Here is a 144179-nt window from a genome sequence, read left to right on the forward strand (position 1 = left end):
TAATCAGTGGTAGTTCACTAATATATCACCGATCTTTAGTAAGGCCAATAAAAAACGTCCCAAATATTACTGCCAAGTGAGCCTACCGACAGTACTATGCAAAACTTGGGGGGGGGGGAATTCGCAGAAAAAATTACTTTGTTCCTTAATAAACATAAGCCTATAACAGACACTCAGCATGGGTTTCGTAGCAAGAGATCATGCCTCACAAATTTGCCTGAACATATGCGACAGCTGGAACGGGACGCAAATATACCTTTGGATGTCATTTACCTAGGTTTCCATAAAGCGATTGATAAAGTCCCCCATCTAAGACTGCCAGAAAAAGTAAAAGCCTACGGCCTGTCAAACAAATTATGTTCATGGATTGGTGATTGGTTAACGAATTGCAAACACCATGTAGTGAAAAATAATGAAATCATCAGACTGGCGAGAAGTAACAAGCAGATCCTTAAGGGTCAGTTCTTCTCACTATTAATATTAATGATCTAGAAAATGGACTCGTTTCTAAGGTAGCGAAATTTGCAGATGACACGATAATTGGAGGTAAAGCTATTCCGAAAGCACGTTGTGAATCTATACACAACTACCTGGATTAGCTTATAATAGGAGTGAAAAGCGGCAGATGACATTGCGTTTGAAAGACCGGAGATCATAGGCTGTCAGGAAACAAACAGGACAAATCAGGGGTCGGGGAAGAGTGATAAGTTACCCCAAATTGGGTAAATCTAAAAATTTTGGAGGATAATGAGTGCGGTGTATTACTTAATTTTCACATAAATAATGTAAGTTTTTAGTGAACAAAATGTCAAACCATGTATCATGTATCATGATATTTGTTGCTTAGCCGCCATACTATTGACACGTGTACACAGACGTGGCTATTTCCTTTTTTTTATAAGTCTCGGAGTAACTTCATGTCACTCAATTATATTTTTGGTTGATACCCTAAAAAAGTTCACCGACCCTAGACTTAGGAAGGCAATTATAGAACTGATCAGCTACATACAAACCTGTCAAACCAAGGTTACCAGGTCGATTTTGCATTAGAAATTCAGACAGAAAAGGTAAGAATGTATAGCTACATAGCTGCTGTATGCAGGCTGTAGTGGTGAAGGAATGCATGCAGAGAGTTTATAAGGTTTAGAGAGAGACACACACACACAGAGACAGAGACAGAGACAGAGACAGACAGACAGACAGACAGACAGACAGATGCAATATTGTGGCACCAGGAAGGAGGTTGAAGGGAGTCATTGAAAAGAGTTTTCTCTATGTATCTACGTATTCACCTATATATTGCCAGATGCCTTAAACCCGTAAGGGGTGGCCACAAACCAATTGCTTCCACGTAGCTCTATCCCCTGTCGTTTGGCTGCCGTCCCTCCAGTTCAAACTCCCTCCCTTATATATTTCTCCACTCCACCCCTCCATCTCATTATTGGTCTCCCCCTTCTCCTCTCGCCCTTCACCTTAATCACATACACTGTACTAGTCAGTCTGTCATTTTCCATCCTCTCTACATGGCCAAACTATCGCAAATTATTTCTCATAACACTTCCAAACACATTCACGTCAGCACCACAATGCTCCTTTACATACTTATGTCTGTTTGTCACCACATGCAGCTCCACATGTTCCTCTCAAATAACTCACTTTCATTGCCCTTACTCTTGACTTGTGTCCCTCCAACAAGGTCCAAGCTTTATTTCCATATGTTAGAGTGGGGATCACAGTACTATTATGTAGCTATTTTTTTTAACTTCCATGTTCACCTCCTATTTCTTATTAATACCTTCAATGAACCAGCAACCTTTCTACCATGTTGTACCCTTTCAAACTTTTCCTCTTTAATTTTTCATCCTAACTCGACACACTACCTAAGTACTTACATATAATCAAATTCTCTATTTCCTCACCATCCAGTCTCACTGTCCATATTCATTTCTCTCAAAGACCAAAACTTTACTCTCAACTACTCTCATTTTTAGATTCCGTTTCCTACATACTCATACACTCACGGACTCATTCACTGATCCTTGCAGCTCACATTCTGCCCCACCAAATAACAGAGAGAGAGAGAGAGAGAGAGAGAGAGAGAGAGAGAGAGAGAGAGAGAGAGTTGCTTAAGGAATAGAAGATTCTCTCTCTCTCTCTCTCTCTCTCTCTCTCTCTCTCTCTCTATATATATATATATATATATATATATATATATATATAATCATCAGCCGTTAAGGTCCACTGCAGGACCGGCCTATCCCTAGCGAAGCAGGGACGATACAGCCAATGTATCTCTACCCAGTGGCTTAGGCTGTCTGGTAGACTGTATGTAGGGTGAGAAGTGCTTGTGAGTGTGATTGTAGTGTTGTAGTGGCTTTGGATGTGTGTGTAGTCTGTGAACCAAGTGTAATCGGTCCGCCTTAAGCCGATTGGGTGCAAGCATACTAGTATGCGACACTGATTCAACCATAGCACCCCTTGTGTCCGTCAAAGTAACAAGTGGCTTGGTGAACGCTTCCCAAAGTTTTTACAACTCTGGCGAGAGGGAACCCGCGCTCACCAGCGTGCGAAACGCACACACTACCACTGTCCCACAGAGGCTCCATATATATATATATATATATATATATATATAGAGAGAGAGAGAGAGAGAGAGAGAGAGAGAGAGAGAGAGAGAGAGAGAGAGAGAGAATGAAAACTTTGATTCTAACTTGTTTAGAAGTAGTGTATGCGGATCAGTATTTGCAGTCTGACGCTCCCCCAGTCCTGTAACTGGAATCAAGAGGCTAATTGTGCCGCTAGTGGTAGAAGTCGCCAACTGATCATAAAGGTTATTTAATTTCTTTCTTTATATCTATACTTTTTTTTCTTTTATGTTGACACCCAACTCATCATCTTACCTAAAGTTCCATGATTTTACAAGTAAGGGGCCGACTTGTAGGTAAGAAGCCCTATTCGCTGTTTTCTAGATACTGAGAAGAGATTTTTAGCTCCTGATTTCCTTGCCTGCACTAGATAAAGCCCATATATATTATATATGATGTATACAACTTGTCTGAGTGGTTACATTCTTTTAATATTTTAAGTAGCTGAATACACAGCTACATAGATTCTTCTCTGTTCCTTTAAAATCTCCTGAAGTCTAACCACTTGGGCTGTAGTTCTTGTACCAGTTCTGACTGAATATATATTCTCCTTTTACCTTCCCGTCTTACAGCATTACTTGTCTTCTATCCATTAATTCAAATCATACCATTCTATCCCTGGAAAAAAAAGTGTGACTACGCAATTGATCTAAACTCTGTTACAGTCCTTCCTTTCCTCCGCCCCATTTTCTTTTCATACAAACACTACTTTGATCTATCTTTCTGGTCGAATTGAGATTTTCATTGTTCACTAATTGTTACTGACTTGCTTTGTCATTTTAGTGCTGTTCATGCGTCCTGGGGTAAAAGAAAATATATATATATATATATATATATATATATATATATATATATATATATATATATATATATATATATATATATATATATATATATATATACAGTTAGGAATATATACTGACAAATTATTTTAGTTCTTCTTTTTCTCTATTTCCCCTGCTGGGTAATAATCCTAAGGTGTGAGATATTTAACATTTTTTTCTGTCCATATGTGATCCCCTTGATATGATGTGTCGTAGCATAAAGTGACGCAAATGCCTTGAGTGTGAAGTAGACGCAGTGAGCTAATAGGGAAACTTTTGTCTGTACATATAAGAGTTCACTTTCACCCCACATTCCTAATACTAGTTCACTTATCCCTACAAACAACTGCAAATCCCCGTCAAAGGTAAATGCAATTCAGCCAACCTGTGTAGTGACCTATAACCTTCATCACTTGCCCGTGTTTCACCACCGATTTATCACTGTCGACGGCAAGACAGTGACATGCAGTGTGTTCTCCACCTCCGTGCTCACTTTTCTACCATCTGTCTCTGTCTTCCCTTGTCACTTTCCAACACTTGCTCTCCCATTACCTCATCAATACTGCCATTTCTGTTAAGGCATTTCTAAAGTAAATATACTATTTTTCCATATCATTGGTCTTCATTTTGCGTCATGTGCCGAATTTCTTTTAGAGACCAACATTCAGTCTTGGTAATTGATACTTTTTTCTCTCTCTCCCAAATCTTCACCAGATTGGGCATTTTTATGACACTTGCTGTTGTTGTTGTGGTCCTATATCCATCTGAATGTGAACTCTGTGCATTGCCAGCGGAATTTTCCTTCTCCTGCAGTGCACTAATCTTCTTTCGGGTAACAGTGTTGAGGGACGTGTGTATAACATGGCAGCAGACCCGCTCTGTTTCATATGTTGCAGCTGTGTGAAAGTGTCCCTGCCCAGCACCATTTACATGACACTTAGAAGATAAATACACATCACATTTCCTAATGTACTCTGTGTTGCCACGCAGCTGGTGACTTCAGCGCACACATTTTTATGCTGCACCATAATTCATTGTGTTAAAATTTGACCTCACTGAAATTTGCATCCACGTAAACTTTTAACAGGCAAGGCGGAAACATCTCCCTGCCGTGACTGTACCCATGAAACAGAGTCTGCGATTAGTTCACCACGTACTATTATTATCCAGTGCAATGAATACCTAGTAAAATTATATTTTCATTAATATTTCCAATCCTTTGTATAAGCATATAATGTAACTACAGGGTACCTGATGCAGAGTTTTCCTGCCCACCCAACGTAAACTTTTTCTAACAGAATACGAAGGCTGTGTCACTTAGTAAAATAATGTATCAGTGTACTTGTGCATGTTTTCCACGAAACGATCCCACATCTACGACGAAAAATATTTCTGTTTATTGTATGAGCTTACCTCTTCATTAGTAACTATGAATTTATGAAGATGCAGCATATCATTTACTTGTGATTCTTTTTCGTCTTATTCATTGCGTCCACATGCACATTCACGCGAAAATAGATTAATCTTCCATGGACGTCAGGAGCTGCTTTTTAGGATATCATCAGCAACCATCTTCACGATTCCTTTTAATAATGTGTAGTATATACATGCTAAGCAATTTGGACAGCCTATACTTTTCTAAAGTACATTAGCTGATTATATGGCAAAAAGGGAGTGGAGATGATGATGGTCATTAACCAAAACACCACAATCCCTTCCGCATCTCTCACTGTTCCCTATTTGGTTACCCACAGTCATCTTGCAACACTGTCAGGCAACGAACACACACTGAATTCAGTTTGGCTGCTCGATGATATTTTCATTCAGAGGAAGTAAACCCCCGGCGGGTGAGGGGGCAAATACTGTACTTACTCACCCACTCGTTTAAAACCGGCCATTCCCACTACATGAACCATGCATTAGAGATCCGGGGAAAGTGTGGATAATACATGAATAATACAAATAAAGTCTGTATGGTTCTACAGTTACCAAATACTGCACATTCCTTCGTAAAATTAGCTCAACAGATGATTCTGTACATTACCTTTGATGCGGCGACATAACAGCCTGCCGACCTGAATGTCAGATGGCATAACTGTCAGAATAACAGCAGTTAATGAGGTATACCACAAGCCTGCATGAACTATAAAAAATAAGAAATATAAAAATTAAAGTCCATTGTTAATTTCGGCCTATGCAGACAACACAGAACCCTGTTAACTCTTAGCCCGTGTTGGGTCTAACAGGCTAATACAAGTCTGTTCAGTCCATTAGGTCCAAACAAGGAATGTATATTCAGGAGGAGGCTTGAACTTTACAGAGCAAAGTGGGGAGGTAATTAATACCCTGTTGCTTATTGGTTGGTGGGGGCGCCCATCATCCACTCACTCAGTGTAGAGTGATGCCATATGAGCTCTACACTAAGTGAAAAACCAAATGGTTTCCTGTACCCAGGAAACCATTTACTACGCTGGGTGGTAACCATATAACCGAGGTTTCTGGCAGGGTTAAGTGTCCCCCAGATTCTCCTATCCAAAATCACTTAATCATGGCAGTCGTTTCAGAGAGCCTCAGAGGGCCCAATACCTGCCCAGGGCCCCAACCAAATGGGCAGACTCGCGTGGCCATGTGGAATGTGAGATGTGTGAATGAGGGGAGCAAGAGGATGGAAGTGGTGAATGTGTTCAAGAGTGCGAGATATGCTGTGATGGCATCGTGTGAGACTAAGATGAATGGGTGCAAAGTGAAGGAGTGGGAGGGTGTGAAATGTATAAGACTGGGAATGAATGGGAGAAGAAGATGTAAGGAAGGAGTTGCTTTGTTGATGAATGAGGTGTGGCAGAGTGGAATGAGAGACTACAAATGTGTCAACTCGAGGTGTATGTATGTCATGTTCAAGTTTGAGAAGGTGAAAGTGGCAGTGATTGTAGCGTATGCACCGTGTGAGGACAGGAGTGAGAGAGAGAAAGACAGGTTTTGGGATGAGCTGGGTGAAGTAGTGGGAGAAATGCCCAGGAGCTATAAAGTGATTGTGATGGGGGATATGAATGGAAGAGTAGGTACTGGTCCTGAGGATGACATAATGGGTTGTCATGGAGTACCAGGAGAAAATGTTAATGGGAATCGACTAAAGGATATGTGTCAGGAAAGGAGGTTGTGCATCTGTAATTCGTATTTCAAACACAAAGATGCACATAAATATACATGGTATAGAGGAAACAGGTATCGTGTTGAAAGAAGCCTGATTGATTACACGCTCGTAGGAGGTCGATGATGGAAATGGTTGCTGATACGAGGGCTGTGAGAGGACGATGTGGAGGTCTGTCGGATCATATGATTGTGGTATGCAAGATCAAGCTCAGAGGAGTGAGGTGGATCAAGAGAGAGAGGAGCAGTCAGGGAGAAAGACTGAAAGTTGAGAAGCTGAGGATCAAAGAAATGGCATATGACTACAGGACCAAAGTAAAAGATGAGTTAGAATCAGTGAACTGGAATAAAAGGGATCTGGACAGCCTGTGGAATGCATATAAGGATTGCTTAGTTAGAAATGCTAAAGTGGTGTGTGGTTTGGCAAGAGTATCAACAAAAAAAGAAGGGTACAGCATGGTAGGATGAGGAGGTTAGAGAGTGGTGGAAGAAAAGAGGAAGAAGTGGCTAAAGTGGTTGCAGGATAGGGGTTCAGTTGCAGTAAGAACTGAGTATATCGAGAGCAAGAAGCTAGTAAAGGGACTAGTGAAGAGGAAAAAGAAGGAGGTAAATGATGATCTGGGAAGAAAAATGAACGCGAACTGCTCTGAAAATAGGAAGTTCTTCTGGAAAGAGGTGCGGAAATGTAGAAGTGAAAGCAGAAAGAAAGAAATGTGATAATGTGAAGGATGCAGGTGGTAGATTACTAACCCATGGAGATGAAGTAAGGAGCAGATGGAAAGAATATTTTGAAAGCCTGATGATTGGGAATAGAGAGAGCAGAGGGGCTGTAAACATGACCGGTTTTGGGGGTGTGCAGAGAAGGAATGCAGTGCCAGGAGACACGACACTCGCACAGGTGAAGACCGCTGTGAAACGGCTGAAAAATGGGAAAGCAGCTGCGGTTGATGAGGTGTATGCAGAGATGCTTAAGTGTAGTGGAGAGTGTGGAATGAAGTGCTTGTTGGAGATATGTAAGAAGGCATGGATGAGTGAAACTGTGCCTGCAGCGTGGAAGAAGGCTGTGATTGTACTCTTGTACAAAAATAAAGGTGAGCGAAGTGAGTGCAAGATTTATCGTGGCATAAGTTGGTTGAGTGTGGTAGGGAAGGTATATGGAAGAATTATTATAGAGAAAGTAAGAGAGATATCAGAAGCCCTAGTGAGTGATGAACAGGGTGGCTTTAGGAGTGGCAGAGGATGTGTGGATCAAGTATTTGCAGTGAGAAAGATAGCAGAGAAGGCTTGTGAGAAGGACCATAAGGTGTTTATGGCATTCATGGATCTGGAAAAAGCATATGACAAGGTAGACAGAAAGGGATTGTGGAAAGTTTTGGGCATGTATGGAACTGTCTCCCTCTGTCTGTATTTCCTGCTGCCTATGATCTCCAGTCTTTCAAACGCAGTGTGTCCAGGCATCTCAAAATGATCGGATCTTGAATTTGGCTCTCTATTGTATTTTGTTTTTCTCTTGGAAGGAACTGTTACTGCGGGCCATGGCCTTTGGTTCCTTCTTCCTCGCATAAAAAAAAAAAAAAAAAAAAAATGGTACGCTGCTAGGTGCTGTCAAAAGTTTTTATGATGGTAGTGAAGCATGTGTAAGGGTTAATGGGCATCTAAGTGAATGGTTCATGATTGGTGTGGGCGTGCGACAAGGTTGTGTGATGTTACCATGGTTGTTCAATATATATATGGATGGGGTAATGAGAGTAGTGAAAACACGAATAATGGAGAGAGGGATGGCGTTGGTAATGAATGGTGATAAATGGAATATCTCAAATTTGTTGTATGCTGATGATGCAATATTGCTTGCAAGTACCGGACAAGAACTTGGTAGGCTAGTTCAGAGTTTTGCTGATGTCTGTGAGCGTCGTGACTTAAGAATAAATGTAGAGAAAAGTAAAGTGAAGATTACTGGGAAAGAAGGTGACTCCCAGTGTGATGTCACAGTGAATGGAGAGAGACTGGAAATGGTGAGACAGTTCAATTACTTGGGTACAGTGATAGAAAAGAGAGGAAAATGTGCAAAAGAAGTTGAAAGTAGAGTGACACAAGGAAGAAAAGTAGCTGGTGCAATGAAGGCCTTGATAAGAAACAGAGGCTTGAGTGTTGCAGCTGCACGAGGCTTACATGAGGGAGTGTTGGTGCCAACTTTAACATATGGGTGTGAGGCTATGGTGTGGCATGAAAATGAAAAGTCAAGAGTAAGAGTAATGGAGATTGAACTGCTGAGGAATGTATGTGGAGTACAAGGGTGGACAGGATACGAAATAATGTGATTCTTGAAAGGTGTGGAGTGAAGAAGTCGGTGGACACCAGAATCGAAGAGTGTCCTGAGATGGTATGGTCATGTGGAAAGAATGGATAACAATAGAGTGGTGAAAAAGGTATACCTGAGCGAATGTGAAGGAGGAAGGAGGCGAGGTAGGCCAAGGAGAAGGTGGAGAGATATGGTGGATGAGTGTTTGAGGAAGAGAGGTTTGGAAGTCGGTGAGGCTATGGAACTGACAAGAGATTGAGCTGGATGGATGAATGTTGTGAGGAGAAGTGCATGATCAGGGATTTTGGAACCCCTTGTGAGCATGGCAGCGTCCGGACTGACTCAGTCGGATACGTTTGTGTGACGCTGCAGAATGTGGTGAATGTTTTTGCCATATCCCGTAGAGCCAGGATTCCTGGGGCTTTAATGATGAGTGAATGGAAGTGTGGCCTATTTGGATTGGGCAAGTTTGTACTGTCTGGACATTGCTACTCCTCATCCTGCCCTGGGGTGGGAAGGGAGGTCCTGATGATGATGATGATGATGATGATGATGCTTCTAAATGACAGCACCGTCAGTTGGCTGTTCTCTGCTGCAGGGTATGTAAACGAACATATGCTCACCACAGTGGCAGTGGTCATCATGCCACATTTCTTATGAAACCATTGCTGTGTATGTGATAAGCAAAGGAAACTGCACAACAAATTTAAGATTTCACCAGTTCCCCAGTGATACTGGAAGGCGAAAAACCAGGTTAGAGGGTAAGGTCTAAATATACTATATAATGGTGAAGCTCTTATCTTACTAGTAATGCTAACCGCCATGGAGTGTCAAGTGTTTCCAATAATTATAATTTTTTGTATTATATTTTAATAACTTATGGCTACATTTTCTTCAAGCGCCAAATAAATAATTCATTAAGCATTTCCAATTAAGAAAACGCTTAACATGGCACTACGTACAGTACCTGTATTCACTGAGAGTGCAATGTATGTTTACCAATACATTGGTTCTTGCCAGTTGCTTCTGTATACCTTACTTTACCAGTGGATGGTGCAGCTGTTACTGGCCGCTGCCTGGCCACTGATTCAAGGATTGCCCTGTGAAACCCAGACCTTGAGATGTTTATCTCAGCAGCCGTGCGATCTCATCCTTAGCAGCAACGTATCTTGACTGACCCCGGCTCAAGTTATCAACAATGTTGGCTCAGCTGCGACGCAGTTTGGAGCTAAACTGCAAGGAGAGAAAGGAGGTGAAGCCGAGCCCAAATGAGGAGGACCGTCCCCAAAGAATGCAGTAGCTAATGCTATTAGAATGACATGTCATGACTGCCCCCTTATGAAGCTGATTGAAAAAAGATATACCGTACTCGTAGCACTGCTGTCAGATTGGTCGGTGGAGGAAAATGAGGCACGGATACTGGCATATATCAAGAGTGGCTACAGGTGGCAGAGAGACTACTCTCAACTCCAGCATCCTCCAAATCCATCCCTTAGGTTTATGATAAAGTGTAAGACGTGCTCCAAGTCGAGTCGTAGATTAAGAATTTGTATTTATGTTAAACTATACATAGCAGCCGAGTAACATAACTGTTTCCACTAAGTACCCTATTAGCTGAAGTGTCTGACTTATCTTGTTTGAGTATGTTTGTAGGATATTCTAGTTAGAAGTGTCCCATTGTGCACGTATTAATTATACACGTATAAAAGAACCCTATTCGTAGAGGATCCTCATCGTGAAAGGACTAATGAAGGCAATAATATGTAGCATCTCAGTGCTCAAAAAATATTCCTTAAGTCAAAGAAAATCGTCAGGTGTAGGCGGTGATAAAATACAAGTGACGTCCACAGGTTGCAGGGGTTATGGTCAGCACAGGAGTCTTTTATACAGTATTATTGTATCTTTCACTCTGATAACATCATTTGGTCTATTCCTATTTGCTCACCAAAGAGACTTCGAGCGGGAGGAATCATATATAGTTCTTTATACCAACTGATTAAGAAAAATCTTCCAAAACTGAATAAAATACTTTGAAGGCAGTAATGTAATAATCTTAATTAAGACTTCTGGAGCTGAAAATGTAAGATATAACCTTAGTTTACTCCTTTAATAGTTGAAGTCCTTCCAAAGATAATATACACTTTTTGGCCGTGGTCCAAATAAAATAAAATTATATTATCTTTGTTAATGGGTTTATTAGTTCATCCAAAAGAAAGTTTTTGCTTTATTCTGGCTACCATTATTAACTATTTAGGCCTCAAGACACCTTACATAATGGTGGAACTTCATACAGGCTATTAGTAGATAATATGCAGGCCTGAAACTCGAGGACGATATCCCAATATTATACTTAATATTCAGAAGGAAACAACAACAGACTAAAATAAAAAATCCTTGGGCTGAAAGGTTTAACAAACTGGAGTGGAGGCACTGAAGCTGACAATATTATGCTTGGTAATGGACTCGGCTCACTCAGTGTAGAGTCACAAAATGGAAGCAGTAGTCATTGCAGGAGAATTCCAAAGAAGTAGTTGTGAAAACGCCTACGAGTGAACTGCAACGACGAAGTGTCATAAATAAGGCTTCCTTGGAGGATTCAAAGACTTTACAACAGTGAAAATGATGATACAGTACTGCTGTTGGTGGAGAGTTAATAAATATGTATAACGATATCTACACACACACACACACACACACACACACACACACACATACACACACATACACACACACACACACACACACACACACACACACACACACACACACACACACACACATATTATATAGCAATATCTACATCTGTCTCTATCTCTATCTCTGTCTATCTGTCTATCTGTTTATCTATCAATCTATCTATCAATCAATCAATCTATCTATCTATCTATCTATCTATCTATATCTATTTATTCATTTATTTATTGATTTATATACACTGTATACAGGCCCCCAAACGCCAGCCAGACACAGACAAGACGGGAGTCAGAGAGACTGAAAGAGTTTGGTGGTGAGTCAGTCCATGAATCAGTCAGGCTTGGGCAGCTCACATACATACATGCATGAGGCGAGATAAAGAGGCGGGCAAATGGGGAAGCCAGCGGGCTGGAGGAATAACAACACACAGGTAGGCAGGCAGGGTGTTTATCCTGCTGGGCTAAGACGCAGGAGGAGAGGTATTCCGGTGGGATGATTTCTGGCATCTACGTCGTCTTTCTGTATGTGGCATTAATATTCTCATGTATGTTGTTAATGCAATCGAAGTCAATCCTAACAATAAATGTCATCCGAAAAAATACCAGTATTATGGTAACTATTTCATGATCAAACAACTGTAGCATTGTACAGTATTCCAGTTAAGAGTGAAAGACTGTATTCTAATGAGAGGGAGAGTCAGACGTGTCTCAGCGCGTTAAGGACAATAAAATAACAAGAAACAAGAAGTATTCTCGTGGCCTTAGGCGCTTTTGGGGGGGTATATCAGGCTCTTTTGAGACATGAGGACGGAGGGTGTACTGTCGTGAGCTTTGGAGGATATTTAATGACATGTATTATTTTACTTCTGCCTATCACGCGTCATTAATCTTCCGTATGATCTGCATTACCTAAGTCGATATTAAAAACAGATAAGGTAAGTAAAGTCAAGTTCATTAAGCGTTCAAAATCCTCCGTATAAGTTCATTGTCCTGGTATACATAACGTGTGGTTGAAGAAAACAGGAGTCCAATTAAGCTGTACGTAATCTTTAACAGTTGTTTTATACAGTCTATAAACAATTAGTAATCTGGAAATCATGTATTTCTGAATACTAAGTGGAACGTACATTTCACTTGAGTGTCGAATGAAATTTATCCACAACATTAAAAATTACTCATTGTATCCTTTCCTTTCACTGTCCTCGTTTACTTTCGGACAGATGACTGGCCCTACACCTGCATAACTCAACACGTGCCTCACCCAACACCTATTCCGCCCTACCCTGCCTTATAACATCTCTTGTTCCCCGTACACCTGCTGTCACATAAACCTGCCTCAACCTAGCCCTACATCATTCCACATCCACAAATTCTCAAACACATGCATTCACATACCTGACTGAACTTACTTCTGCCGCTCCCCTTACATATCATCCACCGTATAAACTTACCTCTTCCTATATTTACTACATTGCATTCCTACTGTACACACACACACACACACACACACACACACACACACACACACACACACACACACACACACACACACACACACACACACACACACACACACACACACACATATATATATATATATATATATATAAATATATATATATATATATATATATATATATATAAATATATATATCTATATATATATATATATATATATATATATATATATATATATATATGCACACAAAACGGCTCAACTTCATCGTTCTTCACGAAATTTCCCCAACCACCCTGCCGGCGAGGTTGACAATAATCCACAGAGAGCGAGATAGAAAAGTGGAGGCGGGACAGCGTTTGTAAAGGTCGGGTGGGGTGGGGGGGGAGGGGAGTGGCTCTGATGGAGGAGGGACTTTTACACAGCGTGTAAAACGGGTATGTTTGTGTGCCGGTGTGCCCGTAATGATGGCTGTCATGTTTTCATGGGCCCGATAATTTGCTTGAATAGGTGTATGTATAGTACACCTGGGTCTCTAGTCATGAACCTAGCTTCGAAGCTGTGTGAAACTATTGTCACGTCTCGTTAAACAGACAAATAGTCAAATAAGGGTGTCCCTGTGACCTGGTGCACTTGTTTTTTAGAGCAAGAGGCATTGAAAAATGCGGATATACAGTTCCTGCAAGCATAAGTCAAGACATGATAAAATATTCCTACGCTAACTGTCAATGAGAGCATGTTTGCTAGGCTAGTGGATTTGTAATGATGTGCCACAGTCACAGAGTAGTGGCCTTTGGAAACATAATATACTATCGGTACAGTTGTGGTCAACAGTTATTGCAAATGACATCAGTGTTGTGTTAAAAATACATAATCGTGTTAAACTAGTTCTGGTTCTCATGTTTTCAAAGTGTGAAATGGTTGTAGCTGTAATATGGGCTAATTAGGAGGAACCCCTCGTTGTAAAGGAATTGTGAGAAGTATCAGATCAGAGACTTTCCCTATTTTTTATATCTCTTTCTTATATATATATATATATATATATATATATATATATATATATATATATATATATATATATATATATATATAGGCTATATCATAAGCCGTTTCAGTGTCCACTGCAGGACCGGCCTATCCCGACCGAATTGAGGACAATACAGCCAATGTATCTACCATGTGGCTTAGGCTGTCTGGTAGATATTGTATGTTGGGTGACAAGTACTTGTAAGTGTGACTGTAGTGTTGGAGCAGCTTTGGATGTGTGTAGTCTGTGAAGCAAGTGTACCTAGTGGGGAAAGTATAATGCTTTGCATAATGTGTGTGTGTGTGTGTGTGTGTGTGTGTGTGTGTGTGTGTGTGTGTGTGTGTGTGTGTGTGTGTGTGTGTGTGTGTGTGTGTGAAGAAAAAAAAGTTTAAAAAGTTTAAAGAACTAACAAGGGTGTATAAAATGTCCTGTGATGCATGTTTAAAAAATATTAGGTGAATGCCATCATGACCAGCTCCCCAATTTAACCTACAGATAACTTTTCTATGCGACTGTGCAGAAGTTCTGGAGTGTAATTTTTCTCTCCTTGGTCACTGAGTTCTTAAGTCATGAATGAGAGCATTTTCAATTTTTGTATCAAGTGAAGTCTACAGTGATAAAAATATGCTGTAAGATGTGTTGGTAATTTCTTCCCTATTACTGCAGCCATCAGTAACATTTGTTGACTTTGTACACTCACTCTTTTTATTAACATCCTTCCTAAACTTTTTTTTTTTTTTGCCACTATAGCCAAAACTTTGCGTAACTGATCGGCATATATCCCTGAGCTCATTAATTTTATAATCATCTAAGGCGTTATTAAATGATATTCTGCTTCTTTATCATGATATCACGTTCTTGTGTGCCAAGTTCTCTCCCACTTGTCAAACAGTTTAAGCAGTTCTCCCTGACGATGCCTTGGAGGAATTTAACATTTCTGTTCCAGCAAGGAACAATCCTACTACTAAAGTAACAGTAATAGTACGGTGGTAGTAGTAGTAGTAGTAGTAGTAATAGTAGTACTATAGTAGTAGTAGTTGTTGTTGTTGTAATAGATGAGGTAGCAGTATAACAGTAGTAGTAGTAGTAGTAGTAATAATAGTAATAGTAGTAGTTAATTGTATTAGGAAGATTGGTTCTGATCTTCACAATATAATTCCCCAGTGGATGGAGGTGAGTTAAAGTAGCAGTAATAGTAGTAGTAGTAGTCAATGCTGGGAACTCTACTAATAAAAAGTAGCGGTGCTCCCATTCCCGTTACTAGCTCGAAAAAGTAGTGGCGTTACTGGTTTCACTACTTGACACGAAATGTAGCGACGCTCCCGCTACTTTGGATAGGAAAAAGGTACACGAAGGAAAGGTTAACAAAAATCTGTGATACAGCAATACACTATATACTGTTTTGATAATATTAGTCAGTCTGAGTAATTATGTTGTGTCATTATATACTTACACTCAGTGGGGTACCTGAAGGGGGGCGGGGGGGCTGTTTGAAACTGCCCCCCGGGCCCCCAATTGAGGGGGGCCCCAAAAGCCTTAAAAATTTAAAGGCTTGTTTATTAATGTTTTAAAATATATATATATTTATCATCCCGACAATCCCGGCTGAGGTATTAGATAAGTTTTGAGAATGAGGGGGCTAGGTTCTTTGCGGGGCCCCCCTCCTGAGGGGGGCCCCACAAAGAACCTAGCCCCCTGGGCCCCCAGATCTCTAGGTATGCCCCTGCTTATACTGAAAAAAAAAAAAAATCATATACATGTCGGTGTCACTTTAACCCGAGGCGTCCCGTCGACGTATGGATATCTTGCAACATTTTGCATTTGCCACCCCCAATGACGTACTGTTACATTGCGCAATTGCAAGGTTCATAATTTGCACAATTTTCAATTTTCGCGCGTGATTTTTTGTACGTATACACGGGACATCTTCCTCTATTCCTCTACAAGATGCCAAGCAGGGACAATGCCTTACACTGCATAACCTCCCCCCCACTGCACGCCATTGTCTCGGCAATTCACCTGTTACCAGTGACTTGCCCAGTAAAGACATTCAGGGCCAGAGTGATTCCCCAGTTGATGACAACGTGGAGGACAAAGTTTACATAGCATTAGAGGAAGAAACAGTCAGAAATGATGATCAGGTAATGTGGCAAAAAAAGGTCAGTTATGGTGATGAGTTAGTGAGTGAAACAATGCTTATAATGCCTATATTACTGTTTGAAAACCAATATACTCTCATACTACATATAAATTCGAACCAAGTAAATAAATAAATACCGTTTATGAATGGTGTGAAATAGTTACCCTCCCATAGAACTCGTTTTCTTTGGTGCCAGCCTGTTAGAAAACCCAGTAAGGTAAGGAGGTACTGCTACCTGGATCGAGTATTTTAAACCTCAGGTGAGCGATTTCTCTATGAATTTTCAATGTTTCTCACCAAAAGCGGAGGTTTTAGCCAAAAATAATATTTTCGAAAATACCTCGGGATTGGGGGGTGTCGGAGGTGCGAAATAGCTCGGGACATGACGGGTTAATGAAGCTTAGAGCTGAAGGTACAGGAAAAAGCTATTTACTGTATAATGTTACAAATGTTCTTTTACATTGTTACATAGTATACCAACTGAAAGTTAAGTATGTAAATAAAAGGCAAACAAATGTGGTCTACCACTGATACATATTAAATAGATTTATTATATTTTCAATGATACCTATTTAAGGTATGTACAAAAACGAAAGTAAAAATGAACTGGGGCTTTCTTTAAAGGCTATTTATACAATAGCAACGTTTTTTTCCATAACTTTAAACTGAAAGTAACATACTGTTACGAAATAATAACGTAGCGAGTAAGAATTAGTCTGAAAGAGAGAGTGAGGGATAGAGCGGGAGTTAAAGACGGGGATAGTTAGAGGTGTGTGTGTGTGTGTGTGTGTGTGTGTGTGTGTGTGGGTCGCGTGAGTAGCGAGGAGGGCGGTAACGCGTGAGTGCGGCCAAAAAAGTAGCGGCGCTCTCAGTTCCGCTACTGGCTAAAAAAGTAATGGAGTTACCACCATCGCTAATAATAGCGGCACTATTCCCAGCTTTGGTAGTAGTAGTAGTAGTAGTAGTAGTAGTGATAGTAGTAGTAGTAGCAGCAGTAGTAGTAGTAGTAGTAGTAGTTGTTGTTGTAGCAGCAGCAGTAATAGTAGTAGTAGTAGTAGTATTTGTTGTTGTTGTTGTAGCTGCAGCAGCAGCAGCAGTAATAGTAGTAGTAGTAGTAGTAGTAGTAGTAGTAGTAGTAATAGTAGTAGTAGTAATAGTAGTAGTAGTAGTAGTAGTAGTAGTAGTAGTAGTAGCAGCAGCAGCTGCAGCAGCAGCAGCAGCAGCAGCAGCAGCAGTAGTAGTAGTACCGGTAGTAGTAGTAGTAGTAGTGGTAGTAGCTGCAGCGGCAGCAGCAGCAGTAGTAGTTGTAGTAGTAGTAGTAGTAAATGGAGTAATACAATAGAAGTAGAACGAGAAATAGGGGAAGGAAGCGTCAAGGCAGAAGCAGACTCTGGTGATAAAACTCAGGGTCAAGTGGGGTTTAAATTAATGGGCACCGGGACCAGTTTTTATTTCGTTTATTGCTGCGTTTGATGTCACTGGGACGGCAGACAGGGGGAGGGGGACCAGATGGGGAGAGAGGCGAATGAATAAAGGAAGGGTTAGGGTTATGAAGGCAGGAAGGACTAGGAGACAATGGGGGAGGGAGAGAAGGAGGGAAGCAGGGAGAGGGAAGGCAGAAGACGGGGGAGGGAAAGGAAAGGAGGATAAGACAGGGAGAGAAGGATTGAGGAGGGTGAGGGTCATGAGGTAGGGAGGATCAACATTAGGAGAAAAGAGTGGAGGGTGTAAAGGAATAGAAAGTGGGAGAGGGAGGCAGGTGCTGGAAGAGAGGAGGAAGAGAGGAAAAGATGGAGAGATGAGATGATGGAGGAAATGAGGGATGGAGAGAGTTAGGACTGCGTAAAAGAAGGAAGGAAAGATTTATGGGAAAGGCAGGGAAAGGGGGAACTTGAGGCTGGGAGATTGAAATAAGCGGTGATGGAAGAGGAGTCAGGGTTAGGAGAGAGGAAGGGGGGGGGGGAAGAGAAGGAATATTTACAAGGATTTGGAGACAGGGATGAAAGAAGAAAAACTGTGAGAGTAAAGGTTGTAAGAGAGGCAGGCAGGGAGAGGGAAAGGATGAGACAAGGAAAGGGTAAAGAAATGAAGAGAAGGAATAAGGGTAGAGTCAAGAGAGGAAAAGAATCAAAGAAATAATGTAAACGAAAAAGAAACAAGGGAAGGAAAAAGGAAAGAAGGAATGGAGGGGTAGGATAAGGAGAAAGACAGGTTCTGAATAAGTGATGGAGAGAGAGAGAGAGAGAGAGAGAGAGAGAGATAAAGGAGAGAGAGAGAGAGAGAGAGAGAGAGAGAGAGAGAGAGAGAGAGAGAGAGAGATAAAGGAGAGAGAGAGAGAGAGAGAGAGAGAGAGAGGCAGGGAAAAAGGAAAGAATAAGAAGACGAGGAAGTGAGGGTATGGGTTATGAGAGAAGTAGGCAAGGAGCGAGCGAAGGTGAGGCGGGGAGAGCATAAGTGAAGAGGAAGAATTGGGGAAGAGTTAGGACAGGGAAGGAAGGAACTAAGCGAACGAAAATGCAGGAGATTAGGAAACAAGGATGGACGGAGGGAAAAAGAAGAAGGAAGGAAAGACAGGGTTAAGAGAGAGACAGGGATTAAGTGGAAGGCTCAGGGCGTGTTTGACAGGACAGAGAGAGAGAGAGAGAGAGAGAGAGAGAGAGAGAGAGAGAGAGAAAAGGAAGAAGGCTTAGAAGATACAGAAGAAAAAGATGTGATAGAAGATGTAGAAGAAGAATCTTTTGAAGAGGAAGAAGAATCCGACTTAAGATAATAGAAAGACAAATAAAAGATTTGAAGCAAAGAATATGATAACTATTGATGAAATTGGAGGATGAGAGAGTTAGGAAATGAAGGAGAAATTGTGCTGGTCAAAGACGTTATTTTAGAATACAATTTAAACATCGAAAACAAGAAGCGGTGCCAAAGCACAGTAAACCCGTCCCCGGCATTCATTTTAATGCTGACGTATAAATACAACAGGATATGTAGTCAATGATGTACCTATCAAAGTTGGAATAAATCGGGTGAAAATTAACGATTTTATGCCCATTAGAAATTTTAGGCCCGACCCACCTGACACTGATCCCCCTACTGCTAACTGGAGGGTGACCTCCATTATGCAATGAGGCATATTATAGGATGCAGATTTGAAAGATGCACCTTTAGGTTTTGGTTTCATGTCGATATGACGAACTTGAAAGGAGTTATGGCGAAAAAACGATTTTTGCCCGTCTCCCCCCCCCCCATTTTTTCTTACATGTTTGGGGCCTACAGCATAGGCCTTGGCTCAATTTAGCCCAAAACTTAATCAGACGATCAGAAATGCATATCCCATCATCCATGTAATTTTATTCAAAATCTCGCCAGTAGTTTTTGCATAAAGTTGTTAACAGAGAAACAGACAAACAGACAGACAAACCGAGTGAAAACAATACCCTTCCCGAAGCCCAGACACGAAATCTAAAAGATTAGAAGGAAGGAAAGAACACAGAGAAAATCGGATTAAAAAAAAAATGGTTTTATAATGACAGACAGGCAAAAGAGGAAGCATGCACAACCAATGGATGATACATGAAGGAAAACAAAGAAACCTATTAAACGTACAGAGAGATAGTTAGATGAGAAACAGAAATGTAATTGATAAAGAAAAGTGGTTATATGGAAGGTAGTGAAGGGTATGAAGAGAAAGAAAGTTAACATCGAGAAAAAAACGAGTTTGAAATTGATCTTAGTGTCACGAATTAATTCTCCATGTGGAGAGGATGGGGGTGAGAGACTGACGAAGAGAGTGTATGTGAGTGAGGTGGAGGGGGGAATGGGGAGGGGGAGGCCGAGGATGAGATTGAGGGATGGGGTGGAGAGGTGTATGAGAGAGGGGGGTGTGAGTTGGGAGCAGGGCAGTGAAATGGCGGGGGACAGGGCGACTTGGAGGCGATTTGTTTGTGGCCACCCCAAACGGGATTGAGGCGTCTGGCAATAGATAGATAGATAGATAGTATTGGTATTGAATAAGGGAACGTCTGAATTTCATTCAAATGCATTATTTATCGCTCAGACCGTTAACTGCCTTGCTTTTGCACTCAGATCGTAATGAGTTTTCATAAACCTTGTCATTGTTTTCATAAGTGACTGTCTTTCTATACTGTATACACTGCGTTTCACTGAGCAAAATTTTTGTGTAGTTGTTGTTATCACATTGCGTCTCGACTGTTAAGTTGAGCCACGCTCATCTCTCGTCCTTTGTGCCCCAGCTAACAGCTTGCTTACTTCAGTCAGTCAGCTTCAAACCACCACGAGAGTAGGGTCGTTTGTGCCCAGTGTAGAGAGCAGCGTCTCCGTTGTACAGCGATTTCCGGATCTCTCCACCTACGGTGATTGGCGTAGTGGATAAGCAGCGAATAGAACCGTCTGGTGTTCAATGGAAAGATGCCCAGTCTTTCGTAGCTTCAGCTTCGTTCCCTCCACTGACCAGTATTTCCGTTTGTTTCCCTAGGCTTAAGTCTGATTAGCTTTTGAATGAGTGTGTGTATTTCCTTTGATATTTGAATTCAGTAGTCCCCCTGCGACAGTGAATTCCCTTCTTGAATCCATTTTTGAGGTTTATATAATGTAAATTTATTTATTGTAATCAATAAATTTACAGTTCTTCTCTTTGAACTTATTGTAATTTATTAATGGTGTTTCATTTCTCCACATTCAGCTTACTTTAGTTTGCCGCTCCTAGTTTGCACAAGCTCCTTACATTATTCACGACTGGTATTTAAGCCAGTTCTTCCATATTAAAACTTAAATCCGTTGTGCCAGCTAAGAGTTAAGCACAAGCAAGGACCTGTCCATTGTTAGTATTAGTTATTGATTGTCAGGGGGTAAGAATACTTTCTCAGAGGCTAACAGTACTAACAATCAGCACTAGTGAGTAGATTAGTCTCAGCTGTGTTCTGTTGAAAAAGTTTATAAATTCTCGTCTTTAGAGAACTGGCAAAGTAAGCTAGAATAAAGTAAAACTCAATACTTGGTCTCACAAGTCAATTCCTTGTCTTTACTTTCAAGATATCAGCATTTTATTTTTAAATTTACATCCCCCCTTGACACTTAGAAGAAAGGGTGCAGAGAAAAAATGAACCAGGAGGAAAGAAAGATAAATGAAAGGGAAGAAAGTTTCCGATTAATGATAGGGATGGAGAAGTGAGGGACAGATTAGGAGAAAGAATATAAGGGTAGATGAAGAATCAGTGGTGGAACTAAAAGGAGTAAAGAGACAATGAAAATCAGATAGAAGACATTGATTGAATCTGAGAATGTAAACTGGAAAATGACGATAAAGGAAGTAGACAAAGAGACGAACTGATGAAATGGAGAGTAAGAAAGAGAGATACGAAAGGAAAGGAAGTCACCGACGTAAACGCCGAGTAAAAACAAGGAAACTGGCAAACAGGGAAAGAAAATGAACAGAGAAGGGGAAAGGGCAAAAAATAATGACAGACACTCTACAGAAACCGAAAAAGACATCATTCAAAGAAGACTCTAAAAGAGAGTGAACCAATGGATTAAAAAAAAAAAAAAAGGAGAAAGGGACAAAACTGACATTTTCAGGAAGCGAGAAGGTAAAAAAGAAATTACGGTTGTAAGAGAGGGATGGAAAGAAAACTGAACGATTAGGTGAAAGAGTAAAGTAAGACATTGAAATCCAAAAACTAACCGAGAGACGTGCCCAAAAAGGAAGGGTGATTAATGAGAGGGCAGGAAAGACGACTGGACGATAAGGCTAATGGACACAGATGAGGGGAAAATAATGGACTGGAAACAAAGCTGAACTCAGATAAGGAAAGGAAGACGACGGAGAATAATAAAAAATGAACTGGGTAAGAGTTGAAGAAATAATATAACACACAGATATATATATATATATATATATATATATATATATATATATATATATATATATATATATATATATATATATATATATATATATATTCCATTCTTCTTTCAAACTCTCTCTGTATATGTATATACTGTATGGCGTCTTCTTTCCTTCGTTATATGCTTCTGTTATTTCCCTTCCTTTCTTCTTTTATTCCTGTCCTTTCTTTTCATCCAGTTTGCTTTACAGACTATCCCGAGTCAGTACTGTCTTCCCTGTCTTTAGTATCTTTGAAATTAATGACGACTTATATATATATATATATATATATATATATATATATATATATATATATATATATATATATATATATATATATATATATATATATATATATATATACATATATTTCATGCCATCGACTCTGGGCATAGGCTTCACAGCCTGCTTTCAGGGCCCAGTAGTCTTTCTACACACCATACAGCTCTACATGTCACCACTTCGGCGCTAACACCCACCGTCCATATTGAATACATGCTAGGGTTGTCTCGTACAGGACTGGCGCATTGGTATTAGCGGGGGCACTTTTACGACACGTCGGCGGTTCTTCTGGTAGATCAGTAAAGTCTGATATTTATGAAATTCAAATCCTTAAACAGTTCCCTGCCCCAGCGGGATTTGAACCTGGGTCCGGTAGGACTGCAGGCCAACTCTCTACCGATTGAGCCACCACATGTGTGTGTGTGTGTGTGTGTGTGTGTGTGTGTGTGTGTGTGTGTGTGTAAGTAACATAAATCGCCAAAAAAAAGGTGTTAAAAAAGCTTGTAAGCCACCGAGGGCACTACCCAGAGTGACTAAAGTGGGTTCTAGGACAATTGCCCCCTGGACAATTGCCCCCCGGACAACTGACCCCGGACAACTGACCCCTGGACGATCGCCCCCGTAGGACAACTGCATCCCGGACAACTGGCCCCTGGACGATCGCCCCCGTAGGACAACTGCACCCCGGACAACTGACCCCTGGACGATCGCCCCCGTAGGACAACTGCATCCCGGACAACTGGCCCCTGGACGATCGCCCCCTTAGGACAACTGCACCCCGGACAACTGACCCCTGGACGATCGCCCCCGTAGGACAACTGCATCCCGGACAATTGTCTCCGCAAAATATCACCCGATTCACTGCACAAATGGTCGCAATTGTCTAACCTAAACTAACCGAACCTAACATAATCTAACATAACTTAACCCGACCAAACCTAATCTAACCTAATCTAACCTAACCTAATCTAACTTAACTTAACCTGCCCTAACCAAACATAACCTGCCCTAACCTAACCTAACCTAACCAAACCTAACCTAACCTAACCTAACCAAACCAAACCTAACCTGACCTAATCTACTGTACCCTAACCTAATCTAACCTAACTTTACCTGCCCTAATCTAACCTAACCTAACCTAACCAAACCTAACCTAACCTAGCCTAATCTTTAGCGGGAGGTAATTGCCCGGGGGGACAGTTGTCAGGGGGGCGGTTGTCCTAGGGGGGCGATTGTCCAAGGGGCAGTTGTCCGGAGGGCAGTTGTCCAGAGGGCACTTGTCAGGGGGTCACTGATCCGGATACCGAGAAAAGTGTACGGTAAGTGAAATCCATATTTTCAGCCAAATGTACGATCAATGCGGCTGTTTCAGCAGTCTTGCGAGGGTATAGGGTACTGCGCGAAACTGAACTAATTTCTGATTTCGTGTGAAGATCCTTTAAAACAGGCAAGAAGTATTTTGAATGCTAACAGGACTAATGCAGGTCTCTGATGGTCTGACTTTTCTGTGACGCATTCCCCAACTTTACCAAGGTACTCAATTCCTTAACTGCAATTTGAGTTCATGAGCACGATATTCGAAAGGGTATATAATACCTTTTATAGAAAAAACAATTACACATGTTTCGCTTCGCAAAAAAATTACTTATAATGGCGCATGCTGGTAACCAGCATGGTCCGTTTGAAGGGCAGCTCGCCCAGATTACACCACATATTTACTGTGCCCCAGAACTGGCTAGGAAACTGGCACAACTGTAAACTGCGTACATTACATTATTAAATGGACATTACACTAATACTGGGACAATATAAATTAATGTTTATTTGCTGCAAACTCCCACAACCTCGATTATCCAGTTCAACTTACAGCGAGTTATCTGAACTGTTTTGTGTCCACTAAACTGTTTATCAAGAGAGGTATCATCATCATCATCATCATCATCATCATCATTTTCATAATCACCATCATCATCATTATGAACAGTATTAGCATCACCGTTATGATGAAGAACATCATCAACATAGCTTTATCATTAGCATCATCACCGTCATCAGCATCAACATCAGCATCAGCAATTCCATCATTAATATCATCATTGTCATCAACATCAACATCATCAGCAGCATCAGCAATTCCATCAGTTTCATCTTCAACATCAACATTATCATCAAAATCGACATCATCATCAATATCCTCGTCAGCATCATCGTTGCCTTTCCTGCCATCTATAACAGAACAAGTGAGGTGGCCTACACAGTCACACACCATCCAAACATTCGGAAGCCTGGCTCCACCTTATTAATTGTTCAGTGGTAGTAATAATGACACACTAAGATGTTTTACTAAAGATCTTCCTCTCTCAGGACGTTGCGTCAGCCAATGCATAGATGGTGTAAAGATAGATACATAGATAGACAGACAGTTAAAAAGATACCTGCAGTCATTCATGCACACATCCACACAAGCCGCCATATGCAGCATATTTTTAACTCTATATATGAAACATGATTTAATCTTTCTTGATAATTTTTCTATGTATTTCCTTAGTTTTCTTTCCTAATATATATATATATATATATATATATATATATATATATATATATATATATATATATATATATATATAATATATATATATATATATATATATATATATATATATATATATATATATATATATATATATATATATATATATATATATATATGGTTGTAGTGATCTTAGCAGTATATTTGAAGAGCAGTTTCCTTTCTTCATCAATTCCGAGTTCTCCCAGACTGAGAAAGGCTTTAAAGATCACAGAATATGAGAGTTTACTGTGTGTGTGTGTGTGTGTGTGTGTCGTTGATTATATATATATATATATATATATATATATATATATATATATATATATATATATATATATATATATATATATATATATATATCACAGACAGTACCGCAAATAGTTCAAGTAGGAGGAGCATACTTACATTCGAAAATGCTTTTTGGAAAGATACAATAATATCGACGATTTTTAGACCCTCGTTATGCCATTAGTTAAAATGGTGTATTGATAAATAAGTCAGATATTAATACTGTTTACAGGATGATAATGTTTTCAACGAGTTTCTTGCCGGCATGTAAGTGTGATGGTATGTGTACACTGTGCGGACGTGACTGCAGCCTCTTAACACATTTACTGCGATGATGTCATTTGTGATACTACCTGGTGAGTTTACTCAGTTTAGGAAAACTCCTTAGTAATGAAGAGGTTACTGAAGCCTGTATTTATCCTTTGCCGCTCTGAAACTGTCCCTAAGAAGAGTGCATTATTATGGAACTAAACAAAATATAATAAATATGCGCCATATTGTTGAAGAGGGTTGATATATTCCTTGCTCTCCTCCACTAGTATTATACTACAAGGTCAGCACCATCTCATTACCTTCACTGTTTCAAGACAACACCTAATTAAACACAAATAGTTGGCTGAGACGTTTATCGTATATTCAGATTCTTAAGTTATATTCCCAAGGTGGAGTCGTAGATTATGCGCTTTGTGGCTGCGCAGATATAATGATGATGATGATGATGATAAGTAGTAGTGACAAGGACAAAAGATGATGAACATGGTGAAGAAGAACCAGGCTTGTTCATACTTGATTTAGCTTGGTCACGCTTTTTTCTTTGTTTTCCTTTTTTCCTTACATCTAACACCTTTTCACTGTCACTATAAACATCGTATCCTATCTTGGTAGGTTACGTTTTGTTAGGCTGGATCACAATTTCTGTGGCAGTTCAGTTTCAGTTGTGTGGCCATGCCATTAAGTTTACCTATGTTATGTTGACGTAGGAAACGATGGAAATAATCCTTCATAAAACACAACATTCAGTTCCTTGTACGAGTATAGCACAGACGAATATTTAATGAAACGATGAGGGAGGGATCGGGAAAAAAAAAAAAAAAAAAGGAGGTGACGTTCTACTCTTAAACTAACGGGCTTCAGTTCAGTCGCTACATTTTTTTTTTTTCCTTACTGGAAATGCACACTTCTCAGCATACATTATAATTCGGGATTCACTCATGTCGTCGTCATCATGAATCTAATATTCAGAGTTAATGACTTAGCTTCCTTATTCCACCTTCCATACTATTCAAATACTTTCTTGTTTTCGAACACGGTCGACTCTCTTACATTTCGGGTCACGTTTTAAAATCCAGTTAGTGTTGTCTGCTTTCCTTTTCCAGTCCTTGATGAACAGAATTCTATATCACAGCTCCAACTGGCCTGCCCTAATTGCATATACACCTTTATTAGAACTAACTTTAAGGCTTGTCAGCCGATGCAGCAATTACTTCAGATTCAGATTTATTGATGTAGTTCATTGTCATCCTTGCCACAGCGGTTTTTTTTTTTTTCCAAAGTCATTAGCGCTTTCTCTTTTCCTTCTTCGTTGCTGTTAAACTGGCCAGTCAGAATATTCAAAGCACCATAATAAAATGTGATTAAGTATATGCACGAATAATAGCAGTAATCAGAAACTGTTGGGATACTGTTGGGATACTACGTGAAGATATTTCCTTAGTGTTTTCCTTCATATAGTGCCTGGACATGCTCAGAGGGATAAAGAATAAGGGATATAGGAAAAATGCTAAATAATAGAGAAAGGAATTCGGAAAAAAAAAAAAAAGAATGCCGGAGACTCCTAGGAAGGAGATGGGCATAAAAGAAGGCATGAACAAAGCGAAGGTAGTAAAGCAGAGACAGAATAGGGTGATACGAGAGATATTATGTTGGGAAAATACGGAACCTAAGACTATGAGATGGGAATTACCACAGAATATGAAAATGGTAAGGGAATGGCAGAAAAGCTGACGAGTAAATATGTACGAGACACACAACAATGACAAACGATAGAAGTAACGAAAATATGGGAAAGTGAGGCATTAAAAGAAAACTTGAAAAAACATACTCATACCCCCGACGATTGTGAGAAAAATAAAAGACAGAATATAGCAGTGATGAAGAAAGCTGAAGAAAGAAAGAAAATACGGAGGACATAAAGCTGATGAACGAGAGAAAAAAGGCACTGGTCGAATATGCAACTAAGAGTAGTATAAGAAAGATCATGCTGAGGACAAGAAACTTAAGATCGTAAATTAACACACACACACACACACACACACACACACACACACACACACACACACACACACACACACACACACACACACACACAGAAGAGAGAGAAAGAAATACCCTTATGTTAAAAGGACGGAAAAGATTTTTATACAGGTATATGAAAAAAAGACAAATAAACGAAAGAAATATTAAACAAAGGATGTGAAAGTGAGGGAACAGGAAAACGTATTATACTTGGAAGACTTAACTCTGATAGAGTAGGGGAATAATAAGAAAGCGACAGAAGAAGTATTGAAAGATGAAGGAAATACGAAGACGAAACACCAGTGAACGAGAGAAAAACAGAATTCCCGATTAATATGAACAAAAAGGATTATGAAAGTAAAAAAAAAAAAAAAAAAAAGCCTGGAGAAGCGCGTAACACCATTACCAGCCACTACGTGACGGATGGTTTAAGGCTGCACTAAGATTTTCTTATTTTTAGCCACGACAGGAGAAGCTGCCAGAAAGTAACGTCAACCATGAAGAAGTAAAGGCCTGGTATTGGTCAGAAATTATTACCAGGTTCATTTTTCTTCTTTGTGATATAAAGTTTCGTGACAGTTACTTACCGACAGAACAGATGATGGCGAGGTGTAGAATTTCCAGATACTGTAAACAGAATATTTCATAACATTTGTTCTGCTGTGAAAACAACTTTGAGCAAAGATACGAGAGAAGATGCAGTTTTTTATCTTTACTCCGTCGGCACTTTTACTCAGTTCTACATTTGCAGGTAAACTGAAGAATTAGTTAACTGTTCCTCTAAAGTACTACCCGAGTTATGCACTGGAGAAGGAAAGGAGTTAATCGTTAGAGGACAGAATCCTACCATAAAAGCTGAATAAAGTGGTCTGGGAGTATTATAAATAATAATAAAAAATAAATAAATACGAATCCTCATGTCGCACAAGGCTTCCTAGACGTTCTTTATAATACATGTGAACAGGAAGCCTCTCCTAATTTCATTGAAATCATATACCTGTAGCGAGAATGAAGTAGTTCAGTTTTCCGTGTCCTGGATTGGATAACTGACTTTCGCCACGACACTGGTACTGAGAGAGAGTGAGAGCGAGTGGAGAGAGAGAGAAGCAGTTTGGGTAGGCAGCTAGATGTTCCTTCCACCGTGGCAAGAGTGTTACTGCCTGCCTCACCGACGCCATCCTCACCCTCCCTTACCTCAGTCCTCACTGCCTCACCCGCCTCTCTCCTGCCTTAGTCTTTCCTTCCTTGTCTTATCCGTCCCTCTCTCACCAGTACCTAACCCTTCCCGTCTTATCGTCACCTGCCTCACACATCCCTATCATACCAGTGGTTTCTCAAATACTGATCCTTAGCCAATCCCAGCCTCACCCACCACTTGTTCGTCCTCTTTTGCCTTACTTATCTCTGCCTCATCCATCCAGCTTCTCTTACTCCTGTCTTACCCACCCATGCCTCACTCTCTGCTGTCTCAGTCCTCCCGACCTCACATGTCTTTCCAATGTCCCACTCTTCCTTGCCTCCTAAGTCCCTACCTATATTATATCTCCTCTGCCTCAGTCGCCTCTGCCCCACCTCTCTCCGTCTCACCCGTTTTCCTTTGCTCACCCCTGCCACATCCATCTCTTCATTACACACCCCTTTCTTACTTGCCACTTCCTTACCTATCACTGCGTTACCCACCTCTACCTCACCCACCCCGATCTAACCCACCCCAATCTCACCCACTTTTGTCTCCTCACCCTTATCCATCCCTCATCCTCTTGCCTCTTCTTCCCCCTGTCCAGTCTCCAGCCTCCCGCTCTCCTCTGTCTCATCACTTCTTACTTCCCTCCGTCCCCTGTCTCACCCACTCTTGGCTCACCCACCCTTGGCTCACACGTCAATTTCTCTTGCCTTCCTTCCTCTGCCTCCAACTTTTTCTTCCTCTCTCCATTTCCTCCCTCCCCCGTTCCTACTCCCCTCCTTCCCCTGCCTAACCTTATCCCCTGTCACCCCCTCTTTCCTAGCTTTATCCATCCTCTCCCTGACTGTGTTCCCCTGTCTCCCTTTTTCCCCTGTCTCATCTCATTCCTGCCCCATTAAATACCCTTTCTTCTTCTTGCCCCTTTTGTTATCTTCCTTCCATGTTTCCTTTTGTTCTTTTCCTTGCTTTGCTTTATTTTTGTAAATGTACCTTGCCTCAGTTTGGCCCTTGGCTGTATTTCTTTCTTTCTTGAATTTCATGTCTGTTTGTCATTTTCTCCCTTGCCTAATCCTAGCCCCCGTTTCACTTTAGTTCATGTCATTCTTCCATCCCTTTGGCTTGTGGATCACTTCAAGCTATGCCTGGCCCCATTGTATTTCATTCTCGAGACCTGGGTGTCTCCCTCTCCTGTCTCACTTCCTTGGCCTTCGCCTTAACGTAGTCCCTCCCCGTCTCTCCCCTGCCTTTCAGTGATGCCTGACTATCTTCCTCTTCCCCTTCCCTTCGGTCCCTCTCTGTCTCCCTTTCCTGCCTCAGTTTGGTCACAGCTTTTCACCTCCACTTCATATATTCGTCCTCATCCTCACTTTTTATCCTTGTTCGTCTTTGCCCCTTACCGTGCTTTTATCTTCTCTTCTTTCTCTTTCTTACTTTGCGATTTGTAGGTCTCCCTTCCCTTCTTGATTCTCTCATATCCCTCTCCCCTGCCTTATAATGGTCATTACATTATTGCGGTATATATTTGTCTCCCTGCCCTACCTCATTGTCCTTTGTGTCTCCCAGTCTCCCTTCGACTTACTACTAGCTCAACACGCATGACTGCCACACTTAACCGATTTACTCCATCTATCCCCTTGTCTTACTCCAGACATCGCTGCCTTTTCCAACTGCCTCTGATTCCTTGTAATATAAATCGCTAAAAAAGAGGTGTTACAAAAGCTTGTAAGCCACCGAGGGCACTACCCAGAGTGACTAAAGTGGGTTCTAGGACAACTGCCCCCTGGACAATTGCCCCCCGGACAACTGACCCCGGACAACTGACCCCTGGACGATCGCCCCCGTAGGACAACTGCACCCCGGACAACTGGCCCCTGGACGATCGCCCCCGTAGGACAACTGCACCCCGGACAACTGACCCCTGGACGATCGCCCCCGTAGGACAACTGCACCCCGGACAATTGTCTCCGCAAAATATCACCCGATTCACTGCACAAATGGTCGCAAGTGTCTAACCTAACCTAACCTAACCTAACATAATCTAACATAACTTAACCCGACCTAACCTAATCTAACCTAACCTAATCAAACCTAACCTAACCTAATCTAACTTAACTTAACCTGCCATAAACTAAATTAACCTGCCCTAACCTAACCTAACCTAACCAAACCTAACCTAACCTAATCTAACTTAACTTAACCTGCCCTAACCTAACCTAACCTAACCTAACCAAATCTAACCTAACCTAATCTATCCTAACCTCATCTAACCTAACTTTACCTAACCTAACCTAACCTAACCTAACCAAACCTAACCTAACCTAATCTAACGTAACTTTACCTGCCCTAATCTAACGTAACCTAACTTAACCAAACCTAACCTAACCTAGCCTAATCTTTAGCGGGAGGTAATTGCCCGGGAGGACAGTTGTCAGGGAGGCGGTTGTCCTACGGGGGCGATTGTCCAAGGGGAAGTTGTCCGGAGGGCAGTTGTCCAGAGGGCACTTGTCCAGGGGTCACTTATCCGGATACCGAGTAAAGTGTAAGTGAAATCCATATTTTCAGCCAAATGTACGAACAATGCGGCTGTTTCAGCAGTCTTGCGAGGGTATAGGGTACTGTGCGAAACTGAACTAATTTCTGGTTTCGTGTGAAGATCCTTTAAAACAAGCAAGAAGTATTTAGAATGCTAACAGGACTAATGCAGGTCTCTGATGGTCCGACTTTTGTGTGACGCATTCCCCAACTTTACCAAGGTACTTAATTCCTTAACTGCAATTTGAGTCCATGAGCATGATATTCGAAAGGGTATATAATACCTTTTATAGAGAAAACAATGACACATGTTTCGCTTCTCAAAATAATTACTTATAATGGCGCTTGCTGGTAACCAGCATCGTGCGTTTGAAGGGCAGCTCGCCCAGATTACACCACATATTTACTGTGCCCCAGAACTGGCTAGGAAACTGGCACAACTGTAAACTGCGTACATTACATTATTAAATGGGCATTACACTGATACTGGGAATATATAAATTAATGTTTATTTGCTGCAAACTCCCACAACCTCGATTATCCAGTTCAACTTACAGCGAGTTATCCGAACTGTTTTGTGTCCACTAAACTGTTTATCAAGAGAGGTATCATCATCATCATCATTTTCATAATCACCATCATCATCATTATGAACAGTATTAGCATCACCGTTATGATCAAGAACATCATCAACATTGCTTTATCATTAGCATCATCACCGTCATCAGCATCAACATCAGCATCAGCAGTTCCATCATTAATATCATCATTGTCATCAACATCAACATCATCAGCAGCATCAGCAATTCCATCAGTTTCATCTTCAACATCAACATTATCATCAAAATTGACATCATCATCAATATCCTCGTCAGCATCATCGTTGCCTTTCCTGCCATCTATAACAGAAGAAGTGAGGTGGCCTACACAGTCACACACCACCCAAACATTCGGAAGCCTGGCTCCACCTTATTAATTGTTCAGTGGTAGTAATAATGACACACTAAGATGTTTTACCAAATCTCTACCTCTCTCAGGACGTTGCGTCAGGCAATGCATAGATGGTGTAAAGATAGACACATAGATAGACAGACAGTTAAAAAGATACCTGCAGTCATTCATGCACACATCCACACAGGCCACCATATGCAGTATATTTTTAACTTTCTATATATGAAACACGATTTAGTCATTCTTGATATTTTTTCTTTGTATTTCTATAGTTTTCTTTCCTATATATATATATATATATATACATATATATATATATATATATATATATATATATATATATATATATTGTTTTAGTGATCTTAGCTGTATATTTGAAGAGCAGTTTCCTTTCTTCATCAATTCCGAGTTCCCCCAGACTGAGAAAGGCTTTAAAGATCACAGAATGTGAGAGTTTACTGTGTGTGTGTGTGTGTGTGTCGTTGATTATATCTATCTATCTATCTATCTAATATATATATATATATATATATATATACTGACAGTACCGTAAATAGTTCAAGTAGGAGGAGCATACTTACATTCGAAAATCTTTTTTGGAAAGATACAATAATATAGAGAATTTTTAGACCCTCGTTATGCCATTAGTTAAAATGGTGTATTGATAAATAAGTCAGATATTAATACTGTATACAGGTTGATAAAGTTTTCAATGAGTTTCTTGCTGGCATGTAAGTGTGATGGTATGTGTACATTGTGCTGACGTGACTGCAGCCTCTTAACACATTTACTGCGATGATTTCATTTGTGATACTACCTGGTGAGTTTACTCAGTTTAGGAAAACTTTTTAGTAATGAAGGGGTTACTGAAGCCTGTATTTATCCTCTGCCGCTCTGAAACTGTCCCTAAGAAGAGTGCATTATTATGGAACTAAACAAAATATAATAAATATGCGCCATATTGTTGAAGAGGGTTGATATATTCCTTGCTTACATCCACTAGTATTATCCTACAAGGTCAGCACCATCTCATTACCTTCACTGTTTCAAGACAACACCTAATTAAACGCAAACAGTTGGCTGGAACGTTTTTCGTATATTCAGATTCTTAAGTTATATTCCCAAGATGGAGTCGTAGATTATGCGCTTTGTGGCGGCGCAGATGTAACGATGATGATGATGATATGTATTAGTGACAAGGACAAAAGATGGTGAATATGGTGAAGAAGAACCAGGCTTATTCATACTTGATTTAGCTTGGTCACGCTTTTTTCTTTGTTTTCCTTTTTTCCTTACATCTAACACCTTTTCACTGTCACTGTAAACATCGTATCCTATCTTGGTAGGTTACGTTTTGTTAGGCTGGATCACAATTTCTGTGGCAGTTCAGTTTCAGTTGTGTGGCCATGCCATTAAGTTTACCTATGTTAGGTTGACGTAGGCAACGATGGAAATAATCCTTCATAAAACACAACATTCAGTTCCTTGTACGAGTATAGCACAGACGAATATTTAATGAAACGATGAGGGAGGGATCGGGAAAAAAAAAAAAAAAAAGGAGGTGACGTTCTACTCTTAAACTAACGGGCTTCAGTTCAGTCGCTACATTTTTTTTTCCTTACTGGAAATGCACACTTTTCAGCATACATTATAATTCGGGATTCACTCATGTCATCGTCATCATGAATCTAATATTCAGAGTTAATGACTTAGCTTCCTTATTTAACCTTCCATACTATTCAAATACTTTCTTGTTTTCGAACACGGTCGACTCTCTTACATTTCGGGGTCACGTTTTAAAATCCAGTTAGTGTTGTCTGCTTTCCTTGTCCAGTCCTTGATGAACAGAATTCTATATCACAGCACCAACTGGCCTGCCCTAATTGCATATACACCTTTATTAGAACTAACTTTTAGGCTTGTCAGCCGATGCAGCAATTACTTCAGATTCAGATTTATTGATGTAGTTCATTGTCATCCCTGCCACAGCGGGTTATTTTTTTTCCAAAGTCATTAGCGTTTCTCTTTTCCTGCTTCGTTGCTGTTAAACTGGCCAGTCAGAATATTCAAAGCATTATGATAAAATGTGATTAAGTATATGCACGAATATTAGCAGAAATCAGAAACTGTTGGGATACTACGTGAAGATATTTCCTTAGTGTTTTCCTTCATATAGTGCCTGGACATGCTCAGAGGGATAAAGAATAAGGGATAGAGGAATTATGCCAAATGAGAGAGAATGGACTTCGGAAAAAAAAGAATCCCGGAGATTCCTAAGAAGTAGATGGGCATAAAAGAAGGCATGAACAAAGCGAAGGTAGTAAAGCAGAGACAGAATAGGGTGATACGAGAGATATTATGTTGGGAAAATACGGAACCTAAGACTATGAGATGGGAATTAGCACAGAATATGAAAATGGTAAGGGAATGGCAGAAAAGCTGATGAGTAAATATGTACGAGACACACAACAATGACAAACGATAGAAGTAACGAAAATATGGGAAAATGAGGCACTAAAAGAAAACGTAAAAATACATACTCATACCCCCGACGATTGTGAGAAAACTAAAAGACAGAATATAGCAGTGATGAAGAAAGCTGGAGAGAGAAAGAAAATACGGAGGACATAAAGCTGATGAACGAGAGAAAATAGGCACTGGCCGAATATGCAACTAAAAGAAATATAAGAAAGATCATGCTGAGGACAAGAAACTTAAGATCGTAAATTAACACACACACACACACACACACACACACACACACACACACACACACACAAGAGAGAAAGAAATACCCGTATGTTAAAAGGACGAGAAAGATTTTTATATCTATAAAAAGACCGATGAAGGAAAGAAATATTAAACAAAGGATGTGAAAGTGAGGGAACAGGAAAACGTATTATACTTGGAAGACTTAACGCTGGTAGAGTAGGGGAAGAATAAGATAACGATAGTAGAAGTGCTGAAAGATGAAGAAAAATACGAAGACGGAACACCAGTGAACGAGAGAAAAATAGAATTCCCGATTAATTTGAACAAAAAGAAATATGGAATTAAAAAAAAGAAAAAAACTGGGAGAAGCGTGAAACACCATTACCAGCCACTACGTGACGGATGGTTTAAGGCTGCACTAAGATTTTCTTATTTTTAGCCACGACAGGAAAAGCTGCCAGAAAGTAACGTCAACCATGAAGAAGTAATGGCCTGGTATTGGTCAGAAATTATTAGCAGGTTCATTTTTCTTCTTTGTGATATAAAGTTTCGTGACAGTTACTTACCGACAGAACAGATGATGGCGAGGTGCAGAATTTCCAGATCCTGTAAACAGAATATTTCATAACACTTGTTCTGCTGTGAAAACAACTTTGTGCAAAGATACGAGAGAAGATGCAGTTTTTGATCTTTACTCCGTCGGCACTTTTTCTCAGTTCTACATTTGCAGGCAAACTGAAGAATTAGTTAACTGTTCCTCTACAGTACTGCCCGAGTTATGCCCTGGAGAAGGAAAGGAGTTAATCGTTAGAGGACAGAATCCTACCACAAAAGCTGAATAAAGTGTTCTGGGAGTATTAAAAAAATAACATTAAAAAATAAATAAATACGAATCCTCATGTCGCACAAGGCTTCTTAGACTTTCTTTATAATACATGTGAACAGCAAGCCTCTCCTAATTTCATTGAAATCATATACCTGTAGCGAGAATGAAGTAATTCAGTTTTCCGTGTCCTGGATTGGATAACTGACTTTCGCCACGACACTGGTACTGAGAGAGAGTGAGAGCGAGTGGAGAGAGAGAGGCAGCTTGGGTAGGCAGCGAGTGTTCCTTCCACCGTGGCAAGAGTGTTACTGCCTGCCTTACCGACGCCATCCTCACCCTCCCTTACCTCAGTCCTCACTGCCTCACCCACCTCTCTCCTGCCTTAGTCTTTCCTTCCTTGTCTTATCCGTCCCTCTCTCACCAGTACCTAACCCTTCCCGTCTTATCGTCACCTGCCTCACACACCCCTGTCCAACCAGCGGTTTCTCAAATATTGATACTTAGCCAACCCCAGCCTCACCCACCACTTCTGCGTCCTCTTTTGCCTTACTTACTTCTGCCTCATCCATCCAGATTCTCTTACCCTGTCTCACCCATGCCTCGCCCTCTGCTGTCTCAGTTCTCCCGACCTAACCTGTCTTTCCAATGTCCCACTCTCCCGTGCCTCCGAAGTCCCTACCTATATTATATCTCCCCTGCCTCAGTCGCCTCTGCCCCACCTCTCCCTGCCTTACCCGTTTTCCCTTGCTCACCCCTGCCACATCCATCTCTTCATTACACACCCCTTTCTTACTTGATACTTCCTTACCTATCGCTGCGTTACCCACCTCTACCTCACCCACCCCGATCTAACCCACCCCAATCTCACCCACTTTTGTCTCCTCACCCTTACCCATCCCTCATCCTCTTGCCTCTTCTTCCCCTGTCAGGTCTCCAACCTCTCGCTCTCTGTCTCATCTCTTCCTTCCTTCCTCTTTCCCCTGTCTCACACACGCTTGGTTCACGCATCCTTGGCTCACGGTTCTATTTCTCTTGCCTTCCTTCCTCTGCCTCAAACCTTCTTCTTCCTCTCTCCATTTCCTCCCTCCCCCGTTCCTTCTCCCCTCCTTCCCCTGCCTAACCTTGTCCCCTGTCACACCCTCTTTCCTAGCTTTATCTATCCCCTCCCTGACTGTGGTCCCCTGTCTCCCTTTTTCCCCTGTCTCATCTCATTCCTGCCCCATTAAATACCCTTTCTTCTTCTTGCCCCTTTGGTTATCTTCCTTCCATGTTTCCTTTTGTTCTTTTCCTTGCTCTGATTTATTTTTGTAAATGTACCTTGCCTCAGTTTGGCCCTTGCCTATATTTCTTTCTTTCTTGAGTTTCATGTCTGTTTGTCATTTTCTCCCTTGCCTAACCATAGCCCCCGTTTCACTTTAGTTCATGTCATTCTTCCATCCCTTTGCCTTCCGGATCACTTCAAACTATGCCTGGCCCCATTGTATTTCATTCTTCGAGACCTGGGTGTCTCCCTTTCCTGCCTAACTTCTTTGCCCTTTGCCTTAACTTAGTCCCTCCCCGTCTCTCCCCTGCCCTACAATGATGCCTGACTATTTTCCTCTTCCCCTTCCCTTCGATCCCTTTCTGTCTCTCTTTCCTGCCTCAGTTTGGTCACAGCTTTTCACCTCCACTTCATATATTCGTCCTCATCCTCACTCTTTATCCTTGTTCGTCTTTGCCCCTTACCGTGCTTTTAACTTCTCTTCTTTCTCTTTCTTACTTTGCGATTTGTAGGTCTCCCTTCCCTTCCTGATTCTCTCATATCCCTCTCCCCTGCCTTATAAAGTTCATTACATTATTGCGGTATATATTTGTCTCCCTGCCCTACCTCATTGTCCTCTGTGTCTCCCAGTCCCCCTTCGACTTACCACTAGCTCAACACGCATGACTGCCACACTTAACCGATTTACTCCATCTATCCCCTTGTCTTACTCCAGACATCGCTGCCTTTTCCAATACCCTCTGATTCCTTGTAATATAAATCGTTAAAAAAGAGGTGTTACAAAAGCTTGTAAGCCATCGAAGGCACTACCCAGAGTGACTAAAATGGGTTCTAGGACAACTGCCCCCTGGACAATAGTCCCCCGGACAACTGACTCCGGACAAATGACCCCTGTACGATAGCCCCCGTAGGACAACTGCACCCAGGACAATTGTCTGCAAAATATCACCCGATTCACTGAACAAATGGTCGCAAGTGTCTAACCTAACCTATCCTAACCTAACCTAACATAATCTAACATAACTTAACCCGACCTAACCAGTCGAACAGGGCAGAACTCCCGAGGTGGATGGAAAGCTGATGACAGGGAGTGCTGGAGCTTCCGTTTCATCAGCCCTCAGGACTAGTTCCTGACCATCCCCCTTTGCTGAACTTTTTCAGTGTCTCAGTTACACAGAGAGTAGGCCAGCATGCTTTTCAGTACAAATTTCTCTAACTATCTACACCAAACTACATGCACAATACACACTACACTTCCTATTCAAAATTCAACTAAAATGGCCTCTCATCACCAAGCTCGGAGTCCCCAGGGGGGAGGGGGAACATAAATGCCCCCACCATCCGCCCCTCTCCCGGTGGCGACTCGAGGTGCCTGGAACCACTGTCTGACTCTCTTCTTCTTCATTTCTGCAACATTCGCGGCCTTTCCTCTAACTTTCGCTCTGCTGAGCACCACCTCACCTCCTCTAAACCTCACCTTCTTTTTCTAACTGACACTCAGTTGTCTGAGGCAACTGACAGCAAACCCTTTTCTATATCCTCCTACTTTCTATATACTCATTTCAAAGCCAAAGGTGGCTGTTGTGTATATATACGCAACGACTTATCTTGCTCTCGTGTTCCTGAACTCGATTCTTCTGAATTCTCTACACTCTGGCTTCGGCTTTCCTGTCATTCTCTGACTAAATATATCTGTGCTGTTTACTTAACCCCTAATTCTACTGACTATCAAAAATTCTTCGACTATCTTACTTCTACGATGGAACACATTCTATCCATTTCTCTTTTCTCTGAAATCTCCATTCTAGGAGATTTCAATGTTCACCACCACCTTTGGCTCTCCTCTCCTTTCACGGATCCACCTGGTGAACAAGCCTACATCTTTTCTATCCTTAATGACCTAGAGCAGCTTGTACAGCACCCTACCCGATCCCTGACTACCTTGGAGAGAGCTCCAACATACTTGACCTCTTCCTCACAACTAATCCTTCTGCTTACTCTGTTAATAATTTCTCTCCGTTGGGCTCCTCCGATCACAACCTTATTACCTTAACCTGTCCTATCACTCCGGTACGGCCTGTGGACCCTCCAAAAAAACGTCGTCTGTGGCATTTTGAAGTCGCGGACTGGGAGGCCCTCAGGCAGTACTTCTCTGATTTTCCCTGGAATGATTATTGCTTCCATGGCCGTGAGCCACCTGAGCGTGCCTTGCGCATTATGGAGGTTATTATCTCAGGCATGGAAGCATACATTCCTTTCTCATATCTTTTGACTAACGCAAGAAAGCCTTGGTTTAATCACGCTTGTTCTAATGCTGTCCGCAACAAGGAGAGGGCCTACAAAAGGTACCGGAGCCAACCCACCCCTGAATCACATCATCTTTACGTTTCTGCCCGGAATCGTGCTAAGTCTGTTCTTCGCTCTACTAAAAATAATTTCATCCATACTAAATGCTCTCAACTCTCCAACTCGAATTCTTCCCACTCCTTCTGGCACCTTGCCAAAAATCTTTCTAACAACTTTACCTCATCATCCTTCCCTCCTCTTTTCTACTCTGATCGTTCTATAGCTATTTCTTCTACTGATAAAGCAGATCTCTTCACACAGACTTTCTCCTCCAATTCCACCTTAGACGATTCTGGTGCTGTTCCTCCATCACTTCGCCCCTGTGACTTCCTCATGGCTGACATTAAAATTTCTTCAGTGATATGGAGTCACGAGGAGAGACAGGCTGACGAATGAGGATATAAACGAGCGTTGTGGTGTGGATGTGGATGTGATAGGAAGCGTTATGAGAAACACACTGAGGTGGTTTGGCCATGTGGAGAGGATGGAGGGTGAAAGACTGACGAAGAGAGTGTATGTGAGTGAGGTGGAGGGGGGAAGAGGGAGGGGGAGGCCGAGGATGAGATGGAGGGATGAGGTGGAGAGGTATATGAGAGAGGGGGGGGTGAGTTGGGAGCAGGGCAGTTAAATGGCGGGGAACAGGGCGACTTGGAGGCGATTTGTTTGTGGCCACCCCAAACGGGATTGAGGCGTCTGGCAATAGATAGATAGATAGATGTATTTTCTGCCATCACTGGCCTCAGTACTAACAAGGCATATGGGCCTGATGGGGTCCCTCCTGTTGTTCTCAAGAACTGTGCTTCTGTGCTTACACCCTGCCTAGGCAAACTCTTTCGCCTTTGTCTGTCAACTTGTACCTTTCCTTCTTGCTGGACGTTTGCTCTCATTCAGCGAGTCCCAAAGAAGGGTGACCACTCCCAACCCTCCAACTATCGTCCAATTGCTTTAACGTCCTATATTTCAAAAGTTTTCGAGTCAATTGTCAATAGAAAAATTTTAAGGCATCTTTCCTATCACAACCTTCTTTCCGATCGTCAGTATGGGTCCCGTTAGGGACGCTCCACTGGCGATCTTCTCACCTACCTTTCAGACTCCTGGTCATCCTCCTTTCGGGATTTCGGCGAAAGCTTTGCCATTGCACTTGACATCTCAAAGGCTTTCGATCGAATCTGGCATAAATCTTTAATTTCCAAACTGCCCTCCTACGGTTTCTATCCTTCTATCTGTGCCTTCATCGCTAGCTTCCTTTCTGGTCATTCTATAGCCGCTGTTGTAGACGGCCATCGTTCCTTTCCTAGATCTATCAACAGTGGTGTTCCTCAGGGCTCTGTCCTATCACCAACTCTCTTCCTTTTATTCATCAATGATCTTCTGAGCTGTATATCTAACCCTATCCACTCATACGCTGATGACTCCACCCTTCACCTTTCCATTCGGTTCTCGCAACGCCCATCTCAACAGTCACTTCAAGAAACAAGAGATGAGGCTATGACACACCTAATGTCTGGCTTGTCTCGTATCTCTAATTGGAGTAAAAATAATATGGTTGTTTTTAATGCATCTAAGACTCAGTTCTTACACCTATCAACCCGACAAAATCTTCCACAGGTATACCCACTAATATTTAATAATATTCAGCTTAATCCTGCATCATCCTTGAACATGCTTGGGGTTTCATTAACTCGGGACTTATCTTGGAAAGACCATATTACATCTCTTGTAAAATCTGCTTCCAAGAGATTGGGTGTGCTATGCCGACGCCACTCTTTCTTTATCCCTGCACAATTGTTGACTCTATATAGGGGTTTTATCTGCCCCTCTGTGGAGTACAACTCTCATGTGTGGGGAGGCTCCCCACATACAGCTCTTCTCAATAGGGTGGAGTCAAAGGCTTTTCGTCTCATTAACTCTCCTCCTCTTACTGACTCCCTTCAACCTCTGTCTCTTCGCCGCACAATTGCATCTTTATCTCTTTTCTATCGCTACTTTAATGGTCACTGCTCCTCTGAACTGTCTGCTTGCATTCCTACACCTCTACGACGGGCGCTTAGCACCCGTCTGGCAGCAAACTCTCATCCCTTTTCTGTCCAACTCTCTAATGCAAGAGTTATCCGTTACTCCCAGTCTTTCATTTAAGCAACAGGTCAGCTCTGGAACTGTCTCCGTCTGCCTGTATTTCCTGCTGCCTATGATCTCCAGTCTTTCAAACGCAGTGTGTCCAGGCATCTAAAAATGATCGGATCTTGAATTTGGCTCTCTATTGTATTTTGTTTTTCTCTTGGAGGGAACTATTACTGCGGGCTCATGGCCTTTGGTTCCTTCTTCCTCGCATTAAAAAAAAAAAACTAACCTAACCTAATCGAACTTAACTTAACCTGCCCTAACCTAACCAAACCTGCCCTAACCTAACCAAACCTAACCTAACCTAATCTACCCTAACCTAATCTAACCTAACTTTACCTGACCTAACGTAACCTAACCTAACCTAACCTAACCTAACAAAACCTAACCTAACCTAGACTAATCTTTAGCTGGAGGTAATTTCCTGGGGGGACAGTTGTCCGGGGGGCGGTTGTACGGGGGGCGGTTGTCGTACGGGGGCGATTGTCGAAGAGGCAGTTGTCCGGAGTGTAGTTGTCCAGAGGGCACTTGTCCAGGGGGCACTTATCCGGATACCGAGTAAGGTGTAAGTGAAATCCATATTTTCAGCCAAATGTACGAACAATGCGGCTGTTTCAGCAGTCTTGCGAGGGTATAGGGTACTGTGCGAAACTGAACTAATTTCTTGTTGCTTGTGAAGATCCTTTAAAACAAGCAAGAAGTATTTAGACTGCTAACAGGACTAATGCAGATCTCTGATGGTCCGACTTTTCTGTGACGCATTCCCCAACTTTACCAAGGTACTTAATTCCTTAACTGCAATTTGAGTCCAAGAACACGATATTCGAAGGGATATATAATACCTTTTATAGAGAAAACAATGACACATGTTTCGCTTCGCAAAAAAATTACTTATAATGGCGCTTGCTGGTAACCAGCATGCTGCGTTTGAAGGGCAGCTCGCCCAGATTACACCACATATTTACTGTGCCCCAGAACTGGCTAGGAAACTGGCACAACTGTAAACTGCGTACATTACATTATTAAATGGACATTACACTAATACTGGGACAATATAAATTAATGTTTATTTGCTGCAAACTCCCACAACCTCGATTATTCAGTTCAACTTACAGCGAGTCATCTGAACTGTTTTGTGTCCACTAAACTGTTTATCAAGAGAGGTATCATCATCATCATCATCATCATCATCATCATTTTCATAATCACCATCATCATCATTATGAACATTATTAGCATCACCGTTATGATCAAGAACATCATCAACATAGCTTTATCATTAGCATCATCACCGTCATCAGCATCAACATCAGCATCAGCAATTCCATCATTATTATCATCATTGTCATCAACATCAGCATCATCAGCAGCATTAGCAATTCCATCAGTTTCATCTTCAACATCAACATTATCATCAAAATTGACATTATCATCAATATCCTCGTCAGCATCATCGTTGCCTTTCCTACTATCTATAACAGAACAAGTGAGGTGGCCTACACAGTCACACACCATCCAAACATTCGGAAGCCTGGCTCCACCTTATATTAATCTCAGTGTAATTGTTCAGTGGTAGTAAGAATGACACACTGAGATGTTCTACTAAAGATCTACCTCTCTCAGGACGTTGCGTCAGGCAATGCATAGATGGTGTAAAGATAGATATATAGATAGACAGACAGTTAAAAAGATACCTGCAGTCATTCATGCACACACCCACACAAGCGGCCAAATGCAGTATATTTTTAACTCTCTATATATGAAACACGATTTAGTCATTCTTGATCATTTTTCTATGTATTTCCTTAGTTTTCTTTCCTAGTATATATATATATATATATATATATATATATATATATATATATATATATATATATATATATATATATATATATATATATTGTTTTAGTGATCTTAGCAGTATATTTGAAGAGCAATTTCCTTTCTTCATCATTTCCGAGTTCCCGCAGACTGAGAAAGGCTTTAAAGATCACAGAATATGAGAGTTTACTCTGTGTGTGTGTGTGTGTGTGTTTGTGTGTGTGTGTCGTTGATTATATATATATATATATATATATATATATATATATATATATATATATATATATATATATATATATATATATATATACAGACAGTACCGTAAATAGTTCAAGTAGGAGGAGCATACTTACATTCGAAAATGCTTTTTGGAAAGATACAATAATATCGACAATTTTTTTACCCTCGTTATGCCATTAGTTAAAATGGTGTATTGATAAATAAGTCAGATATTAATACTGTTTACAGATTGATAAGGTTTTCAATGAGTTTCTTGCTGCCATGTAAGTGTGATGATATGTGTACATTGTGCGGACGTGACTGCAGCCTCTTAACACATTTACTGCGATGATGTCATTTGTGATACTACCTGGTGAGTTTACTCAGTTTAGGAAAACTCCTTAGTAATGAAGGGGTTACTGAAGCCTGTATTTATCCTTTGCCGCTCTGAAACTGTCCCTAAGAAGAGTGCATTATTATGGAACTAAACAAAATATAATAAATATGCGCCATATTGTTGAAGAAGGTTGATATATTCCTTGCTCACCTCCACTAGTATTGTGCTACAAGGTCAGCACCATCTCATTACCTTCACTGTTTCAAGACAACACCTAATTAAACACAAATAGTTTGCTGAGACGTTTATCGTATATTCAGATTCTTAAGTTATATTCCCAAGGTGGAGTCGTAGATTATGCGCTTTCTGTCGGCGCAGATATAATGATGATGATGATGATGATATGTATTAGTGACAAGGACAAAAGATGATGAACATTGTGAAGAAGAACCAGGCTTATTAATACTTGATTTAGCTTGGTCACGCTTTTTTCTTTGTTTTCCTTTTTTCCTTACATCTAACACCTTTTCACTGTCACTGTAAACATCGTATCCTATCTTGGTAGGTTACGTTTTGTTAGGCTGGATCACAATTTCTGTGGCATTTCAGTTTCAGTTTTGTGGCCATGCCATTATGTTTACCTATGTTAGGTTGACGTAGGCAACGATGAAAATAATCCTTCACAAAACACAACATTCAATTCCTTGTACGAGTATAGCACAGACGAATATTTAATGAAACGATGAGGGAGGGATCGGAAAAAAAAAAAAAAAAAAAAAAAATGTTCTACTCTTAAACTAACGGGCTTCAGTTCAGTCGCTACATTTTTTTTTTTTTCCTTACTGGAAATGCACACTTTTCAGCATGCATTATAATTCGGGATTCACTCATGTCGTCATCATGAATCTAATATTCAGAGTTAATGACTTAGCTTCCTTATTCCACCTTCCATACTATTCAAATACTTTCTTGTTTTCGAACACGGTCGACTCTCTTACATTTCGGGGTCACGTTTTAAAATCCAGTTAGTGTTGTCTGCTTTCCTTTTCCAGACCTTGATGAACAGTATTCTGTATCACAGCACCAACAGGCCTGCCCTAATTGCATATACACCTTTATTAGAACTAACTTTTAGGCTTGTCAGCCGATGCAGCAATTACTTCAGATTCAGATTTATTGATGTAGTTCATTGTCATCCCTGCCACAGCGGGTTATTTTTTTTTTCCAAAGTCATTAGCGCTTTCTCTTTTCCTTCTTCGTTGCTGTAAAACTGACCAGTCAGAATATTCAAAGCACCATAATAAAACGTGATTAAGTATATGCACGAATAATAGCAGAAATCAGAAACTGTTGGGATACTGTTGGGATACTACGTGAAGATATTTCCTTAGTGTTTTCCTTCATATAGGACCTGGACATGCTCAGAGGGATAAAGAATAAGGGATAGAGGAAAATATGCTAAATGAGAGAGAAGGGACTTCGGAAAAAAAAGAATCCCGGAGATTCCTAAGAAGTAGATGGGCATAAAAGAATGCAAGAACAAAGCGAAGGTAGTAAAGCAGAGACAGAATAGGGTGATACAAGAGATATTATGTTGGGAACCTAAGACTATGAGATGGGAATTAACACAGAATATGAAAATGGTAAGGGAATGGCAGAAAAGCTGACGAGTAAATATGTACGAGACACACAACAATGACAAACGATAGAAGTAACGAAAATATGGGAAAGTGAGGCATTAAAAGAAAACGTGAACATACATACGCATACCCCCGACGATTGTGAGAAAAATAAAAGACAGAATATAGCAGTGATGAAGAAAGCTGGAGAAAGAAAGAAAATACGGAGGACATAAAGCTGATAAACGAGAGAAAAAAGGCACTGGCCGAATATGCAACTAAGAGTAGTATAAGAAAGATCATGCTGAGGACAAGAAACTTAAGATCGTAAATTACCACACACAGACACACACACACAAACACACACACACACACACACACACACACACACACACACACACACAAAAGAGAGAAAGAAATACCCGTATGTTAAAAGGACGGGAAAGATTTTTATATCTAAAAAAAGACTGATAAACGAAAGAAATATTAAACAAAGTATGTGAAAGTGAGGGAACAGGAAAACGTATTATACTTGGAAGACTTAACGCTGGTAGAGTAGGGGAAGAATAAGAAAGCGACAGAAGAAGTATTGAAAGATGAAGAAAATACGAAGACGAAACACCAGGGAACGAGAGAAAAACAGAATTCCCGATTAATATGAACACAAAGGAATATGGATTAAAAAAAAAAAAAAAAGCCTGGGAGAAGCGTGTAACACCATTACCAGGCACTACGTGACAGATGGTTTAAGGCTGCACTAAGATTTTCTTATTTTTAGCCACGGCAGGAAAAGCTGCCAGAAAGTAACGTCAACCATGAAGAAGTAATGGCCTGGTATTGGTCAGAAATTATTACCAGGTTCATTTTTCTTCGTTGTGATATAAAGTTTCGTGACAGTTACTTACCGACAGAACAGATGATGGCGAGGTGCACAATTTCCAGATACTGCAAATAGAATATTTCATAACACTTGTTCTACTGTGAAAACAACTGTGTGCAAAGTTACGAGAGAAGATGCAGTTTTTGATCTTTACTCCGTCGGCACTTTTTCTCAGTTCTACATTTGCAGGCAAACTGAAGAATTAGTTAACTGTTCCTCTATAGTACTGCCCGAGTTATGCACTGGAGAAGGAAAGGAGTTAATCGTTAGAGGACAGAATCCTACCATAAAAGCTGAATAAAGTGGTCTGGGAGTATTAAAAAAATAATAATAAATACATAAATACGAATCCTCATGTCGCACAAGGCTTCTTAGACGTTCTATATAATACATGTGAACAGGAAGCCTCCTAATTTCATTGAAATCATATACCTGTAGCGAGAATGAAGTAGTTCAGTTTTCCGTGTCCTGGATTGGATAACTGACTTTCGCCACGACACTGGTACTGAGAGGAAGTGAGAGCGAGTGGAGAGAGAGAGGCAGCTTGGGTAGGCAGCGAGGTGTTCCTTCCACCGTGGCAAGAGTGTTACTGCCTGCCTCACCGACGCCATCCTCACCCTCCCTTACCTCAGTCCTCACTGCCTCACCCTCCTCTCTCCTGCCTTACTCTTTCCTTCCTTGTCTTATCCGTCCCTCTCTCACCAGTACCTAACCCTTCCCGTCTTATCGTCACCTGCCTCGCACACACCTATCCTACCAGCGGTTTCTCAAATACTGATACTTAGCCAATCCCAGCCTCATCCACCACTTCTGCGTCCTCTTTTGCCTTACTTATTTTTGTCTCATCCATCCAGCTTCTCTTACCCTGTCTCACCCATGCCTCACCCTCTGCTGTCTCAGTCCTCCCGACCTGACCTGTCTTTCCAATGTCCCACTCTTCCGTGCCTCCTAAGTCCCTACCTATGTTATATCTCCCCTGACTCAGTCGCCACAGCCTCACCTCTCCCTGCCTTACCCGTTTTCCCTTGCTCACCCTTGCCACACCCATCTCTTCTTTACACACCCCTTTCTTACTCGCCAATTCCTTATCCACCTCTACCTTACCCACCTTTACCTCACCCACCCCGATCTAACCCACCCCAATCTCACCCACCTTTGTCTCCTCCCCTTTATCCATCCCTCATCCTCTTGCCTCTTCTTCCCCTGTCAGGTCTCCAACCTCTCGCTCTCTGTCTCATCTCTTCCTTCCTCCCTCTTTCCCCTGTCTCACACACGCTTGACTCACGCATCCTTGGCTCACGCGTCAATTTCTCTTGCCTTCCTTCCTCTGCCTCCAACTTTTTCTTCCTCTCTCCATTTCCTGCCTCCCCCGTTCCTTCTTTCCTCCCTCCCCTGCTAACCTGGTCCCCTGTCACACCCTTTTCCCAGCTTCAACTATCCTCTGCCTCACTGTGTTCCCCTGTCTCCCTTTTTCCCCTGTCTCATCCCATTCCTGCCCCATTAAATACCCTTTCTTCTTCTTGCCCCTTTGGTTATCTTCCTTCCATGTTTCCTTTTGTTCTTTTCCTTGTTCTGCTTTATTTTTGTAAATGTACCTTGCCTCAGTTTGGCCCTTGCCTATATTTCTTTCTTTCTTGAGTTTCATGTCTGTTTGTCATTTTCTCCCTTGCCTAACCATAGCCCACCTTTCACTTTAGTTCATGTCATTCTTCCATCCCTTTGCCTTCCGGATCACTTCAAACTATGCCTGGCCCCATTGTATTTCATTCTTCGAGACCTGGGTGTCTCCCTCTCCTGCCTAACTTCTTTGGCCTCTGCCTTAACGTAGTCCCTCCCCGTCTCTCCCCTGCCCTACAATGATGCCTGACTATCTTCCTCCCCTGATTCACTTCGATCCCTCTCTGTCTCCCTTTCCTGACTCAGTTTGATCACAACCTTGCTCCTCCTCTTAATATCTTCGTCCTCATCCTCACTTATTATTTCCTTGTTTCTTTTTGCCCCTTACCGTGCTTTTATCTTGTTTGTCTTTTTCCCCTTTCTTACTTTGCAATATGTATGTTTCCCTTCCCTTCCTGATTCCTATCCCGCTTCCCTGCCTTATTATGGCCTTTACATCATTGCGGTATATATTTGTCTCCCTGCCCTGCTTCATTGTCCTTTGTCTCTCTCAGTCCCCCTTTGTCTTACCACGAGCTCAACACGCATAATTGCCACACTTAACCCGATTTACTCCACCTATCCCCTTGTCTTACTCCAGTTATGGCTGCCTCTTCCAACCGCCTCTGCTTCCTTGTAATATAAATCGCTAAAAAAGAGGTGTTACAAAAGCTTGTAAGCCACCGATGGCACTACCCAGAGTGATTAAAGGGGGTTCTAGGACAGCTGCCCCCTGGACAATAGTCCCCCGGACAACTGACTCCGGACAAATGACCCCTGGACGATAGCCCCCGTAGGACAACTGCACCCAGGACAATTGTCTCTGCAAAATATCACCCGATTCACTGAACAAATGGTCGCAAGTGTCTAACCTAACCTAACCTAACCTAACATAATCTAACATAACCTGACCTAACCAGTCGAACAGGGCAGTACTCCCGAGGTGGATGGAAAGCTGATGACAGGGAGTGCTGGAGCTCCCGTTTCATCAGCCCTCAGGACTAGTTCCTTACCATCCCCCTTTGCTGAACTTTTTCAGTGTCTCAGTTACACAGAGAGTATGCCAGCATGCTTTCCAGTACAAATTTCTCTATCTACACCAAACTACATGCTCAGTACACACTACACTTCCTATTCAAAATTCAACTAAAATGGCGTCTCATCACCAAGCTCGGAGTCCCCAGGGGGGGGGGAACATAAATGCCTCCACCATCCGCCCCTCTCCCGGTGACGACTCGAGGTGCCTGGAACCACTGTCTGACTCTCTTCTTCTTCATTTCTGCAACATTCGCGGCCTTTCCTCTAACTTTCGCTCTGCTGAGCTCCACCTCACCTCCTCTAAACCTCACCTTCTTTTTCTAACTGACACTCAGTTGTCTGAGGCAACTGACAGCAAACCCTTTTCTATATTCTCCTACTTTCTCTATACTCATTTCAAAGCCAAAGGTGGCTGTTGTGTATATATACGCAACGACTTATCTTGCTCTCGTGTTCCTGAACTCGATTCTTCTGAATTCTCTACACTCTGGCTTCGGCTTTCCTGTCATTCTATGACTAAATATATCTGTGCTGTTTACTTATCCCCTAATTCTACTGACTATCAAAAATTCTTCGACTATCTTACTTCTACGATGGAACACATTCTATCCATTTCTCCTTTCTCTGAAATCTCCATTCTAGGAGATTTCAATGTTCACCACCACCTTTGGCTCTCCTCTCCTTTCACGGATCCACCTGGTGAACAAGCCTACATCTTTTCTATCCTTAATGACCTAGAACAGCTTGTACACCACCCTACCCGTATCCCTGACCGCCTTGGAGAGAGCTCCAACATACTTGACCTCTTCCTCACAACTAATCCTTCTGCTTACTCTGTTAATCATTTCTCTCCGTTGGGCTCCTCCGATCACAACCTTATTACCTTAACCTGTCCTATCATTCCGGTACGGCCTGTGGACCCTCCAAAAAAACGTCGTCTGTGGCATTTTGAAGCCGCGGACTGGGAGGCCCTCAGGCAGTACTTCTTTGATTTTCCCTGGAATGATTATTGCTTCCATGGCCGTGAGCCATCTGAGTGTGCCTTGCGCATTACGGAGGTTATTTTCTCGGGCATGGAAACATACATTCCTTTCTCATATCTTTTGACTAACGCAAGAAAGCCTTGGTTTAATCACGCTTGTTCTAATGCTGTCCACAACAAGGAGAGGGCCTACAAAAGGTACCGGAGCCAACCCACCCCTGAATCACATCATCTTTACGTTTCTGCCCGGAATCGTGCTAAGTCTGTTCTTCGCTTTACTAAAAATAATTTCATCCATACTAAATGCTCTCAACTCTCCAACTCGAATTATTCCCGCTCCTTCTGGCACCTTGCCAAAAATCTTTCTAACAACTTTACCTCATCATCCTTCCCTCCTCTTTTCTACTCTGATCGTTCTGTAGCTATTTCTTCTACTGATAAAGCAGATCTCTTCACACAGACTTTCTCCTCCAATTCCACCTTAGACGATTCCGGTGGTGTTCCTCCATCACTTCGCCCCTCTGACTTCCTCATGGCTGACATTAAATTTCTTCAGTGATGTGGAGTCACGTGGAGAGACAGGCTGACGAATGAGGATATAAAGGAGCGTTGTGGTGTGGATGTGGATGTGATAGGAAGCGTTATGAGAAACACACTGAGGTGGTTTGGCCATGTGGAGAGGATGGAGGGTGAAAGACTGACGAAGAGTGTATGTGAGTGAGGTGGAGGGGGGAAGAGGGAAGGGGAGGCCGAGGATGAGATGGAGGGATGAGGTGGAGAGGTATATGAGAGAGGGGGGGGTGAGCTGGGAGCAGGGCAGTGAAATGGTGGGGGACAGGGCGACTTGGAGGCGATTTGTCTGTGGCCACCCCAAACGGGATTGAGGCGTCTGGCAATAGATAGATAGATAGATGTATTTTCTGCCATCACTGGCCTCAGTACTAACAAGGCATATGGGCCTGATGGGGTCCCTCCTGTTGTTCTCAAGAACTGTGCTTCTGTGCTTACACCCTGCCTAGGTAAACTCTTTCGCCTTTGTCTGTCAACTTGTACCTTTCCTTCTTGCTGGACGTTTGTTCTCATTCAGCGAGTCCCAAAGAAGGGTGACCACTCCCAACCCTCCAACTATCGTCAAATTGCTTTAACGTCCTGTTTTTCAAAAGTTTTCAAGTCAATTGTCAATAGAAAAATTTTAAGGTATCTTTCCTATCACAACCTTCTTTCCAATCGTCAGTATGGGTCCCGTTAGGGACGCTCCACTGGCGATCTTCTCACCTACCTTTCAGACTCCTGGTCATCCTCCTTTCGGGACTTCGGCGAAAGCTTTGCCATTGCACTTGACATCTCAAAGGCTTTCGATCGAGTCTGGCGTAAATCTTTAATTTCCAAACTGCCCTCCTACGGTTTCTATCCTTCTATCTGTGCCTTCATCGCTAGCTTCCTTTCTGGTCATTCTATAGCCGCTGTTGTAGACGGCCATCGTTCCTCTCCTAGATCTATCAACAGTGGTGTTCCTCAGGGCTCTGTCCTATCACCAACTCTCTTCCTTTTATTCATCAATGATCTTCTAAGCTGTACATCTAACCCTATCCACTCATACGCTGATGACTCCACCCTTCACCTTTCCATTCGGTTCCCGCAACGCCCATCTCAACAGTCACTTCAACAGACAAGGGATGAGACTATGGCACACCTAATGTCTGGCTTGGGTCATATCTCTGATTGGGGTAAAAATAATATGGTTGTTTTTAATGCATCTAAGACTCAGTTTTTACACCTATCAACCCGACAAAATCTTCCACAGGTATACCCACTAATGTTTAATAATATTCAGCTTAATCCTGCATCATCCTTGAACATGCTTGGGGTTTCATTTACTCGGGACTTATCTTGGAAAGATCATATTACATCTCTTGTAAAATCTGCTTCCAAGAGATTGGGTGTGCTAAGCCGACTCCACTCTTTCTTTACCCCTGCACAATTGTTGACTCTATACAGGGGTTTTATCCGCCCCTGTGTGGAGTACAACTCTCATGTGTGGGGAGGCTCCCCACATACAGCTCTTCTCAATAGGGTGGAGTCAAAGGCCTTTCGTCTCATTAACTCTCCTCCTCTTACTAACTCACTTCAACCTCTGTCTCTTCGCCGCACAATTGCATCTTTATCTCTTTTCTATCGCTACTTTAATGGTCACTGCTCCTCTGAACTGTCTGCTTGCATTCCTACACCTCTACGACGGGTGCTTAGCACCCGTCTGGCAGTAAACTCTCATCCCTTTTCTGTCCAACTCTCTAATGCAAGAGTTAACCGTTACTCCCAGTCTTTCATTTATGCAACAGGTCAGCTCTGGAACTGTCTCCGTCTGCCTGTATTTCTCGCAGCCTATGATCTCCAGTCTTTCAAACACAGTGTGTCCAGGCATCTCAAAATGATCGGATCTTGAATTTGGCTCTCTATTGTATTTTGTTTTTCTCTTGGAGGGAACTCTTAATGCGGGCTCATGGCCTTTGGTTCCTTCTTCCTCGCATAAAAAAAACAACAACCTAACCTAACCTAATCTAACTTAACTTATCCTGCCCTAACCTAACCTAACCTGCCCTAACCTAACCAAACCTAACCTAACCTAATCTACCCTAACCTAATCTAACCAAACTTTACCTGACCTAACATAACCTAACCTAACCTAGCCTAACAAAACCTAACCTAACCTAGACTAATCTTTAGCGGGAGGTAATTGCCTGGGAGGACAGTTGTCCGGGGGGCGGTTGTACGGGGGGCGGTTGTCCTACGGGGGCGATTGTCCAAGATGCAGTTGTCCGGAGGGCAGTTGTCCAGAGGGCACTTGTCCAGGGGGCACTTATACGGATACCGAGTAAAGTGTAAGTGAAATCCATATTTTCAGCCAAATGGACGAACAATGCGGCTGTTTCAGCAGTCTTGCGAGGGTATAGGGTACTGTGCGAAACTGAACTAATTTCTTGTTTCTTGTGAAGATCCTTTAAAACAAGCAAGAAGTATTTACAATGCTAACAGGACTAATGCAGGTCTCTGATGGTCCGACTTTTCTGTGACGCATTCCCCAACTTTACCAAGGTACTTAATTCCTTAACTGCAATTTGAGTCCATGAGCACGATATTCGAAGGGGTATATAATACCTTTTATAGAGAAAACAATTACACATGTTTCGCTTCGCAAAAAAATTACTTATAATGGCGCTTGCTGGTAACCAGCATGGTGCGTTTGAAGGGTAGCTCGTCCAGATTACACCACATATTTACTGTGCCCCAGAACTGGCTAGGAAACTGGCACAACTGTAAACTGCGTACATTACATTATTAAATGGACATTACGCTAATACTGGGACAATATAAATTAATGTTTATTTGCTGCAAACTCCCACAACCTCGATTATTCAGTTCAACTTACAGCGAGTCATCTGAACTGTTTTGTGTCCACTAAACTGTTTATCAAGAGAGGTATCATCATCATCATCATTTTCATAATCATCATCATCATCATTATGAACAGTATTAGCATCACCGTTATGATCAAGAACATCATCAACATAGCTTTATCATTAGCATCATCACCGTCATCAGCATCAACATCAGCATCAGCAATTCCATCATTAATATCATCATTGCCATCAACATCAACAGCAGCATCAGCAATTCCATCAGTTTCATCATCAACATCAACATTATCATCAAAATTGACATCATCATCAATATCCTCGTCAGCATCATCGTTGCCTTTCCTACTATCTATAACAGAACAAGTGAGGTGGTCTACACAGTCACACACCATCCAAACATTCGGAAGCCTGGCTCCACCTTATATTAATCTCAGTGTAATTGTTCAGTGGTAGTAAGAATGACACACTGAGATGTTTTACTAAAGATCTACCTCTCTCAGGACGTTGCGTCAGGCAATGCATAGATGGTGTAAAGATAGATACATAGATAGACAGACAGTTAAAAAGATACCTGCAGTCATTCATGCACACATCCACACAAGCCGCCATATGCAGTATATTTTTAACTCTCTATATATGAAACACGATTTATTCATTGTTGATCATTTTTCTATGTATTTCCTTAGTTTTCTTTCCTAATATATATATATATATATATATATATATATATATATATATATATATATATATATATATATATATATTATATATATATATATATATATGGTTTTAGTGATCTTAGCAGTGTATTTGAAGAGCAGTTTCCTTTCTTCATCATTTCCGAGTTCCCCCAGACTGAGAAAGGCTTTAAAGATCACAGAATATGAGAGTTTACTGTGAGTGTGTGTGTGTGTGTGTGTGTGTGTGTGTGTGTGTGTGTGTGTCGTTGATTATATATATATATATATCAATCAATCAATCATTTCCTGTGGCACCCTCGGGGATGCATAGGGCCTCGATGAACTCACACCACCACATCCTATCTTGTGCTAACTCCTCAAGATCTCCCCAACACTCATCTCCAGCTTCCCGTCTCATTGTCCTCACCCACGTCTCTTTTGGCCTTCCTCTACCTCTCCTACCAGGTGCCACCCACCCTGGTGTACCTCGTACTATTCCCTGTCTCCTATACACATGTCCTAGCCACTTCCATCGTGAGAATCTAACATATTCATCGATCGGCTGCACTCCCGTTATTTCTCTAATTCTACTATTTGGTATCCTTTCCCACCACTTAACTCCTAATATTCTTCTAAGTGCTTTATTTTCAAACACCAAGAATTTATTTTCCATAGTCACTGTGCTGTACCAAGACTCGTGTCCATAAATTAAGATACTCCTAACCATTACCTTATAAAGTTTGATTTTTGTATGCACAGAGAAATTGTTATTATTCCAAATATTTTTAAGCATTCCCATTGCCTGATTAGCCTTCTTTAACCTTTCCCCGAATTCAAAGTTCAAAGAACCATCCTTGGCTAAATAAGTACCTAAATATTTAAACCTATCAACTTGCTTTACAACCATACCTCCAATTACACATTCCTGCGCATTTTCCATATTCATATTGATTATTTCAGTTTTTCCACAATTAATAACCAAACCCACCTTGCGACCTTCACTCACCAAACAGTCCAACACTCTCTGCATCTCTTCTGGCCCATCACAAATCAAAACTATATCATCTGCATAATCTAAATCCAAAAGTTTCCTGTTCTCTCCCCAAAGTATACCTGCACCGGTTTCTGTTCCAACACGTTTCATAATGTAATCAATGACCAATATAAATAGTAAAGGCGATAGAACACCACCTTGAATTACTCCGGACTTGACTTCAAACGAATCACTCAGACAACCATCAACCATCACTTTACAAAATGTGTCCTCATGCATGTTCATAATGACCCTCACAAACTCCTCTGGTATTCCATAATGTCTCATGATCTTCCCCATAGACTCTCTCGAAACACTATCAAAAGCCTTTTCAAAATCAACAAAACAAAGACTTAACGGTACTCTCATTTCATTAACTTGCTGCATCAAATGCCTAACTATAAAGATCTGATCATTGCAACCATATATATATATATATGTATATATATATATATATATATATATATATATATATATATATATATATATATATATATATATATATACATATATAGATATATATATATATATATATATATATATATATATATATATATATATATATATATATATATATATATATATATATATATATATATATATATATATATACAGACAGTACCGCAAATAGTTCAAGTAGGAGGAGCATACTTACATTCGAAAATGCTTTTTGGAAAGATACAATAATATCGACAATATTTAGACCCTCGTTATGCCATTAGTTAAAATGGTGTATTGATAAATAAGTCAAATATTAATACTGTATACAGGTTGATAAAGTGTTCAATGAGTTTCTTGCTGGCATGTAAGTGTGATGATATGTTTACACTGTGCGGACGTGACTGCAGCCTCTTAACACATTTACTGCGATGATGTCATTTGTGATACTACCTGGTGAGTTTACTCAGTTTAGGAAAACTACTTAGTAATGAAGGGGTTACTGAAGCCTGTATTTATCCTCAGCCGCTCTAAAACTGTCCCTAAGCAGAGTTCATTATTATTGAACAAAATATAATAAATATACGCCATATTGTTGAAAAGGCTTGTTATATTCCTTGCTTACCTCCACTAGTATTATGCTACAAGGTCAGCACCATCTAATTACATTCACTGTTTCAAGAGAACACCTAATTAAACACAAATAGTTGGCTGAGACGTTTATCGTATATTCAGATTCTTAAGTTATATTCCCAAGGTGGAGTCGTAGATTATGCACATTCTGGCGGCGCAGGTATAATGATGATGATGATGATGATGATGATGATGATATGTATTAGTGACAAGGACAAAAGATGATGAATATGGTGAAGAAGAACCAGGCTTATTCATACTTGATTTAGCTTGGTCACGCTTTTTTCTTTGTTTTCCTTTTTTCCTTACATCTAACACCTTTTCACTGTCACTATAAACATCGTATCCTATCTTGGTAGGTTACGTTTTGTTAGGCTGGATCACAATTTCTGTGGCAGTTCAGTTTCAATTTTGTGGCCATGCCATTAAGTTTATCTATGTTATGTTGACATAGGCAACGATGGAAATAATCCTTCATAAAACACAAGATTCAGTTCCTTGTGCGAGTATAGCACAGACGAATATTTAATGAAACGATGAGGGAGGGATCGAGAAAACAAAGAAAAAGAAAAAAAAGAAAGAGGTGACGTTCTACTCTTAAACTAACGGGCTTCAGTTCAGTCGCTACATTTTTTTTTCCCTTACTGCAAATGCACACTTCTCAGCATACATTATAATTCGGGATTGACTCATGTCGTCATCATGAATCTAATATTCTGAGTTAATGACTTAGCTTCCTTATTCCACCTTCCATACTATTCTAATACTTTCTTGTTTTCGAACACGGTCGACTCTCTTACATTTCGGGGTCACGTTTTAAAATCCAGTTAGTGTTGTCTGCTTTCCTTTTCCAGTCCTTGATGAACAGTATTCTGTATCACAGCACCAATAGGCCTGCCCTAATTGCATATACACCTTTATTAGAACTAACTTTTAGGCTTGTCAGCCGATGCAGCAATTACTTCAGATTCAAATTTATTGATGTAGTTCATTGTCATCCCTGCCACAGCGTTTTTTTTTTTTTTTTCCAAAGTCATTAGCGCTTTATCTTTTCCTGCTTCGTTGCTGTAAAACTGACTAGTCAGAATATTCAAAGCACCATAATAAAATGTGATTAAGTATATGCACGAATAATAGCAGAAATCAGAAACTGTTGGGATACTGTTGGGATAATGCGTGAAGATATTTCCTTAGTGTTTTCCTTGATATAGTGCCTGGACATGCTCAGAGGGATAAAGAATAAGGGATACAGGAAAATATGCAAAATGAGAGAGAAGGGACTTCGGAAAAAAAAAAAAAAAAAAGAATCCCGGAGATTCCTAAGAAGTAGATGGGCATAAAAGAATGCAAGAACAAAGCGAAGGTAGTAAAGCAGAGACAGAATAGGGTGATACAAGAGATATTATGTTGGGAACCTAAGACTATGAGATGGGAATTAACACAGAATATGAAAATGGTAAGGGAATGGCAGAAAAGCTGACGAGTAAATATGTACGAGACACACAACAATGACAAACGATAGAAGTAACGAAAATATGGGAAAGTGAGGCATTAAAAGAAAACGTGAACATACATACGCATACCCCCGACGATTGTGAGGAAAATAAAAGACAGAATATAGCAGTGATTAAGAAAGCTAGAGAAAGAAAATACGGAGGACATAAAGCTGATAAACGAGAGAAAAAAGGCACTGGCCGAATATGCAACTAAGAGAAACATAAAAAAAAATCATGCTGAGGACAATAAACTCAAGATCGTAAACTAAAACACACACACACACACACACACACACACACACACACACACACACACACACACACACACACACACACAAAAGAGAGAAAGAAATACCCGTATGTTAAAAGGACGGGAAAGATTTTTATATCTTAAAAAAAAAAAAAAAAAAAAATATTAAACAAAGTATGTGAAAGTGAGGGAACAGGAAAACGTATTATACTTGGAAGACTTAACGCTGGTAGAGTAGGGGAAGAATAAGAAAGCGACAGAAGAACTATTGAAAGATGAAGAAAATACGAAGACGAAACACCAGGGAACGAGAGAGAAACAGAATTCCCGATTAATATGAACACAAAGGAATATGGATTAAAAAAAAAAAAAAAAAAAAAGCCTGGGAGAAGCGTGTAACACCATTACCAGCCACTACGTGACGGATGGTTTAAGGCTGCACTAAGATTTTCTTATTTTTAGCCACGGCAGGAAAAGCTGCCAGAAAGTAACTTCAACCATGAAGAAGTAATGGCCTGGTATTGGTCAGAAATTATTACCAGGTTAATTTTTCTTCGTTGTGATATAAAGTTTCGTGACAGTTACCGACAGAACAGATGATGGCGAGGTGCAGAATTTCCAGATACTGTAAACAGAATATTTCATAACTTGTTCTGCTGTGAAAACAACTGTGTGCAAAGATACGAGAGAAGATGCAGTTTTTTATCTTTACTCCGTCGGCACTTTTCTCAATTCTACATTTGCAGGTAAACTGAAGAATTAGTTAACTGTTCCTCTACAGTACTGCCCGAGTTATGCACTGGAGAAGGAAAGGAGTTAATCGTTAGAGGACAGAATCCTACCATAAAAGCTGAATAAAGTGGTCTGGGAGTATTAAAAAAAAATAATAATAGATAAATAAATACGAATCCTCATGTCGCACAAGGCTTCTTAGGCGTTCTAAATTATAATATATGTGAACAGGACGCCTCTCCTAATTTCATTGAAATCATATACCTGTAGCGAGAATGAAGTAGTTCAGTTTTCCGTGTCCTGGATTGGATAACTGACTTTCGCCACGACACTGGTACTGAGAGGGAGTGAGAGCGAGTGGAGAGAGAGAAGCAGCTTGGGTAGGCAGGGAGGTGTTTCTTCCACCGTGGCAAGAGTGTTACTGCCTGCCTCACCGACGCCATCCTCACCCTCCCTTACCTCAGTCCTCACTGCCTCACCCACCTCTCTCCTGCCTTACTCTTTCCTTCCTTGTCTTATCCGTCTCTCTCTCACCAGTACCTAACCCTTCCCGTCTTATCGTCACCTGCCTTACACACCCCTGTCCTACCAGCGGTTTCTCAAATATTGATACTTAGCCAACCCCAGCCTAACCCACCACTTCTTCGTCCTCTTTTGCCTTACTTATTTCTGCCTCATCCATCCAGCTTCTCTTACTCCTGTCTTACCCACCCATGCCTCACCCTCTGCTGTCTCAGTCCTCCCGACCTCACCTGTCTTTCCAATGTCCCACTCTTCCTTGCCTCCTAAGTCCCTACCTATATTATATCTCCTCTGCCTCAGTCGCCTCTGCCCCACCTCTCCCTGTCTTACCCGTTTTCCCTTGCTCACCCCTGCCACATCCATCTCTTCATTACACACCCCTTTCTTACATGTCACTTCCTTACCTATCACTGCGTTACCCACCTCTACCTCACCGACCCCGATGTAACCCACCCCAATCTCACCCACTTTTGTCTCCTCACCCTTACCCATCCCTCATCCTCTTGCCTCTTCTTCCTCTGTCAAGTCTCCAACCTCTCGCTCTCTGTCTCATCTCTTCCTTCTTCCCTCTGTCCCCTGTCTCACCCACTCTTAGCTCACCCATGCTTGGCTCACGGTTCAATTTCTCTTGCTTTCCTTCCTCTGCCTCAAACCTTTCTCTTCCTCTCTCCATTTCCTCCCTCCCCCGTTCCTTCTCCCCTCCTTCCCCTGCCTAACGTTGTCCCCTGTCACCCCCTCTTTCCTAGCTTTATCCATCCCCTCCCTGACTGTGTTCCCCTGTCTCCCTTTTTCAGCTGTCTCATCCCATTCTTGCCCCATTAAATACCCTTTCTTCTTCTTGACCCTTTGGTTATCATCGTTCCATGTTTCCTTTTGTTCTTTTCCTTGTTCTGCTTTATTTTTGTAAATGTACCTTGCCTCAGTTTGGCCCTTGGCTGTATTTCTTTCTTTCTTGAGTTTCATGTCTGTTTGTCATTTTCTCCCTTGCCTAACCATAGCCCCCGTTTCACTTTAGTTCATGTCATTCTTCCGTCCCTTTGGCTTGCGGATCACTTCAAACTATGCCTGGCCCCATTGTATTTCATTCTCGAGACCTGGGTGTTTTCCTCGCCTGCCTATCTTCCTTGGCCTTCGCCTTAACGTAGTCCCTCCCCGTCTCTCCCCTGCCCTACAATGATGCCTGACTATCTTCCTCTTCCCCTTCCCTTCGGTCCCTCTCTGTCTCCCTTTCCTGCCTCAGTTTGGTCACAGCTTTTCACCTCCACTTCATATATTCGTCCTCATCCTCACTTTATATCCTTGTTCGTCTTTGCCCCTTACCGTGCTTTTATCTTCTCTTCTTTCTCTTTCTTACTTTGCGATTTGTAGGTCTCCCTTCCCTTCTTGATTCTCTCATATCCCTCTCCCCTGCCTTATAATGGTCATTACATTATTGCGGTATATATTTGTCTCCCTGCCCTACCTCATTGTCCTTTGTGTCTCCCAGTCCCCCTTCGACTTACTACTAGCTGAACACGCATGACTGCCACACTTAACCGATTTACTCCATCTATCCCCTTGTCTTACTCCAGACATCGCTGCCTTTTCCAACTGCCTATGATTCCTTGTAATATAAATCGCTAAAAAAGAGATGTTACAAAAGCTTGTAAGCCACCGAGGGCACTACCCAGAGTGACTAAAATGGGTTCTAGGACAAATGCCCCCTGGACAATTGCCCCCCGGACAACTGACCCCGGACAACTGACTCCTGGACGATCGCCCCCGTAGGACAACTGCACCCCGGACAACTGGCCCCTGGACGATCGCCCCCGCAGGACAACTGCACCCCGGACAACTGACACCTGGACGATCGCCCCCGTAGGACAACTGCACCCCGGACAAGTGTCTCCGCAAAATATCCCCCGATTCACTGCACAAATGGTCGCAAGTGTCTAACCTAACCTAACCTAACCTAACATAATCTAACATAACTTAACCCGACCTAACCTAACCTAACCTAATCTAACCAAAGCTAACCTAACCTAATCTAACTGAACTTAACCTGCCCTAACCTAACCTAACCTGCCCTAACCAAACCTAACCTAACCTAACCAAACCTAAACTAACCTAATCTACCCTAACTTAATCTAACCTAACTTTACCTGATCTAACGTAACCTAACCTAACCTAACAAAACCTAACCTAAGGTAGCCTAATCTTTAGCGGGAGGTAATTGCCCGGGGGGACAGTTGTCCGGAGGGCGGTTGTCCTACGGGGGCGATTGTCCAAGGGGCAGTTGTCCGGAGGGCAGTTGTCCAGAGGGCACTTGTCGGGGGGCACTTATCCGGATACCGAGTAAAGTGTAAGTGAAATCCATATTTTCAGCCAAATGTACGATCAATGCGGCTGTTTCAGCAGTCTTGCGAGGGTATAGGGTACTGTGCGAAACTGAACTATTTTCTGGTTTCGTGTGAAGAGTATTTAAAACAAGCAAGAAGTATTTAGGACTAATGCAGGTCTCTGATATTCCGACTTTTGTGTGACGCATTCCCCAACTTTACCAAGGTACTTAATTCCTTAACTGCAATTTGAGTCCATGAGCACGATATTCGAAGGGGTATATAATACCTTTTATAGAAAAAACAATTACACATGTTTCGCTTCGCAAAAAAATTACTTATAATGGCGCTTGCTGGTAACCAGCATGGTCCGTTTGAAGAGCAGCTCGCCCAGATAACACCACATATTTACTGTGCCCCAGAACTGGCTAGGAAACTGGCACAACTGTAAACTGCGTACAATACATTATTAAATGGACATTAAACTAATACCGAGATAATATAAATTAATGTTTATTTGCTGCAAACTCCGACAACCTCGATTATCCAGTTCAACTTACAGCGAGTTATCTGAACTGTTTTGTGTCCACTAAACTGTTTATCAAGAGAGGTATCATCATCATCATCATCATCATCATTTTCATAATCACCATCATCATCATTATGAACAGTATTACCATCACCGTTATGATCAAGAACATCATCAACATAGCTTTATCATTAGCATCATCACCGTCATCAGCATCAACATCAGCATCAGCAATTCCATCATTAATATCATCATTGTCATCAACATCAACATCATCAGCAGCATCAGCAATTCCATCAGTTATATCTTCAACATCAACATTATCATCAAAATCGAAATCATCAATATCCTCGTCAGCATCATCGTTGTCTTTCCTGCTATCTATAACAGAAGAAGTGAGGTGGCCTACACAGTCACACACCACCCAAACATTCGGAAGCCTGGCTCCACCTTATTAATTGTTCAGTGGTAGTAATAATGACACACTAAGATGTTTTACTAAAGATCTACCTCTCTCAGGACGTTGCGTCAGGCAATTCATAGATGATGTAAAGATAGATACATAGATAGACAGACAGTTAAAAAGATACCTGCAGTCATTCATGCACACAGCCACACAAGCCGCCATATGCAGTACATTTTTAATTCTCTATATATGAAACACGATGTAGTCATTCTTGATCATTTTTCTATGAACTTCCTTAGTTTTCTTTCCTAATATATATATATATATATATATATATATATATATATATATATATATATATATATATATATATATATATATATATATATATATATATATATATGGTTTTAGTGATCTTAGCAGTATATTTGAAGAGCAGTTTCCTTTCTTCATCATTTCTGAATTCCCCCAGACTGAGAAAGGCTTTAAAGATCACAAAACATGAGAGTTTACTGTGAGTGTGTGTGTGTGTGTGTCGTTGATTTTATATATATATATATATATATATATATATATATATATATATATATATATATATATATATATATATATATATATATGTATCCAGACAGTACCGGAAATAGTTTAAGTAGGAGGAGCATACTTCTATCTATCTATCTATCTATTGCCAGACGCCTCAATCCCGTTTGGGGTGGCCACAAACAAATCTCCGCCAAGTCGCCCTGTCCCCCGCCATTTCACTGCCCTGCTCCCAACTCACACCCCCCGCTCGCATGTACCTCTCCACCCCATCCCTCCATCTTATCCTCGGCCTCCCCCTCCCTCTTCCCCCCTCCACCTCACTCACATACACTCTCTTCGTCAGTCTTTCACCCTCCATCCTCTCCACATGGCCAAACCACCTCAGTGTGTTCCTCATAACGCTTCCTATCACATCCACATCAACACCACAACGCTCCTTCATATCCTCATTCGTCAGCCTGTCTGTCCATGTGACTTCACAGGCTCCTCTTAAATAACTCATTTCCACTGCTCTCACTCTTGACTTGTGTCCCTCCAACAACGTCCAAGCTTCACTTCCGTACGTTAGAGTTGGTATCACAATACTGTCATGTAGTAACTTTTCACTTCCATGCTCACTTCCCTGTTTCTTATCACTGCTTTCAAAGAACCAGCAACCTTTCTTCCCTGCTGTACCCTTTCAAGCACCTCACCCTCCAAACCTCCATCCTTTCTCATCACACTACCCAAGTACTTAAACGTACTCACATTTTCCCATTCCTCACCATCCAACCTCGCAATACATTCACTGACTTCACCTCTCTCAAAGACCATCACTTTACTCTTCCCTACATTCACCTTTTGATTCCGTTTCTTACACACTCTCTCAAACTCATCCACCAAGCCTTGCAGCTCCCCATCATCTTCACTCAACAACACAGTATCATCTGCAAACAACAGTACAGGGAGTTTCCAAACACTATCCTCTCTCACCAGGGCCACTCCAACATCCACTACCCTACCTTGTATCTCTTTTATTACCCCATCCATGTACAGATTGAACAACCATGCAGACAGGACACATCCCTGTTTCAAACCAACTTTCAAAGAGAAAAATTCACTTAGTTCAATATCCACACGCACTGCATCCTTCGCACCATCGTACATACTCCTCACAGCATTCAACAACTTTCCATCTACTCCATATATTCTTAACACTTTCCACAATCCTTGTCTATCCATCCTGTCGTATGCTTTCTCCAAATCCATGAAAGCCGCATACAACTTCTTTCCCTTCTCTAGAAACTTTTCCATACTTACATTCGAAAATGCTTTTTGGAAAGATACAATAATATCGACGATTTTTAGACCCTCGTTATGCCATTAGTTAAAATGGTGTATTGATAAATAAGTCAGATATTAATACTGTTTACAGGTTGATAAAGTTTTCAATGAGTTTCTTGCTGCCATGTAAGTCTGATGATATGTGTACATTGTGCTGATGTGACTGCAGCCTCTTAACACATTTACTGCGATGATGTCATTTGTGATACTACCTGGTGAGTTTACTCAGTTTAGGAAAACTCCTTAGTAATGAAGAGGTTACTGAAGCTTGTATTTATCCTTTGCCGCTCTGAAACTGTCCCTAAGAAGAGTGCATTATTATGGAACTAAAAAAAATATAATAAATATGCGCCATATTGTTGAAGAGGGTTGATATATTCCTTGCTCACCTCCACTAGTATTGTGCTACAAGGTCAGCACCATCTCATTACCTTCACTGTTTCAAGACAACACCTAATTAACCACAAATTGTTGGCTGAGGCGTTTATCGTATATTCAGATTCTTAAGTTATATTCCCAAGGTGGAGTTGTATAATATGCGCTTTGTGGCGGCGCAGATATAATGATGATGATGATGATGATAGGTATTAGTGACAAGGACAAAAGATGGTGAATATGGTGAAGAAGAACCAGGCTTATTCATACTTGATTTAGCTTGGTCACGCTTTTTTCTTTGTTTTCCTTTTTTCCTTACATCTAACACCTTTTCACTGTCACTGTAAACATCGTATCCCATCTTGGTAGGTTACGTTTTGTTAGGCTGGATCACGATTTCTGTGGCAGTTCAGTTTCAGTTGTGTGGCCATGCCATTAAGATTACCTATGTTAGGTTGACGTAGGCAACGATGGAAATAATCCTTCATAAAACACAACATTCAGTTCCTTGTACGAGTATAGCACAGACGAATATTTAATGAAACGATGAGGGAGGGATCGGAAAAAAATAAAAAAATAAAAAAAAGGAGGTGACGTTCTACTCTTAAACTAACGAGCTTCAGTTCAGTCGCTACCTTTTTTTTTTTTCCTTACTGGAAATGCACACTTTTCAGCATGCATTATAATTCGGGATTCACTCATGTCGTCGTCATCATGAATCTAATATTCAGAGTTAATGACTTAGCTTCCTTATTCCACCTTCCATACTATTCAAATACTTTCTTGTTTTCGAACACGATCGACTCTCTTACATTTCGGGTCACGTTTTAAAATCCAGTTAGTGTTGTCTGCTTTCCTTGTCCAGACCTTGATGAACAGAATTCTATATCACAGCACCAACTGGATTGCCCTAATTGCATATACACCTTTATTAGAACTAACTTTTAGGCTTGTCAGCCGATGCAGCAATTACTTCAGATTCAGATTTATTGATGTAGTTCATTGTCATCCCTGCCACAGCGGGTTATTTTTTTTTTTCCAAAGTCATTAGCGTTTCTCTTTTCCTTCTTCGTTGCTGTTAAACGGACCAGTCAGAATATTCAAAGCATCATTATAAAATGTGATTAAGTATATGCACGAATAATAGCAGAAATCAGAAACTGTTGGGATACTGTTGGGATACTGAGTGAAGATATTTCCTTAGTGTTTTCCTTCATATAGTGCCTGGACATGCTCAGAGGGATAAAGAATAAGGGATACAGGAAAATATGCAAAATGAGAGAGAAGGGACTTCGGAAAAAAAAAAAAAAAAAAGAATCCCGGAGATTCCTAAGAAGTAGATGGGCATAAAAGAATGCAAGAACAAAGCGAAGGTAGTAAAGCAGAGACAGAATAGGGTGATACAAGAGATATTATGTTGGGAACCTAAGACTATGAGATGGGAATTAACACAGAATATGAAAATGGTAAGGGAATGGCAGAAAAGCTTACGAGTAAATATGTACGAGACACACAACAATGACAAACGATAGAAGTAACGAAAATATGGGAAAGTGAGGCATTAAAAGAAAACGTGAATATACATACGCATACCCCCGACGATTGTGAGAAAACTAAAAGACAGAATATAGCAGTGATGAAGAAAGCTGGAGAAAGAAAGAAAATACGGAGGACATAAAGCTGATGAACGAGAGAAAAAAGGCACTGGCCGAATATGCAACTAAGAGTAGTATAAGAAAGATCATGCTGAGGACAAGAAACTTAAGATCGTAAATTAACACACACACACACACACACACACACACACACACACACACAAAAGAGAAAGAAATACCCGTATGTTAAAAGGACGGGAAAGATTTTTATATCTAAAAAAAAGACCGATAAAGGAAAGAAATATTAAACAAAGTATGTGAAAGTGAGGGAACAGGAAAACGTATTATACTTGGAAGACTTAACGCTGGTAGAGTAGGGCAAGAATAAGAAAGCGACAGAAGAAGTACTGAGAGATGAAGAAGATACGAAGACGAAACACCAGTGAACGAGAGAAAAACATAATTCCCGATTAATATGAACAAAAAGGAATATGGAAGTAAAAAATAAATAAATAAATAAAGCCTGGGAGAAGCGTGTAACACCATTACCAGCCACTACGTGACGGATGGTTTAAGGCTGCACTAAGATTTTCTTATTTTTAGCCACGGCAGGAAAAGCTGCCAGAAAGTAACGTCAACCATGAAGAAGCAAAGGCCTGGTATTGGTCAGAAATTATTACCAGGTTCATTTTTCTTCTTTGTGATATAAAGTTTCATGACAGTTACTTACCAACAGAACAGATGATGGCGAGGTGCAGAATTTCCAGATACTGTAAACAGAATATTTCATAACATTTGTTCCGCTGTGAAAACAACTTTGTGCAAAGATACGAGAGAAGATGCAGTTTTTGATCTTTACTCCGTCGGCACTTTTCTCAGTTCTACATCTGCAGGCAAACTGAAGAATTAGTTAACTGTTCCTCTACAGTACTACCCGAGTTATGCACTGGAGAAGGAAAGGAGTTAATCGTTAGAGGACAGAATCCTACCACAAAAGCTGAATAAAGTGGTCTGGGAGCATTAAAAATAATAATAATAAATAAAATACGAATCCTCATGTCGCACAAGGCTTCTTAGACGTTCTTTATAACACATGTGAATAGGAAGCCTCTCCTAATTTCATTGAAATCATATACCTGTAGCGAGAATGAAGTAGTTCAGTTTTCCGTGTCCTGGATTGGAGAACTGACTTTCGCTACGACACTGGTACTGAGAGAGAGTGAGAGCGAGTGGAGAGAGAGAGAAGCAGCTTGGGTAGGCAGCGAGATGTTCCTTCCACCGTGGCAAGAGTGTTACTGCCTGCCTCACCGACGCCATCCTCACCCTCCCTTACCTCAGTCCTCACTGCCTCACCCGCCTCTCTCTTGCCTTAGTCTTTCCTTCCTTGTCTTATCCGTCCCTCTCTCAACAGTACCTAACCCTTCCCGTCTTATCGTCACCTGCCTCACACACCCCTGTCCTACCAGCGGTTTTTCAAATACTGATCTTTAGCCAATCCCAGCCTCACCCACCACTTCTTCGTCCTCGTTTGCCTTACTTATTTCTGCCTCATCCATCCAGCTTCTCTTACTCCTGTCTTACCCACCCATGCCTCACTCTCTGCTGTCTCAGTCCTCCCGACCTCACCTGTCTTTCCAATGTCCCACTCTTCCTTGCCTCCTAAGTCCCTACCTATATTATATCTCCTCTGCCTCAGTCGCCTCTGCCCCACCTCTCCCTGTCTTACCCGTTTTCCCTTGCTCACCCCTGCCACATCCATCTCTTCATTACACACCCCTTTCTTACTCGCCACTTACTTACCTATCACTGCGTTACCCACCTCTACCTCAACCACCCCGATCTAACCCACCCCAATCCCACCCACTTTTGTCTCACCCTTACCCATCCCTCATCCTCTTGCCTCTCCTTCCCCTGTCAAGTCTCCAACCTCTCGCTCTCTGTCTCATCCCTTCCTTCTTCCCTCTGTCCCCTGTCTCACCCACTCTTGGCTCACCCATCCTTGGCTAACAGTTCAATTTCTCTTGCCTTCCTTCGTCTGCCTCAAACCTTTTTCTTCCTCTCTCCATTTCCTCCCTCCCCCGTTCCTTCTCCCCTCCTTCCCCTGCCTTACCTTATCCCCTGTCACCCCCTCTTTCCTAGCTTTATCCATTCCCTCCCTGACTGTGTTCCCCTGTCTCCCTTTTTCCCCTGTCTCATCCCATTCCTGCCCCATTAAATACCCTTTCTTCTTCTTGCCCCTTTGGTTATCTTCCTTCCATGTTTCCTTTTGTTCTTTTCCTTGTTCTGCTTTATTTTTGTAAATGTATCTTGCCTCAGTTTGGCCCTTGGCTGTATTTCTTTCTTTCTTGAGTTTCATGTCTGTTTGTCATTTTCTCCCTTGCCTAACCATAGCCCCCGTTTCACTTTAGTTCATGTCATTCTTCCGTCCCTTTGGCTTGCGGATCACTTCAAACTATGCCTGGCTCCATTGTATTTCATTCTTCGAGACCTGGGTATCTCCCTCTCCTGTCTCACTTCCCTGGCCTTCGCCTTAACTTAGTCCCTCCCCGTCTTTCCCCTGCCCTACAATGATGCCTGACTATCTTCCTCTTCCCCTTCCCTTCGGTCCCTCTCTGTCTCCCTTTCCTGCCTCAGTTTGGTCACAGCTTTTCACCTCCACTTCATATATTCGTCCTCATCCTCACTTTTTATCCTTGTTCGTCTTTGCCCTTTACCGTTCTTTTAACTTCTCTTCTTTCTCTTTCTTACTTTGCGATTTGTAGGTCTCCCCTCCCTTCTTGATTCTCTCATATCCCTCTCCCCTGCCTTATAATGGTCATTACATTATTGCGGTATATATTTGTCTCCCTGCCCTACCTCATTGTCCTTTGTGTCTCCCAGTCCTCCTTCGACTTACTACTAGCTGAACACGCATGACTGCCACACTTAACCGATTTACTCCATCTATCCCCTTGTCTTACTCCAGACATCGCTGCCTTTTCCAACTGCCTCTGCTTCCTTCTTCTACCCCCTATTTTCTGCAGTCCGTATCAGCCTTATCATCTACTTCACATCGGCCGTGTCTTGTCTCTCCTCACCTTCACTATTTTTTTTTTCTACTTGCATCACCTTGGTCCATGCCAGTCTTCATATTGTCTTCCTTCTCTACTTTACCTTAGTCTCCGCTTTACTTTAGCTTCTATCTTAACTTTAATAAGTGCCTTAATGAAGTCACTGGCATACTTCAGTCTCTGCCTTACTTTAGTTTCTATCTTACTGTAGTCTTTACCCTAGTTTAGTCCCTGCTTTACAAGAGTTTTTATTCGTTATTAGTCCCAGCTCTGCGATCGTCCTTGTCTTATTATAGCTTCTGTTTCATTTTAATCCAAGAATTAATTTAGTGAAGGTCTGTCCCTTCTCCCCTTGGGGCTAAGATACGGGTAAATGTGTCTGCGGTGTGTGTCATCCTGTCTCGGCTACCCTCTTTTGTTTGGGGGAAGCGACCTAGGTGTGTGTATATATATATATATATATATATATATATATATATATATATATATATATATATATATACAGTATATATATATATATATATATATATATATATATATATATATATATATATATATATATATATATATATATATATATATATATATATATATATATATATATATATATATATATATATATATATATATATATATATATATATATATATATATAAATATATATATATAAATATATGATTGGTTTAGTCCCTGTCTTACTTTAGTCACTGTCTTCAGCCACTGCCATACTAAAGTCCTTGCCTTGCTCTAATCCCTGCCCTACTCTCCCTCCTTCCTTCCATTAGTTCCTAAATTAATTTAGACTCTGCCTTAATTAGTCATTGCCTTTAATCCCGTCCAAATCTTTGTTCCTGCCTTACTTTTGCCTCTGCCTTACTTTATTCCGTGCTTTGGTTTAGACGTGGCGTTACTTTCAACCCTGCCTTGGTTTAGTCTCTGCTTCATATTAGTCTCTGCCCCACTTTCGTCGCTGCCTCACCTTTATCCCTGCTTCTCTTAGGTCTTTGCTTCAATTTAGAGTTTAGTCTGTGCCTTACTTTAGTCCCTGCCTACCTACTTCCCCACTGTCGCCTAGTCCTTCCGCCTCTCCTGCCTCATTTTCGTCCACCTAGTTCTTGCTACTTTCCCTAACCTGCCCAACCTCATGGTTCTGTTTAGCCGCAGTCCTTCTCACTCCATATTTGCCTCATTCTGGCCTTTACACTGGAATATCTTCCCTCCTGTCTGTCTCCCTGTTTGCTGTTCTGTGTCTCGCCTCCTCCTTGTTCCATTTGCGTCTTTGTTGTTCTTGTTACCGACTTAATCTTTCTCATTCCAGACCTGTCTCGCACAGTTCCATTGCACAATTCCATTGTATTTCCTGGTCATTATCTTGCTGCAGATTCTGTCTGACTCTATTTGTTGCATTTCCATGTCTCTCATCCTCGTATTCCGAACTTCCTATTCCTAACTGTCACCTCCATCTTATGTTCCCTTTTATTGACCCTCGTGTGCATCATCATTATTATTATTATTATTATTATTATTATTATTATTGAAAATCTTGCTTACTGCGTGACTCCGTGGGTCGTGTTCTTGTGGTGTTTGGCGGCTTTATAGCATCTATTCCATAAAACCCAGCGATTTATCTTCGTCATTAAATTTTGTGCATTCTTGCATGTGTTATTTACCGCTTTTCAATACTGGAGTGCATTATATAAATACCATCGATGAGAATCTTAACACGCCAAATACAGAAATAAGCTAGCATGAGGAGGTGTTATCAAGACTCATATTCCGTCAAGATTACGGGTCTTCCTCTTACATGTTTTTATAAGTTTTTATGCACGGAAGAAAGAACCAAAAGTTAGATACCTGCTACATTGTTCTCTCCATGAAAAAACAAAACACAAAATAACAGAGAGGCAATATCAAGATCTGCATAGCCATTACCTGTCTACCACTTACATTTACTGTGTAGAATAGCCTACAAAAGGAGAAATAACGTAACTTTTTCTCTAAGAATATTGTTCTGTATGATCAAAGCGAAGTGGTTAAGGGAGTTAGTGTAAAAGGAGGGATGATAAGACACCTTAGTCAGATGTGCTTGTGCTGTATGTAGGCTAGACACACCACCAGTACCTCGACCTCAACATCCACCTCTCTTTTAAATGTGATGCTCATTAATCTTTACGGTGTCAACTTGCCAGATTTCGTCCTCCAAAGAGGTACAGACTCAGTGAGTGACCAGTTAGGGACGCTCGCTGGATATGGACGTTGCTGTGGATGAGGCAATAGTGTACTTTTGGTTCTTATATTACCCTACTACCGGTATGTAACACACGGTCGTAAATAATGTCGCCGTCATGTCGTAGCACCAATCTATTCAGGTTGCTCCGGTGCCTGGTTATACATATGCCTCTCACCTCCCACCCTTTCCTTTGAAAAGAGGATGGTGTATCACATGAAAAGGCCAACTACAGCTTGCAGTCCAGCAGCACCTCATTAAGACGAGCCTCGGGAAACAAAAACAATAGCAGCAACAACAACAAGGAATGCACACGTATTAATCACAATAATCTATAAATGAAATGCATTCACCGCCACACATCATTAATGATCACAATGACTCAGCGGAACCTCAAGAGCAACATAGAAAGGCATTTATCCAATGAATAGTGAATTATGAAGGATCTTAACCCACCCAATAGGCTTATGTATTTGCCTTTGCCACTTGTAATTGTTAACATATCGTAAGTTCATGTTTTTTTTTTTTTATATAAGCATTTAAAAGTGACAGTGGAAGGTTAATGCTTCATGGTCCAGTTACCAGAGGATTTACCATCCGGTAAATGTTTCGTGAGTACAATGGTAAAGTATATTCGGTAAGTAGACCTAACAGATAGGTTTCCATACCAGAGGTCTGGTATCTTCGTTAATCCAGCCTCATGCACCCATATTGGTTATGGTTACCTGCCGGTGTAATAAAGGGTTTCCTGGACTGTATATCACTTGGCTTGCCACTGAATGATTATAAACAATAAATTTAGTGCACCAGCTGAGCTTAAAAACTTTTATGAATACGACCACAGATGCACTTGAGGGATGAGAGTGAGGGGAGACTGCCATGCTGGCATTAATATAGCTTACATGTGCCTTGATCCTCTTTCAATGTTGCGTAAGAGGCCTCTACTAGCCCAACCACCAGAGATCTCAGCCTCTCATTGTTTACAAACCTTCCCATATCTGTTATTTTTCTTCGTTACCTTACGCATTGCCAGCCTCATTCAATGGCTGACTCACTCAGTCCCTGCCTCACACAACATTATAACTCAGCCCTTCCTTTGCTTTCTCCATATACATACCTGTCTAAGTCAAACTCTGTCTCCCTCTTTTCGTATAACTGGTTCACTCAAACTTTGCATTTCACTTTTGAAATACCTGCCTCCCTCAACTCCGACCCAGTCATTTACCTGCTTTTCTCAGATATATATACCTTGTATACGTCTCTCAGCATCATATCGGATCTTGAATTTGGCTCTCTATTGTATTTTGTTTTTCTCTTTAAGGGAACTGTTACTGCGGGCTCATGGCCTTTGGTTCCTTCTTCCTCGCATAAAATATATATATATATATATATATATATATATATATATATATATATATATATATACCATCCATATTATTTATACACGTATCTCAACCAACCCAACTTCCTCCCCATATGCCAGCTTCATTCTTCACATACTTGCATGACTCGTGGTAAATCTGTCTCCTCATATATCTGTATAACTCTTCATCTACTTGTTTCAATCTTTATACACCTGCCTCACTCTTCATAACCTTGTTTCTTCATACCTCTGCTTCACTCTCCATATACTTGCCTTACTCTTTTTATACTTACACTAATTTTCATTTGCCTGTCTTACTCCTTTTAATTACCTATATCACTCTTCATAATATACTTTCCATAATCTCTGCGTACTCACATCTGTTGTCAATTACCTTCCTTCTGCTTGCTTGCCTTTACCTTTTGTTTCTTACCTGCTTTAAACCATTCTCTCACTTCGTCTCTCCACATTAACTATGCTTCCCTTCCATACTTAAGTAGAAATTTTTCGCATAATGCATTTCATACTTTGTATTATCAGTTGTCTCGCAATCACTTCCCCACACATCTGTCTCTCAGCTTCCAAACCCATCCATGCCCTTATTCCAACAATCATACCTCTGTTCTACCCACTTCTTAGTTTATCGGAATTTCTTTTTCATATAATCTTGATTTATTCCAGTTATCAATATATTCCTCCTCAGTAGCTTTCAACACACAACTTCATCATTCTCTTTTCCCTACTACCGTTCTACACATTCCTTCTCTTTCCGTTGACCCCCAGTTCTGACGACCCTTCAATACATCCTTCTTTGCACTTCCTTCCCCAACCCCAACTAACCTCCAAGATATCATTCCTCCTTTCTCTTTTTCCCACAACCCTCCAACTCCATTTTACTCTTTTTTTCCACCACTCTCCAACTCACTCATCCCCTTTTCACTCCCTCCCCTCACCATCCAACACAATCCCCTCTATTTCATTGCACAAGCACCTTCAAACACAATCTTTCCTCTCCCATTCCTTTCATCACTTCTGACCCCAACACCCTTTAACAAACTCCACCCCCCCTCTCTCCTCCCCAGCATCCTGTAATATCCCTTCCAACACCATCATCCCCAGCACCCTGCCACCATCTAGTACAATCCTCCCCCACCCTATCGCAGCTGACGGTCGAGCTGTAATTCAGATTCAAATGCAACAATCCACCTAACGACCAATTGCCAGCCTCGCAATGCTGTCGAGAATCCTGGGGGGAGAATCTAGGAGAATATATTTGCAAGAGCCTCGCTAGAAGAAGGCAAGCCGGAAGAAAAAAATTAAATGATATTGGACTTAAGTCTTTTAGCGACGGGAGAAGCCGTCAACTGAGTAATTCTTGGCTGATGTGTCTTGAAGCTTGCCTAGAGCTTTTGTGAATAATATATATATATATATATATATATATATATATATATATATATATATATATATATATATATATATATATATATATATATATATATATATATATATATATATATATATATAATGCTAGGTTAGGCTTGTAAAGTGGAGTTAGTGACTTGACACGCTCACTGGGCATACTGTTAATAGACAGGAATTTGTTGACTGCTATCAAGACTTTGTACGAGGGCGCAAGGACCGCGGTGCTTGTAGAATGGGAATCGAGTTCTCTTATTTTAAAGTAGAACTGGAACAGGGATGTAATGTCTCTAAGTTTTATCATTTTATATATGGATGTTGTCATAAAAGAACTACAAGATGGAAGAGTGGATATCGAAGTGTCCTAATTGGAAATTGTCTGTAATATTGCTTGGTAATGATCGTGTATTGATAAGTAAAGTTAACTAAAATTACAAAGCTTGATGAATGAGCCTGGAGATGTATGTAATAAACAAATTCTAAAAGTGAATGTTGAGCTGGGTTATAGTCTTTGGCAAAAGTGAAGTAAAGGAATGCAAAGTGAGGACGGATGGTCATGAAATAGGCAATGTGAGAGCCTGCAAGTATTTAGGTAGTGTAATGGGCAAGGATGGAGGTTGGATGAAGTGTATGAAGAGGTGCAATAGGGAAGAAAGGCTACTAGTTCACTGGGTACAGTGATAAGGAAGAGGGTAGTGAACATGGAAGTATAAAAGTCACTGCATGACAGTATAATGATTTCCACTGACATATGGAAGTGAAGCTTGAGCCCTGTTAGAAGAATATAAGTAATGAGTGAGAGCGGTGGGAATAAGTAAACTGAGAGAAGCATGCAGATTATGTGGAGCGACAGACATATGAGGGAATGAAGAAACATTGTGGTGTTGCTGCGGATTTACTGGATAACATGAAGAAAGTAACTTGTGATAGTTTGGTCATGTGGAAAGAAAGGAGAATGAAAGACTGACTAGAAGTGAGTATGGGAGAAGTGTGTGTATGGGTTGGAGATAGGAGAGTCTAATGTCAAACTGGTAGATATGTAGGCCGTTCGTTTGGGGCCTCTCTAGGGATATTAGGCGTGTAACAATAGTCAGTAGATATACAGTATATCTCTCCTTGTTTTCCGGATCATACCTAACCCTGTCCTTAGCTGGTAAAAAAGCTTAAATGATGATAATAATCCACTTGCTGTCTTCCAACGATCATATTATCCTTTGATTTGTATCAGTCTGAATGTTGCGTCATCTGCTGCGGATATGAATATACGTTATTAATAATTTGTCACCCATTACAGGCCTTATCGCTATGAAGGTTGTCTGATAAAAGGTTATCAGACAACCTTTTGTGGTAAGTGAGGCAGTTTATTGCTTGAAATGAGTTCGAACCCAAGGTGGGGTAGGGATAGAATAATTTTTATTTCATTGCAACAAATTCTAGTGAATATCCACAATTCACGCACACGTGCACATACCACAGATAACACCATTACATCAGTCCTGAATGAAAGCATACTAATATGTATTTAAATTCGAACATTTAGCATAAGTGCTGACACGTGAAGATATGTTTCACACTGGGGTTATGTTTGGCCTCAGCAAACTAACTATCAAGTCTATGACCAGAGTAATGAAAATATAGTACTCAAGTATTCTTGTACCCATTCAGTTTCATTGGGGCTTGCTGTAGGAGTTACACGTTTATGCTCTTTGCATAAATAACACTTATTATACAAAACTATAAAAAAAATGTCTATATACATATAAGCAAACAAGGATTATAGAAACTATACTGTATATCCTCCAAACTTCCATCCTTACTCATCGCACTGCCCAAGTGTATAAATACATTCACATTATCCATTTCCTCACCATCCAGCCTCACTGTACATCGAGTGACTTCATTTCTCGGGAACACCACAAGTTACTCTTCTCTACATTCACCTTTGGATTCCGTTTCCTACACACTCTTCCAGACCATCATCAAGCCCTGGATTTCCCCTTCGTCTTCACATAGCAATACAGTATCATCCGTAAACAACAGAACAGGAAGCTTCCAAACGCTGCCTTTTCTCATTAGGGTCGCTCCAGCTTCCACTGCCCTGCCTTGTATTTCCTTTATAATTCCATCCACATACAGACTGAACGACCATGGAGACATAACAGATCACTGTTTCAGTCTAACATTCAGATATAAAAATTAACTCAGTTCACATTCACACTCCCTGCAGCCTTAGCGCTTTCATTCATACTGATTACGGCATTGGACAGCTTTCCATGTACTCCATTTTTTTTTTTTTTTTCGTATTTTCCACATTCCTTGTCTATTTTCACCGTCATATGTTTTCTCCAAATCCATGAAGACCACATACTGTCACGAATCAATTCGCGACATTTCCCTTTTGTGAGAAGCCACGAACTATTAGTGGAAAACTCACTGTGTATCGCTCAGTTAACCGTTTCTCTCTCCATTTTGGAGTATACTTTTCAAACCATTCGTCACTTTCAAAAGTGACCGATTTAATGCACGTCACTAAGTGCTCTACTGAGCGATACAATTGTTTCTTTATCGTTCGCCTCTGCTTGCCTAAACCGTTAGCCACGCCTTCTTCCAGTGGCTTGTGCGTCCTGCCCATACAATGTATTTTGAAGGCAGTCTAGTGTTTGTTGTGACGGAGAGAGGTCCTGTGCTCAAGAAGTGTGAGAGGTCAGCTAGCGCCCAAGCTCCACTAGTACAGTTAATCCAAACCCACCCCCCCGGGTGATACATAGCATTCATCGACCGGTATTTCCTTTTTGTAATCCTAGTTTAAGAGTTTAATTAAGGTGTTTTTCCTAGGCGTAAGTATTTAGCTATTGTGTGAGTGAGTGCGTCTCATTGATTTGATTTGAAATGTAACGTTAAATTTATTTTTTGTAATCAATAAGTTTAACAGTTCTTTTTCTTGAGCTTAATGTAAAGTAAAATCTTGTTTCATTTCTCCAAATTAAGCTTATTTTCCATATAGCTCCTAGCTTGCATAAACGTTTGCTTTCATAACTGGTACTTAGACCAGTCTTGTTGTATTAACTTAAAATCCGTTGTGCCATAGGAGTTAAGCATCAGCAAGGACCTGATTATTATTATTAGTATTAATTATTTATTGTCAGGGGTGAAGTAACTTTCTCCAGAGGCTAACAGTACAGTAATTCAGCAATTGTGAGTAATTAGTCTCTGCTGTGTTCTGTTGAGAAAGTTTATAAATTCTCGTTCTTAGAGAATCGTAGCAAGTCAGCGTAAAGTAATCGTTGCTTGATGTTGCAAGACAATCATTGTCTCTGCTCTTCAATATTATTGAATATTAATATCAATTTAAATATTTAAGCAGCAATTATTTTAAAATATCGTGATATATAAAAACCCCGTGACACATACAACTTCTTTTCTTTCTCTAGAAACGTTTCCACTAAAGACCTCAGGATAAGTGTGTGATCTACGCAACCTCTTCCCGTCCTAAAACCTCCCAGTTCTTCTGCAACCAATTCCTCTGTTATTTCCCTAATTCAGTCCATAAGTATCGTACCATATACTTTTCCTATTACACTAAGGAGACAAATGTCCCTATGATTACCATACCCTTCTTTTTCTCCTTTTTCTTTCTACAGGGGAATGATTATATATACCTGACTTCCAATCCTCCGCGACCCTTCATTCCTCCCAGGCCAGTCTGCACATCTTCCATATCCATTCTACTACTATCTCTCCTCCGTCCTTCAGAATTTCACCACACAATCCTTTAATTCCTGGGACTTTCTCCATTTTGACTTTCTTCACTGTTTCCAACACTTTCCTCCCATTGATCTCTCCCTCCCTTCTCATCCCCCTACTTCTCCCAGTCATTCCTTAGTCGCTTATACTCGCATTGCTATCATTCTCTGTGTTCAACAGTTCCTTAAAGTGTTCTCTCCATCTGTCCTCTTTCTCTGCCATCTCCACTAGCAGTCCACCATTTCTATCTTTCCCTTCCCTACTAACTTCATTATCACCGTGTCTAAATCTCTTTACCATCTTCCAGAAATTTTCTTACATTCCCTCCACTTTACACTCACATTCCTTTCAATTTCCCTATTCAGTCTCTTCTTACTCTCTCTTACTAATCATTTGACCTCTCTCTTCTCTACCTTGTAACTCTCTGTTCCGTCTCACAACTTCCTCCATGCCTCTACTTTCCATCCGCTCACTATGTGCTTTCTTCTTATGAGCCACAGCTTGCTTCACGTCCTCATTCCACTATGCTGTTCCTTGCACCCCCTTTTACGACTTCTCCTCATCCCACACACCACCTTACATGCGTCACAAATTTCTTCTGTGAATATGTACCTTCCACCTCCCCAGTCTGCTCCAAGTCAGCTTTATCCAATCGCTCCTCCACTTCTCTCTTATAATTCTGCCTTCTTCCTCTTACAACCTTTCTATTCTCTCTGTATGGACTATTTCTTCCTGCCATTCTCTCCTATTTTTCCGTCGTCTTCGTACCACGAATTTCACCACCACCATTGTATGCTCTCGCATCCAGTACATACCGTCTCATTCTCTCGGGACACACACATAATGTCATTGCCTTCCGGTCATTCACTTCATGACTCGCCCTTCTCATCAATCGCCTTGTATACCTGTGGATTATTTTGTGCCTAAAGAGGGTACTGACTGTCACCAGCCCCCTTCCCGGACAGATGTCTACTAGATCACTGCTATTCTCAACCACTTCTGCAGGCACTCCCCATTCTCCAACTGCTCTATCTACCTTCACATTTCCTACTTTTCATTCATATTTCCAATAAAAAACACTCTCAGTCCTCTCAAACTTTTCAATGCATGTGCCTAGAACTCTTCTTTTACTCAGCTTCATAGTTTTCCACTGGTGCATGATTATACACATACAATGGCCCACACTTGTATTCATACTTTCAACCTTAGCAACACAATCTTTGAACCAACTGATCCATTCGCATTTATATTCTCCTTCCATCTCTTGAACACAACAATACTTTCACCCTCCTTTTCTCTTTCATTTTCGCCTACTCCTGCACACATACCCAGTCCATAGTCTCTCTCTAACACCCACATCTACCCATTTGGTCTCTGTCAATTCACAAACTTCCACTTTTGCAGCCTCAGGGACCTGGACAATCTCTCTTTCACCTCATCATTATCGCCCCTCATATTCCACGTTGAAATCCACATCATGTCCTTTGTACAGTATTAGTAGTAGTAAACTGTTGGTCAGTCCTTATCCGAGGCATTTTGTTCGTCTTTTTTGTGAGTTTTTTTCCTGGGAGGGGCACTACTTTGCCAACCCACTTGTTGACACGTAGGGAACATGTATTAGTTGGTTATAAGGTTATCACCCAGAGTATTAAAAATTATTTCCTCTTTTACAGGAAACCATTTGGCTTGTCACTCACTATATATAAGTCACCCTGATGTAGGGTAACAACAACACTGAGTGGGTGATGATGGTTACGCCCACCGACCACTGCTGCTTCTATATTATTTACTTTCTGCTCAAGGCTTTCGATGCTTTGGGCTAAGCTAAACTGATTGTCATTCAGACATCTGAGTAGCTATCCAAATGCTGATGTATTTAGTAACGTTTCATTCCTCCCTGGAAACATCTTCAGACTAATCTGATGGGGGGTGGAGCGAGACCTCGTTACCCTAGCTGGTGCCGACGCATGTTCGCATATCATTGGTCGGCCAGGAGAGCGTGATGGAAGGTATGTGGCAGTCTCATTGGCGGAATGAGTTTGCCTGCCGATGTTTGTGATCTTTTGCATGATTGAAGGATTTGTAAACCGTCTGCTTGTAACCTGACTGCAGGTTTCAGTTCAGAAAGGCAAAATGCTTCCATCGACTTTTTTGCAGTCAATCATTTCATTACTTTTTTCTAGGTACTGATGGGTGATGGAGGTGTTATGATTTGCTTTGTAGAGATTTTTTGTTGATTCGTTTTGTAGGTGACAAGTATGTCGCAGTCAATCATTTCAGTACTTTATTCGAGGTGTTGACGGGGGATGTTACGATTAGTTTTGTAGTGATTTTTTATAGATCCGTTCTGTAGGTGACAAGTAAGACGCCTTCACAGTTTTGTCCTCGTCATTCCTACGTAGGTATGAGGCCCCACAGTCATCACTTGTGCAGTTATGTCAGTATGACGTGGTCTTCTTGCATGGGCGTACTTTTCATGGTAGGCGGGTCTTGAGTACTTCTAGGAGTTTTGCAGGTTTTGTAGCATGTGATTAGCATGATGTTCTTTTGTTAGGATCTGCCCATTTGACATTTTTAGGAATGGTATTTTTCATTATCTCTCGTCAGTTTTATGCTCCGAAGATACTGGCATGAAATTTTAGTTGTGCAAAGTTATTTCTTTGTTACTGGGAGAAGGGACGCTGTCGTTTGAGTACCATTTGCTAACTGCATTCTTCACTACCGTACCTCATCCACGTCACTACTCCGATATCCATTGTAGACAAGAATTTGCAGAAGTCTGCCCAACTCTGAATGAACACTGCTTGATGGGGAATAGTGGATGAGGGCATGGCGGACGTAGGCACTGATGGTTAAGCATACTCGTAAATATTGTTGAGGACATTAACTTCTGCTGTTGAGATATAGTCCTTTGGTGGATGATTTTTTGTAGACCAAAGTGTGAATGCAGATTCGCGAGCTGAGGAAGTGGAGGCGGTCTTGGTTAGTCTCTTCGAAAGTGAAAAATTTGGGCAGGAGGCATCGACGAGGCGCTGTCTGAGGATCTGAAGTTCGTGGCTGTCTTTTACTTTAACGAAATTGTCGTCGACATAACGGCAGGAGATTGAAGGAGTGTTGTTAGTCATTATAATGGCCTCGACTGTACCCAGAAAAATGTATGCAAAGATGATTCATAGAGGGCTCTCCATGGCAACACCGTCTATCGGGTGATACATCTTTCCACGGGGGCAGATGAAAGGGGCTTTTTAGTACAAAGTTCCAACAGAGTGCAGAGACAAGTTTCTAGCATGTCAAGCGGGCATAAATTCTTCACACTTATATACCCAGTCGAGGATGAACTGTATCGTTCTGTCCACAGGTACGTTTGTAAAAAGTCTTTCGACGTCCAAAGATGCGATGATTTGGTCTTGTGCAGGGGGTGCATCCATCAAAATCTCGAGGAACTGGCTGGCTGATGTCAAGCAGTAGTCGGTATGTACATAGGGTGTGAGTATTTCGTTTAGTTTCTTTGCTATGGAGTAGGTTGCAGTTGGAATCTGCGAGATGATGGGATGAAGGGGATAGCCTGGCTTGTGTGTCTTGACGTTGCCATATGCAAAGCCATAGGAATATTCACCTGTCAGTGCATGGAAGTGGAGGCCGTTTGTAGTGCCGTTGATAGTTTCAGTCACAAAATTGACTTCTTTTTTTAAATTTCTTCCTGGGGTTGCGATTAATCCTCGTGAACTTGGAGGTGTCAGAGAGGATGTAGTCCATTTTTGTAGGTAGTCCTGCTTCGAAATGATAACAAAAGCTGCAGTCTTGTCTGCTCTTCTGAAAACGATGTGTTTATTTGAACGAAATTGTTTGGTTGCTTGCAGGTGTCGTTTGTGGACGAGGTTGCTTTAGAAGGAACCCTTTTACAGAAGCTTCGGCAATAAGGGAGGCTTGGAGTTCTCTGGTAGTTCCGACTTTGCCTATTCTATCCAATTTTTGAATATTGTCTAAAAGGACTTCAATATCGAGTCTCTGGCGGTGAGGTCGGGGTTATGGAGCGGCAGTTGAGTCCTATAATTATTATTTCTTCTTGTTCCTGAGTCAGTTTATGGTTGGGGACAAGATTAGTAAATTTTGTCGTAGGCTAAGGGGTTTAATATTGTTCCCATTCATCTTGGAAAGCTTGGCAATGTTTCTAGCTTCCACACCTTGATGGTGTTCCTGAAGGAGTCGCTGTAACTCATCTTCAGCACAATCCCCCTTCCTCATTGCCTGTGCACCTTGAAACACAATTATTCCCGTTTCTTTCCTTGCATCACTTGCCTTCTCAACTCCTTTCAACAAACTCCTTTCCCTCCCTCCAGCACTCTCATTTCCAACCACCCTGCCACCCTCCAACACACTCATTTCCACCACCCTGTCACGCTCCAACACACTCATTTCCACCACCCTGCCACCCTCCAATACCCTAATTTCCAGCAACCGGCCACCCTCCAACACCCTCATTTCCACCACCCTGTCACCCTACCACATGATGGTTCTCCACCCCAACACACTTGATGGCCGAGCTGTAATTCTGATTAACCCGCGCCGTCCCGAGGACGTACTTCCACGTCCTCACGTTTTGTCACAGCTAATCCCGAGGACGTACTTCAACGTCCTGCAATTGCAAGGTTCATAATTTCCACAATTTTCAATTTTCGCGAGTCATTTTTGGTACGTATACACGGGACACCTGCCTCAACAAGATGCCAGGCAGAGACAATGCCTTACCCAGCATGACCTCCTCCCCCCCCCTGCATGCCCTTTTCTCAGCAATTCACCTGTTATCAGTGACCTGGCCAGTATACAGTAGCCATGTCATGCCACGGTACGAAATTCAGGGCCAGAGTGATTCCCCAATCAATGACAATGTGGAGGACAAACTTTACATAGCATTAGAGGAAGAAACAGTTAGAAATGATGATCAGGTAATGTGGCAAAAAAAGGTCAGGTATTAGTGAGTGAAACAATGCTTATAATGCCTATATTACTGCTTGAAAACCAATATACTTTTGTACTACATATAAATTCGTAACAGTAAATAAATAAATACCATTTATGAGTGGTGTGAAATAGTTATCCTCCCATAGAACTCGTTTTCTTTGGTGCCAGCCTGATAGAAAACCCAGTAAAGTAAGGAGGCTCTCCTACCTGTAATGAGTATTTTAAACCTCAGGTGAGCGATTTCTCTATGAATTTTCGATGTTTCTCACCAAAAGCGAAAGTTTTAGCAAAAAAAAAAAAAAAGTCGAAAATTGCCCGGGATTGGGGGGTACCAGTGGTCGAAAAGTGGCCGGGACAGGGCGGGTTAATGTGCAAGTCTATTTGACGAGAAGCACAACAGAATCTAATTCCAGCCTCGGAGCGCTTGACGAATATTGTGGCAGGAGAATATATTAATATATATTTGCAAGACCGTCATGGAAAGAAAAAAAAGTCCCGTGATATTGGGCTTGGATGATGTGTCCCGGGAGACGCAGCCCACTTAATTAATCATGGCCGATGTCTCTTGAACCTTGACTGGTATGTAGCTGAATGGTGTACCCTTTGTTTCAGGGGCTATGTTTATCTATGCACTTTAAACTATTATTGATCATCATTCTTCGGCCTTTCATACAGTATATTAAGGTTTATGTGATCGGTTATCGGATGCAAGCACAGTCAGAGACATAACTACACATAGTATTTCACCTTTGCTAATTGTCATTTTCCTTTGCTGCTCAATATTTCAGAATCATAGAGAGCCTTACTACGACATTATTATTATTATTATTATTATTATTGTTATTATTATCGGTGGTGGTGGTGGAGGTGGTATTGATGATGTCGTCGTCATCTTGTCTGTAGCTCTTGTTGTTGTTGTTGTTGTTGTTGGTTGTTGTTGTCATTATTATTATTATTATTATTATTATTATTATTGTTATTATGAAACAACTGCCATGATTAAGTGATTTTGGATAGGGGAATCTGGGGGACCCTTAACCCTGCCAGAAACCCCGGTTATATGGTTACCACCCAGCGTAGTAAATGATTTCCGGGGTACAGGAAACCATTTGGCTTCTCACTCAGTGTAGAGATCATATGGCACCTCTACATTGAGTGAGTGGGTGATAGAGCCAGGATTCCGGGGTTTTGAATGATGAGTGAATGGAAGCGTGGCCCATTGGATTGGGATATTTTGGGCTGTCTGGACATTGCTACACCTCACTCTGCCATTGGGTGGGAAAGGAGGTCCGGATGATGATGACGATGATGATGATGATGATGATTATTATTTTCAAGAACCATCTTGAAAAGAACACAGATGTTCTGACCATCTGTAACGACAACCTCCGGGTCCCAGTGATTGAGGCATTGGATATCAAGAAGCTTAACCCTTCAATAAATGCCCAAGATTTACAAGCATAACCAAGCATGAGGATATCTGCAGCAGGCCAGAGTACAGGCCCAGCTGATGACGTCAGCAATCACCAGACAACAACAGCCAATCAGAGTGCAGCAACTTAATTAAGCCACACGTCAGATTCGCCACCCAGGTATATAATATTCCTTACCGACCACTGCTTACCATTCCAACCAGGACTACAACCCGAGTAAGACCTTCCCTTCGCAGAAGAAGGCATTGGAGAGCCGACATTCCGGAATCCGAAGTAAAACACTACTTCAAAGATGATACCACGAGAACCGTGGACAAGGCCACCCACGGAGAAATCATCGCTAGGCTTCAGTGAGAAGCAAAACGAGCCATCAGACAAGAAGACAGCATTGCAAAAATGTTATGTAAGGCAGAGCTTGCAGTCGCGTTTAATAAAGTATGTCTTAGAGAAAATCTTTTATTCATTCATTCATCATCTAACCCAGTCTTGCCCCATGAGGAGCGTAGGAGCCCGGGGCTAGGTAAGTTGGTCCTGAGATTTTAAGATGACAGCGCTCAGCCTTACTCATCCCTGAGCGGCATTACATTACCACTAAACCCCAAACACCCCTTGGATATAAACATGCACTGGCTCAATCCAATGGGAGCGCCTTAATTACCCAGCTGATGACAGTCAGAGCTGGAGCTCCCATTTCATCAGCCCTAGGGATTAATTCCTGACCATCCACCTTTGCTGAACTTTTTCAGTGTCTCAGTTACACAGATTGTGGACCAGCATACTCTCCAATACAAGTTTCTCTAACTGTCAACACCAAACTACATGCACATTACACACTACAGTTCCTTTTCAAAACTCAACCAAAATGACTTCTCATAATCAAGCCTCGGGGTCCCCATGAGGGAAGGACCATAAATATCCCTATTATCAGCCCCTCTCCCAGCGACGACCTAGCGAGATGCCTGGAATCATTGTCTGACTCACTTTTTCATTTCTGCAACATTCCCGGCATTTCCTCTAAATTTCTGTTGAGCACCACCTCTCCTCTAAACCTCATCTTCTCTCCCGAACTGAGACTCAGCTGTCTGAGACAACTGACAGCAAGCTCTTCTCTTTTTCATCCTACTTTCCCTATACTCATTTCAGGGCCAAAAGTGTGTGTTGTGTATAGGAACGCAACGACTTACCTTGCTCTCATGTTCTTGAACTCGATTCTTCTGAATTCTGGACTCTCTGGCTTCGGTTTTCCTGTCATTCTCTGATATCTCTCCTGTTCACTAATCCCCTAGTTCTCCTGACTATGAAAAATTCTTTGACTATCTTACTTCTAGGATGGAACACATATCCATTTCCCCTTTCTTTGAAATCTCCATTCTAGGAGAATTCAATGTTTACCCACCACCTTCGGCTCTCCTCTCTTTTCACTGATCTACCTGGTGAACAAGCCTATATCTTTTCTATCCTTAATGACCTTGAATAGCTTATACAGCACCCTACCCGTATCCGTGACTGCCTTGTAGGGTGTTCCAACATAACTGATCTGTTCCTTACAACTAATCCTTCTGCTTACACTGTTAATCTTTCCTCTCCATTGGGTTCTTCCGACCATAACCTTATTATCTTAACATGTCCTATCTCTCCAGTATGGCCTGTGGACCCTCCAAAGAAACATCGTTTGTGGCACTTTGGAGCACCTGGTTGGGATGCCCTCAGCCAATACTTCTTTGAATTTCCATGGAATGATTATTGCTTCCATGGCCGAGGGCCGTCTGAGTATGTTATGAGCATTAAGGAAGTTATTCTCACAGGCATGGAAGCATTCATTCCTTTCTCATATCCTTTCAGTAATGCAAAGAAACACTGGTTTCATCATGCTTGTTCTAATGCTGTCCACAATAAGGAGAAGGCCTACAAAAGGTACCAAAGCCAACCGACCCCTGAATCTCTTCTTTTTTACGATTCTGTTCCGCTCTGCTAAAAATTATTTCATCTGTACTGAGTACTCCGAAATCTTCATATTGAATCCTTCTCGGCCCTTCTGGCACCTTGCCAAAAGCCCTTCTAAAAACTTTACCTCATCATCCTTCCCTCTTCTTTTCCACACTGATGACTCTGTAGGTATTTCCTCCACTTATAAAGCAGATCTATTTGCTCAGACTTTCTCCTCCAATTCCACCTTAGACGATTTTGGTGCTGTTCCTTCATCATTTCCCCCTCTGACTTCCTTATGACTGACATTAAAATTCGTCTGCTGATGAATTTTCTGCCATCACTGGCATACGAGCTTGATGGAGTCCATTCTGTTTTTCTCAAAAACTGTGCTTCTGTGCTTAAACCCTGCCTAGGTAATCGCTTTCGCCTTTGTGTATCAACTTGTACTTTTCCTTCTTGCTGCAAGTTTGCTTTCATACAACCTCTCCCAAAGAAGGGTGACCATTCTCATCCCTCTAACTATCGCCCAATTGCTTTAACATCCTGGTTCTCAAAAGTGTTCATGTGTTTTCTTAATTAAAAAAGAGAAAATAAATGAAACATCTTACCTATCACAACCTTTCTGATAGTCAATATGGGTTCCGTCAGGGATACTTCACTGCCGACCTTCTCACCCACCTTTCAGACTCCTGATCATCTTTCTTTCGGGGGTGAAAGCTTTGCCATTGCACTGGACATCTCAAAGGCTTTCGATCGAATCTGGCATAAATCTTTACACTCCAAACTGCCCTCCTACTGTTTCTATTCTTCTATCCGTGCCTCCATTTCTAAATTCCTTCTGGCCGTTCTATAGCTGCTGTTGTAGATGGCCACTGTTCTCCTAGATCTATCAACAGCGGTGTTCCTCAGAGCTCTGTCTTATCACCAACTCATTTCCATTTATCGATCAACGACCCTGTAGGCTGTACATCTAATCTTATCCATTCATACACTGATGATTCCGCCCTTCACTGTTCCATTCCTTTCCCACAGCGTCCATCTCGGCAGTTACTTCAACAAACAAGGGATGAGGTTATGGCACACCTAATGTCTGATTGGCTCGTATCTCTGACTGGGGTTAAAATAATCTTGTTGTTTTTAATTCATCAAAGACTCAGTTATTACAGCCATCAACCCGACAAAATCTTCCACAGGAGTACCCACTAACTCGCATTTCTGACCGGGGTTAAAATAATCTTGCTGATTTTAATACATCAAAAACTCAGTTCTTACACCTATCAACCCGTCAAAATGTTCCACAGGGATACCCACTACTGTTTAATAATATCCAGCTCAATCCTCCTTCATATTTAAACATACTTCGGGTTTCATTCTCCTGGGATGCATCTTGGAAAGTACATATTACAACTCCGGCAAAGTCTGCTCCCAAGAGATCAGGTGTGCTAAGCTGACTCCGTACCTTCTTTACTCCTGCACATTTTACTCCTGCACGGGTATTACTCGCTCCTGTGTAGAGTACAACTCTCATGTGTGGGGATGCTCCCAACACACAGCTCTTCTGAACAAGGTGGAGTCAAATGTTTTTCGTTTCATTAACTCTCCTCCTCTTACTGGCACCCTTCAACCTCTGTCTCTTCGCCGCAATGATGCATCAATATCTCTTTTCTATCGCTACTTCAATGGTCACTGCTCCTCTGATCTATCTGGTTACACCCCCCCACCACGTCATCAGGCACGTAGCACCCGTCTAGCAACAAACTCTCATCCTTTTTCTGTCCAACTCTTTAAAGCAAAAGTTAACCGTTACTCCCAGTCCTTCATTTATGCAACAGGTCAGCTCTGAAACTGCCACCCTCTGTCTGTATTTCCTACTTCTTATGATTTCCAGTCCTTCAAACGCAACGTATCCAGGCATCTCGAAATGAACGGATATTGAATTTGGGTCTTTTTTTTTTTTTTCTTGGAAGGAACCGTTTGCAGGCTCCTGGCCTTTGGTTCCTTCTTCCTTGCATAAAAGAAATAAAAATGAACCAGCTGGCGCCATAATTTGGTTATACGGTTACCACCCAGCGTAGTAAATTATTTCTGGTGTACAGGAAACCATTTGGCTTGTCATTGAGTGTAGAGTCACTCGTAGACAGAAAGAACAGGAAAGAATGATAGAGAGAAAGACTGAAGAGGAAGGATGAAAAGAAGCAAGAGAGGAAAGGGCAGGCACCTACTGTAGAGCAGCACTACATTGAGTGAGTGGATGGTGAACGCCCACATCAACCACTTAGAGAAAATCTACTTCCTGTACAGTATACACTATACCTTCATTATTATTATTATTATTATTATTATTTTTTGTTTTTTATTATTATTATTTCATTATTATTATTATTATTATTTTATTATTATTATTATTATCATTAAAATTATTATTATTATTATTATTATTAATATTAATATTATTATTAATGCTACATTTGGAAGCAGCAAGGATAAAGTACAATAATTTGTCCTTGTAGTGAAGAGATTAAAGTGCTGCAGATCAGACCAGAGTTTTGTGGATGGCTGTGTGTGGCATATCCAAGAATGAAGAGAAAATTAACTACACAATTAATTCACTGATAATTGCCAAAACCCTGAAAATGGCAGTGGATTTAAAGTTTCTTGGTGCAGTGACGAAACAAAAGGAACATAAGCAAGGGTTTAAGAAAAGAAGCAGTTACATAAGGAATGGGACCTGTTCTATTGTGTCCTACATCAGGCGATCCATCCTGTCTCGTCTCGTGTAATATTCGATATCTTTATACGAGCCTGCCGAGCACTAAGTAGCTACGTAGGTGAAAGTGATTTCATGATGATATATCCATGACCTGATTAATCTCAACATGTCCAATACCTCTAAATTGAATTTTAAAACTGAATTATTTGATAGGAGCCTGTGGAGGTACATGGAGAGACAGACTGACAACTCAGGAAGTGAAGCACCGTTGTGGTGTGGATGTGGATGTGACAGGAAGCGTTAGGAAATATACAATGAGGTGGTTTGACCATGTGGGGAGGATGGAGAGTGAGAGACTGACGAGGAGAGTGTATGAGTGAGGTGGGGGGAGAGGGATGGGGGGCGCGAGGATGAGATGGAGGGATGGCGTGGAAAGGTATCTGAGACGAGAGTGTGGGTTGGGAGGAAGATCTCGAAATCGCACGGGACAGGAGACGTTAAAGGCGATTTGTTTGTGGCCACACCTTAATGGATTAAAGCGTCCGGCTATAGGTAGATAGAAAGTTTTAAAACGAAAGGAAATTGGGCAGTTTATGATACTAGGTGTGCAGATTACTTATCGCCTTTTTAATTTTTGCTTTGTCACTTGAGAAACAGATAAAAGTTTACATCCAGTTTGTGTTACCAGCAAAACCCAATATCAGTGTTCCTCACCAGTTCACTTGTACTACAGGTTGGGATCCTCTGGCCTAAATACATCCAGAAAACCGAACACGAAGACTCCAAGAAAACTTTATGGGGATATACCAGTAATTATTGTTTTGTATGAAGGGGGAAAGAAAGACAAAATGAAGACGAAAGTGACAGTAAAAAATGAATAAATAAATCTGTTTATGGGTATGTGTAAGAATAGATGTTATAAATCCCTTTACTACAGTTACGTCTACTTTCTATTGTCATAGCAACACACCATTTGATACAGTCTGGAGGAAATCACAGGCACGAAGAATATAATGTATCCTCTTCAGTTCAGAAAATCTCTGCTGAGTTAATTATCTGGTGGTATTAGGATCAGAGGACAAAAGACGTCATCCTAGAAGACCTGTAACGCTGTGGTGTATAAAAGTTGATTAGACGCAAGAAAAGATATCGGTACAGTATATTGGACTAAATTTTTTTAATGTGTCATTAAAACAAAGGTATTTTTCCAAAACCTCACATCCTTTGAGATACATGTAGTACTGTATAATGTGGAAAAGTGGCTAATCAGGTGTAGAAATAGTAATGGAACTGCAACAAGTAAAATTTCTTTTACTTACTGTAAACCTCTTGAAGACAAAGAGCGTTGTTTTGTCTTTTAATTGATTTTTTGTCTCCAAAAGATTGTATTCACATTACAGTATACTTTTCCAACTGCAGGTTTAGATATAGTTTTCCTTAACTTCTTTTCAACACGGCGACTCTCCTAAGCTGAATGAAATCGTCTGATTGTTGTATGATTACAATGAAACATGCTTCGGTAAAGTGAAGAGATTAATTTAACAAAATAAACAAGTATGAAAGAGCAACATATAACGAGAACTTACAGGACAATACGTTTTGACAACAAACCAGGTAATATTATGGTAGTAAAAGGTACAGGTAAATGTAGGAAGTAACATGATAGGGGTCCGCCACCATCCTTTGTCAGCGGCGGGATGCGGTTGGCAATATTATTGTTGCCGGCACAGCGACAACCAAATTCACTATGTGAGGCCAGTGAGTCTGATGGAATTACCTGCATTTTGACGAACGAGAAAAAGACGACAGGAAGACTTTAAGGAATGTGGAAAACAGTCTCCAATTCCTTCCTTGGCCGAGGCACACTAGGTCCTCAGTAAATTAACCCTTTCAGTCCAGTGACTTAATTTATATCTTATTCGGACTACATGCAGACGTGTGTGTGTGTGTGTGTGTGTGTGTGTGTGTGTGTGTGTGTGAGAGAGAGAGAGAGAGAGAGAGAGAGAGAGAGAGAGAGAGAGAGAGAGAGAGAGAGAGAGAGAGACTGTGGACGTTAGCGTATTATGTGCAGCAAAAAAGAGTTGGAAGAGTGTGTTGTTGAGAGAACTTTGTCATAGCATACAAAGACGTCCACCACAGGAACGACAGGAACAAATACAACACTATTTATCAGGTGTCCTTCTCTTCTTTACCATGTTTCTTGATTCACCTGTAATACCCTTAAAGTCAACACATCATTATAACATTATTTTTATTGCCTATAAATGGTGCTGTTTAGTGTATTAGATTATTCTTTGTAAATTCACTTCCAGAACACATCTTACAGCCACTTAAAATGTCTCTCTCTCTCTCTCTCTCTCTCTCTCTCTCTCTCTGGCACGTTCGGACTGACTGGCAAGTCTGAGCCAGTGTAATGTTGTTCTGATATGGTTAGTGACATACCACAGACTACGAGTAAAGAGAGTAATAAAAGACGTACGTACAGACGGAAAAACGGCCTTGAAAATGTTATTTTGTGTGTGTGTGTGTGTGTGTGTGTGTGTGTGTGTGTGTGTGTGTGTGTGTGTGTGTGTGTGTGTGTGTGTGTGTGTGTGTGTGTGTGTGTACTCTCCAAACAATTTTATTCAGCTTGCGAAAGGTAGTGTCGGGGTTATGGAAGGCAGTTCTACCTCTTTTGTTGTAAAATTACTCTAGTAAGCTAAAAGAAAACGTCAGGAGATATGAACAGTGAGGTAAATCGTCTGGCTGGCATAGGATAATAGCATTTCATTCCGTACCCTTCCTCGAATCGGACAGCAGCTTTAACTGGGAATGTTTTTGAAATCAATGTTTTACAACTCGTGCTGCGTGGACAGGGAAGCTGTCATAGACAAATGGGGGCAGAGAGGGGTTGGGGGTGATATAAAGGCTTCCAACAATATCAACATTCGGTTCATGGTGGAAAAGAGCCCTGCAAGCCATGGTCTGAACCTGGGAAATGGGTGGATGTGTTTGTGGTATGTATAATGCTACCAGGGACACTGAATAGTCTCTTACCGCTTAAAAGATCTGGCCTACGGGTCTTAGGATGCCATGGATAATCCTGTTCCCCCAACCGTTATTTATTAGACACCTGTTGATTCGGGTGTAAGAACATCCAGTTCGGAATGACGGTCTTGCCATGCGCTCAGGTTCCGTGCCCAATATGAGACTGGAAGATTTTTTATCATGAAACGTCCCCAAGCGACGTAAGAAATAGTGAACTATGGGAGCCCATCTTAGTGCAGCAACACCTTCAGTGGAGAGAAAGGGCCTGGCTTTTACTGTGCTTGTAAATTAAGTCACATTGTCCTTACATTCAGCTTGTTTTATCAGTTGATGTGTTTCATATATTGATCTTGGTATCTCCAGGTTTTGTTCACGTTAGGAATAACTTTTCGACATGGGTGGATAAGATACGATCTTCATTACCTTCTTTACTTAAAGACGTCTTCCCTATGCTGGACAAACTCATTTAGTACTACAAGAATAAAATGTGATAATACTTCCTCGCAGAGAAGCGATCCAGTTGATTTACGGACAAAAATGCAACAACATTTACCTTTCATGGTTTCTATGTACTTAGCATCGGAAGAGCCATTCTCATATTTTTACATCCACCAGTGTGCCTCCCGTACGTCCTGAAATAGTGTTGGTGTGGCTGACCTGCTGCTATTTCTGAAGCAATCGATTGCAGGTTTGGGGGATCCATACCCAGAGTCAATGACATTAATTTTAGACCTACCATACTTATGTCACCCTTTAAGTGTGGTGACAAATTTTGTTGAACTCTGAATATCTGAAATCCAAGATGCAATTTTATACAGCTTGAAGTAGATAACCTGAGGTTGACTTATTCTGTGCCCTTCAGTCAAAGTTATTTTCTTAAGCAGAGAGATATGGTCTCGTGAAAGCATTAATATATTTTAAATTATCATACAATTTCCTTCATCGTGTCTTTTTATATCCCTTTTTCTAATATACTTTTCAGAAGGGAAGTTATAAAAAACTGAGGTGTTTGTGGGTGTCTTTGTCCAGGCTTCCTCTTGAACCTGTGTGCACTAGTGGGGCACCTAAAGGCTGAAATCGTTACACACTAAGAAAGCATCGAAGTTAGTAAATATTTTCTTCAAGGCATATTAATTCGATTTAGACGGGATGCCACGACACCAGACACTCGGGTGACCTTGAAAATCAAGGTCAAGGTCATGATCCTCACAAACATTCTTTTTTTATTTACATCTAATTGCTGTCAGTTTACATAGGCACCAAGTTCATTGAAATAATTAGATGTATGCCATAAATCATATACATATACATATATATATATATATATATATATATATATATATATATATATATATATATATATATATATATATGTGCGTGTGTCCGACTCTGGGCATAGGCTTCACAGCCTGCTATCAAGGCCCAGCAGTCTTCCTACATACCATACACCTCTACATGTCACCACTTCGGCGCTAACACCCACCGTCCATATTGAATACATGCTAGGGCTGTCTCGTACAGGACTGGTGTATTGGTATTAGCAGAGGTATTTTTACGACATGTCTGCGGGTCTTCTGGTAGATCAGTAAAGTCTGATTTAATGAAATTCAAATCATTAAACTGTTCCCTGCCCCAGCCGGGATTCGAACCTGGTTCTGTCAGGACTGCAGGCCACCTCTCTACCGATTGAGCCACCTCTCTACCTTGGTAATTTAACCCGCCCTGTCCCGGAGACGTGAATTCACGTCCTCACATGATGTGCATTCATATCCCGGAGACGTAAATTAACACGGCAACATTGCAAGGACATTGCAAGGTCCCTAATTTGCAAAATTTTAAATTTTTGCCAGTGATTTTTGGCACGTATACACGGGACACCTTCCTCTACAAGATGCCAGGCAGGGACAATGCCTTACCCAGCATGACCTCCTCCCCCCCTGCTTGACCTTTTCTCAGCAATTCACCTGTTATCAGTGACCTGGCCAGTAAAGCCATGTCATGCCACAGTACGAAATTCAGGGCCAGAGTGATTCCCCCAATCGATGACAATGTGGAGGACAAACATTAGAGGAAGAAACAGTCAGAAATGATGATCAGGTAATGTGGCAAAAAAAGGTCAGGAATGGTGATGAGTTAGTGAGCGAAACAATGCTTATAATGTCTATATTACCGTTTGAAAACCAATATACTCTCGTACTACATATAAATTCGTACCAAATAAATAAATAGATACCATTTATGAGTGTAGAATAATTATCCTCCCATAGAACTCGTTTTCTTTGCAGCCAGGCTGATAGAAAACCCTGTAAGGTAAGGAGGTACTCCTACCTGGATCGAGTATTTTAAACCTCAGGTGAGCGATTTCTCTATGAATTTTCGATGTTTCTCACCAAAAGCGGATGGTTGAGCCAAAAAAAAAAAAAGGTTCAAAAATGTCGGGACTGGGGCGTACCACTGCCCAGAAAACGTCGAGATGGGGCGGGTTAAGAAGGGATACTCCTCATTTGGTAGGTCAAGATCAGAGAGAGAGAGAGAGAGAGAGAGAGAGAGAGAGAGAGAGAGAGAGAGAGAGAGAGAGAGGGAGGGAGAAAGAGATGGAATGATACAATATACTATTAAAAGACCACTGAACATACAGTACTTGGCAAGAGCAAAAAGTGTTTGGTCAAATACTGATACTGGTGTCTTGCCAGGATTGAGGTAAACAGTGATGTCTCTTTGGATCTCCATGCCATGCTTTATCATTGCAAATGATGCTGCTTTCTCAGTAAACAAAGGTAGCAATGCAGTCAAAGCAGGTGGATCAGATGGTTCTGTCTGAGCTGTTGCATGAAATGCAGCCCAAGCAACCTTGTCATCCCTTTCATGCTGTTCTTTTTAAAACAGTTCAGAGGTTTTCTTAATCCAGACCTTCTGAGCAGCTATTCCATCTTCTACTTTGTCATCTATGTACAGTATTTAAGACTGACTGGCGGTACAGACAGGAGGCGAATCTGGCTAGTCACAGCAGGAACAGTCGTGTGCTTCACTGGCAAAGTGTAGTTTGATTTAGCCTTCTAGTAAAGTGTACAGGTTGGTGATAAATCCCAGTAATATTTTTGCACCTTGTCCTGTAATATCCCATATTTTCATAAATTTTTACGATAATGTTGTGTATTATCTGCATCGATTCAGTATTTTTTTTTTTTTTTCAGTTGAACGATGACACTTGAGGCTAATATGTTACCAGTGAGTTCCTATATATTTTGTGATATTTATCCACACTTCCAAAAGAAAATATCATAGACAGCTTAAAAGTTCATTTATCGCAAGGATCCCTAAGGGGAGATTTGGGAATACAGGAGGGGAAGTAAGCTCTTCTCTCATCTCTGTTGTGACTTATCAGCGGCAGCATTACAGTGTCCTGCCTAGAACTTTTCTTACTTCTAGCCCCATTATGAGTTAGAGCATCGACTTCTATTTCCCTGAAAAGTATTTTGATTGTATTGTGCCTATGTTAGTAATGTTTTGAAAGTGAAATCTACCCTGAAAATTGTTGGATATGAGAAGAGTACAAAGCAGCTCTCTGTGTGTGTGTGAGGAGCGGCAGAAAACCGCTGACCTCAGCTTCTGACGCCCTTGGGTAAGACTAGGCAGTCACATACACCACCATGATACTAAAATCAGGTTTATAATTATGAAATGAGGTGACGAATTCTTATCCTATGTAGTATCATCCTAACACCTAGAGGTTAGGGTGGTCAAAGGGTGGCTGCATTATCTAATTCCTTGAATTATTCCTATGAAAAGTTTTATTTTTTCACCTCAAAGTATAATACATTTATCTTATCGTTTTGCCTGAATCTCCCTGAAAGTTCTAGTACTTTCAGGGGAACCAGTCTTGGAGTGGACGCCCCATTAAGTTAGGTTCATTTATTATTTTATTTTAGAATGTTTTACTAATTACAGTTCCTCAAATATTTCATATATTTTAAAACTTTCTTTAATTTTAAATGTACTGGTCACTTATTATTATCTGTAAGTTGGTTTCTGGTGGTAGGTGGTGGCGACCATCATCCACTCACTTGATGTAGTGCTGCCTACTTCTTCTTTAGCCTTTATCATTCTTTTTCTGTGCCTGCCCTCCTCTCTTCCTATTTCTCCCATCTTTTCTGTCACTACTTATTGCTTTTCTTTCCTTTACAGGTGGCTTTACATTGACTGACAAGCCAATCCCCGCTGGGGCAGGGGACAGTTTAAGGATTTGAATTACATTAAATCAGGCTTTACTGATCTACCAGAAACCCCGCTGACATGACGTAAAAGTACCCCCGCTAATACCAATACACCAGTCCTGTATGAGACAGCCCTAGCATGTATTCAATATGGACGGTGGGTATTAGCGCCGAAGTGGTGACATGTAGGTGCATGGTATGTAGGAGGACTGCTGGGCCTTGATTGCAGGCTGTGAAGCCTATGCCCAGAGTCGGACAAAAAAAAAAAAAAAAAAAAAAAAATGGTTTCCTGTAAGCCAATAAACCATTTACAGCGCTGGGTGGTAACCATATAACCAAACCATACGTGCTTCCTACGTGTCAAGTAGGTTGGTGGAGGGTTAGTGCCCCTCCCTGTAAAACAAATAACTCAGAGTCAAATGGCCACCCTGTACGGGATTATGGCGTCTGGAAATAGATAGATAGATAGATAGAAGTTGGTTTTTGGTGGTTATTTTTCCACCAGTACAGAATGGTGGCAGCAGTGGGATGATTTAAGCCTATTTTGATACATATTTTGTGAATTTTTCCCCTGTTTTAAGGCTTAAAGATCCCCACCAAGGCAATGTGTTAACCTAACCATGTGGTACATGCCTGCTGAAGTGCCAGCTACCCTTTAAACTTTTGTTTCTCAAGTGTTTTATCTGTGCCATTATTTTTAGCTTATTTAAGTCAAAATGACAACTTGAGTTGATGACAGACAGTTTAGGGGAACCGAAGATGACCGTCGGGACATCAAGGCTGATGCAGAATGTGCTCTCACGACAAATGTGTGGCAGCTTTTAAACCACAAGCAAAGTTAATTGAAACACTGAGGGATGGAATGTTAGAGTTAAAAAGTGCATCACAGGACCCTGCACCTTCAACCCCTGATCCTAAGCAAACTAATCCTAATCCATTCCATTCATCAGTTACATCAGCTCCTTCTGTTCCACATCAGTCCCCACAACCAGGTACTTTCTTGCCCAAACAGTCTGCTATTAGACCTAGTAACATTTCCGTAGTAAACTTAACTGATTTAGATGGGATCAAAACCGAAAGTATCCTGGCAGAGCTATATGGCCTAGTTGAGTCATGTGTGACATCCGATGAGGAAAGGTTGCAAGTTGCTCAGACTCGAGTTGACAAACCACTACATGCCATAATTTTTAGTCTCATTAACCCCTTCGCACACAGTGACGCATTTATCGTCATTAGGGTCTGGCTGCGACAATACACACTGATGCTCTTGGTGTCATTAACCCCTACACCGCAGGCATGTTTACCAATGCTTTGCGTGTGCCGCAGGGTTATTCGGGCTCCGACAGACTCTCAAAAAATATTTGCCAAAAATCAGTTATTAGTCCTAGAATATTAAAATTTCATATGCTTATGGCACATACCTTCAGCTTTCTCCTGGAATGTTTGTTGAGCCTTCGTCTGTTACCGTAGGACTTGTGGAGACCTCTGAAGTTGGGTAACGAAGTCTCCACTTTACACTTCCCGACAACCCGTAATATGATTACCACAGCCAGATATTAACACTATAAACACTACTCTATGATTTTCAAGTAGTTTGGGATCCATACTCCCAAAAACAACCCACTGTGAAAGCAATGAAAATTATGATCGCGTCTGACCGTCGCACTGGCACTAGTTCGCTCTTGGTACTCTGTCATTTATTATTCATAAAACCCCTCACACTTTATATTCCTATTACTATATAACACTTATATATATCTACAGTCTTTATCCATAAGTTTCCTTCAGTAGTATTAGTTTATTGTCACTGTAGGGATTCAATTTCTTTCAGTAAAATACGTAGCATTAACTTTCTCGTCCTGTATACTAGCATTGAGAGTGAATGTCACTTTCATCTTCACTCTCATAACTCATAGCATTCAGACATGCTAGAGTGAAATTTTCACTTTCATTACTCCTAGGGTATATACTCGTATTCTTATAATACTACTCATTTACATTTCTATTTATGTTCTCTATTTTATTTACGTTATTTACATTTCTATTTTATTTACACTGTGTTATGCACTGTCACTTGAAGTAACTTATAAAACTATTTTCCATTGTTCACGTATATTTACATTCATTACTTTCACTTGCTGTTTACACATTATTTACACATTATTTACAATTCCACTTGCACTGTTTTACTCAATAGAAAGATCGTAGTCACTCTTTTATCAATTGTCAGCCCTTTACCTCTTTCCACACGAGGTTTAGTAGGGGGTAAAGGTCACAGGGCCCTTTGCATGGGGGTGAAAAAGTCCCTGAAGTCAGCAAGAAGAAACATACGTACCCCCACTTCGGAAGATGAGAGTAAACTGATAACGGAGGGCCAGGGTAGAGGCCTACTTAGGGGATACTCAGTGCTACCAATGTTAGCTCTTGAAACAGCTATGTCTAGCACTGAAATGATTGGCAGGAAATCTAGACAATACATTATAAATTAGGGAGTTCCAGGTGAATGTAAATATCACTTAGGCTTCTCCCTTCCCTCCTTACATGTATATTTATTACGAAAATAGATTATGCGGCATATTTCAAGGGGAAAAAAAACAGTGAAAATTAGCGAACGAGTGCATGTGAGGTGTTGTCAGGTGATAATTAGCTAATTCCAGGTGTATGGCACTCTCACTTACCTTATTTCTTTCTTGTATATATTATTTGGTATAAGAATAGGACAGGGCTTATTTCAATGGATGAAATCAGTGAAAAATTCCAGGGAAGATTTACTTAGCGTAGCACGGCCGGGCAAGCGAGAGGATAGGGTAATGGAGGGGGGGTAGGGAGGGGAGTCAAGAACGGGGAGAAATGGCTAAATTGTCAACAATGGATGGGAGTACAGATGAGATTAGGAGTGCTGACTAGTGTAGGACATTGGCAGTACTGATAGATGATACAAGCCCCCACTTGGAAGCCCGGGTGAATTCAAAATAACACAGAATCACAAAAGGGACGCCCAGCGGTATGATCCCTTGCTCCCAAGCATCACGAAAGTGATGCCCCGCGGTTAAGGGGTTAAAGCATAAAAACTTTCGTCAGAGGAAAAGTTTTGGCCGATCGGCGTAATTTTTGGAGGCGTCATAGCTTCCCTGCTCCTCGTCAAAAGTAATGAGTTGGCAACTGTGGGTCCCAGCAAGAGAGTGGACAGGTTATTCAGTACCAAATGAGCTGTGAGTGGGGAAGGCATTGCGTGGTTCTGTCCCTTTAAATTTCCACGCTTACCCCCATCCTGGCTGTACAACATATTTCACCATACCAGTAATGCTTGTGTATAGTGTTTGGTCACTGTTGTGATTAGATTTGGTGTTTTCAATAGGAAATTTGGTGTTTGTGAAGCATTTGCCTGGCCGTTATCAGCCATTGGCCCAATGAAGATTGTGCTACTGTCTTTACTCAACTACACTGCCTCTACCTTGCACAAATGTGATTATTAAGTTACAGAAAATAGTGACAGTGAGTCATATGAATATAGTGTGCATATCTAGTGTACAAAGAATTGGTGAAATACGTGCAGTTGCTTAGAGGAAGGCAGGGAACCTCCTTACCATCACGACATGATGTGGGTACACCGTAGTTTTTTGCATTTTTCTTGAAAACTATGAGGACTAGGCTTACCATTTTGGGCTCAAATGAAAGCCAATGAAATTCTACATAGGATGATAAAATATAAACATAACAGTGGCAAGAAAAGTTTTTCACTAGAGTTCCCTGAATAAAAAAATCTGTTGTCTGTCAGAAATGGGTTTTACTTTTTTGCTTATTACTTGAACACCATACCTTGTATCAAACTGGGACCTCCGACATTTCAAAGCTAATAATATTCTCTTTCCAATGATTCTATAACATGTAGAGATTGATTGTAAACATTAGACTTATGATTTTAGGAAGTAAGATGTATGCTCCTGAATGTTCATTCACATGGCCCTAATGTACGTATAGTGTGTTTTGTGTGTGTGTGTGTGTGTGTGTGTGTGTGTGTGTGTGTGTGTTTTGCTTATCGTGTAGAACAAGCATCTACGAATAGGAATATGTGGGTTTTCTGACAAAATAAATATGTTTGGGTGGTGAAAATAAGCCAGAATACACATTTTTGGAGTGCGTGGTAGGTCGTGGGGGGGGGGGAAGAGCTGGTGCTTCATGTCCCCTGATTAACTTATCCGTGTGTGAAAGGGTTAAGCAGGGAAAAATCTCTACATGGCATGATTTCAAGCAAGTACTGTAGTGCTAAGTTTTGTGGTACTCCTAATATTACAGAAGCTTGGCAGATTATTGAGGAAATCATGTATGACATAGAGGAAAGCCCCAGAACCTTTGTGAACGGATTAAATTGTAAACTGGCAGCTCTAGAGACCAAATTCTCCATCTCCTGAAGCAGAGGAATTAACAAAGAGAAAATTGTTCCACGGACTTTTTGAAGTTGCCTAGCTTGTGCTTGGTGATGTCTTTGATACTGTCTCCCTTACTGAGTTTCTTAACCTGCTGTGTGCTGGCTATTTTTAGCCCTCTGGGTCACCCCAGTGCCGGCCATTTTTTTTTTTTTTTGGATAAAATGATAAATTTTGATGTGGAAACAACGAATTTTGCCGTTAAAATGCTCACCGAGGCTCAGAAATCAGTTTTATTTCGTCCTGCATACCTGTGTACAGGTATAGCCGATCTCTCACGCTCACCACATACGTGAGAGAAAGCCGTTTTCTATGTAAGGTATACTCAGGTATTTATGCTGGGAGGGTATAGCAATGTTCAGTACACTTTTCTGATCACTTATTACTTCAGCATCTATCACATTTTGTGTGTCTTTCTCACTGTGAATGCAATATCTTACACTTACTTGAAGATAGGTACAACCTGACTTCATTACATACAGTCCTGGCACTTACAAGAAGGTATTAACAACTTGATTTCATTATATAGAAAATATTTTACATGAAAATATTTACAACTTACACTTACATGAAAATATTTACAAAATGCCTTCACTATGTACATCACTGGGTGAGGCACACAGGCAGAGTGAGGCAGAGCGAACATGAGGGGGGGGAGAGAGTGAGTGTATGGCCTTGACAGCCTGGGAGATGGTAGAGGAACAGTTACCTTACACGCCTGCCAATTTTTACCCACGCATCTTGAAAAATGCGGTCACAGTGAAGTGAAGTTTTTTATTTTAGACCATTTTAAAACGTCACTGGCACTGGCCGTGGCATTATGTCAGACCGTTTTAAAACGGCACTGGTATGTAGTGGGTTAAACGGGTTGAGGATGAGAGGAGACTTGTGCTACTAACTAACAGAGACATCAAAAGGGTGAGTACGAGGAAAGATATGGCTTTGGTGACCCCATCAAAGCCACCCAAGACAAGGCCTTCAAGCACTGATCAGTTTGATAAAATCGAGCAAGCATTTAACAACCAGACTCAACAGATGAAAACTCTTAAACCTCCTCCTAAGAAAATGTATTGTGGTTACTGAGCAAAGTCGGATCATATGCCAGCAGCTTGTCCTCTTACACCTGAAAGGAATGCTTATTTTGACTGCTTAAAAGTAGGTTGTAGGAAGGAAAATACTGATTGCCCAGGAAGACAGTCGAGACAGTTGAAATGACTATGTAAACTGCAAACAATTCAATGTCCCACTATTTCACTGACTGTGAACCAAAGACTGAGTTCCACATTGGTAGATACAGGAAACGAAGTAACCCTTGCTTCAAAGAAATTTGTAAGTTACTTGGATTAGAAGTGTCCTAGAATAAGAACCTTCTTCCAGTGAGCGGGATATCAAAAACTCCTCTTTCCGTACTAAGCTCAGTGTACCTGGCTATTCTTATTGGTAGTACAAAGACTGTTCAACACCTAACTTTGGTAGTCCCTGATCACTTTCTTGAGACCGAACTCTTGTTAGGAGTAGATGTGTTGGGCAAAGCACCTTTAGAATGGGATCATCAGCAGCAAACATTCAAGTGGGATGAATTTGTTTTTCTCAGTTAGGCACCTTTACCATTTATCCAACAAGTGAAGCACACGTAGGGTGAGATTGACCTGCCCGGTTAAGCAGCCTTTTGAGTATCATCACCTTCGGGAAGAACTTGTTGTTAGACGTTTGCAAGCATGTGTGTTGCCTGTTCAAGTTAGTGAAGAATCCAACACAGTTTTGGAAATCTCTCCACAAACATCTTTGAGTTTAGCTGATTCATTGTTGTGTACTACAGTCTCCACTAAAGGAGAAGTTCATTTGCCTTTATCAGCCAGAGCCAGGCAGACATTGTACTTAAATCTGGGACCACTGTAACAGCTTACAGGATCCTTGATGAGAATGACATTGAAAAATTTAGTTAGTCTTGTCTGGTCACTAAAGTTTCAAATGATTTGATACCTCCTACTGAGAGTGTAGCTACTACAGCCAGTAGAGAGGAGAAATTGAGAAGTTGCTTAAAACAAAGAAATGGGACCATTTGACATTAGAACAGCAATTGCAGTTTAAGATACTGTTAAAACAACACCATGAATTGTTTATGGTTGACAAGTCAGAATTTGGAACAATCAAGGGACCTCCAGCCAAGATAGCAGTTAGGCCCAATTCCCCAGTCAGAGTCCCAGTGTATCGATATCCAGAGAAAGCTAAGGAAATTATCAGCACTATGCTTGATGAGCCGGTGACCAGAGACATAACAGAGCCATCCACAGCAGCTTGGTTAAGCCCTATTGTACTAGTCAGTAAACCAGATGGATCAAAGAGGATGTGCTTAGATTACAGACAAGTTAACACAAAATTGGAGGTGGACCTGTATCCACTTCCCAAACTGGAAGAGATGGTAGAAAGTGCCGCTGGCCAGAAATATTATGCATCATTATACCTTCAGGACACCTATTACCAGGTCGTCTTAGATGAAGCCAGTAGAGACTATAGCACTTTTACAGATGGCATCACACTAAACAGATTTAATCACTTACCCTTTGGATTGCGTTGCAGTCCTGCTGTATTTAGTGATGAGAAAGTTGCTAACCATATTGTTGAAAGAAGGTTGGGTGAAGAACTATCTAGACGATGTTATTTTGTGGGCCCCTTCTTATGAAGAATAAGTACAGCACCTAGATAAGCTGTTTCACCATTTACACCAAGCAGGAGTGAAACCCTAACAAAGTGCCATCTTGGTCAAAGATGCGTAAAGTTTCTGGACCACATACACTCTGTGGGGGAAAAATTAGAAAAATTTAGAATATACCCCCGGTAGTGTCGTAAATATTTAACTGGCTAATCACTTGCACTAAACAAGACAAAAATAGGCCTACAACACTACATAATTTGTCCGGATATATATGTCTTACTCCCAGGACTCACCTGGATCGTAATGACGTGTAGGTTGTGTTCCCTACTAAGCAACTAAACGATCTATTTAAGGATCCTCAAATAAAAGCTGGAAACCCTGGTGAAATATTATTCGCCCAGTCTTTCGCCACTAAGGGTCATTTAGTTACTTAGCTTAAGAGTAGCAATGGAGAGGCTTGTAGGTTGTTGCCATATGGTGGGAGTTGTTGAAGATGTTGCTTGTTGCTAGTGCTTGGCAGATTACTGGAGGTTACGGCCTGGACCAAATACATACTTTTTACGTAAGCATTACTATTTACACTATTTATAAATTAAAATGAATTGATGATGTTCATTCCCATCTAGGAGGAAGCACTGTCGTAAATTAATTAATCAGTCCAGTCTGTCCCAACTGAATTCTCTCTCAATATCATGAGAGTGGTTAGACTGGTTCCAAGCGTGACTAAGGCATGACTGGGACTGCCCCTGACTCGACTCGAGATCATCTGAGACTAAGACTCAATGAATTAGGACTGAGAGCATGGGCGAGAGCCCGAGCAACTGAGGTCTCGAGACTAGTAATTGACCGAGGCCTAGCCGAGACTAAAACTTAGACCTCTGGAGAGAAGAACAGAGGCGATCCACCAATCAAATAACTAAAAATGCATATGCGCACATTCCATCCATGGCTGGGAAAAAGACAATTATGAACCATAGTATAAATATACGTAATCCTATATACCCATCACCCTGGGTTACGTATAATACATTATACTTCCAAAATACGACTGCCCATCACCAACTAAAATAGAAAATGGGAGGAATTATTCCTAAATTTCCGACATCCTGGGGGCCAAGAAATCTAAACATCACCCCGTTTAATTAACTCCCCCAGGTGAGCTCGGAACCGTTCTGCGGCTCCCCGCTGTGGTCTATCTGAGCTTTCCGCATCTGTATCCCTACGGCCATGAGTAATGTCCCCGAGTGCTGTATTAAGCGCCTCCGGACGGGAACTCATGGCTGTTTCTAATGGATATAATTTATTGATAGTCCTGAGTACAAGGCCTTGGGCCGTCTTTGACTTCACTGTACGAACTATCCCTTGCTTATCCGGATAGCATTCAATAACTTTCCCCAATGGCCAACTATTCCTTGACTTATCAGTGTGAATTAACACTACATCCCCCTCCTTAATATCAACATCCGTTTTATTAGCCGACTTTTGGCGTACACCCGCGAACCAGAGTTTCGGTACCCCCCTCGATGGAAGGAAGTGGAAGTCAGGGTTAGAGAGAGGGCAGGTGAATGGACAACCGTGAGTGGTACTTTGGAACTGAGCTACGAGGCGAATAGTGAGGAACCTAATGACACTGGATTCGAAACATTTCCATGCTATTCACCTGCAAAACATTATGCGTTCGTAACATACATACTGTAACATATAACAGACTACTGTGTCAACATGGTGTCCTGTGATACTGACCCATCTGTTTCGGATCCTCATCACACAAATAAAGCACCGAGCCAGTTGTATATAAGTTGCAACTTGTCATTATAACTGCAGTCATAATTTTTGTGAATGTTATCCCTGGATTGTCTATAGCTATAATATAGAATGATTGTGAATTTAATGTTGATTCTCACAGTGGTTGTGCGGATGGTTATATATGTGGCAATTATTTTATATGGACGACTAAACCACATTGTGATGGACAGCGGAGAGCATTCGCCAATAATTTACTATAACCAGATGAAATTAGATGCAAACAACACAAAATATTATGAGACAACGAAGACACAGCTGTGGTATCCTTCTCCGCCTTGTTATCAAGGCCTTAACTGTGGCTTCACCTCATACGTGCATTATTTTCCTTCAGTCTCTGCCTCTTTTATTACTCTTACTTCCCGGTATCCTCTTACTGCGAGTCGTCATATTCCTTGGAGGGTTTCTTGTCGTCCGGTCCTATAACCCCTACTGTATTACATTATTCCTCGCATCATCACTCCCAGACAAACAACGTTAGCACAAGACTGCTGAATCTGTTAATACCATTATTGCCACTGCCACTAGTACTGTAATCCCCCTTTTCCTATTGTGTCTAATTTCCCTCACAGTACTACTACTGCTGCTCCTATTACTACTCCACTATAAATCTGTATAATAATAAATATGATTGTCCTTATGTCTGTGTATCTGTTGATCATAATTATTGTCCCTGTCCCACCGTCGACAACTCGTCACTTACCCCGCACCGCTACCCCAGTTGCACCCCACCCCCCTCTCTCCCACCCGCCATGAGCTCTATTCCTCCCAGACTCCGAACCATTTTACCCCTCACCTCCTTCTTGGGCACCAGGCCTGTTATTCACCTTTTACCGGTGAATATACGTGGCATGCATTAATAAGAATAATTATAAAATTGACAGCTGTCAATTTTATAACAACATACGTCTGCAGTATTCCGAACATTACATAATTATAAAAGTCGCAGACCCAAACGTGCCTATATTACGGAGCTCTGTTATATTAACCACAGAACCGGCCACAGACCGTTCCTATGATTGCCACTGGACCTTACCTGTAGCACTTCGCCATAGTAATACAACCCACTGAAGTCCTTTGTGGGATCACTACACATGTTTGGGAAAAATAACAGCGCACAACATGCCTACAACCCATTAAAATACACCTGTGACGTTTCACTGACATCCATTAAATTGCCTAGAAGTTAGCGGACAAACAAACACACGGCTGGACATAGACTGAGGCCGAATGTCTCGCATCGGTATATGACAACCTGCCAAAACTATTATGATCCTATTTTGTAGGTGTCATCATAGTTATAATAATAATAATAATCGTAGTAGCAGTAGTAGTAGTAGTAGTAGTAATAGTAGTAGCAGCAGTAGTAGTAGTAGTAGTAATAGTAGTAGTAGTAGTAGTAATCACATGTTAATATCCATGATACAGAGGAGGACAAACACCATAATCTCCCTGATAAAACAAGTGAAAACAGCTGTGACATATAAAACCAAACAGTGCCATAATATGCTGTAATGGTAGGGTTATAGTAATACTAAATTAATGTTTGACCGCAACCCAACCTTCTGTCCTGGCAAACAGATTCTGCACTGCATCGACACATGCTATTCCAGTGTGTGTCCTTCTCAGTATCGTGCCTAATAACATGTGATTAATTATTATTATTATTATTATTATTATTATTATTATTACTGTGATGACACCTGCAGTGCAGGATCACAAGAGTTTTGTCAGGTCTTTACATACCGATGCGAGACATTCTGGTTCAGTCTGTCTGTGTCCAGTCGTTTGTTTGTTTGTCCTCTAACTTCCCCTACGCTATTTGATGGATGTCAGTGAAACATCATATGCTTATTTTAGTGGTTTGTAGGCATGTTGTGCACTGTTATTTTTCCCAAACACGTGTAGCGATCTCACAGAGGACTACAGTGGCTTGTATTACCATGGTGAAGTGCTATAGGGAAAGTGCAGTGGTAATGATAAGAACGGTCTGTGGTCGGTTTTGTGGTTAATATATCAGTGTTCCGTAATATAAGCACGTTTGGGTCTGCAGTTATTAAGTGTAATGTTAGGAACACTACAGTACACATCTACGATGTTGTTGTTATTATTATATTATTATCGCCTACCTTTAGAAGGCGGAGCGATCATGTTTTTAACTGCATCTGTGTGTGTGTGTGTGTGTGTGTGTGTGTGTGTGTGTGTGTGTGTGTGTGTGTGTGTTCCTATTATATCTCATGAACGGCTTGAGCTATCAACATGAAGCCTTCAGCGTATCAAAATATGGCCAAAATCTTGGAGGAGTTCGAAAATGGCAACTCGGGGTCAGAGTCAAGGTCACCAAACTAACTGCTAAAGGTCAACTAGTTTTTATTGCCTGCCTTTAGCACCATTAAATCTCATAAATGGCTTGAGCTATCAACATAAAACCTTCATGGTATCAAAATATGGCCTAAAGTTTGGACTTGGCAAACAGAATATTTTAGAGGGCGATTACCGTTTAACTCTCAAATGCCTTCTTTTTTATTATTAATGCATGTCACGTATATTCACCGGTAAAGGGTGAACAACAGGCCTTCTGGCCCAAGGATGAGGTGAAGGGTAATGTGGTGTCGGAGTGGGGGAGGAGTAGAATCCATGGTGGGTGGGAACTGGAGTAGCGGTGCCGCGTCAGTGACGAGTTGTCGACGGTGGGACAGGGACAATAATTATGATTAACAGATACACAGACATAAGGACAATCATATGTATTATTATACAGATTTATAGTGGAGTAGTAATAGGAGCAGCAGTACTAGTACTGTGAGGGGAATTGCAGTAGACACAATGGGGAAAGGGGGAATAGTAGTGGCAGTGGCAATAATGGTATTAACAAATTCAGCAGTCTTGTGCTAACGTTGTTTGTCTGAGAGTGATGATGCGAGGAATAATGTAATACAGTAGGGGTTATAGGACCGGATGACAAGAAACCCTCCAAGGGATGTGACGACTCGCAGTAAGAGGATACCGGGAAGTAAGAGTAATAAAAGAGGCAGAGACTGAAGGAAAATAATGCACGTATGAGGTGAAGCCACAGTTAAGGCCTTGATAACAAGGCGGAGAAGGATACCACAGCTGTGTCTTCGTTGTCTCATAATATTTTGTGTTGTTTGCATCTAATTTCATCTGGTTATAGTAAATTATTGACGAATGCTCTCCACTGTCCATCACAATGTGGTTTAGTCATCCATATAAAATAATTGCCACATATATAACCATCCGCACAACTACTGTGAGAATCAACATTAAATTCACAATCATTCTATATTATAGCTATAGACAATCCAGGGATAACATTCACAAAAATTATGACTGCAGTTATAATGACAAGTTGCAACTTATATACAACTGGCTCGGTGCTTTATTTGTGTGATGAGGATCCGAAACAGATGGGTCAGTATCACAGGACACCATGATAACACAGTAGTCTATGTTATATGTTACAGTATGTATGTTACGAACGCATAATGTTTTGCAGGTGAATAGCATGGAAATGTTTCGAATCCAGTGTCATTAGGTTCCTCACTATTCGTCTCGTAGCTCAGTTCCAAAGTACCACTCACGGTTGTCCGTTCACCTGCCCTCTCTCTAACCCTGACTTCCACTTCCTTCCATCGAGGGGGGTACCGAAACTTTGGTTCGCGGGTGTACATGTCTATCGAGAAGGGATGACAAATATTGAGTTTTCCATGAATCCTGCCATTTGTTAATCAATTTGGATAACTGATGGTACTTAGTGTTCAATTTATCAGCTTCAACGTAAGAGGGATCCAAATCATAGGGTGCCGTAGTTATTGCAGGCAAGGAGTCCAATCGATATCCACAAATAAGATGAGAAGGAGTGAGGGCTTCTGGCTCATCGAGGCTGTTAAGGACATACGTTAATGGGCGATTGTTAACACGGCATTCCACTTCCGTAATTATAGTGTGTAAATCATCCATGTTTACTGGTTTTCTGAATAATACCTTTTTAAGACACCCTTTTACTATGCCTATTAGTTTCTCATAGAAACCACCGAACCATGGAGCTCTCAGCGGTATGAATTTCCACTCACATTCTCTGCTGGTGAATTCATCTTGGACTTCCGCACTCTGCAGGACCTGGTGTAGAAGTTCGGATCCTAATTTAAAATTAGAAGCGTTGTCACTGATAATTAATTTTGGGCAAGATCTTCTCGACACAAATCTCCTAAAAGCATTCAAAAAAGTTTTGGCAGTTAAATCTGTGACCAACTCCAAGTGAACTGCCCTGGTGACAGCGCAAGTAAACAGTACCACATACACCTTTTGCTCTTGTAGGGTGTCTGGTTTCAAGACTTCCATATAGCCTGTATAATCTAAACCGATTATTTCAAAGGGTCTAGCTTCTTCACCCGCTCTTTAGGTAAGGGTGGTGGTGAAGGATAATGATACGGTCGTCCTTCTAACCTCTTACATGTATAGCAGGATTTAATTGTAGTTTTCACAACTTGTCGGCCTTTAGGGATCCAGAAGTTTTCTCGCAATTTGCACAATGTATCAGAAACACCACCATGCAAAGTGGTTTCATGAGCATATAGGACCAATAATTTCGTCAAATGTTGCTGTCTAGGCAACAACAGTGGAAATTTAGTGTGAAAGGGGAGACCAGCTTGGTCCAGCCTACCACTACATCTGATCAAATCATTGTGCTCAAATAAGTTTAAACTCTTAACCAAATCTGGAATCCTTGTTACAAGTGGTTTCTGAAAATATTGGTAAACTTCGGGGAAGCTACTCTTCTGTAAGTATAGCAACCAATATTGTTGGGGTTTCATTAGGTTTAGAGTTTTGTTCCCCCTAATCTTTTGCAAAAATTGGAAAACCAAACTGGTGATCTTTATTAACTTCTTCCAACTACCAACTCTTTCCGGATCAAACAAGGGTTCAAGTTCTTTTTCCTGAACTTCTAGGACAGTCAGCGCATTAGGCTCCATCTTCGTCTTAAATTTCTGTTCTGGCCAAAGATCTTTATTATTCAACCATTCCGGACCATGAAACCAGGAGTCACTATTAATAAATTTATCATAAGTTAGGCCTCTAGTTAACAAATCAGCTGGGTTATCTTTAGTTGTGAGATGGAGATAATTACAGTCAGGATCAGCATCTCTCATATCTTGTACTCGATTTTTGACATACAAGATGTTACTTTTATTGTTCACTACCCATTGAAGGGCTACTTCACTGTCTGACCATATATAGGTGGTATTAATCTTTATATTACTTAAGGTCTTCCTGATATACACCCCAAAATGGACTGCTACATACATGGCTGTTAGTTCTAACTGAGGTAAAGTTTTACCTTTTAGAGGAGCTACTCTTGCCTTAGAAGATAAAATTATAGGAACATCCTCATAATTACTGATGTAAGCAACTACTCCATAAGCCTTGGGTGAAGCATCACAAAACAGATGTAAATCATAGGAAGAACCTTCTTTTCCCACCATTCTCGGAAATTTAACACTTGCTAGGTTGTTGCATTCTTTTGAGAGGGTTTCCCAACTCTCCAGCAAGTCTGTAGGTAAAGGGTCATCCCAGCCTAATTTTCTGGTCCATGTTTGTTGAATTAGAATTTTTAAAGGAATAGTTAGGGGAGAAATTAGTCCTAGGGGATCAAAAATTTTACTAATGTTACTTAATAAAGATCTTTTGCTATCAACTGTATCCCACTCTACATTTTTTACATTAAGGACATCAATGTCTGGATCCCACCACAATCCTAATATTTTATTACAGACTTCAGAATCAGAATTTATTTCAGTGGAGTTAGATGTCCACTCCTGCAATGGCATGTTAGCCTCTTGCATAATCTTGTTGGCTATCAGATGAAATTTCTTTAGATCCTCCTCAGTATTTACAGTCCCCTGAAGATTGTCCATATATAGCGAATCTTTAATTTGGTTAGCCACTTCTATATTTTCTTTTTGCTGCTCTAAGTGATAATTTAGCGTCATTTGCAACAAGAAGGATGAGCTAGTGGCTCCAAAAAGGACTGATTTAAATCTGTAAGTTACCAGAGAACTGTTATCATCATGAGGATTACTTGGCCACAAAAATCTGGTGAAATCCCTGTCTTCTTCTTGAAGTCCTATCCGTAAAAAAGCTTTGCTGATGTTAGTGTGGGAGCCTAATTTGGCACTACAATCAAATACTGTTCGCACAGGTGTAGTCTTACTGTCTCTCATTACTGCCAAATGAGGAATATAATGAGTATTTTGTCCAACCTGTGCCTGCTTAACTTCCTCGATAAACCCCTTTTCTAAATGACTCCTGATTAACTGATCATATTTATCTAGTAAATCTCCTTCACCTTTAAGTCACTTTAAATTTGAATTTAGGCGATTAAGAGCTAATTTAAAATTTGTGGGCAAACTGGGTCGATTGACTTTCCAAGGAAGTTTTACCCAATATTGATCATCATAGTACTGAACAGTCTTTTTATAATTTTCAAACACAAAAGCTTCTTCGTGAGTTACCTGTTCAGGTTTAATGCCAATGCTATCCATTTTCCACAAATTGGAAATGTCAGGCTCTTCTGAATTTAGGGAGGGCTGCAAGCATATATTCGTTACCATAGCAACCTGAATTGCTTTCCTTGTACTTACAAACTTGTCAGGAATATTGCCATATACAACTAATCCTCCTTGTACTTTTAGGAAATTTATGCCCTTGAATTTAATGAGACCATAAACTAATTTAGGATAGAAATCAGCACCAATAAGGAGATCTATTTTATCTATGTGATCAGTCAAACCAGGATCAGATACTTTAATTTGTTGATCTTTCAAATAGGTCAAACACTTCTCTAGACCATCTGTTCTTATGTTGTTAAGTAAGGTGTCTCTAACCACAGCCTCTAGTCTAGTGTACTTCCTGCCAGCTTTAACAGTAATCTTAACTAGCTGATATTCTCTTCTCTGATCTTCACTAACGAAGCCGGACAGCTGTAAATTAATCGTACCACTAGGCTTTAATTTAAGCTTGTTTACTAGGTCCTGAGAAATGAATGTCCTCTGTGATCCTTGGTCATAAAGAACTTTTGCTTTAATTTGAGATTTATTCTTAATAATATGAACAGCTCCAACCGGTAAAGCAGTTGAGATGGTATGTTGATTTGTTGGAGTGACTGAGCAAATTTGTGAATTAAGTGTATTCAGCTTATCACACAAGACATTGTGATGAAACCCCTTTTTACAAAGGTCACATCTTTTCAAATTGAAGTTACATTGATCAGTCTTGTGCCTACAAGTACATCTACCACACCGTCCTATCTGTTCGAGTCTTTCTACACGAGTAGAACGACCTGAATACGCCTCACAGCTCTTGGACAGATGTGCTCCATCACACAAAATACACTTCAGCTGCTGAGCTGGCTGCTGACTAGCCGATGCAGAGGTTTGTGACTGAGTATTCTTGGGAGATGTGGGTGAAGATACTTGTTCTGAAGTGTGGTAAATCTTAGGAATTGATTTAGGAGATAATTTGACTTTATCAGGCTTCTCTTTAGTTAAAGCACCTTTAGTACTGGAATCTGATTTAGCTTCAGGCCCTTTGGACTCTAAATGATGAATAACTTTTAATAATGAGTCCCTAATTTCCTGTAGCTGGGGATAATCTTCATTTGTTACATGCTGGATTCTCTCAATAGTTTTACTGGGTAACTTTTTCATTACTAGTGGAGAGATAAGCCAACTGGAACTACTTAAATCACACCCCATTTTTTCCAATTTCCTAAGGGTGCATTCTAGATTAGCCCTAAATTCGGACAAGGAATTACAAGTATGAATAGGAGTTTTAAGGTGTAGCAGTCGCATTGCAAGTTCGTGCTGTTTTCTCTTAGGATTATCAAAAGTTGCCTTAAGTAGCTGCACTGCACTGCTATATCCATCACTTTCCATACTGAAACCATCGATGAGTTTCTTCACGTCACCTTTTAACACTCCTCTTAAATAATTTAATTTGTCTACTGGACTAAGATCTTTTCTGGAATCAATACTGGCAACACCCCACTCAGAAGGAAGGAATTCCAATTCGCCAAAGTGCCATCAAACTCGGGTAGTTTAAGTGTGGGCAGCTTCGACTCAGCCCTTGGACAAGTTAAATGGGTAGACTCACTTTTCAGAGAGGAATTAATTTGAGCTATTAGTAGGCAAATTCTCTCTTCTTCGTTAGTCTTAGCTATAAAAATTTCATTAAATTCATCATCGTCCTTTGTGGCTTCCAATACAGAATCATAAAGTGTTCCCATGACAGTCAGCTGGTTCTGTAATTGCTGGCTCCAGGCCTTAAGTTTAATGTAGTCTTTGTCAGAGGATTGGAATTCATCATTTACTTTACCACTGAGAGTGGTGACATAGGCCTTATGGCCTGCAATCCTCCTTGACAAGGACATATTGAACCAAGTCTGAAAATCAAAATTAATAGAATCACTAAATGTAGCCTACAGCAATGAAACCACTAGAATTAAATTAACTAAATGTACATAGAAGAATTCAGCATCAAACAGCAATACTAAGAATGATACATAAATCTGAACAACTAAATTAATAGTACAATTAAATTTAGATTACAAATTAAAGCCTTCTAGGGGTTACTACAAAATTAATCCATATTTAGTTTGTGTTAGCAGCCCACTGATCATAATGAAATTTAATAGCTCCTCGCACCTTGGCCCAAATTCTACGTCTTCCTTCCCAAGTAGGGTGAATTTGGTCCATGACTCGTACCTCCAGAGGATAGGTCTTACCACCAAGCAAAATAATTTTCCCTTTTAGTTCCTTGGTTATTTTCTTATTAACCACGTTCATGATCTTATTGTAAACAATGGGATCCACATATCGAGGATGATTATGTGGATATTCCCTCTTTTCTACAGTGCATATCACACATTTAGCACCTGCATCTTCTATAGCCTCATTAATTTGTAGTAGTGTAGCCACTAAGTCCTACACGTCAGTTGACTCATTAATATCGTTTCCCCCCAACATGACTATAACCAAATTATAGCCAGGTCTAAGTACTTCTGCAAATTCCTCGTACTCAAAAAACTTGTCTGCTCTGGCACCCCCTACTCTGATCATCTCCATGGTCACCAAGGGCCATGGTGAAGGCACAGACATCAAGGTGTCACAGGTGACCAGAGAGTGGCCTATATAAGCCACCCGATAATAATTTAATTCCAGAGCAGTCGCCATGTTGGAGTGTTAACTATCCGGTTCGAAGGACCACTTTTGGGGGGGAAAATTTGAAAAATTTAGAATATACCCCCGGTAGTGTCGTAAATATTTAACTGGCTAATCACTTGCACTAAACAAGACAAAAATAGGCCTACAACACTACATAATTTGTCCGGATATATATGCCTTACTCCCAGGACTCGCCTGGATCGTAATGACGTGTAGGTTGTGTTCCCTACTAAGCAACTAAACGATCTATTTAAGGATCCTCAAATAAAAGCTGGAAACCCTGGTGAAATATTATTCGCCCAGTCTTTCGCCACTAAGGGTCATTTAGTTACTTAGCTTAAGAGTAGCAATGGAGAGGCTTGTAGGTTGTTGCTATATGGTCGGAGATGTTGAAGATGTTGCTTGTTGCTAGTGCTTGGCGGATTACTGGAGGTTACGGCCTGGACCAAATACGTACTTTTTACGTAAGCATTACTATTTACACTATTTTTAAATTAAAGTGAATTGATAATGTTCATTCCCATCTAGGAGGAAGCACTGTCGTAAATTAATTAATCAGTCCAGTCTGTCCTAACTGAATTCTCTCTCAATACCACGAGAGTGGTTAGACTGGTTCCAAGCGTGACTAAGGCATGACTGGGACTGCCCCTGACTCGACTCGAGATCATCTGAGACTAAGGGTGCGTACACACGGTCAGACAGTGCCCGACGGGCAAACAGTGTTACCAGACACCGATGGGTAGAGGGAATGAGCGCTGATGACGTCAGAAGCGAGAACACCACGGGCAAACAATCTTACTGCCTGTATTCGACTGTCATGGTTTGGTTCGGCCCAAGGTTTGGGCAGTGTTTGGTGGGCATAGGCGTGGAACAACGACACTGCCAGGCACACGATACAAGAGATTACATGTTTACCTTACGACTGGACTTTGATGCATGGTCGTGAGGAGCGTAGACGTGTTTTCTGTTGCGCTCTTCTCTAGTTTTCAGGGCTGCCTCACCGGCATTAGTTTTTTTTTTTCACCCTTCTGGTGACACTTAGGATTAGCTAGTACTAATTTTCCTCCCTACCTTTGCTAGAGATATAGTAAGTGTCTATTACTATTTACTAAGATTACCTTTGCTTACTCGCCCACGGAGGGTCCCCCCCACTGATCGCTCTGGGGTGTGAAGTAACACGGTCGGGCCTCCCTGGAGTGGTTTGAGAGGGCAATCTTAGCCATAGGTGTGTTGTCCTGGTTTTTTGTCCCTTGTTTGTTTTTTCTCTTTCTTCCCACTTCCCCCTTTAGGGGGAAGTGGTCACTATGGCGGACGCCACTGCTGCCTCCCCCTCCTTCAGGGGGGGAGGTAGTCCTGACCGACCCCCGACTGTTTCACGGACGGACTACCCCCAGACTGAACGGCCCCGGACACGCCCTTTGCTAGACATTGATGTAAAAAATGCGAGTTTTGTTTTGTTGCACGCGGTTGGTTCTACTCCCCTGTCCAGCCTCAATCCCTTCATTATCATGAAGGTGATTGATGGATGTGCAGGAGAGGCAGAACAGGTAAAAAAACTTGCTAGCGGAGATCTCCTAATAAAGACTGCAAACTCGTCCCAGGTTAAGGATTTGATGAAGATGAGCAAATTCCATTGCTATGATGTTGTGCCGACGATCCCTCACTCCATGAATTCCCGCAAGGGAGTCATCACTTGCAGGGACCTCAAGGTCATGGAAGAGGACGACATCGTACGTGAACTTGCTCATGAAGATGTAATTGAAGCCCGTTTCATCACGAGATTTTCCGAGGGCAGGAGGACGAAAACGGCAACAATTATATTGACTTTCGGTAAAGTGACTCTTCCAACCCATATCAAAGTGGGGTATGAAATTGTTAACGTAAGGACATACATCCCTAACCCACTTCGTTGTTTACGATGTCAGTTATATGGACACCATGAAAAGTTTTGTCGGGCTTCTCAATCAGTCTGTGGCAAGTGTGCAACGCAAGGTCGTGATGCTGACCATTGCACATCAGAGGGTGTCAGCTGCTTTCACTGCAAGGGTGCTCACTTCACTTCTTCTAGGGATTGTCCCAAGTGGAAGGAGGAGAAAGGGGTCTGTGCGGTGAAGGCGACTGAGGGCATCTCTTTCTACGAAGCAAGGAAAAAGGTGAAGGAGTTGCATGCAACTCCCACACCGAATAGGTCCTATGCTTCGGCAGTGATGTTCCGCCCTGTGATGTGCACTGTGGAGACGCAGACTGATCTCGTGCTTGTTAATCAAGTCACTCACTCTACCTCCACCTCCACCTCTAAACCTCCTGTACGATCCAACTCTCTAACTGTCCTCCCTAAAGCTTCATCATACTCACAGGCCGCTGCTGCTTCTCAGTCAGTCAAGCCTAAATCGAAGCCTGACAAGACTGTAAAACATAACTTCACCACCCTTTCAAAGCCACGTCCTCATGTCCTCCCTGCTCCTAGCCCAGCGAGGGAGAGGAAGAATAGCTCTTCCTTGGTGGAATCTGGGAGCCTTGTTATTGCCGATAATATGGAGGTTCCCGTCAGCAAGCACCGGGAAAGGTCCCCCGGTAGCCACTTGCCTGGTCGCGGGGGGCATAAAAAAACTAAACACACTGGCCCCCCTCGTAAATCTTAAACCGCCGCATTCACTGTACTACAGTGGAATTGTAGAGGTATTGGGAATAAGTTACACAATATAGCAATCTTGCTTTCTATACACAGGCCAGACGTTGTTTGTTTACAGGAGACACACCTGGAGGATCACCCTGATCCTCCACAGTTCAAACACTACCACTCGTATAGAAGATATGAAGGTCACGGAGTAGCCATATACACACACAAATCACACCCACAAACGGAAGTGATTCTAAATTCTACTCTGGAAGCGGTCGCGTGCAGAGTAAAATTTAATAACACGTATCTGTCTATTTGCTCTCTGTACTGTCCTCCACATGGCCCCATTGATAGTGATGCTTTAAATTCACTAGTTAAACATCTCCCTGGGAATAAGTTAGTGTTGGGCAATTTTAACGCCCATCACTATCAATGGGGTAGCTTGAGGATTGATGGTCGTGGGGAGCAAGTAGCCGACCTAATACTACAGTCCAACCTCTGTCTTCTGAACGATGGTAGAGTGACTCGTGTAGATGATCGTACTGGTAACTTTTCGGCCATTGACTTATCTTTGGCCTCCCCTGGTATACATCAAGATCTCTCATGGGACCCTTACGACGACTCCTTGGGAAGTGATCATTTACCCATCTGTCTTTCTTATACATGCGACATCATTTCGGACCCTCCACCTCCAAAATTTAACTATAAGAAAGCAGATTGGGGATCCTTCTCAAGGATCGCCAATTTAGATATATCTGGGGAGACCATAGATGTTAAGGTCGAAAATATACCTACTTCCATATTACACGCAGCTGAGGCTCCTATTCCCAAGACTTCTACAGTTCATGCGAAGCATAGAGCACATTGGTGGACGCCGGATTGCCGACAAGCATTAAGAAAACGCAATAGGAGATACAGGATTTTTGATAGTCAGCCCACTGAGAAAAATTTTATTGCATACAAACAGGCACGGGCTGAGGCAAGGAGAATAATAAGAAGGGCCAAACGTGACTCCTGGCGGTCCTTTGTGTCCACGGTGACTCGTACAACACCATTACGTAAAGTCTGGTCCACCAAAAGAATATTAAATAATAAAGGCCCATATCTTCCAGTCACCACCCTTCAGGTGAATAATAACATCTATGACGAGCCCGTGGACGTTGCTAACATCCTTGCCAGGAGTTTTTCTCATGTAAGTAGCTCAGCCAATTATGACCCGCGTTTCCAACATCATAAACGCACAGCTGAGCTACAGATATTAGACTTTGCTACAGAAGACGTAAACTCCCCGTACAACCAAGAGTTTACACTAGATGAACTGCTCCTTGCCCTTAAATCCTGTAAAGACACCAGCCCTGGACCAGACACCATCATGTATGGTATGATCCAGCATCTTAATCAGGACAACCTGATTAAGATGTTAGCATTGTACAATGAGATTTGGGCGTCTCGAACGTTCCCAAACTCATGGCACTTTGCGCACGTCATACCGATACTCAAAGAGGCTGGTCGTCTTATGAATCCCACTTCATTTCGTCCTATTGTGTTGACTTCTTGTCTGTGTAAGGTCATGGAACGTATGGTTAACAATTGGCTTCTTTTTGTTTTAGAGTCGAAGAATTTGTTAAATGATCAACAATGTGGCTTCCGTAAATACAGAAGTTCACTAGATCATTTAATGAATTTGGAGCATTGTATTGCAGAGGCATTTGCCAATAAAGAATTCATGATAGGGGTGTTCTTGGACATCCATAAAGCCTATGACATGACCTGGCGACATGGTATACTAATGAAGCTCTATGCTTATGGTTTAAGAGGAAATTTACCTGTTTTTATTTCAAATTTCTTAAGGGACAGAACTTTCTCTGTCAAATTGCCCCGTAACATAACATCGGATATATTTATCCAGGAAAACAGGGTGCCACAGGGAAGTGTGCTTAGTCCTACTTTATTTAGTATTATGATCAATGATATTCTGTCATCAGCTCCCATCCCGAGGAATCTTAAATACTCGCCCTACGCTGACGATTGTGCAATATGGCACTCTTCCCGTAATGCACAATTTTCGGCTGGGCGGATTCAAGCAGCCCTTGACTCCGTCCACCAATGGGCCTTGCAGTGGGGATTTAAGTTTTCTGTACGTAAGTGTGCCGCTATAGTTTTCACTAATCGTAACGTACCTAATTTGTGCTTAACTTTGGATGATCAGGCGGTACCTTTTCAAAATTCTGTAAAATTTTTAGAAATACATTTTGATCGTAGAATGAATTTTAAACTTCACGTTAATACTTTGCTTGCTCGTTGTGATAAACCGTTAAATGTCCTCAAGTACCTAGCGGGTACTACCTGGGGTGCCGACAGAAAATCTTTATTAATGGTGTATAAGTCCCTTATTCGATCGAAGCTAGACTATGGCGCACAGGTGTATGGCTCGGCATCCGATGCCACTCTGAAAGGATTGGATGTGTTACAGAATAAATGTTTGCGAATGTGTCTTGGAGCCGTCCGGTGTACCCGTGTGACTCGTATGGAAGTGGAGGCGAATGTGCCTCCCCTCCGTATTCGCCGTGACCACCTGGCCTTGTCCTACGGCATAAGGACGTTAAGGAAAAGTAATATCGGCAATGTGGCCTGTACCCCCCTGCGTCAATACCATCACCTTCTGCGGGGGGTGCGTCGACCACTTGCCGCTCGCCTCCACTTACTGACTCAGGAGCTTGATGTGGACCCCAGTGACTGTGACAAGTTGGTGCTTAAAAATATAGCGCCTTGGGAGCCACCCGGCTTTACAGTCGATATCACATGGCTCCCAGCACCAAAGGCCAAGGCGCCGGAGGCGGAGGTCCACCACTTGTTTTGTAACATCATTGTTCGTCACTTGGGGTCCCATCAATTGTACACCGACGGCTCCAAGTCGAGTGAATGTGTGGGTGCAAGTGTGTGGTCGACTGAATGTGCCCTCAGGTATCGGTTGCCGACTCATACATCTGTGTTTACTTCAGAACTTTTTGCTATTGACAAAGCCATAGACTCTGCTCTCAATTCTAGGCATGACTCATTTGTCATATTTTCAGATTCAAAATCAGCCCTTCAGGCAATTGCATCTTGCACTACGGACTCTCATGAGATCCAGGGCCGCATCGTTAATAAGTTGCATTCATGCAACAAGTCATTCACGCTGATCTGGGTGCCTGGTCATTGTCGTATCTACGGCAATGAGCAGGCTGACTTACTTGCAAAGTCGGCTGTAGAGCTCGAGGAGACTTGGGACGTTCCTCGTGATCTACGGTCGAGTCTATCTCTCGGAAATAAATTAATAAATCTTCTGTGGCAAAGTCAGTGGACCAGACTAAATATTCCAACTTGTAAGCCGTACCTGGGCGACTGGGACACTGCCAACCGTCCCAGTCGCCTAGAAGAAAAAGTGTTGGCACGATTACGGCTTAATGCCACCATTTTCACCCACATAAAACCATATATGGAAAGACGCTTCCCACCGCACTGTGACATCTGTAATGCGGTGTTATCTATTAGTCATATCATCCTGCGCTGTCGGCGATTTATTCGTGAACGTGCTTCACTTATAAATTACTGCGGCGCAGTAGACGTCCCCTTCACCCTTTCCACCATCCTGGGTGATGTGGACATTGTTATGACTGATAAATTGATGGCTTTCTTGAGAGAGACCGGACTGATCAGAGTGATGTGACTTTTTTACTGCGTGGTTAAGGTTTTTATGAACAGTAAATATGTATATATTGTAATATTAATTAGGGTTGACAGTTGACATATTTTAAATAGTTCCTCCTCCCACCGATCTATTTCTAATATAGATGTCCCCTACATTACGCCAAGTTCCCCGCCTGACAGTCACCAGCTGATGAGTGCAAGTGTGCAATATAGGAAGGTATTGGGCACTTGCAGTCGATGGTGGTCTGCTGGGGGGGGGGTCTTCACTTTTTGTACAAATTATGTAAATACATTATATTATCTTGCTTAAGTTATTCTAATTAGGGACGACAGCTGACGTATATGGAAATGTTCCTGACTCGTCTGGTTCCCTTTCATATATTGATGTCCCCTATATTAGGTTGTGCCTCGACTGACAGTCACCAGGTGATGAGTGCAGGTATGTCATGTAGAAAGGCATTACATATCTGCAGTCGATGGTGTTCTGTTAGTCGAGGTATTTTTACCATTAGTGTAGGTCTAGCTATTTGTCTCTGTAGGATTTAGTATAGGTTAGCGATTTGTCTGTTAGGTGATTAGTTTTAGGGTCTTTAGATTAGTTTTTCTTTATAATATAAGGTATAAAAAATACAAAACCAAGAAAAAATTAAAAAAAATAAAAATACAAAAAAAATAAATGATTAAATTTATTATATATATATGTACCTTTGCATGAAAGTGTGTCTGTATGTATGCATGGAAGTGTGTGTGTGTGTGTGTGTGTGTGTGCGTGTGTGTATATATATATGTATATATGCTTAAATGTATATACATATATATATATATATACATGGCCTTAATAACCAGGGGCTTCGGCCCCAATGGTTGATAGGCCGGAAAAAAAAAAAAAAAAACACGACTGCTGGCTGTCAGTTCTTAAGGTCTCACCCTCTACATCAACATGACCAGCCCTACAGCCATCAAAGAGACAAGAAGCTGTAATTGGGGTAGGAAAGAAACCCTGTTATTAATAGACCTGTACCGACAGAATCCTTGCTTGTGGAATGTGAAAGCTGAAGTGTATAGAGACAGAAATAAACGTGTGGCGGCAATTAACGTAATAACCGATGGGGTGAAAAAGAGTGGATTTTCTGTAAACACAACAGAAGTAAAGAAAAAAATAGAAGCTCTTCGTAATCAGTATAGGCGAGAGCTCCGGAAATTGGAGAAATCTAAAAAGTCTGGGGTTGGCACTGAGGATATTTATATCCCAACATTTATGGTGTTTCCATGAACTCAGTTTCCTCACCAATGGTGACAAAATACGCCAGTCAGTGTCAAATATGGATTCCCACGTTCCGGACGATATCGTCGAGGAACATTCTGATTCTGAGGTACGTATGCAATCTCTGTCTCTCTCTCTCTTTCTCTCTCTCTCTCTTTCTCTCTCTCTCTCTCTCTCTCTCTCTCTCTCTCTCTCTCTCTCTCTCTCTCTCTCTCTCTCAACATGGAGAGTTCTGACAGAATTATTTTTATTATTATTATTATTATTATTAATTAGTAGTAGTAGTTAGTAGTAGCTTCCTTCAAGAGATGATCACTGTGTGTGTGTGTGTGTGCTATTCAAACACCTCACATAGAATTTTATGTAGTAATGGAGTATATTACCTTCTGTGAAACCAGGGATATGGCCTTATCTCGATAAAAATCGAGATAAGTGTAGCGTGACACACCGGTTACGAAGCTACGGCCTACAGGGATTACAATGCATGTACAGTCCCCGTCATTAATTCTGATCCAGTCTAAGTAATTTTGGATATGAAGGTATTGTACCATAAAAAGTTGTTCCCAAGAAAAATAATATTTATTTTTATCCAATAACTATGTATTAAAATACATACTTACAGTATATATACTGTTAACCAGTTAATTCATGCCATGTTATACTCATACATACGTTAATAACAACATTACCGGGCTTTCCCTATTTTATTGTATGTCCCAAGTCAGTTATAGCGTCAGTCTGCTGCCAGGATACAGCACCCTCTACATTAAAATACTGCATGTACTGGTCCCGCACGGTTATGCCGTCGATCGTGGAATTCTGCTGTCCACTCTCTAGACGTAGTAGCTGGGGATGAACTGTGCAAGCGCCTGGGGTACTGTTTTCATTTAAAACACCCTGAGAACACAGATGATGAGTAATAGGGTCTGTCTGAAGGTAATTATGGAGTGCTGTGCAGGCTAAAACAATCTGTTCTACCTTTTTTGGTTCCAGATGTATAGGTTTCTTAAATACCTGAAACCTGTTTGCAAGTATTCCAAACGCGTTTTCAACAGTTCGTCGAGCCTTTGACAGTCGGTAGGAGAATATGCGTTGTCCTAGGTCTTGGTTTCGATAGGGGAAAGGTTTTATGTTATGACGCTTTAATGGAAATGCATCATCTGCTACAAACACATATGGCAATCTCCTAGAACTACCGGGAAGTACCTCATCATTTGGCAAACCCGCGGTTCCATTCTGAACATGCTGACAGAGCGAAGTATTGTCCCACACCTCACCGTCTGCTACTCTTCCGTTGGTCCCTACGTCCACATATATGAACTTTGCATTGGCATCGGAAACGGCCAATAATATGATGATGTGGGATCCTTTATAGTTGAAGTAGTAGGAACCACTAGCAGGTGGAGGGCTGATCAGAATGTGTTTCCCGTCTATGGCTCCAATACAGTTTGGAAAGTTCCATTTCTTTGAAAACCCTTCTGCTATACCCCTCCATTCCTCTGGGGTTTTGGGCGTCTGTAAATAAATAAGACCGCTGTTAGTAGACATGCACTAACCTTCGTAGAGGTAACAGCTATTTGTTCCCATTATAACCTATATAATTCAAAAGTCCATCACTCCCACGCCCTTTGGCTCTCTCTCTCTCTCTCTCTCTCTCTCTCTGTCCTACTCCTTATTTAGTGATTGGTAACGTTTTATCTTAAACATCCTGTAATACGAAAAAGGTGGGATGGCGGCGACCTCCAACTACCCGTACATCTGCACCAATATTTTTATTCTTCATCTGTGTCCATTATTTACATGATTTTGTCCCAGCATTAACAGAACCATATTCAATTGCTGGTTTACAGATTTTCGATGATCCTTTATTACGACGACCTGACGATACTCCATCAGCCCCTATAACAACTCCGTCTGATGCTCCCGTGGCAGGTAGTTCTCGTGCCAGTGTACGATCTCCAGAGGCTGGACCACCTTTGACCACCAAAAGAGAAGAGCACCCAAAAGGCCTTGTGTGAGTACCGCGAGACATGACGTCCTTCAAGAGGCCCTCCACCAACTAAGGACATTATCTGGAGCTGAGGATGATAATGCAAGTGATTTTGGTAATGTTCTTGCCAACGATCTCCGGCAAATGAATGATGAAAATAGAATCCACGCGCAGAAGTTGATATCTGACCTTCTCTGTCTAGGGAAATTAGGCAGGCTTTCCTCAGCAACTAAGATTGTTGAATAATGATTAACTATGGATAAGCTATTTAGGATATTATGCATACCCTAGTGGATTTTGTATAAAGGGATAAGGAAATTGGTTTGGGCACTTTGTTCCATATGTGTATGTTAGTTATTAAGATAGTCCATGTACATTACTGTTTGACATAATTGAAATAAAGTTGGCACAATACATCAGTTATGTTCTCCATTCCACATAATAAAGATGTTATAATCTATTTAACACAGTGGCATGATATTGCACAGTAGGTAAACAATATAGCTTTCATAAGGGGTACATGGGTGTCGAAATGAGCGAGACATCCTGCCTACTGGTCTACTGGCAGAGCCCGAGTTGCCGTATTGGGACTGACATACGGTATCTGTATCTATACGTCTGTGTCTGGCGACATCTCTCTCTCTCTCTCTCTCTCTCTTTATATATATATATATATATATATATATATATATAAATAGTGAATGATCAAATTGAAAATATGTCCGAAGCCTCATCACATGATTCGATAAAGAGAACTGATACCACCACTATATAAATCACCATACAGTATTATCTTTCAGACAAAACAAGTTTACCTGCAAGTATTGATCCTTGAGTATATCATAGATGGCTTGGCATGTCTCGGGTATAATGGCAGACAAACTCTGTTTTGATATTCTTGTTCTATATTGGAGTGATGTGTAGGAGCTTCCGCTTGAGAGAAAAAGGAGTGTCGCCTCTACACGCGCTTCTGGAGAAATACTGTCCCTCATCAGTGTGTCCTGCTTGGCTATAAATGGTTTTAATTTCTCTACAAGATCGTAAAATGAGTTTGGGTCCATTCGCATGTAGTTTGTGAAGTCTGATTCGTACCCTTCTTGTAGTTCATTTAGTATCGTTACATGGCTTCCCATTGCACTTCTTTTCTGTAACCACTCCTTGCACCATTCCCTTTTTCGCACGTCCTTGTTCTCGTACAGTGTAGCAATTATTATGCTGCATAGTGCAACTTTCTTTCTTTTGTATCTATTCTTTCTGCCCACCATACTAATAATACTGTCATTAACCACACGGAACTCTGCCAAGAACAACCTCACTCTCAGGGCCAGAGTGCAACTGAACCACGAACCTGTGTGTGATCTCAGTTTACAACTTGGCCCGCCAGTCTTTGCCCGGTTAACGTGTAGAGCTTGAGGGCGACAGCTACATCTGGTAGCACTGTTTGTTGCCAGACCCACTGCCCATGATGTTCTCGCTTCTGACGTCATCAGCACTCATTCCCTCTACCCATCGGTGTCTGGTAACACTGTTTGCCCGTCGGGCACTGTCTGACCGTGTGTACGCACCCTTAGACTCAATGAATTAGGACTGAGAGCGTGGGCGAGAGCCCGAGCAACTGAGGTCTCGAGACTCGTAATTGACCGAGGCCTAGCCGAGACTAAAACTTAGACCTCTGGAGAGAAGAACAGAGGCGATCCACCAATCAAATAACTAAAAATGCATATGCGCACATTCCATCCATGGCTGGGAAAAGGACTAAATTATGAACCATAGTATAAATTTACGTAATCCTATATACCCATCACCCTGGGTTACGTATAATACATTATACTTCCAAAATACGACTGCCCATTATCAACTAAAATAGAAAATGGGAGGAATTATTCCTAAATTTCCGACACACTCTGAGGAAGGGTGCAACCCCGATCCAGAAAACGATGAGGCAGTTCATCATATAAAACCCCAAGAGAATGTAAAGGAGGTGAGAAGATTCTTGGGTATGTGTGGATTTTACAGGAAACACATTCAAAATTTTGCAAGGATCGCACACCCCTTGACACAGTTGTGGCAGAAGGATAAGATATTTTCATGGACTCCTGACTGTCAGAGAGCTTTTGAAGACCTGAAACAAGCTTTGGTCCAGCCACCTTTATTGGTGAAGGCTGATTTGAGTAAACCTTTTGTTTTGCATACTGATGCGAGTACTACAGATGTTGGTGCAGCCTTGTTGCAACAGCAAGATGATGGTAGCCTTAGTGCTACTGTATATTTCTCCAAGAAACTCAAACCAGGTGAAACTAGATACAGTACCACAGACAAAGAGGCATTAGCCATTGTGTTAGCATGTAGAAAATTTCACCATTATTTGTGGGGAACTTACTTTACAGCAATGACAGACCATCAGCCTCTAGTTTCCGTCTTCCATAGAAAAACTAAGTCCCCCAGAATGAACAGGTGGATAATTGACATGAGAGACTATACCATTGACATAACCTACAAAAAGGGACTCCTAAATGTTGCTGCAGATCAACTTAGTAGACCAGTTCGGCCTATAGTTCACAGTCAGTCCGAGACATGGCTTGGCTTGACCAAGGAAGAGTTTAAGGAAGTACACTGGAAGAAGTCCAGGTGGAATGATCTTATCACTTACTTAGAGGGTGGAGCAGTTCCCAAGAAGCGTTAGCCTAGAGCTACTTTAAATATATATATATATATATATATATATATATATATATGTGTGTGTGTGTGTGTGTGTGTGTGTGTGTGTGTGTGTGTGTGTGTGTGAAAATTTTCCACCACATAATTTTAAGAATGCAAAACAGGAAGCTAATAATTAGCTGTCTACGAAATTATTAAGCTTACAGCGGACTATGGACACCGCTGAAAAGTTCTCGAAAAAAAGTAAAATTTTAATTAATGGGGCTTTTCTCAAAATTGACAATCATATTGCTAAAAAAAACAAAAAGTGTCAAGCTGAGCACTTAAACTGGGTAATTACGGGAGTTATTAAAGGTGCATTAGACATATGCCCATCGTTCCACTGTATACAGGTAAGTACTCTTGAATCTCAAACAGAACAAACATGCACTCATATTAAGAAGAATGCAGGAAGCGTCGTACCCTCACGAAAACTCGGGGCTACGACTTAGTAACTCTGGCCTAACCCAGAGCATGTCAGAGCATATAGACAGAAAGACAGACAGATGGAAAGACATTAAGCGACGTGGATATGGAATGCAAGAATGTTAGACAGATAGAACCCTATCCTGACACAGTGCCTGTCAGAGCCCGTGTTGATCGTTACAAAGAGGGAAGAATAAATACCAACGGTGGGGTAAACAATAGGGTGTGAACAGCGTAGTGGTAACCAGAAGGGCCCGGTGGACAAAGGGAATTGCATAGTAAATATGGTAAAGTGAGCAGTGGTGGTGGTAGCTGGATGAAGAGAGGAACGGAAAGAGGATGTAGTATATTAAGAAAATGAAAAAAAAAAAATCTTTAGGGAAAAACAGGGAGAAACACATTGATAGAAAAAACACTATAGTGAGAGGGATATGTGCATTTCATAATTATACACTTCGAACGACAGTCATATAAACAGACAGACAGACAGATTAATGGAAATCAGAAAGATTCATCGACTGGTAACAATGTGCATCTATCTATCTATCTGTCTATCTATCTATCTATCTATCCATCTATCTATCACACACACACACACACACACACACATATATATATATATATATATATATATATATATATATATATATATATATATATATATATATATATATATATATGTATATATCAACCATTTCCTGTGACACGCCACGGGATGCATAGGGCCTCGATGAACTGTCTCCACGAATATTTGTCTCTTGCCATCTCCTTCAGGTCCCACCAACACTCCTCTCCTGCTTCCTTTTTCATTGTCCTCAACCAGGTTTCCCTCGGCCTACCTCTACCTCTTCTTCCTCTAGCAGTCCACTCTGGCACATCCTGTATTATACTACCTTCTTTTCTGTATATGTGCCCCAGCCACTTCCAGCGAGACAATCTCACATATTCATTAACTGGTTCCACTTTCGTAATATCCCTTACTCTTGCATTTGTAACTCTGTCTTGCCATTTTACCCCAAGAATCCTTCTCAGTATTTTATTCTCAAATCCTAATACTTTCTGATCTGTTGCAATTGTACTGTACCATGACTCATGCCCATAAATTAAAATTGGACTTGTAAGTTTTCACTTTAGTATGTACCGGAAGCATATTATTATTCCAAACAGATTTCAACATTCCAACAGCTCGCCAGGCCTGTCTAATCCTCTCCTCAATCTCATTGTTTAATGATCCATTAGATGATACAATCGTTCCCAGATAATTAAAGTTTTCTACATTCTTCACGACATTATTCCCAATTACACAATCGATTTGGTTCTCCACGTTCATATTAATAATTTCAGTCTTTCCACAATTTATTTCCAATCCCACTTTTTCTCCTTCCTCCACCAGACAATCAAGCACCCTCTGCATCTCGTAAATACTTCCACAAATCAGTACAATATCATCAGCATAGTCCAAATCCATCAGCTTCTTATTTTCTTTCCAGTTAATTCCTGCACCTGTTCTCTTGACAACCTTTTTCATAACATAATCCATAACCAAAACAAAGAACAATGGCGAAAGAACTCCTCCTTGAATCACTCATGACCTAACTTGAAATGGATCACTCAAAGAACCACCCACCATTACCTTACAAAAAGTACCTTCATGCAGGCTTCTAATAATATTTACAAACTTTTCTGGTATACCATAGAATCTCATAATTTTCAACACAGCTCCACGTGAAACACTATCAAACTCCTTTTCAAAATCCACAAAACACATACTAAGTAGCATTTTCATCTCGTTAGCTTGTTGCATTAGATGCCTTACAATAAAAATCTGATCATTACAACCTCGACCCTTTCTAAATCCCGTTTGTTCTTCTCTTAAAATATTGTCAATTACTGGCTCAATTCTGTTCAACAAGATTTTGGAAAAGACTTTTGCAACTACAGGTGTCAAAGTTATCCCCCTCCAATTGCCACACACACTTAAATCTCCCTTTTTTGGTATTTTTATAATCACTCCATTTCCACTCTTTGGAATTCCACCCTTATCCCAAGCCATATTAAAAAGTTTCAAAAGCGCATTCATTAACTCGTCATTTTCCGCCTTATATATATATATATATACATATATATATATATATATATATATATATATATATAGAGAGAGAGAGAGAGAGAGAGAGAGAGAGAGAGAGAGAGAGAGAGATATATATATATAGATAGATAGATAGATAGATATATATGCACACACACACACACATACACACACACACACACACACACACACACACACACACACACACATATATATATATATATATAGAGAGAGAGAGAGAGAGAGAGAGAGAGAGAGAGAGAGATATATATATATATATATATATATATATAGGTGAGGGCGCCCATAATCTACTCACTCAATGTAGAGTGATGCTATATTAGCTCTACACTGAGTGACAAGCCAAATGGTTTCCTGTACCCAGGAAACCATTTGCTACACTCTGTGGTAATCATATAACCCGGGGTTTCTGGGAGGGTTAAGTGTACCCCAGATTCCCCTATCCAAAATCCCTTTTTCATGGCAGTCATTTCAGAAACCCTCATAGGGCATATTACCTGCCCAGGACCCCAGTCAAATGGGCAGACTCGCGTGGCCATGTGGAATGTGAGAGGCGTGAACGAGGAGAGCAAGAGGGTGGAAGTGGTGAATATGTTCAAGAGTGTGGGATATGCTGTGATGGTAGTGTGTGAAACGAAGATGAAAGGGTGTGAAGTGGAGGAGTGGAAGGGTGTGAAATGCGTAAGATCGGGAATGAATGGGAGAGGCGGATGTAAGGAAGGAATTGCTTTGTTGATGAATGAGGTGTGGCAGAGTGGAATGAGAGACTTCAAATGTGTCAGCTCGAGGTGTATGAATGTCAAGTTCAAGTTTGAGAAGGTGAAAGTGTCAGTCATTGTAGCATATGCACCGTGCGAGGACAGGAGTGAGAGAGAGAAGACAGGTTTTGGGATGAGCTGGGTGAAGTAGTGGGAGAAATGCCCAGAAGCTCTAAAGTGATCGTGATGGGGGATATGAACGGAAGAGTAGGCACTGGTCCAGAGGATGACATAATGGGTTGTTATGGAGTACCAGGAGAAAATGATAATGGGAATTGACTAAAGGGTATGTGTCAGGAGAGGAGGTTGTGTATTTGTAATTCGTATTTCAAACACAAATATGCACATCAATATACATGGTATAGAGGAAACGGGGATCGTGTTGAAAGAACCTTGATTGATTACGTGCTCGAAGAGAGGTCAATGATTGGAATGGTTGCTGACACGGGGGCTGTGAGAGGACGATGTGGAGGTCTGTCAGATCATATGATTGTGGTATGCAAGATCAACCTAAGAGGAGTGAGGTGGATCAAGAGAGAGAGGAGCAGTCAGGGTGAAAGACAGAAAGTTGAGAAGCTGAGGATCAAAGAAGTGGCAGATGAGTGCAGGACCAAAGTAGAGGATTAGTTAGAATCAGTGAACTGGAATGAATTGAATCTGGACAGTCTGTGGAATGCATATTGGGATTGCTTAGTTAGGAATGCTAAAGAGGTGTGTGGTGTGGCAAGAGTATCAACAAAAAAGAAGGGTACAGCATGGTGGGATAACAAGGTTAAGAGAACGGTAGAGGAAAAGAGGAAGAAGTGGCTAAAGTGTTTACAGGATAGGGGTTCAGTTGAAATAAGAATTGAGAATATCGAGAGCAAGAAGCACGTAAAGAGACTAGTGAAGAAGAAAAAGAAGGAGGTAAATGATGATCTGGGAAGAAAAATTAATGCGAACTACTCTGAAAATAGGAAGTTATTCTGGAATGAAGTGCGGAAATTTAGAAGTGATACCGGAAAGAAATGTGATAGTGTGAAGGGTGCAGGTGGTAGGTTACCAACCCATGGAGATGAAGTAAGGACCAGATGGAAAGAATATTTTGAAAGCCTGATGAATGGGAATAGAGAGAGCAGAGCGGCTGTAAACATGATTGGTTTTCGGGGTGTGGAGAGAAGGAATGCAGTGCCAGGAGACGTGACACTTGCAGAGGTGAAGAGCGCTGTGAAACGGCTGAAAAATGGGAAAGCAGCTGGGGTTGATGAGGTGTATGCAGAGATGCTTAAGTGTAGTGGAGAGAGTGGAATGAAGTGCTTGTTGGAGATATGTAAGAAGGCATGGATGAGTGAAACTGTGCCTGCAGAGTGGAAAAGGGCTGTGATTGTACCTCTGTACAAAAATAAACATGAGCAAAGTCTATCTATCTATCTATAGCCCGACGCCCTAATCCCGCAAAGGGTGGCCAAAGTGAGTGCAAGAATTATCGTGGCATAAGTTAATTGAGTGTGATAGGGATAGGTATATGGAAGAATTATTATAGAGAGAGTAAGAGATATCAGAGTGATAAACAGGGTGGCTTTAGGAGTGGCAGAGGATGTGTGGATCAAGAATTTGCAGTGAGACAGATGGCAGAGAAAGCTTGTGAGAAGGACCATAAGGTGTTTATGGCATTCATGGATCTGGAAAAAGCATACGACAAAGTAGACAGAGAGGGATTGTGGAAAGTTTTGCGCATGTATGGTGTAGATGGTAAGCTACTAGGTGCTGTCAAGAGTTTTTTATGATGGTAGTGAAGCATGTGTAAGGGTTAATGGGCATCTAAGTGAATGGTTCACGATCGGTGTGGGCGTGTGACAAGGCTGTGTGATGTCCCCATGGCTGTTCACTATATATATATATATATATATATATATATGGATGGGATGATGAGAGAAGTAAAAACACGAGTAATGGAGAGAGGGATCGCGTTGGTAATGAATGGTGATAGACGGAATATTTCAAATATGTTGTTTGCTGATGATGCAGTACTGCTTGCAAGGACCGGACGAAAACTTGGTAGGTTAGTGCAGAGTTTTGCTGACGTCTGTGAGCGTCGTGCCTTGAGAGTAATTGTAGAGAAGAGTAAAGTGATGGTTATTGAGAGAGAAGGTGACTCCCAGTGTGATTTCACAGTGAATGGAGAGGGACTGGAATTGGTGAGGGAGTTCAAATACTTGGGCACAGTGATAGAAAAGAGAGGAAAATGTGCAAAATAAGTTGAAAGTAGAGTGACACAAGGAAGAAAAGTAGCTGGTGCAATGAAGGCCTTGATAAGAAACAGAGGCTTGAGTGTTGCAGCTGCACGAGGCTTACATGAGGGAGTGTTAGTGCCAACTCTAACATATGGGTGTGAGACTATGGTGTGGCATGAAATTGAAAAGTCAAGAGTAAGAGCAGTGGAGATGGGACTGCTGAGGAATGTATGTGGAGTACAGAGGATGGATAGGATACGAAATAATGTGATTCGTGAAAGGTGTGGAGTGAGGAAGTCGGTGGACACCAGAATCGAAGAGAGTGTCCTAAGATGGTATGGTCATGTGGAAAGAATGGATAACAACAGAGTGGTGAAAAAGGTATACCTGAGCGAATTTGAAGGAGGGAGGAGGCGAGGTAGGCCAAGGAGAAGGTGGAGAGATATGGTGGATGAGTGTTTGAGGAAGAGAGGTTTGGAAGTCGGTGAGGCTAGGGAACTGACAAGAGATCGAGCTGGCTGGATGAATGTTGTGAGGAGAAGTGATTTTGGCACCCTTGTGAGCATGGAAGCGTCCGGACTGACTCAATCGGCTACGTTTATGTGAAGCTGCAGAATGTGGTGAATGTTTTTGACGTATTTTGACGTATCCAGTAGAGCCAGGATTCCGGGGGCTTGAATGATGAGTGAATGGAAATGTGGCCTATTTGGAATGGGCAAATTTGTGCTGTCTGGACATTGCTACTCCTTACCCTGCCCTTGGGTGGGAAAGGAGGTCCGGATGATGATGATGATGATGATGATGATTTATATATATATATATATATATATATATATATATATATATATATATATATATATATATATATTTATCTATCTATCTATCTGTATATATGTATATAGATAGATAGATAGATTGATTGATAGACAGAGATAGACAGATAGATACATTCTCAGAGAGAGAGAGAGAGAGAGAGAGAGAGAGAGAGAGAGAGAGAGACCCAAGATATGATGTCGCAAAGACAGAATTTTGGAGCGCTATCAAATACACAACAAATAAGTATATAGATAACGCTTGATTCCAAAAATCAGGAGCTTTGTGGTCTTAAAGACTCTCATGAAATGAAAAACAACAAGGAAGCTAGTAAAACTATAAAAGCTATAAAAACTATTTTTATGGAATACATAACAAGTAATTGTTGATTAACATGGAAGAATGAAAAACCTTTTTTTCTAAATAAACGTCGGGTAAACAATGAGGGGGGATATTATAAGCGCTAGGAAGAAGAAAGCATGGAACCGCAACACAGATTCATAAGGGAAGTACATTATTTCCCTATAGAGAAAGATGGAGGGGAAAAAAAAAAGTAAAGCCATTGGACGGCAGCAAGGAACATGGTAAGGCAGAATATTAGTTGCTAGCAGTAAGAAGGTATTAAAGAAACAAGAAAATAAAATCAAGAGGAACCACACATGCTTTCACTTTCTTCTGATTAAAATGAACAGGAAGTGGAAGTCATTAAAGGAAATGGTAAAACAAAAATACTACCTGTTATAAGGAATAAGGGCATGATGGCGATTACAAACGAGAATAAGATTCTGAAAGTGTAATACTTCTAGACTTGTAAATACAGAAGATCAACTAGGAGGCAAGAATAATAATGTTACAAACTAGAAGAACAAAGCAGGAAGATCGCAGAGTAGGATAATTAATCACACTCTTAAAACAATGAAGAGATGGTGGAATAAAATCAATGTTTACAGAAGGACTGACAGTCAATAAATGTAAACAGGTAGAACAGTCAACTGAAGTCAAAGAAGGCAAGTGATAAAGCATAATGTCATTGTATGGAAGAAGGACTGACGGTGGTGCAATAGATACAGAAGGAATGTGAAACTTATACGCGAAGGATAAAGCTTCGCCAGCTGTTAATGATATTGAAATAGGACAGACAACACGTGAATAGGCGTGGCGAAAAGGTGATAGGAGAGAAAAAGGGATAAAAGCAGATAGAATGCTCAAAGTGGAGCAAGATAAATATCACATTCCTATATAACTACGTAAAGAGAAAGACAAGCGAAAGCGACAAGGAAACTGGTAAAGCAATAACATGTTTTAGGAGAGTAGGGAAGGGAGAGAGGACGACATAAAGTGAACACCACAGAGGGCGTGGTGTGGACGCAAGGGGTGGTTGAGACATAGAATAAACAGAGATGGAGGAGAAAGTAAAGAGAAATGGTGGATGTCCTCGTAAATACTGTGTGGAAGAGAGGAAACAAGGGGTTGCTAAAAGAGGAAATATTGAAGGAAACAGAGGAAAAAAAAACAAGAAAGGGAAAGAAGAAAGAAAGGGAGAAATGTGTCGAACGTGAATAGCCCAAGGAATGAGGTATACAGTATATAAAAATAGTCTACTCGTACAGTGGCAGGGACAAGAACACAAAGGATGGTTCCGACAGAGAATATGAGACAGGAAGGGCTGTAAGCCCGTAAATATGTATGTATGTATTAGGTAGGTAGGTAGGTAAGTTGGTAGCCAGGTAACAGGTGACTGGGATGGCAGACACATAAGCCCCAGTCACACTGCAGGTACGGCTTGTCGCAAACCTGAAAATCGCAAAACCAGTCCCTGACCACAGAGGTCTCAGAGCAGTCGTGCCACTGATCGGCTACCAGTGGTCGTCCAGTGCCCATCCAGAGTCCGTCCAGTGGGCGACCGAACAGCGACCATGGCCAGGTACAGTCATAAGAAAAACTATCGTTACCCTTCAGAGCTATGCACTATGACACAACGACGAAGTGTTGTGGAATGATGGGACAGGAAAGTTTGTACCTCAAACCCGTCAATGTCGGTTATGTGAGACACAGATATTAGAATTTGTGCTAGAGGTAATAAAAGCTAGTTAGATCGTTTGGCCTCTGTGCATACTGTAGAGACAATATGCTTTATTATCCGGCACCGAATTCATTAAATAAAAATATAACCGAATGGTCTGAAGTCAGCAACACACATGCAGATGGGCAATGAGTATGTGCACCCATGTCAGACGTATGATAGTACTTCAGCCGATACAAGCCAGGTTAGTAAATTTCAATGTAATAATGATATGTATTGCTTTCTACATATAATAAATGTTGAGTAGAAGGAAAATAAAAATACATATTTAGTCTCATTGCTTTAATATTTTGTATACCCATCCCCTGCTTCCAAAACAGTCTCTAGACGTCTGATGCATCCATCTGAAGCATTTAACCACCCATCTAAAGCAAACAAATGAACTCGTGCACCCCTGCTAGGCTATCATTAGAAAAAAAAAAAAGTCGATGCTTATACTGTAGATTTAATACACATCAAATTATTTGTTGTATTCTATAGATAATAAGTGTTGAATAGAAGGAAAATAATAAACCTGCCAAGATTCATCATTAATCCCCGGCGGGGTGCTCAGGGTAACGCAAACACGTCATATATATTTCCCCGCCATATGGTTCATTCTTGCTCATTATTCCAATTCTTGTAATAGGATTGTGATATAGCAACACAAGATAGGGGAGGGGCGAACAACAGGGACCCGCCCACATAGCCCAGCTAACGTTCGTTTAGCATCGCACATTCCTGGGGTAACGATACTTTTTCTCATGACTTTACACACAGGTCAGGACACCGACGGGTGGCTGGTCGGTCGTCGGCAGGCCGCTGACAAACGGCGGCCAGTCCACGTCCTGTCGCAGTTTAGACTGCGACCACTAAACAGACACCAGCCGTGAATTGGCCGGCGGCTGGTCTCGGTCCAGCCCACCACCTGTCGCTCGACCAATCGCCGGCTGGGCAGCGGCTGGACTTTAACCACCACCATGGACGGAAGGCTTGTGGACGGCGGCTGCCGCAGTCCAGTCATTGCCATGATGAAGTGTGAACGGCCACCGCACAGAGCAGGCAGCGACCGGCCTCCATCAGGATGGCAACCACCGCGTAAAAATCAGGTGTCGCCGACCAGTTGCAGTCCGTAAGCCGGCCAGATGCAGTCCAGCAGCCCACCGGGCAGCTTTCGTGCCACGACATCAGTGGTCGGGTTTTTCGTGCAGCAAGAAAAACCTCGCGACGATTTTTTGGTCGCCATGGTGGCCTGCAGCTAGACCGAGACATGTGAAGACTAGTCGTAAACCTTATCAAAACCACCCACGACTTGCAGGTCGCGGGTGGTTTGCGATAAGTCGTACCCGCACTGTGACTGGGGCCATAGGTAGGTAGTCAGGTCAAGCAAGTAAGAAGGTGCCTACTGTAGATTAGCAGATAAGTAGGCAAATAGACAGGTAGCTAGGTAAGTGGCAGTCACTAGATGGGTAAGAAGGTGAGTAGGCAGTTCTAGTTAGAAAGGTAGTAATATGATAGGCTGCTCAAAAGGAAAGTAGGAAGAGTTCATAGTCTTTATGAACTCAAACTGCTAACTCTCAAGTGTGCAAGAGTGATCCACTTACGTCTCTCTCTCTCTCTCTCTCTCTCTCTCATATTAATCACAGCTACAACACAAAGACCAAAGGAATCATGTCAAGTAAATTGGTGTGTGCATAACCTTCAAGGTAAATCAGTCGCACATTCATGCATTCGTTATAACCAAGTTGTGTACATTATAACACAGCCACGGTGTGTAACTTAACCTAGTGTCCTCCACCGCAGCACCGTCACGTCACAATATTCATTTCACCATGAATGCTGGCTGGAAAAAACTCGCTGGGAAAGTTAAAAGTCATTCAGTGTTTACATATAGATAAATATTTGTGCTGCATTCAGGGCACATTAATGAATGCATAATTATGTGAACTGAACTACCGAGGCCTGAGAGTAGTGCAGCGTCTTACTGTAATTGTTTTAGCTCTGTTATCTGAAATATAACAACTACGTTCACTTTCATTATCGCAAGCTGGTGTTAGGAGATGAACATGAAATCCGCTGATTATTAGTTGAAGCATTTATCCGGTAAGACACTAAGGTCATCTCCTCAAGCCTTATATGATGAGCGAAAGGCAAACCACCAGTAATTAAAGATAATAATGAGCCAACTAACGAAAATCACATACGAGTGGCCTCTGTATATCTTTGCTGACTGCAGTCTTTAATGTGGGATACAGGCTGATCAAAGCAAATAGCCATGGACAGTCAATAACTGACCGTCAAAAACCATGGTTTGTCTTCTTCATGGACAGACGGCTGAGACTTGCATCAAGACACTCACATATCCAGTAGTTTGTTTGAAATTCCCAGCGAGGGTGAAATGCCCACCACCCCCACCACCATTCCCTGCAGCTAATATTCGAAAGAAGAGTTACAGAAAAACAAACAAACAAACAAACATTGCGCTTACAATGAAGAAGCAAAGGCTTCACTTCGACTTGGATAATACAAACTCAAGAGGGTTCAAGTCTGCCGGAACTGCTATAACAAGAAGTGAGTAGATTTCCTCCAACAATTTATGTTACTCAACATAAAAATCAAATATTACCCATGAATTCAAATTGTAATTGTTGTGGAGAACACAACATCAATCAAGGACAGAACCTATCGTACTTGCACAATAATTACAAACTGACGTGTAGGAATGCTTTTTCAGTATTACCCTTTGAGTTTTAAGTACAAGCCTCATCACCATTCGGCTACAACAAAGCGATTTTGTTAAGCATTGAGAAAGGAAGTCAGTGTGTAGAAAACAGGCTTGAGGAACCTCTGAACCTTTCGAATTTTCCATACCAGTAAAATATCATCCTGGATATTGCCTTGATACAATGCCTTGGTACTTCTATGGCAATTTAACGTTAATATTCCCGGCACTGTGAAATGTAGACATGTCACCGGCCTGTAACTAAGGACAAGGTAATGCTTTAGATGTGTATTGACTCTACAGTGTTGTGCACAGTACAGATGAAATATTTACACACATGTGCAAGCAATTCATCTACTAATCTACAGGAATATTGTTTGTACCGGTACAGATTCGTACCTAAAGAGGGATCAAATCGGGCCGAAAATGTATACACTCCCAGTAAACATCATTATTATCTCCCACCTTTACCAAGGCAGAGCGATAATGTTTTTGCCCGCCTCTGTGTGTGTGTGTGTGTGTGTGTGTGTGTGTGTGTGTGTGTGTGTGTGTGTGTGTGTTACCATTATATCTCGTGAACGGCTTGAGCTGTCAACATGAAACCTTCAGGGCATCAAGATATGGCCAAAATTTTGGATGAGTTCGACAATGGGTACATGGGGTCTAGATCAAGGTCACCAAAATAGCTATCAAAGGTCAACTAGTTTTATAGCCCACCTTTAGCAAAGGGGGAGGCGGTGGCTCAGTCGGTAGAGAGGTGGCCTGCAGTCCTAGCGGACCCAGGTACAAATCCCCGCTGGGGCAGGGAACAGTTTAAGGATTTGAATTAAATAAAACAGACTTTACTGATCTACCAGAAGAACCGCCGACATGTCGTAAAAACGCCCCCGCTAATACCAATACACCAGTCCTGTATGAGACAGCCCTAGCATGTATTCAATATGGACGGTGGGTGTTAGCATCAAAGTGATGACATGTAGAGGTGTATGATATGTAGGAAGACTACTGGGGCTTGGACGCAGGCCGTAAAGCCTATGCCCAGAGTCGGACACATTAAAAAAAAAAAATTATTTCATGGATGGCTTGAGCTATCCCCCCACCCCCGGCTTCGCCCGGGGTGGCCCACACCCGCGCACCTACCCGGGGGGCGCCGCCCACCCCCCCGCGGGGAGGACCCCGGCCCCCTCCACAATGGGGCGCCGACTCCCGCCCCCTCCCCGGGGGGGACAGCGCTTGTTACTTTGCCAACAGCATATTCTGGCTGCCGATTAGCATTCGGCTCCCAAATGCTTTTCATTCATTATTTTATAATCCAATGAATAACACGCATCTTTTGCGTTTGTTGCACGTTCTTCCATTTTTATGTAAAATTCGTCATTAATACAGTTTTTTATGCTGGTTCCAAATTTCTACTGTTCTGGGGAGAAAGTATTTTGGTTCGGTACAGTTAGGTTTGTTAATGATAATAACAAGGCAAGTTAATAATAATAACAAATTATATTTAAGCAAAACATTCATCTCCTTGCACCATACGCAGACAAATACAGCTATGGTGGATAACGGAAGCGTGCCGCCCTCAAACTACGTTCCTTTCCTGACAAAAATCCACTCGTTACAGCCGCGTTTAGAGCGGCGCCACAGAGCAGATCCACCACCAATGCTTATGTTCACTGAATGCTAACGGCGGTATAACTCTGATTTTGGATCTTTTGTGTTTATACTTAAATATTATGTTTATTATTTGTAGTTGTTAGTATTAACTAACCTAATGTGGCATGCAATTAAGCACGAGACTGAAAGAAAGTGCGTAAATTAATGCTAGATTATAATATCTCATGTGGTCTTTAATTGCTGACGAATGTTAGGTATAAAACTTTTACACATGACTGTTAGGAATTTCTGTCGCTGAATGAAATCATCATCACTTAGGTAAAATGAAATATTAATGTACTGCCAAGTGATAAAAATTAAATCATGCATAGTATGATTTCTACCACATATTCATTTTGAATGTGTTCCACGCATTTAATACAACAATTCTTTTCATTACAAATATATCTACTAGCTGCAAAAGGCAATCCATTATTCAAAAAAATGAAAAAAACAGCGAATATCCAAGCGTATATAACTTATAATTAATCTTATTATAGAAAGATTCATCTGATATAAATAAGTATTGATAGGCAAACTTTTGAGAGAGTCATTAGGATGTCCAGCAACCTTCGCCATATGAAGTTCGGTCTTTTAGAGGTGGAGGCCATGAGCTACATGCAATTAGCTAAACACCATCGAACACTTCCGCGAAAGTTTGTGCCTTAAAAGCACATTGGAGTACTGTACACAGGAAGTACAGGGAAGTACAGATAACAGGAGGCCGGTTAGCCCTTGATGAAGCTTTCCGTTGGAAGGAGGCCAATTATATGAAATCTAACCAACACATGAGAGAAAATGATAGAAAAGAGGAAGGCTTTCCCCCACCCACCACACCCACCTGTAAAAAAGACTGGAGAAGAGAGAGTTAAAAAATCACCATACTTATTAGAAAGAACAAGCATGAATATTTTATTAGTGAAGTGGATAAGGGGGACAACAATGCACTATGTAATATCAATTCTACAGATCTGTAAAGGAATAACAGAATTGCTTAATGTTCTCATTATTAACAAAACGTCTCCCAGTCGTCAGCATACACTTCAACAGAGGCAAAGATGAAGCAGCCTGAGGAAGTAGATTGCAGCACCAGTCGAACAGGGTGGTACTGCCAAGGTGTATAGAAAGCTGATGACAGGGAAGGCTGGAGTTCTCGTTTCATCAACCCTCAGGACTAACTTTTGACCATCTAACTTTGTCGAACTTTTCAGTGTTTCAGTAGCACAGAGTGGGACGCACACTTTCCTATAAATGCTCCTCTCACAGTCAACACCAACCTACGTGCCCAATACACACCACACCTCCTATTTAAGATTTTTAAAAAATGGCATCTCAACACCCAACCTCGGAGTTTCTGGGCAGGCGGGTAACATAAACGCCCGTGCCATCCGTCCCTCTCCTGGTAACAGTCAAGAGAGATACTTGAAACCACTGTCTGACTCATTCAGTTTTCATTTCTGGAACATCCGTGTCCTCCTACTTTCTCTATACCCATTTCAAAGCCAAAGGCCACTGTTGTGTATATATTCACAACAACATATCTTGCTTTCGTGTTCCTGGACTTGAATCATCACAATTCTTTATTCTCTGGCTTCGACTACCCCTCCTTTCTCTGACTAAATATATTTGTGCTGTATTCTTATGACTATGAAAAATTCTTTGACTACTTACTTCTAAGATGGAACACATCCTATAAATTTCTCCTTTGTCTGAAATCTCCATTCTAGGTGGTGTCAATGTTTACCATCACCTTTGGGTCTCCTCTCCTTTCACTGATCCACCTGTTGAACAAGCCTACATCTTTTCTATCGTTAATGGCCTGGAGCAACATCTAAGTACCTTAGCCATATCCCTGACCTCCTTGGAGGGAGTGCCAACATTCTTGGCCTTTTCCTTACAACTAATTCTTCTACTTACACAGTTAATCTATTCTCTTTATTGGTCTCTGATCACAATCTTATCATCTTAACATGTAATACTGCTCCAGTAAGACCTGTGGCCCATCCCAGAAAGTGGCGGCTGTGGCATTTTGGAACTGCCGATTGGAATGCCCTCAGGCAAGACTTTTGATATTTCCCCTGGAATGATCATTGTTACCATGACCCAGAGCCATCCGAGTGTCTCGCATTATAAGGAGGTTATTATCTCGGACATGGAAGCATACATTCCTTTCCCTTATCCTGTGATTAATGCAAAAACTCATATAGGTTTAATCAAGCTTCTTCCAATGCCGTCCACAACTAGGAGAAAGCCTACAAAAGGTACTGGAGTCAACCCACCACTGAATCTCATCTCCTTTATATTTCTGCAAGGAATCGTGCTAAGCCTGTTCTTTGCTCTGATAAAAATTTCTTTCACACTGAGTACTGTGAACTCTCCTACTCAAATTCTTCCCGCTTCTTTTGGCACCTTGCCTAAATCTTTCTCACAACTTTACTTAATCATTCTTCCAATCTCTTTTCCACTCTCATGGTTCTGCAACTGTTTCTTCTACTGATCAAGCAGAACTCTTGGTTAAGACTTTGAACTTCAATTCCACCTTAGACGATTTGGGTGCTGTTCTTTCATCATTTATCCTCTCTGACTTTCTCATGGCTGACATTAAAATTTCTTCAGTTGATGTGTTTCTTGCTATCAGTAGCCTCAATACTGACAAGACATATGGGCCTGATGTCCTCAAGAACTGTGCTTCTGTGCATACACCCTGCCTAGGTAAACGCTTTCGCCTTTGTTTCAGTATGTCCTTTCCCTTCTTGCTGGAAATTTGCTCTCATCCAGCCTGTACCAAAGAAGGGTGACCATTCCCAGTGCTCTAACTATCGCTCAATTACTTTAACATCCTGCATTTCTAAAGCTTTTTAATCTATTCTTACCAAAAATTTTCTAAAGCTTATTTCCTGTCACAACCTTCTTTCCGTCAGAATGGGTTCCGCCAGGGATGGTACACTGGCAATCATCTCACCTTCCTTTCAGACTCTTGGTCATTCCTCTCTCGGTGGCTTTGGCGAGAGTTTTGTCATTGCACTTAGCATCCCAAAGACTGTCGATCGAATTGAGCATAAATTTTTAATTTCCAAACTGCCATATCTTGGCTTCTATCCTTATATCCTTGTCTTCATATCTAGCTTCCTTTGTGGTTATCTTATACCTGCAGTTGTGGTGGTGTTTCTCAAGCTTCTATCTTATATCCAACTCTCTTTCTTCTATTCATTAGTTACTTTCTGAGCTGTACATCTAACCCTATTCATTCATTCTCTGATGAGTCTACCCGTCACCTTTCCATCAGCCTCCTGCAGCGTCCATCTCAACAGTTACTTGAACAAACATGGGATGAGACTATGGCACACCTAATGTCTGACTTGGCTCATATATATGATTGGGGTAAAAGTAATCTCGTTGTTTTTAATGCATCAAAATCTCAGTTCTTATATCTTATAACCTATCAAAATCTTCCGCAGGATATCTGCCTTTTTAAAAAAATATCCAGCTCAATCGTGCATCGTCTTTGACGTACTTGAGGTTTCATTCTCTCGGGAATTATCCAGGAAAGATCATATTACCTCTCTTGTAAAATTTGCTTCCAAGAGATTAGGTGTGCTCCACCAACTTTGTGCCTTGTTTACCCCTGCACAGTTGTTTACATCATACAGGGGTCTTACTCGCCCCTCTGTACAGTACAACTCTCATGTGTGGGAAGGCTCCCCACACACATTTCCTCTCAACAAGATGGAGGCTCTTCGTCTCATTAACTCTCCTTCCCTTACTGGTTCCCTTCAACCTGCCTCTTCTCCGCTCTGTTGCATTATTACCTCTTTACTGTCACTACTTCAGTAGTCACTGTTCCTCTGAACTGTCTCTTTGCATCCCATTGCGGTGGGCACGTAGCACCCGTCTAGGAGCAAACTTTCCTCTCTTTTCTGTCTAGTGCATTGATGCAAGAGTTAACCATTACTGCCAGTCCTTCATGTATGCAACAGGTTAACTTCGGAACTGTCTTCCTCTGTCTGTATTTCCTACTGCCTATGACCTCCATCCTTCAAACGCCGCGTGTCCAAGCACGTTAAAATGATCGGATCTTGAATTTGACTCTCTGTTCTCTTGTTTGTATTTTTTCCTTGGAGGGAACAGTCTTGCGGGATTCTAGCCTTTCGTTCCTTCTTCCTCACATGAAAAAAATCTGTCTGACCAGTCCGAGAATCGACCTTGGCTTTTCCCATTTATCAGCTGGATGTGTTCACCCAATCAGCTGGGTACTTCACATATTGTAATATTATTGTACTATAGTGTCACTGTCATGCAGCTTCTTACTCAAGATCTTATTTTTTTATTCAGACCCATACATGATGAAGGAGACAATTTACTCTAATTAATATACTTGTAGATCAACGAGAGGCAAAGATGACAGCATTTTAGGACGTTAGTTGGAAGAGAAAAAAAATGTTGGCCTCCCTTCAGAGAAAGGATTGTATGCTTCCTTCTTGAGGGTGTTAAAAAGATAAGGCCAGACCATGAAGTAGATCAGTGTAGGGAGAGATGAGCCAAAAGTGCTAGAGTGTAAGATATCTCTCTGAGACAGAGTTTTTGGGGAAATAAGACAGTTGTGTTTAGTGTT

At 41.3% G+C, this 144179-nt stretch overlaps 1 pseudogene; it reads left to right on the forward strand.

The window, feature by feature from the left end:
- The first annotated feature begins 121802 nt into the window (after nt 1-121802).
- On the forward strand, nt 121803-124362 carry LOC145394508 (uncharacterized; annotated as a pseudogene).
- The last annotated feature ends 19817 nt before the right edge of the window (nt 124363-144179 follow it).

Source organism: Coenobita brevimanus, chromosome 27 (assembly GCF_032717465.1).
Source record: "Coenobita brevimanus isolate Jiangsu-jjx chromosome 27, ASM3271746v2, whole genome shotgun sequence".
NCBI classification, from domain to species: domain Eukaryota; kingdom Metazoa; phylum Arthropoda; class Malacostraca; order Decapoda; family Coenobitidae; genus Coenobita; species Coenobita brevimanus.